The sequence below is a fragment of the Pleurodeles waltl genome, chromosome 1_2 (genome assembly GCF_031143425.1).
Source record: "Pleurodeles waltl isolate 20211129_DDA chromosome 1_2, aPleWal1.hap1.20221129, whole genome shotgun sequence".
NCBI lineage: Eukaryota > Metazoa > Chordata > Amphibia > Caudata > Salamandridae > Pleurodeles > Pleurodeles waltl.
Window position 1 is genome coordinate 83,330,806 of NC_090437.1, and position 144,179 is coordinate 83,474,984.

The following is a 144,179-nucleotide window of genomic DNA, read 5'->3' on the forward strand; positions in this document are numbered from 1 at the left end:
TAGTTTAGGTTTGATTTGTATAGAATGAATAAACAAAAGTTGGAATTCAATGTTTTTGTTTACGTTAATAAAAATGAATTTTAAACAGTACCATTTTGTGTCATCGAATGGAGTGCTGTTAAGTGGAGTGTCATGCAGTAGAGAGGAGGAAAGTGTCATAGAGTGTAGTGTTGTATAGTGGAGTAAAGTGGAGTGGTGTACAGTTTAATAGTGTACAGTGGACTGGTGAAGAGTGGAGTGGGGTGTGGTAAAGTGGAGGGGCATACAGTCAAATAGTGTACAGTCCAGTAGAGTAGAGCGGAGTATGGTATAGTGCAATGGCGTACAGTGGAATATTGTAGAGTGGAAGGGAATGCAATGGAGAAGTGTAGAGTGGAATTTTGTAGAGTGGAATGGCGTAGGGTGGAGCAGCATAGATTGTAGTAGTGTACAGTGGAGTAGCACAGACTGCAGTGGCATAGAGTGGAGTGGCATAGAGAGGAATTGCATAGAGTGTAATATTGTACAGTGCAGTGATGTACAGTGGAATGGTGTAGAGTGGAGTGCCATATAGTGTAGTGGTGTACAGTGCAATATGGTACAGTGGAGTGGTGTATAACAGAGTGGCTTGAAGTGGAAATGAATGGGTAGATGTGGTAGAGTGGAATGTGGTACAGTAGAGTTGCATACAGTGGAATAGTATATGTGGAGTGGGGTAGAGAGGAATGTCACACAGATTGATTGATAGAGTGTATTGGCATATAGTGGAATAGTGTAGAGTGGTGTGTTGTAGAATGGCATGGGATAACATGGAGTGGGTACAATGCAGTTGTATACAGCCTAATAATGTAGAGGGAGTGGCATAGAGAGGATTGGCACAGAGTGGAGTGGCGTAGAGTGGAAAAGTGTAGAGTTTAGTAGCATAGAGTGGAGTGCCATAGATTGGAGCAGCATACAGTGGAGTAGCATAGAGTTGAGCAGTGTAGAGTGGAATAGCATTCAGTGTAGTGGAATAAAGAGAAGTGGCATAGAATGGAGTGGCATGCAATGGAATAGTGTGGAGGGGAGTGGCATAGAGTAGAGTGGTGTACAGTGGAATAGCCTAGAGTGCAGTAGCATAGAGTGAAGTGCCACACAGTAGAGTGCTGTAGACCAGAGTGGTAAAGAGTGGAGTGGCGTATAGTGCAGTAGTGTAGAATGGAATAGCGTAGAGTGGAGTGATGTAGACTGCAGTGGGATAGATAGTAGTGGTGGACAGTGTAATAATGTTGCATGGAGTGTACAATGGAGTGTAATAGTGTGGATTAGTGTAGAGTTTAGTGGCACAGAGTGGAGTTTCATACAGTGGAGTAGAATAGAGTGGAGTGGTGTAGAGTATAGTAGTGTTGACTGGAGTGGAATATAGTGGAGTTAGATACAGGGAAATAAGGTAGAGTGGAGTTGCATACAGTGTAATAGTGTGTAGTTGAGTGGCATAGAGTTGAGTGCCGGATAATGTAACAGCATACACTGGAATAGCATATAGTGGAGTGGTATACTCTGAAGTGGTGTAAAGTAGAGCACATATATGGAATAACATAAAGTTCAGTGGCATAGAGTGGACTGGTGTACAATACAATAGTGTGGAGTGAAGTGGGGTGAAGTGGAGTGTTGAAGCCGGAGTAGCTTACAGTTTTGTATCATACAATTAAGTGCCATACAGTGAAATAGTGCACAGTAGTTTGGCATAGAGTAGAGTGGCATACAGTGGAAGAGTGTTGAGTGGAGTGGCATACAGTGTAGTGACATTCAGTGGAATAGTGTAGAGTAGAGTAGTGTAGGGTGGACTGTACTAGAGTAGAATAGAATGGAGTGGAGTAAACTAGAGTGGCATGGAGAGTACAGTGAAGTGCCATACTGTGAAATAACATAGAGTGGGTTGGCGTAGAGTGGAGTGGCATACAGAGGAGCAGTGTACAGTTGAGTAGCATTGATTGTAGTGGCTTACAGTAGAGTGGCATAGACTGGAGTGGAATATGGTGTAGTGGCATACAGTGAAATAAGGTCCAGTAGAGTGGTGTATAGTAAAGTGGTATAGATGGAGTGGCAAGAAGTTGTATAGTGTAGAGTAGAGTGGTGTACAGTAGAGTTGCATGTAGTGGAATAGCACACAGAGGAGTGAGGTAGAGAGGGGTGTTGCATAGTGGAGTGGCACAGACTGGAGTGGGCGAAGAATGGAGTGACAAAGAGCACATTGGTGTAGAGTGGAATAGCATAGATTGGTGTGTTGTAGAGTGGAGTTGAGTAGAATGGAGAGGCATGCAGTGTAGTTACATACAGTCTAAAAGTGTAGAGTGGAGTTGCATAGAGTGGATTGGTGTGGAGTGGAGTGGCATAGAGTGGAATAGCATAGACTGTTTTGTAGAGTGGAGTTGAGTACAGTGGAGTGGGGTGCAGTGTAGTTTTGTACAGTCTTATAGTGTAGAGTGGAGTGGCATAGAGTGAAGTCACACAGTAGAGTGGCGTTGAGTGGAATAGCATTGACTGTAAAGGCATACAGTGGAGTGGTGTACAGTAGAGTGACATACAGTGAAATAGCGCATAGTGGAGTGGTACAGAGTGGAGTGTTGGAGAGTGTAGTGGTGTACACTGTAACAGTGTACAGTGGAGTGGTCACACACTGGAGTAGTGTAAAGTGGAGTGCATGCAGTGGAATAGCGTAGAGTTTTATGACATAGAACGGATAAGCTTACAATACAGTAGCGCAGAGTGGAGTGGGGTGGGAGTAGCATACAGTGTAGTAGTAGCATACAGTATAGTGTACAGTGGATGGGCATAAAGTAGAGTGGCTTACAGTGGAGTAATGTACTGTGGAGTGGCATAGTGTGTAATGGTGTATAGTGAATTAGCATAAAGTGGAATAGCATAAAGTGAATTTATGTACAGTGTAGTAGAGTGGTGTAGCATAGAGTGGAGAAGTGTACAGTGTAGTTGTATACAGTGCAATTATAACATGGGAATATCATACAGTGGAGTGGCATAGACTGGAGTGGCATACAGTGAAATAGTGTAAAGTATAGTGGTGTAGAATGGAGTTGAGTACAGTGGAATAGCATAGAGTGGATTGGCATAGAGTGATGTGGGGTGCATTGGTGGGTGTAGACTGGAGTAGGGTACAGTGAAGTGGTGTAGAATAGAGTGGCATGTAGTGTACTTGCAATAGCGGACAGTACATTGTTGTGGAGTGGAGCGGTATGGACTGGAGTGGGGTGTAGTGGAGTGGTGTAGAGAGAAATAGCATGCTTTGGAGTGGGGTAGAGTGGAGTGGTGTAGAGTGGAGCTGTGTAGTGTGGAAGAGCATACAGTACAGTTGGGTAGAATTGAAAGGCTTACAGTGGAGTGGCACAGAGTGGAGTTAGGTACAGTGTAGTGGTGTAGAGTGGAATTGCAAACACTGGAATAGCGTACAGTGAAGTACCATACAGTGGAGGGTCATACAGTGAAGTGGTGTACAGTGGAGTGTTGTAGAATGGAATGGTGTACTTTGGAATGGTGTAAAGCGGAATAGCATAGACTCTAGTGGTGTAGAGTGATGTGCCATACAGTAGAGTATCATGCAACGAAGTGGTGTAGACCAGAGAAGTGGCTTACAGTGGAGTGACACAGAGTATAATGTCATATAATGGAATGGTGTAAAGAGGAGTGGCATAGAGTGGAGTGTTGTAAAGTGAATAGCATAGACTGCAGTAGTGTTCAGTGGTGTGGCATACATTGGAGTGGTGTACAGTGTCATACCGTACAGTGGAGTGTTGCAAAGTGGAGTGGCATACAGTGGAGTGGTGTACAGTGTAGTGTTGTACAGTGATATCGCATACAGTAGAGTAATATACACTGGATTGGCAAGGAATAGAGTGGCATAGAGTGGATTAGCCTAGAGTGTAGCCTCATAGGGTGGAGTTGCATAAAGTAGAACAGCATAGAGTAGAGTAGCATATATTGGAGGGGCATACAGTGTAGTGGCGTACACTGCAGTGGAGCAGTTTAGAATGTAGTGGCATAGACTGGTGTGTGGTAAAGTAGAGTGGCACACAGTGGATTAGCATAGAGTGGAGTGGCATATAGTGAATGACATAGAGTGGAGTGGCGTAGAGTGTAATAGCTTAGAGTGGAGTAGAGTGGAGTGGCATAGAGTGGAGTAGCATAGAGTGGAGTGTGGTACTTGAAACAGATGTAGTGTGAAAGTGGGTGAACAGATGTAGATGTAATATGCCAGGAATATAGATTATGCGGTGTAAATTCTAATTTTGGTAGTAGGTGTAAATAGTGTACCTAGTATTATAGTTATATGTGTTAAAATACTTAGAGTAATATATTGTGCCACATTATACCATAGTAACTTTGCAGTATACTGCGGTACAGACCGATAAAAAGTCAGGATCTGATTGGCTAATGGCTGTCTTTACAAAACATAAAAGGCAGCCATGTCATTTTTGGCACACTTTTAGCACATTTTTGCAGCACTTTGTGTTATATATTGGTAAGTATTAGCTTTTATTGTTGCTCCCTACCTAGTACCACTTTATAAAAGTGATAATAATTTGAAAATGTATTAATAGTTTTCTACATATTTTTCCAGCAATTTGGGAGAACTGCACTTTTTTTTAAAAATGTTTGCATAGCATTGTAGTTTCTAGCAATTACAGTGGTACTCTGTAGACATTTGTGTGAAGATTTAAAAGTGTTAAAAATTTAAAATACACAGTAGTACATTTATATTTGTAAAATTTAGTGCGGTACAGTCTTTTTTTCATTTTTTACACATCTATTTTCATTTTTTTTAAATGTATGGAAACTTTGACATATTTCTCCCCTAACTATTACCACTTTAAAAAAGTGATGATAGGTAGGGGAAACATATCAAACCTAATTCAAGGTTATATCTTAGGGTCTAGCACCGAACACATCCAAAGTGTACCTAAAACCAACATAGCTCCCTTTAACTTTTGTAAGGGCAGTCATTAGCCAATCACATGTTGCCTTCTCATCACTATGTACTGCTAAATACCACAAAGTTTCGTGAAAGTACTGCACCAACAGATATCGCTAAGTTAAAATTTCTTATAACTTAAAAAATACTTCCCTGTAGCACTCAAAAGGATGATCTACACACCATAATGAGTAATCCTGCCAAATTTCATGGAAATCCGACTGGGCATTTGGCCTCTAAATGTGAGTACAAAGTCTTTGTAAGATTGCATTGATGCCCAAACGTATTTTGGGACCCCTTTTTTAGGGTCGAGCGCAAGTGCTCTGGTTTGTTGTAACCTGTCAGTGGGCATTTAAACACTCCCACCACATGTCCATTACTGTTACTTGTTCACGGGCATGCTTTTCAAAAATCATTTGTTATCATTGGTAAATGCCTTATGTTTGTCCTTTCTTGGGGCAGTTTTGTTACCACCTTGGCCATTGATAATTGTACGTTTGCCGATACGCTTGACTATGAGCGAACTTATTTTTCCTTTTGTATCTCTCCTTCGTGCTCATGCTCATGGCGGCCGTGGTTCTTTGAATTGGTTCGCTTATGTCAACTGTTTTACTTTTCATTTTCAATTTATGTCGCAAGAAAAGTCCAGTTGTGAATTCACAACGCCAGTAGCTCTAACTCAAGTAAACATGAGACCCACTGCATTGCAAATGCTTGTTTTATTTGCTCCCCTTTACTATTTCGAATTCATTCTAAGCAAATGTGAAGAAAGTGTTGGTGTTAGATGTACTATTTGCACTCAACCGTAAGCAAAAGCAGAGCTATAACATTCCCATTCTTAATCCTTTAAAAAAATTAAATACCTAACTACATAAAAATGTAAAAACATTAAAATAATATATACATTATAAAGAAATAAAATTAGATGTAATAGGGAGAAATAAATTGTAGCGGCAACAAAATAAATTAACAAATACATTTAAAATAAATACACTTTCCTCCCTACTACATAAAAAACAACTAAAAATAAATAAAATAAAACATTTAACAACAGTAATTCAATTAAACAAATAAAATTAAAATAAATAATAAATATAAAATTCATTTTAAAACATGTTTTCTTCAATACATCCATCAATGAATTAACAATTCATTAAAATACAATAAATAATTGACATAAAGAGTCAATTAAGTAAAGTGCATAATTAATTATGAAGTCATTTTTAATTAAAAACTCATAAATAAAAAACAATAAATATTATTTTCAATAAGGTCCCATTCTAATCCCGTACAAGCTCAGTACCTTAGTACTACATTAGAAATTAGTAAGTAGACTTTAGAAAAATTAAAGCACACGTTAAAAAACACAAAATACACTTATAGGATCAAAATAAAAATTTACCAATTAAGTTATTTACATAGTTAATTACAATTAAATATGTAGTTAGCGTAAAGAAACTATTTAAAATAAAAAACAATAATTTCTAATTTAAATAACGTCCCTCCCTATTCACCTACAAACTCAACAACCGTGAGCTAAATCAGAAATGACTGCATAAACAGAAAATGTGAATCACAAGTTATACAAAATATGCTTAGTTAAAATAACAACAAAACACTTAAAAAATGTACGTGTTAACTACCAGTTAAATAGCTTGTTAATTGGAAAATTGATTTAAAATGAAACAATAATTTGCAATTTCCAATAACATAACACTATATTCTCCTACAAACCCAGCAAGCCACCCCTTAATTATATATTATTAATTAAATGTAAAACTTTTTTAACTTCATACTAAAACGATTTAATAAAACTCTATTAAAGTAAATAGTAATATATATAACAGTGTTTTAATATTTTAACCCATTCTGTGCCCAGGACGTAATGGTTACGTCCTGAGGCACAGTGCTGCTGTGCCCAGGACGTAACCATTATGTCCTGGGCACAGAGCCCAGAGGGAGCGCTAGCGCTCCCTCTGTGGGGTTCCCCCACACACCCCCAAGGCAGGGATGGAAGGGGAAGCCCTTCCCCTTCCACCCCCTGTGACATCAGCGGGCGAGCGCGCGCTGATTGTCACAAGACCTCCTCCCATTGCGCTGGAAGCTCAGCTTCCAGCGCGATCGGAAGAGAAATGCTTTGCATTTCTCTTCCGATCACGTGGGGGAGGCCGAGAGAGGCTTCAAAGGGAAGGAAAGTTATTTCCTTCCCTTTGAAGTCTCTCTCAGCGTTTTGGCAGCCGGATTGAAAGCAATCCGGCTGTCAAAACGCCCACTAGACACCAGGGATGTTTGTTTTTAAAATGAATTGTCATAAGGGAGCGACCCCTTGGGCAAGGGGCGCACGCGGGGGGGGCATTTTTTTAAAGGCCTTTTCTGCCTCTCCTGGGGGAAGATCGGCCTATAATTAGGCCGATCTGCCCCCAGGGGGGGCAGAAACCACTAGGCACCAGGGAGTATGTTTTTTTTGTTTTGTTTTATATTTTTGAGGTGGGGAGAGACCCCTTAGGCAAGGGTCGCTCTTTACCCCACTTTGGGGCAGATTGGCCTATTTTTATGAGGCCAATCTGTCACCAAGGGGTACAGAAACCACTAGACACCAGTGAGTTTTTTTTTTTTTTGCGAATTTCACGCAAGTGAGGCAAGGGTCGTTCCCCTGGGGGCAAATTTATTTTAGGCCATTTCTACCCCCCTGGGGGGCAGATCAGCCTATTTTAATTAGGCTGATCTGCCCCCAAGGGATTTTTGTTGTTGTTGTTGTCTTACAGATGGGGAGCGATCCCTTAGGCAAGGGTCGCTCCCCTGGAGGGGCAAATTTTATTTAGGCCATTTCTGCCCCCTTTGGGGGCAGATCACCGATTTTCTGTCAATCTGCCCCTAAGGGGGGCAGAAACAACTAGGCACCAAGGATTTTTTTTGGGCCCCAATATCACGCAATGGGTGCGACCCCGTAGGCAAGGGTCGCTCCCCAGGGGGGTGGGGGAAAAGTTATTTTAGGCCATTTCTGCCCCCCCTGGGGCCAGGTGATCTAGAGGCCAAAATCCACAGGTAGGCACTTTGCAAAAAACACCTCTGTTTTCTGTGAAAAAATGTGATGTGTCCACGTTTCCTTTCGTGGGCGCTAGGCCTACCCACACAAGTGAGGTACCATTTTTATCTGGAGACTTGGGGGAATGCTGGGTGGAAGGAAATTTGTGGCTCCTCTCAGATTCCAGAACTTTCTGTCACCGAAATGAGAGGAAAAAGTGTTTTTTTGGTCAAAGTTTGAGGTTTGCAAAGGATTCTGGGTAACAGAACCTGGTCAGATCCCCACAGGTCACCCCATCTTGGATTCCCCTTGGTGTCTAGTTTTCACAAATGCGCTGGTTTGCTAGGTTTCCCTAGGTGCCGGCTGAGCTAGAGGCCAAAATCCACAGGTAGGCACTTTGTAAAAAACACTTCTGTTTTCTGTGAAAAAATGTGATGTGTCCACGTTGTGTTTTGGGCCATTTCCTTTCGTGGGTGCTAGGCCTACCCACACAAGTGAGGTACCATTTTCATCGGGAGACTTAGGGGAAAGCTGAGTGGAAGGAAATTTGTGGCTCCTCTCAGATTCCAGAACTTTCTGTCACCAAAATGAGAGGAAAAAGTGTGTTTTGGGTCAAATGTTGAGGTTTGCAAAGGATTCTGGGTAACAGAACCTGGTCAGATCCCCACAAGTCACCCCATCTTGGATTCCCCTAGGTGTCTAGTTTTCAAAAATGCGCTGGTTGGCTAGGTTTCCCCAGGTGCCGACGGAGCTGGAGGCCAATATCCACAGGTAGGCACTTTACAAAAAACACCTCTGTTTTCTGTGAAAAAATGTGATGTGTCCACGTTGTGTTTTGGGCCATTTCCTTTCGTGGGCGCTAGGCCTACCCACACAAGTGAGGTACCATTTTTATCGGGAGACTTGGGAGAACACAGAATAGCAAAACAAGTGTTATTGCCCCTTGTCTTTCTCCACATTTGTTCCTTCCAAATGTAAGGCAGTGTGTAAAAAAGATGTCTATTTGAGAAATGCCCTGTAATTCACATGCTAGTATGGGCACCCCGGAGTTCAGAGATGTGCAAATAACCACTGCTTCTCAACACCTTATCTAGTGGCCATTTTGGAAATACAAAGGTTTTCTTGATTCCTATTTTTCACTTTTTATATTTCTGCAAATGAATTGCTGTATACCCGGTATAGAATAAAAACCCATTGCAAGGTGCAGATCATTTATTGGCTCTGGGTACCTAGAGTTCTTGATGAACCTACAAGCCCTATATATCCCCGCAACCAGAAGTGTCCAGCTGACTTAACAGTTTATTGTTTTAAAAAATCTGACATCGCAGGAAAAAGTTACAGAGTAAAACGTGTAGAAAAATGGCTGTTTTTTTCACCTCAATTTCAATATTTTTTTATTTCAGCTGTTATTTTCTGTAGGAAACTCTTGTAGGATCTACACAAATTACCCCTTGCTGAATTCAGAATTTTGTCTACTTTTCAGAAATGTTTAGCCGTCTGGGATCCAGCATTGGTTTCTCACCCATTTTGGTCACTAACTGAAAGGAGGCTGAAAGCACATAAAATAGTAAAAATGGGGCATGTCACAGTAAAATGTCAAAATTTTATTGAAAAATTGGGTTTTCCAATTCAAGTCTGCCTGTTCCTGAAATCTGGGAAGATGGTGATCTTGCCACCGCAAACCCTTTGTTGGTGCCATTTTCAGGGAAAAAAACACGAACTGCCTTCTGCAGCCCTTTTTTCCCATTTTCTTGAAAAAAACAAAACTGTCATTGTATTTTGGCTAATTTCTTGGTCTCCTTCAGGGGAACCCACAAAGTCCGGGTACCTCTAGAGTCCCTAGGATGTTGAAAAAAAGTATGCAAATTTGGCGTGGGTAGCTTATGTGAACAAAAACACACACAGGAGGGGGAAAAGGCCTGGCAGCGAAGGGGTTAATCCAATACCATATAACTGAAGACTTTCTCCATTTGCTGTCTATATATCCTCTTTAACCTGATCTTTCTTTTCTCCTCTCTTTTCCGTCCTCTTGAATTCCATGGTTTCTCCCTTTCATTTCTCCTTGTCCTTGTGTGGCACTTCATTTTTATCCCAACTTTTCACATAACTCTTGGGCCCATATTTATACTTTTTTAGCACTGCATTTGCGCCACTTTTTGACAAAAAAACAGCACAAACTTACTAAATACAATTGTATTTTGCAAGTTTGCGCCGCTTTTGCGTAAACAAATGACGCAAATGCGGCACTAAAAAAGTATACATATGGGCCTTAGATTCTTACCTGTCGTCTTTCCACCTGAAGTTTCCCCCCATTCAGATTTTTCTAAACGTTTTCCTTTATGGTTCACCTTTATGACTAACCTATATATTCTGCTACTAATTTCTACCCTCTCACTCCTGTGTGACATGTTTGATTCATTGTTCTCTTTGATCTGTGCACCACACTGAGACTGGTATGGACCGTTTTCATTATCTTTTTGTTGTTATGCCTCTCTTGGTTCCAGCCCTGCCTGCTGTATCTGCTCACAAACAGTTACTTGGTTTATTTGTGCTTCATAAAAACGAGGAAGCAATAAATATGTGTATTACACAAGTAGAATAAAGTCCTCCTAAACAAAGGCAGAATCAGGCCACAACACAAAATCGAGCCAAGTGATGGATCGCTTTAATTGCTGAGATGTTACTGAATCCTACGATTTAGATATGTTTAACTATTTAAAGGAAATCTATTTCCCCCTTTCGCCAGTGTCCATCTGTCAGAACAGTGGCTGGATCTCTGGAGGAGCAACGGAAGAAGCAAATGGGTGGTTTAAGTCATTTGTGGAAGAGAGATATGCCAGAGAGTGTACAAAGGAGGTGCCATCTAGCACTACAAGTGTGCTTTAAGGTACCTTATGGCTCTTGCCTTTCCCAATACATTTTAATGTTGATATCCAACCTCCTAACAAGCTACTGCCCATAGCCAACATCTCTTATCTTAATTATGCAGCCAAAACCATATCATAGTCCATGTCATCTGTGACCATGGCATTTGGTACATCAAGATTGAAAACATCCTTCATCAGATTCAGAAATAGATGCATGATGGCTAATTCTGCTTAAACAAAACTAAAACAAAGTATTGCTTTTTGGCACAGATGTTCTGAAAAAGGAACATGACACATAATCCAAGACCAATCGTAGAGTAAGGAAAAACGGTGTTAATAATCTGTGAGTCTGCTTTGATACAAGGTTAAGTATGGATGCCCAAATCACTCCAATAGTCCCTGCATCCAACTTTCATCACGATGCTGCTCTGAAAAGCGTATGCCTTCTTGCCTAAACACGATAACATGAAGATTGCAGGCTATTATGCAAGCAAAGTTTGACTATTGGGATTCTGTAGAACATTGCACGGGTTGGGCCTCCACGAAAAACCTAAACAAGATCCAGGTCTTAGAAAACCCCATCACCAGCATAGTGAAAAAGCTTCCAAAGTGCAGCCATATTACATCTGTGCTGCAAACATTGCACTGGCACCTGGTAAAATAATGTATTAAGTTGAAAACGTTAACACAGGTATATCAATTCTTGCTTGATCCCACCCCTTCATCTAAAGGATAAGCTAATGACCTAGAACCCCGGTTGGACCCTATGGTCAAACAATTAAACTGTCTTGGCACAAACGAAGCAGAACAGAATGTTGTGCTTCTCCTTTCTGGACTATGCTTTGTGAAACAAGCTATCTGACCATCTCAGAAGTTAGGAATAACTCATATATTCTTCTGAAACTGCCCAAGCACCAGAGAACCAATGAAGTACTAGCTGTTTACCAGAACATTCTAACCCCAGTAGATGTCAGAAGACACACTCTCCTGACCTTTCTTTGTGTTCTTTTTTACAAATTAAGCACGGGCTTAATACCTGAATTCCATCTGCTCAAGCTTCCCAACTACCACTGCCCTTTGTTCTCTGGTGCGCATGTGAAAACATTTTACGCATACTAATTATACTGGTACTTTTACTTTGCCTTTTCCAAAAGTACAGCAAGGCTTACAGACATTTCTCCAAATATTCGAGGATTGCAGTTAGAATAGCATCTCATTTCCCCATTACTTGGAGGTATTTTTTTGCTTCTCCTCTGTGTTTTAGGGGAAGTATAGAGATGCAGACACTTCAGGAGGCATAGGGGAACTTTGATTGTTCCAACACCTGTAGGTAGTGTAGGATAGCTTGCACCGCCAGGCAGTATCACACCAGAGGTGCTCAATCCCCAGACACAGCTCCTTCACATTTGCATGAGTCATTTCCTGACTCTCATTCTCGGTGTGGTAGGATCATATATAAAACCTTCAGCATTTCTGGCAAGTTCATTTATCATTCCGGACATAGCAGCCCTACCTCTTAAAAGAAGCATCAATAGCTCTAACACGGGTCCCTGCTTCAGTTTAGGCTGACAGTCCTAAATAGTTGTAGAGCTCAATCAATAGTATTTTACCACCCAAGACAGTGGAAAATGGAGCTCGCTTGTAGTTCTAAAAGGAATGAGCTGGTTTTGAATGGAAGTATAGCAGCACTTGTTGCCATCTGTAAAATAATCAGGAAAACACAGCTTAATGACAGTACATAAAGCAAAACAACTACGCAACAAAAATATAACAGGGCACAACAAAACAGTAAAAACAGAATGTACTACAACAGCCACAACACAACAGCAAAATGCAACAATGCAGCACAACAGGACAAAAAGAGCACAACACATCACTACCACAACAAAATGGAAGGTAACAAATATGCACATTGTGGTCACACATTATCATCTTTACAAATCTGCTTTGATAAAAGGGGTTTGCACAACTAATTGCATTACTTATCTCCTGCAATAAGTGAAAAGTATTTCTCGATTCAGACCAAACTCACATAGATAGTGTCCATTTTGAAAGGACCTGTCTCCTAAACAGTCTCCACCTTTAGGCACTCTCGGGCAAGTAAACACATGTCCAGAATCACCTGTCTTTCTCCATTAATGAGAGGGGTAGGCACAGCACAGCTGCATTGCACGGTGCAGCCTGCAGCGTTAGAATGGCAGACATAACTCCCAGGATGGCCCGAAGTAAGTCGTCATCTAGAGCGCAGACAGTGGCTTGAATGCATAACTTTTAATGAAATCATCCTCGGGACCTAAATCTCTCCCTTGAAGCGAAAGGTGCAGTCGACTGCAGCAAATCTTCCAGGAACATACTTCTGCCCCCTGGAGTCATACATATTGGCTTATTGCCTGAGCAGTGGAATTATGCAGTAATAAAGGACCTCGTTATAAGATAGGGTTTTACCATAAGAAAAAGCAAATCATGCAATATGTGTCATATTTTGTGACAATATTATTTTACTAGTTCATCACTTCAACACACATTAATACTGTCAGACTGACCTACTTAGTAACCAGCTAAACCCCGAATACAAATGTTTAGAAATCGAAAGTATTTTAGCTACCCTGCCTGCCAACCGCTCACAGAGCACCTTGAGGTGTTACCTGCTAAAAATAGGTCAAGATGGTATTTGGGGAATCTGTGGAACATTTTGGGCCAGATGTGCTTGTTTGGGACTGCAAAAAGATTTTTTTACAATGTACTAAAGCCATTTTAGGAGTTGGTAAACGTTTACTGTTTCCTAATAATGCCGTTGCGACTCACTTCACTGTTTGGAAGACACTTGTTGGGGGATTTCCTTTCAAATCGTTATTCAATATGAGAGGTATCAATGTTTTGTAGCTGAAATCCAGTCAAAAAACATTGAAAAATTACAGACTCACAGGTTTGGTATATTGCAAAGTGTAACCACCAACCAATGGTACATTGGTGCTTTAATCTTAAAGACAGGAAGCTCGCCTAGTAGTATGCTAGAAATAAATACTGGTGAACGATGGGCCAGGAAAAAAGCCAGATCTTTAAAAGTGTTCTGAATTTTTGAGTTGGGGTAGTAAGGCATTGGCAAAAGAGAAGGGTTCCCTTTGTGAATGTTGAAAAAAGTGTGCAGGGACCCTCTGCCTGCTCTCAATAAAACTTTTGAAAAAGTAAACTTTTTTAACACACAGAACCATTTCCTTCAGGAAAAACAGGCTACAGTTACAAAATGTTTACGGAGGCCTGGCCAAGATGGCGGACAAGTAGGAGCTGACCCGAGGAGCTCCTCTGCCCATCCACCGAAATCTCTGATTACTGGGCGACCCCTATGGGGTTGGGCCAAGCCTGGGTGGTGCACCAGAGGTGCCTGACGATGTGCCGAAGCAGAGGACGTGAATCGGCGGGCCCACGGAGGAACCCATGCCGAAGCATGCAGTAGAGGCTGTGCACTTGTGATGCTGGGCTCAACCAACAGCCTGGGAGCTCAGATGTCTCATCTCCTCAGCCAGAGACATCCCCTCGCCCTGTCAAGAAGTGCACGGCAGGAGCATTCCCAGAGGTCAACAAGCTAATGCAGAGGCGAGGCCTGGCAGTGCTCAAAGGGCCTTACCTTCAAAATAGCCACGCCCGACTCTTTTCTAGCTCTGGGAGCATGGAGAGGCCTGCTCCCAACCATATATTAAACTGTACTGGCTGCGACCTAGGGTCCTGAAGGCAGATGTAACCGAGGCAACCCACTGCACAAACACCAAAGAGGAGGGCTCTAGAGCTGGCCAGTGACACAAGTGAGCCTATATGAATAGAGTTGACAAGGGAATTCAAATTCAGAAGAGCTCTATAGTCAACTAGTGGAGCAGAGGTGAGACTGGGACAGTGATACAGTACCTACGGAGGTGCATCATAAAGGGTGGAGTTATGCTGACCTTCTAGAAATTATGCAAAGTGACTTGCAAAGGTGGAGGAGGATATGGTCTGTCTTTGTGAATAGGTTAGCAGCTATGAAAATGACTCTTCTCCCCAAAATCTTCTATGTGGTGCAAACCCTACCCCTTTAGTCCCCACACAGTCTACTCGACAACATTAAAAACATGTAGAACAATATACTTAGGGTGACAAGAAACCATTCACGGGTAGGAGACTGGTCTACCGTACTGTGGAAGAGGGAGGATTGGGCATCCCTCCACAAAGCTCACTACTACACAGCAGCCAAACTATGCTACATTGTGTTTTGTAGTAGGCCACAGTGCTTAATTTGTAAATTAAGAGGTGCCGGTGCTCAAAGCCCTTCTCTTAAACACGAGGCTGCTGTAATTAAATCTGCCAGCACTGAATACTGAGGCAGCGTAATTCTGAAGCCATCTCGGGCCTCTTCAATCCATTTACGGCCACCCCTGCCCCTTCAGCTCATCCTGCAACTTTCTACTTTCTCCCTTTATGACGCTTTTTGTTTTTCCCTTCCTCCCTCTTTCCCATATGTGTCTTTTGCTCGCAGCAAATGCTTGAGGCATAAGAATAAGCCCCGGCCCTCACAAATAAGTGCCGGAAACAACAAGCACAAATTAAGCACTGGTAGGTCACTCACTGACTGGCATTAGTGCATCATGGACCAAGCCATAACTGGCATCTACATTTGGAAGATCCCATGGCTCTTCAAATGATACCAACCTCCAGGAGTTAATATATCCCCGGTAGAGAGGTTCACCGCCACTGCCTGGGACAGGGTTAACATATCAAAAGGTCTCTCCACCCATGCTTCACCACTCACTCCCATTCTTGGCAACAAAGCAAATCCTCCCTCCCCCCTCCCACTATGAGTGGTACTGCCTCCCTTCCAAGCCTGGCAGAATGCCATTTGCAAAAGAGACAGTGACTTCTTTGATCACAAAGGCCTCCTGGGTTTCCCCCGACTGCCAACTTCTATGACCACCCGGAGGAGGAGCATTGGTGTTACAGTGCTATTTGCCTCTGGATCCCCCAACCTCAAATTCTCCCCTTGGCCAGTAGACCTATGACGAAGTTTGAGAAATGGCTAATTACCAAAACAGATAGTAAATGTCTCCTCTCCTAAACATACTCTTTTCTGAAACGACTAGATGGCACTCAAAAGTCCCAAGCCTAAAAGAGATGGGAAGTGGAATTGGGTATACTTTTACAACCAAAGAATGTGCAGACATCCTTCAGAGAACTACAATTCCTCTTCTACTGCAGCAGGCAAAGAGACACAGATAAAAATGACTTATTACTGGTAGCATACCTACGAGAGGCTTTGGAAATGGAAGAGGGGTAGCTCGGAGTTCTGCTGGAGGTACTGTGGGCAAGTGGGTACTCTTACCCACCTCCTGTGGTGACACCCCAAATTAAAGCAATACTTGGGGGCCATGGTCAAGGACGTTAATGAGATATTTTACAAAGGCATTCCACCTTTCTTGAGCTGTGTCCTTCCAGGCGTCCCTAACAAGATAAACTACCCACTCTGCTCCCCCAGAGGAAGAACCATTGCAATGGCATTGTACGCAGCTAAACAAGTGATCTCTGAAAAATGGGGCACAGACTCCACCCAAATCATTGAGACTGAGTCTACAGACTATGAGACATTGTGGTGATGGAGAAACTCACCACCTCCATAGTCGGCAAACTAGTCCAATTTGGTAACCTCACCTTTTCTCCTCTTTTGATCTACGGTTCTCATCCTCCTTTCCCCAGCGCAACCTTTCCTTCCATCCCCTATCCTTGTTTTACCTCACCAGCCGATGGCTGTAGGTGAGTGATTATGTTTGTGTAGTGTTTTTTTTTAAATGTACCAATAAAACAGATTTGAACCACTTTATTTGAAGGTGATCACATACATGGGAGTATGTTGCCCCACAGCAGGTCACAATCCCTGTGATGGCTAACAATTAAAGTGTCACAATTTGGAAGGGACCTTACTTATTGTGATGTGGTAGGTTAGCTTGAGATCAACTTTCAGTCAAAATATTATGAGCCGGCCTATTAGTACATAGATATGTTCACAAAGGTTTTACTGGCTGCAAAAATACTGGGTGCAAATTGCGGTGGAGTTGCACCCTGAACAGATTCTGCACAGTGTTAGAAACTGGTGGACTTCCTTGTACATACGAAGTAGCCTTTTTTGGCTAACGTGCTCACACCGCATGAATGAACATTGCCACCCTATGAAGTACAAAGGCACTCTTCTGGCAACCACTAAGGCCCCTTTCCCTACACACATTGTAAGACCATTCCGAGAGGATTCTTAACATCCTTGCGTTTTCTGGTGGTCAAACATGAAAACTTAAAAATATCTAACTTATCACAGTTTACCTATTATGCAATCCCATTAACTATGGGCTTATTAGCTCTCTCTTTGAGATTCAGAAACAAACCACAGTGCTGGAGTTTGTGAGAAATAAAAATATCAGAGAGATCAGAGAGTTTGGCCCTTTTGGTCAGGGTACATAATAGCTTTTCTAACATACGTCTGCTTTGCATTGCATGATGGTCATGCACAGAAAAAATATGCATCCGATGGAATACTCTACAGAGAGAAACAGAAGAGGCACTGTCAAGTGGTTAAACAAGCAGCACGTACCCACCTTGGCAAACTCTTCTGGTGCAATGGTCCGCTGTTCATGCTTGTGAAGGGTGATCAGGAGCCAGACCCCTTTCAATGTTGTGCAAGGCAATTACCCACTTTGTCCATGCCTTAAAATGGTTTTGAAATTGAGCAAAAGCCATACTAGTGATCTGGGTCATCCCTAAGTGTTAAGTACACATAGAATCTTCAAAATATTTGGGATGTAAATTGCACAAACAAAATGTAAACATTTAAAAAATGTAATTAGTGTTTCTTCAACATATGGCACTGTTTTCCCCTTCATATACAATTAGACCTTAGATTGAGCTGGGAACCAGTTACCTTTCGATACCTAGTGATTCATATCAACCATTCTTCCACTGATTTGCAGGACGGAAATCTTGGCAGAGCGTCACGGTCCCTCCTAACCCAGTTTGCTTTTTGATCTTCTCTTCTGCTTTCTGTAGTGGGCCATGTGGCACTAGTGAAGATGTTGTGCTACTCCAATGATAATATTATTTTGCAAACCTTCCCCGGCTTGTGCCTCATTCTATCTTCAGACATGCCGCACATCTGATTTGGTCACTGGGGCGCCATCGGGTAGCTCTTTCCACTCTAAAGCTACCCATGACTGCGGGTGAATTAGGCATTCTGGACTTAGAACGCTATTATTCAGCTGCACAGGTCGAATGGGTGGCTCGCTGGCTTTCTGCCCTTCCCCCTGCATGAGATAGGGTTTATCTGTAAAGACTTTTAAGGGGGATTTACTGCACTGCTCATTGTTTCCTACTGATCATTCTACGGCTCACCATCCGGGGTTATCATGCACAGCTTTTCTTTTGACTTGCTAGAACCTGTGAACTCACTGACATAAAGAAAGCCTGTGCTCCTGCACTACCTTTGCTAAGTCTTCCCACTCGCACAGGATGGCTGTGCTCAGAGCAACTTCATCAGTAGTATGCTGCAGGTGTCTTAAAATTGGAGAATTTGTTTCTGGACGGTGAGTTCCTAAATTTCCAAAACCTTGTGGCAGACTACCATCTTCACCCCAGTCAACTCCTCACTTACAACCACCTTAAAAAATCATTAAATGCCCTATTTCATGTCTGCCACCTAGCAATAACCCTACATGAGGTGTGCCAGAAGCTCTACACCATAGGGACTGGTGGCAAACTGATAGAATGGGTGTACAGACTTTTCCTGCAACATGGAGACCACTCCAGGTCTTCTCGTCATGCTACCTGGGTGACTGATGTGGCTAAACCTCTGCAAGATACGGACTGGACTAAAATACTGGACTTTTCCCACAAAGTATACTGGGGTTAAGAAAGAGTTTTTTCTATCACATGACAAGATTTAAATAAACTTCAGGATATACAAGATTCAGGAGTACAAATGAAGCACATTTGTGTTAATTATCAACTGTGCTAGAAACAAAAACCTTTATATGATTAAAACAAATAATTGCATTAGGTGATGCGATTTCCACACATCATCATCTGTGCAGTGTATAGTTTTATTTGAAAAACTGTTTGTCTGTGCAAATGTAATGGTCATTTCAATCAAAAATGTGTCTGTGATGGCAGTGTGTTACCACACCATGCATACTCCACTCTGGTCTGCACCACTCCACACCACTGCACCCTACTCTGCATCACTCCACTTTACACCACTCCATGCCAATGCACTGTGGGACAGTGTACTCTTCTCCACTCCACTCTATGTCAATGCACTCTACTCTACTTCACACTACACCTCTCTATTCTACTCTGTACCACCCTACCCTATGCCAATACACATTATGCCTCTCTACACCACTGCACTCTGCGCCTCAGCACGCTATACCATTCAAGTCTAGGCAACACCAATCTAGTCTGCACAACTCCACTCTACGCCACTCTGCAACACTGCACTGTACACCACTGCACTCTATGCTAATACACTCTATGCTAGTGCTCTTTACTCTGTAACACTCAACACTATGCCCCTGCACTCTACATCAATACACTGTAGGTCACTCTAATCTACTCTGCACCACTGCACTCCATGCCACGGCATTCTACACCACTTTACTCTATGCTATCACACTCTATGCCACTATATGCAACTCCACTCTAACCTGCAGTGCTCCACTCTATGCCACTTCAATCTACTGTGAAACAATCTAATTTACGCCACTGCACTCTGCTCAACTGCATTCTATGCCAGTGCACTCTACCCTGCTCCTCTCCACTGTATGCCAATGCACTCTACTCTGAAGAAAACTATTCTATGCCACTGCACTCTACACCACTCTGCCCCACTGCACCCTAAACCACAGCACTCTACTTCAGTGCACTTTACACCAATGCACTCTAAACAACTGCACTATACGCCACTGCAGTCTGACCCTCTACTCTGCAACACTGCACTGGCCGCCACAATACTCTACACCACTCTACTCTGTACTACTGCATTCTGCACCAATACACTCTATTCCACTGCACTCTATACCACTCTACTCTGCATATCTCCACTCTATGCCACTGCACTTTACAGGAATATACTTTGCTCTGGACCACTCTACATTACTCCACTCTGCACCACTCTATGCCACTCGAGCCTACTCTGCACTCTATGACACTGCCCCACTCTACACTACTGCACTTTCCGCCACTCTACTCCACTGTTGTCTATGCCACTTTACTCTGCCCCATGCCACTGCACTCTACACCAATGCTCTCTAAACAACTGCACTGTACCCCACTGCACTCTACTCTGCACCACTGTGCTCTACGCCGCTGCTCCTTTGCCACTGTACTGCACTCTACACCACTATGTCACTAACGTTTAGCCATGCTGAACAGCAGCCACTCTGGTGTATAACATGGCTATAACACATTGGCCGAACCAATGACTCTTGCATAGACGGGACCTATTGGCTTTGCCAATGTTTGTTAGTACTATGAGGTACCAAGGTCCCTGAAAGAACTGTGAATGTTTAAGTCCTTATTTTAAACATGCATTACACACATCGTAATATAGGCTGCTATAAAATGAGCAAATACATTTCGGTTAAATAAAAAAAAGTCCTTCTAAATTAAAGATTTGAATAATATACAGTTTATACCTAGAACTAACATTTTTTATAACAGTCCATTAAAACCACACACTCCACAGTTCACCTTGGAACACCATTACAGTACCTCTCTAAAAGAAAATATCTTTGTCATCAGAAAGCTTCCAGTGACTCCTTTGATTTAAATCAAGCAGATTTCCAAGCCCCTTTGGATTTTCAGATTTACCAGTTGTGCACATTTGCATTTCTTTAGGGAAGGAGACACCCTGGCAAGAAGGCCTGTTTCTTATCTGTCTGCCCCTCCCTCCCTCAGAGCACAGGAGACTCCCTCCCTTACACTCCAGCTGGGGAAACTGATCTGTCCTAATGACATTTTGTCCTTTAGGTGAAAGGCTAAAATTACGGACAAATGCTGTCCGTTAAGCCTTTCATCACAGACAACGGACAGCAGGGCGAAATTACGGGCAGTCCATGAAAACTACGGATGGGTGATCACCCTAAGGCCCAGCTCCCTAGACTCTTGAAAGCCAATAGCGATCACATGGAAGAATTATTATTGGAGGCCGAGGTCACAAAATCCATCTAGTGGCCCTGTTCAACTCTGTTTTATCCTCCCAGAAGGACTCTCCCTCGGAGGCTGCTGTCAATATTACTCTCATCCATAAACTAGGGAAGCCAGCAGAGGAATGTGGTGCCTAACAGCCTATCTCTTTGCTAATCTCAGACTTCAGAATATTTTCAAAAGTACTTGCAAATAGAATCCTGCTTCATTCACCGTAAATCATTGATCCCGATCAGTGTGGCCTGGTCCCACACAGACAGGTTGCCGATAACAGAAGGAGAGTCTTACATCTAATAGAAAAGGCTAACTCTTTGGGGGGTGCCAATGCTAGTCGTGCCTATTGGTGCTGAAAAGTGGTGTCCCAGGAGGTGGTTGTTACTGAGGCGGTGGAGAGATGTTTGTTCATCTTTTTTATGACATCATGGTTGGGTAGCAGGGAGATAAGTCAGTAGTTGTGATGATTGAGTCATTAAGAATTGGGGTGCGGGGTTAACTGATAGGGCTCAGTCCTTTGATGAAGACGTGGTGAGGGGTGGGGTCCAATCGTGCTCCGGAGTGTATGGCTGCATGGTTGTTGGGGTTTCTTGAGTGGTGATGGTGGGCCAGGCAGTCATGGTGGTCCTCTGTGTGCTGGTAGAAATGGGGGGGAGAGGCGGTATGGAGATTGCAAGAGTAGAAGGTTCTGGCTGGAGCCTAAAGTTTTTATAGATGCTGGTGACCATTGAGAACAAAGCTTTTAAGAACCAGGTGAAAGCAATGGATGAAACAGCAATGGTGTGGCAAGCGAGAGACATAGGCCCTCATTATGAGCATGGCGGTCCGTTCCGCACCGCCGGCGGTAGAAACCGCCAACAGAGGAGCAGCCCGGACCACCAAATAATGAACCAAACGAAACACACGCATCCCGCGCACCACCCACAGCCAGGAAAGGAGTCCCGCTGATGACGGCAGAGTCTGTCCACAGGCCATCAGAAAGGCCCAACCTGCCCATCAAATTATGAACCACCAATCCACCGCCAGTTCCGGGACGGGAACCACCGCCACACAAAGCCAGGCGGAAAAGAAACAAAACTCACCAGAGTTCCACAAAATGTGCAGCGGCAGTCATGGGCAGAGAGCAGCAGATTATGCCAGCCTTGCTCCTTGCCATATATCTACACAACCGAGACCGCCGCCGAAGACAACGACGGTAAGTACCGCAACCTACGACACAAGGGAGGAAAGGGCAAAGTTACATACCCACCCACTCCACCCACTCCGCAACGCCCCCCAACCCTTCCCAGCAGCACAAGTCAGACACCCCACACCAAAAGGCACGTACCCGACCGAAGGCCACTGCAACTTGGCCATAGTACATACAAAAGCCCCATACCCATAAATAATTTAAACAAACACCAGGGTGGAACTGCGTGCGGCCCAAACACAGGCCACACCGAAACTTTATAATGTAGCTCAGTGAGCTAAATGGTGCCCACAGGGCCAAGGGCCAGTCCATCAAAAGTCATTTGTCCTTGGCCACAATTGGCCACACCTGACTCCCACAAGTGCTGGGTACTCCACTGAATGGGGCACCATATGGGGATCCAGGCACCTCACGGAAGGTGGGCAGGGGGTTGGGGGTGGGTATTTACGACGGGGGTGGGACTTAGACTTGCGTGAGGAAGTTGGAGGGGGTGGGCCTCTCCTTTGAAGGGGGTGGGGGCTGTTTGGCTCGGGCGCAGAAGAATGCCTTAGGCTCTGAGCGGGCCTTCTTCTTCACCGGAGAAGGCGCACGAGAATGGGAAGGCTGGACTGGGGTGGGCTGCGATGTGGAAGGAGCAGAAAAGGCACGGAGGTGGGCACGTTTCGGGACAAGACGGGGTGGGCCAGTGGGTTCAAACAGGTCTGCACGGGAGAGGAAACGTTTTTTGGGAGCAATTGGGGTGGGCATGGATGAGGGCGTGGGAGTGGAGGCAGAGGGAGTTGATGTATGGGGTGTAGGTGTGCGTGTAGTGGGTGCAGGTGACTGCTCAGTATGCTGGGGTGTGGTGGATGTCTGATGGGTGGGTGTCTTGGTGCGTTTGAGTGTTTTGGGAGGTGGGGGGGTGGACACAGTGGGAGAAGACAGACAGCTAGTGTGGATGTATGTTGGGTGGGTGTCTGCAAGTCGGGTGAGTGTGCTGCATGTGTCAACTACAATGGAGGTGGTGAGTGCAGGTGTGGTGTATGGGGTGCATGTATGGCTGTCTGCTATTGTGGTGAGTGCAGGAAGAGGAGCAGTAACAGTGAGTGAAGGTGCAGTGCATGAGGGTGTGGATGTAGAGGGGACAGACAGAGAGGCGGAAGAGGCGGGCATACTGGGGGACGTGGACGTTGTTGTGTGTGCAGGTGTCTGTTTGCCGTGTGAATGCTTGTGGTGGGAGGTGTGGTGCTTGTGTTTGGAAGTGTGCTTCTTGTGTTTTGATGTGCCTGTAAGCGGGTCTGATTGTGTGCTTTGAACGGGTGAAGGGAGTGGGGTGCTGGAAGGAGTAGGGGAGGTTGGAGGGGGGACGGAATGGCTGTGGGAAACTGGTGCTGTCCAAGAGGAGGCCAGAGCCTGAAAAGATCTCTGTAGGGAAGACACGGCACCGTGAATGCCATCCAGATAGGCATTGGTCTGCGGCACCTCAGAAGCCAGACCCTGGATGGCATTGACAATGGTTGTCTGCCCTAAAGAGATGGTTCTCAGGAGGTCGATAGCCTCCTCTGTGAGGGCAGCAGGGCTGACTGGGGCAGGGGAGGAGGTGCCTGGGGCGAAGGAGACGCCCACCTTACTGGGTGGGCGGGCAGGGGCAACTCAGTGGGGAGCAGAAGGGAGGGTGCTGATGGTATGGGGGGTAGCGGAAGATCTCACGGTTGTGGTGTGTCCACAAGTGTCTGCCACGGCCAGAGAAGCCCCATCGGAGGAAGTCTCAGAGTCACTACCTCCTGTGGTAGTAGCCTCCCCCGTGGAAGTCCCCTCGCCCTCCCACCCACTGGTCCCCTCGGCGTCCGTTGTCTCTGCCTCGGAGGATCCGTGGGCCGCTGCCTCCCCACTTGCCGGTGCCTCAGCTCCCTCGCCTGATGTTGATGCTGTACCAGACAAACACAGGAGAACAGGGATGGGGAGACAAAACAGGAGAGACACTTGTAAGTAGCTGAATGCTGATACACAATGGCCAGACATACACCTACCCAGCAGACACACCCAACAGGCAGCACCGTGCACTAGGCCCATGGCCATGGCCCTGACTACTGAGCAGTATACTGACCTACACCCATATCCTGAAATTGTATTGGAGCTCAGGTAGGTGAAACCTGACAGGGACACCCCTACACCCTTTGGGGAGCAGACAGTAGCTGGACACCAGTCTAAATCCCTGCTCTAAGCACCATGAGCCCTATCGCACACACACTCATCCTTCCAGGCTGAAGTATGGGCTGTGAGTACTCACCCGCTTGTGACTGCTGTGCAGCCTTAAAGCGCCCATCCAGGTCTGGGTACGCCACCGCCAGGATCCTTCGCATGAGGGAGGTCAGTGCCCGACGGGCACCCCTTCTACATTGGGAGGACTTCCCCAGCTGGGCCTCGGTGATCTTCTGCGCCCAGCGCCGCAGGCCCTCCCACCTCTTTCGACAGTGGGTGCTCTGCCGGTTGTAGACCCCCAGGATCCGTACCTTCTTGGTGATGGCATGCCAATGTGCCCTATTCTGGTGGATGCTGACCTAGTAGGGTGACACGGAAATGGAATACAGAGGTCAGGCACCTGCACGATGGTAACAGCTGGCAGATTGTCAGACACAGGACAGACAGTACTCCCAGACATGCAGGACAGTGGCACGCAGCATTCCATGCAAGCCCCATCCTGGCTCACAGGAGCACACATCTGTGCAATCCACTCCATCCATCACTCACACAGTGCCCCCCCAAACCTAGACTCACCTGTACTTCTGGCCGTCCGTAAAGTCTGCCGTACAGGGGCAGGACCCCTTCCACCAGTTTCTCCAGTTCTTCCTGGGTGAAGGCCGTGGCCCTTTCCCCTGTACCAAGTGGAACATCCATAGCCAGAGGCAGGCCACAGCAGTACACAGAGTGGAGTACTTGTCCGCACTGGATCAGGGAGTCAAGTGATCAAACGATGACGAACGTGCATATGTTCCACGGCGGTATTCACCGTCACCTCCGGCGGCGATCATGATATGCCAGGATTCCCCATTGGCATACATGTTATCCAATGAGGGTGTGAACAGCGGTCAACACCGCCGTACGCTGTGACGTCAACCGCTAGCGGTATTAGGTCACTTCCACAACGAAGGGGCAGAACTACAGTGGGCAGACATTTTGTCATCACGTACGCACCTTGAAATTCATAATACTCACAATGCTGGGCCTACTAGCCATATGAAGCACTTAGGCCTCTATCCATTGAGGATATAATCACACATGATTTACTCCGTTCCTTCCTAGTGATGTACATGTACATCTGTGAGGTTGCAGTTATTGTACAGACACTACTATGAAGAATGCAGTGCATGTATATAGCAAATATGCAAGTGTATGTGTGCACATCACTCCTTTTTCTTACCCCTCATAGGTACCAACCCTTGTGGTGAGGAAGGGCACCATCAGTGTACAGACCACTTGTGGATATGGGACCATGGTGAAGCGTAAGATCATAATCACCTACAGACTCACACGTGCAACTATTCAGGACCTATGTGCTTTACTGGATACTGCACTGACTCCCGGAAATCGTAATCAGAATGCTATTCCAACTGAGGTGCAGGTGCTCTCCGCACTCCATTTCCTGGCCACAGGCTCTTTTCAAGTGACAGTGGGCATGGGTGCTGGTTTCTCACAGCCAATGTTCAGCCTGGTACTGGCAAGATTTCTGAATGCATTTGTACAACATCTGCAATCCTATGTGCGATTCCCCCAAAGTGCTGACCTCCCTGCCATCAAGTCTGACTTCTATGCCTTTGCAAACATTCCCATTGTCATAGGTGCCATCGATAGCACCCACATAGCTATCATCCCCCCAAGAGTCAGTGAACAGGTGCACAGAAACAGGAATAACTTTCACTCCATGAACATCCAATTGGTATGTACTGCAGACCAGTACATATCCCATGTGAATGCCATGTTTCCGGGTTCTGTCCATGATTCATTTGTTTTGAGGAACATTAGTGTGCCACAGAAGATGGAACAACTACAAGAGGACAGAGGGTGGATCATAGGTAAGTTTGCCTGTCACTAACTGACACATTGCTGAAAACCAGCCTGTCTGACTAAGGACATTCCAATGGCGACTCTGTATTGACCATTTCTCTAGGTAATTCTGGCTATCCAAACTTGCGTTGGCTCCTGACACCAGTGAGGAAATTCCAGGACAGATGCAGAGAGGAAATACAGTGAGGCCCATGGACGTACTAAGAGGGCGATAGAGCATACTATAGGTCCCCTGAAGGCTAGATTACGGTGCCTATATATCTCTGGGGGTTCCCTGGCCTATGTGCCTGAAAAGGTGTGTAGAATAGTGGTGGCCTGCTGCATGCTGCACAACGTGGCAGTGAGACATTCAATCCCCCTTTTGGAGGTGGAGGGTGCTATAGGTCCTGATCAGTTACCTCAGAGAGGTGAGGAGAGTGATGGTGAGGATGAGGAAGGGGAAGATGTCAATTCCAGGAACCAACTGATACAACTCTACTTCCAATAACTGTGTAGGACTTAAGCCTGTAAATGTGGTTAGTGATTGATACTGTAAGTGTGTCATGTCATCTAGGGGGAATTGGTCATGATAGGAGAGACATGGACTTCTTCAGCATGGTACTGACAGACAATATATGCATTCCCTCCTTGCCTAATTTGAAACACACATTACCACCACCATGCACAAACTGACAATAAAGTTGTTCCCTGCCAGTTGCGTCCATACTCCACTTTGTTCAACATTGAAGACAGGGGACAGTGTTACAGGTGAGATATGTTGTTTATTGTTGGAATAAAGTGAAATGTGCTATGTACAGAGATGGAAGTCATAATGGTTGGGTGTCCGCAAAACCGACTTGGTGGCAGGCCTGTTTGATGTCATAGGTGGGTTCTATTTGTAGTTTAGTACTTTATTTAGCCCTCAGCTAAGTGTAGTTGGTGAATGGGTGGGATAGTTGCTTGGCAGTAGTAGCAGTGCCAATTGTTGGAGTGGGGCTTGTTCTTAGCTGGGTTTCCAATGCCATATCTTGGCCTGAGACTATGTTTGGGCACCTGCTGTGGGGCTTCTTGTGGTGGCATAATTGGGCCTTGTGGTTCCTGGGAGCGTATTTCCTGAGCTGTTTCAGCTGCTTGGGTCATCTGTTGCTGGTTGTCCAGGGCTGTTGTGGGGGCCTCTTGTCCGGTGTGGGTGTCTGAGTGTTTGTTGACCAACTGCAGCAGTGCTCCAGCAATGGTGGCCATTGTGGCATTGTGTTCTTTCCACTGCTCCATGGCCTGTTGGCGTTGTTCCAGCTGCATCCTCTGACTTTGCTCCAAGGTGGATACAATCTGTGCCAACCTGTCTTGGGTGTGTTGGTAGGCCCCCAATACCTCTGCAATGACGTCCTGGGCTGCTGCATCTATCCGGTGCCCTACCCCCTGACCCACTGGGGCACTTGACCTTGCCCTGGCCCCCTGTGCCTGTGTCCCCTGTGCAGGTCTTGACGTGCCACTTGTACTGGGGCCCTCGTCTTCCTGCATGTTGGGGGTGGGAGACTGTGGCCTCTGTAGCTGTGTTCCACCTGTTTGTGCTCTGGGTCCACTGGTGTGGGTAAGCCTCCCCTGGCCTGCTAGTCTTGACTGGGTGTTAGGGGTGACAGTGTTTTCCTGGGTGGGGCTGCTGCATGGTGAGAATCCAAGGCTGTGTGAGGGGCCTGCCTGCTCATCAGTGTCCAGGGATCCTTCACCAGTGTCCTGAGAAGTGCCTCTGTCTCCCTGGAGTGCTGTGGCACTCCTTGTCCCCTCCATTAGGCTTGCACGGGTGGTGGTGCCTGTTGGTGGACATAGAAATGCATGTTACATATGCATGAGGGTTTGAGGTGTACTGAACTGTGCAATTTTGTGCTGGTGTGCCTTTCAGTGGCCTTCCAGGGTGCCTTTGTGAGGTGGGCATTGCAGTTAGTGGCAGTGGTGGGGTTACATTGTAGTGGGGGTTATTATTCCATTATGGGTACATGCAGGGGTGGATGGCTGTGCACAGCGGGAGTGATGTGGGCCTGGTATTGAGTTGTGAGTGATGCAGGGTGGTGGATGTGGTGGGAAATGGCTGGGTGGGGTGTGGGTCTAGGGGTGTGTGGGTGGGGTGGGGTGGGGCATGCATTACAGGTTTGGTGTATGTGGGGTAATTGTAGATGACTTACCCGAGTCCATTCCTCCAGTGAGTCCAGTGAGTACCTCTGGGTGCAGGATGGCGAGTACCTTCTCCTCCCAGTCTGTGTAGTCGATTGGTGTTGGTGGCGGTCCTCCCCCAGTCTTCTGCACTGTGACGTGGTGCCTGGATGCCATGGCCCGGACCTTCCCCCGCAGGTCGATCCATCTCTTGCAGATGTCGTCCCTGGTGCGTGGATGTGTCCCACTGCATTCACCCTGTTCACAATGGTCTGCCACAGCTCCATTTCTCCGGGCGATGGGTGTGTGCTGCACCTCGGACCCGAATATTTGTGGCTCCACTTTTAGGATCTCGTCCACCATGGTCCTTAGCTCCCTTTCTGTGAAGCGTGGATTTTTGGATGGGGGACGTGGTGAAGGTGGTGTATGGCGTCGGGACTGGGGACGGGGTTTGGGTGCTCCTGTGTGGGTCGATATGCGTGTCCTGTCTGCTGGCATTCTCTGTCTGGCTCTGGTGCTCTCCGTCTTCTGATTTCGTTGCAAGGGATTGTGGGGTGTGTCTGGGGGTGTTTTATGGTGTTCTGGATGTGTGTCAGGTGTGTGGGTGTTAAGCCTAGCCAATGTGTGCACTGGTTGCTGTTGGGCCCACTTGTCGCCTGTGGCGGTCGCAGCCGCCAATGGTCGTCCGGCCTCCACTGTCTGCCGAAGTGATTTGTGCATCATTATTTGAGGGCGGAATGTGGGTGTGCTTGGCGGTGGCGGGGTGGGGTGGGCCGGAATTCCCACCGACAGGGTTCTGGCGGGGAGTGGTGGTCTGGGAATTTTTGGCAGGGTTGGGTTTTTAGATCATTATGTGTCGGGTTTCCATTCGCTGCCGCCGGGATTCTGTTCACCGCCGCCACGGCGGTCGGCGGTCTTTCCCGCCATGTTCATAATGACCGCCATAGCATTATTGCTGAGCAAGAGGTAGACACAGCCTGTATTGTACGTTTTTTCAACCTTGCTCAACAACCTCTGGACAACACCTTTTATCCAGTAATTCTCTTGGCATGCATCATTTGAGCAAGCAAGATTTCCTAATTAATGTCATTAAACCAGCTGCGCCACACCAGGGTCGGCTGTGAATAAGGGTGCTACTCACTACTCTGTTTGTGCTGGTCATAAATGCCTTGCAGCCACGCCACCCAGGTCCCCCAAAATGTTACATATACATTTCAATGCAGTTTTCAAAGGAAATCTGTGGTTCTCCGTCGAGGACGTTTTGGGGAAAATAAAAGGCAACTGTACAAAAGACACACACTTGGGTACACTGGCTTGTGCCATTATAACACTCAGAGCCAGACAAGGCTACAGGGGTTCTACCTAGTTCCTGCCTAGGGGCCCCAGTGGAGGGAGTAGCGGAAGTATAGGTAGGCTGGGTGGGGAATGATCTTTCACGGAGCATGTTGGTGTGTGCCCAGTGGAGTGAAGTCATCTTACTCTTCGGGCCACAGAAAAAGACCTGGTCAGTCATAGTAACTAGCCAAGCAGGCCGCCCACCTTTCATGTGTCAGCTTAACGGGTATGATCCAGGCTTCTTCCCAGTTCTCTGTCTAAGCATTGCTTCAACTTTGGCTGTGCAGAAGTACTACCAAAGACCGAGGAAAAAACGTTCCAAAAATAACCTATCCCCTTTTGCATGCCAAAAGAGCAGTGCTGACTAAGGAGCTACCTAATCTCTCTTCGTCAAACACACTGGTTGGCTCTAAAGGAGTGCCCCTTTTCTACATTGTAACTGCATGCAGCTCAAAGCTTGTGCTAGCCCTGTAAATCGAAAACAAATAATCTAGTACCTCATAATTGCATAGGGTGTTGAATGGTTGGTTTACACTGGTCCCTCATTAGGTGTGGCTGTGTCCTACCCAGAGTATTGAATCTGAACCGGTAGTGGGGTACTGGGGTGAATCTGCACCCGGTGAAACCCCTGGAAGGACAGGCGCAGGTGCTGCAGACAGGAGCACAACGTGACCCCGTCTGACCCCTAGAAAAAGGCTACCCAATTCCAAAAACAGCGGAGCTCTCTGTCCGTCAAACCATTGTTCCACCCGCCTCACTTAGAGATGTGCAGACCTTAAATATTCTGTTGATGGAGCCCCTTTTGACTCAGTTAAGGGAATACTTCCTCCGTGGCTCAGTGAAACAGGGGCCGTTGGGAGAAAGACATTATCCAGCCCACCCTATTTAAGGTGGACCGTGTAATGTTTGTTTTCCCGTCTGTCACTGCCAGAAAAAAACTTAGCAGTGAGTGGCAGAAAAAAACCCATAATGACTTCCACACCCTGAAAGATAGATCCATGGGTTTAGGTGTCATTGATTTTTGTTTTTTCAGACACATACTCCTGCTTTGAGTTTGTCGACAATCATCAACCTATGTTCGCCTCCATCAAACGTTTTGCACACTAAAGGTCCCACAGTGATGATGGTTCCTTTCAGTGTACAGAGATGACCGCTGGGCTGGCAGACATCTCTAAATATATCGGATGTGAGTTCATCAGGGTGACAGAGATAATGTCCTTCGCCAAACTAATGAACTGAAGTCCATTCATCAATCCTTTAAATCATATCCTACATGTTTTTGGTAGTCTTTCATGTCAGCATAACACTACTTCCATCCTTACAGTGGAATCCATTTTTAGCAGGGCAGCCATATATTCATTAACTGTAGCAAGGATTCTCAATTGGGCTAGCATGCGTTTTTTGACTTTATATTTCCCATCAGGCAGCTATACTTTTCATGGGCTGTACCAACACTTCTCACCTGGACTACCACACTTGTAATAATCATTTTTGTAAAATGCATCACACTTCATGTAAGTAGTTTCTAGAAATAATAATAGTTTCTACTACCTCTTCCCTTTAATTCCAACCCTGAAGCCTTTATAAAACAGTTTATACCTGCGATGTACTACATTTAATCGAGGCCATTAACTTATTCGGCTAGAGCTCTGTTCTCTCAACCAGCTAGAGGCTGGAAATCTTTCAAAGCTGCAGCTCCATTCTACAAGAATCCTTTTCATTCATTTAGGAATTATGCCTATGCGAGGTAAAATTCTTGATTTGTTTGTCAGATTCATTAACGAATTTCACGTACGCATGGATATCTAACGCACATCATCGATAATAGGCACACAAGTGAAATTCTTAATTCAGCGAAATTCAGTAAAAAAAAAAGTTCTGCTTTTTTATTACACATTAATGTAATCTAGGCATTGCATAGAATATGCATGCATCAAATAAAAATAATGCAGATTTAAATTTGGAGTTAATTTTCTTTTTTCAGTTGTGTTAATTTCTTTCCGGCACAGCTCTGTGTCCCACAATTTCAGTGAAAATGTGGTAGAGTGAAATTATCTAACTTCGCATTGCAGTTTGGCAAATTTCACAATTTCTCTGTGGGAGAAGTTTGGAGGTCAAATTTTGCGAAATAATTTTCTCACAGATGTTTTTTAGTGAAGTGAAGGATCCCCCGTAAATGTGTGTTTTTTCACAGAGGTATATATAAGTAAAGCTATTCGAGTTAGTAAAGTTTGTGAAGATTGTGAAATTTTTACAAACATATGTACAAATGTGCCTCCACAACATTCCGCAATTCCGGTGAATCTTGAAACTCTCCTACACTTTCAGAAGCATTTATACCTGAGAATTTCAGATGCTGCACAGTGTGGTGAAGACCGTTACCAAGGATTCCGATTCCCCCCAAGTTTAAACAGAGAGGTCCTTAAGCACGTTTGGCAGGAACTACTTGACCATTAATCTGGCACACCAAATAATACAACTTTGCTGTTGACACCCAGCTGAGTGGAGATCAACTAGATGACATTTGCATCTTTATGTGCCCTTGTTCTTATTCTGTTGGCTTGCAGAGCTACATGGCTCCATCATCATAAGTAGAGGGATTGAAAAGCTTTGGTACTTAAAAAAGAGTACAGTTTTTGGACTTGACCCTTTCTACAGGGTCATCCACAAACATTTTGCCTTTGCCTTCCTCTTTATGCTGATTTCACTTTTGTTGGTCTATCTCTTCCATAGGATAACATTGGATTTGCCTTATTACAATTTCTAAGTGTAATTTTCTAATGGGGAGAGAAAACCAGTTCAGGTTTGGTGTCTCTGGAATCCTAATTTAACATCCTAACTTGTGGTGAAATTGGATTTTAAATTACAGTTCTAAAAATGCCAATTTAAAAAAGTGGGCATTTTCTTGCCTTAGCAATTTGGTCCCTGCCTCCTGGCTCTGAGTCACATGACAAGCTTTAGCTAACAGTTTGACTTTGCCTATTCCTCCCAGACGGACACACCCAACAGGAGCTTAGGTGTGACTAGATGGGCCATCACTGGCACAACGGGAGGGAGGAGCTGGGCACATCCCCACTTACACTTGAACAGGCTGTGTCCTGTCTCCACGCATAGGGCTGCATACCCCCTTTACTAAGTCTGAAGTCTGTGCAGGGAAGGCACTGCATCTGTGCACTTCAAAAGCATGCCTCCAGCTTTTCCCCACTTCAAAGGCATAACTGTGTATAAAAGAAGGACCTTAGACACCAGCTCTTCAGTACTCTTCTGGACCTGTGGATACTCTGCCAGGAAGAAGGACTGCCACTCTCCCAGACTGCTGCTCTAAATGAACTGCTGCCCTGCTGTGCTGACCTGCTGCCTGCTGCACTCTTCCTGGGAAAGAAGAACTGGACCGGTACCTTCATCCTGAACCCAGGACACAGAGTGACTCAAAGGGCTAGTCTGCTGGCCTCCTGATCTGAGCCTCAGGGACATAAAATGTTCCCCAACCAGTTCCACGACCTAGCTGCAGCATGTTCCTGACCTCCAAGTGGTGCCTCCTGGCCCCATAGGTTTGGCTCATGAGCTCTTGAAATCAAGCCTTTGGGCTCTTCACAACCGCAAATGGAACCACGTTACTCACATCAAAATCACACCGAAATCCAGTGCGAGACACTATCAGCCTGTCTCTTCACACAGTAGCATTGACAGCCTGTGGGGGACCACCAATGCGAAGCTCCAGCCCACTCATTTGCAACGCCCAGCCTGCTCTTTGCACCACGTGGACTACCTCCCTCAACACTCTCCTTGCTTCATGCAACCCTGTCCAATGCAAACAGGACTCTTGGCACAAAACTTGAGAAGGTAAACCTTCACCTGGACTAATCTGGGACTGTATCCTATCCACGCTCCATGTCAGTCAGCCTGAACTTTTGATTTTGACCCGGTCCAGCTCGACCAGACAGTTGCAGCTGGGACTTTCTGCTTTAAGGCACTATTTTGTGGATTATTCTTTGAAAATTTATAACTCCAGTTCTATTGATTGTATTTTTATCTTGTTTTTTTATTAGATTAAGCTCTGTTTTACTAAACTGGTGTAGGATACTTTTGCGTGGTGTCTTCACTGTTTTACTGTTTGAAGTGTTGCACTAGTAGTTTACACATTGCCTCTAAATTAAGCCTGATTGCTCTCTGGAAGCTGCCAGGGGGTGAGCACTGGTTAATTTGATGTTTCCTTGTGCATTACCCTGACTAGGATTGTGGTTGCTGCTTGACCAGGGTTCCCACATCAGTCAATCAGTAACCCAATTTCTAACAACAGTTATAAGAGGCACAGAACAAGACATGTTGCACAGGAACATGGTACAAATAGCCTGTGGGCATCTGTGCAATTTGGGAGGGTTAGTAATCTGTAGGTGGGGCTTCTTTCATTTTCTAAATCAGTGCCATTTTTGTTGGTAGGGAAGGTGCAATGCTGTAGTACGCTGTTGTCCAGTAGGAAGTATTTGAGGAGAAAGGTGCATACATCTTTGTGTTCACGAGGTGAACTGATCAGTGCTATAATTAAGGGAAAGTTCAATAAGACTCCTTTTGTTTCCATATGTGTTGGAACTGGCCCTTTTTGCAGGGTTAGCCCCAAACCTTTTGCCTTCTCCCTCCTATTTTTTCTGATTTGTTTTTGTTTGTTTAATGTCTCTGCACACATTACCTCTGTAGATCAGTGCTAAAGTGCAAGTCTTCCCTATGTAAATTGTATTGGTGATTGGTTTATCCATGATTGGCATATTTAATTTACTGGTAAGTCCCTAGTAAAGTGCACCAGGGGTGCCCAGGGCCTGTAAATCAAATGCTACTAGTGGGCCTGCAGCACTGATTGTGCCACCCACATGAGTAGCCCTGTGAACATGTCTCAGACCTGCCACTGCAGTGTCTGTGTGAGACGTTTTAAATGGCCAATTCGACCTGGAAAGTGTACCCACTTGCCAGGCCCAAGCCTATAAATGTAAGGCACCCATAAGGTAGGCCCTAGGTAGCCCCATGGGCACGGTGCAGTGCATTTAGAAGGTAGGACATGCACTGATGTGTTTTACATGTCCTAACAGTGAAAAACTGCCAAATTCGGTTTTTACTGTTGCAAGGCCTATCTCTCTCATAGGTTAACATGGGGGCTGCCTTTGAGTAACTTTTAAGTGCAGTTTCCCTTTGAGCGCAGATAGAAATATGGAGTTTGTGGTCTCTGAACTCACAATTTAAAAATACTTTTGGTAAAGTTGTTTTTTAAATTGTTTGTTTGAAAATGCCACTTCTAGAAAGTGGGCATTTTCTTCCTTAAACCATTATGTGCCTCTGGCTGCTTGTGTATTCCACGTCTGGGTAAGACTGACAGTTGGGCTGTTGTGAATTCCCTCAAGACAGTGACACAAAGGGAGCTGGGGTGTAGCCTTCATATCCTGATGAGCCATCTGGGCTAGAGTGGAGGGAGGAGTGGTCACTAACACCTGAAAGGGCTGTGCCTGCCCTCACACAATGCAGTCTCGGACCCCCTGGAGTGTGTCTGGGCCCGGCCTGGGCAAAGCAGGATCTTGTGAACAACAGAGATTTTCCTTTGAAGTATGCCTACTTCAAAGGCACAAAGGGGTATACGTTATTGACCCAAAACCCCAGACTATTAGAATCTTTCTGGAATTAAGAGGGACCTCTGCCAAGGAGAAGAGCTGACGAGCTGGAGGAGGAGTACTGCCCCTTTGCTGTGTTGCTTTGCTGGGTTTGCCTGCAGTTGCTGATGCTGCCTTTAAAGAGAGCAAAGGGTGAACTTTGCTGTGTAACCTGCTCGAGAAAGTTCTCCGAGGGCTTGGAGTAGAGCTTGCCTCCTTTTGGAAGTCTCAGGTGTATCAAAGACTTCAGTTTCATCTGTCTACAGTACTGGGAACTGTGTGTGTTGTGCTGTTCAAGAAGAAAAACTACTGCGACACTGGCAACGACCCCGCTGGCCTGCACTGTGACCTGCCAACGTCGCACGGAGTTGCACTGCCCTGCTTTGCACCGCAACCCTGGTCTTACTGATGCCGCCAACTGACGCTGCCACAGAGCCGCTGCTTGCATGGGACCTGTGGTCTCCGCACTCCTGCATCATGTTGCTCACATCACATCCTGGGCATCCCCGATGCCACCGCTCCTGCTGACGATGGCGCCGCTGCCTGCACCATGGCCTGTGGACACCGCTTGTGAGGAACACAAAGCACCGTCCCATTCCGCACCGCAGCCCTGGTCCACCAACGCCAGCGGCATGGACTCCAATGTGGTCAACAGATGTCCCTGTCTACACCACGACGCCGCACTCCAGATCTCATTGCAAGGATCACAACGCCCTTCTATTCCAAAGGTATTGTTTGCAGGCCTTCCTGACACCATAGCTGGCCCGCGACGCCTCGGCCGGCCTGAACTGTTGGTTTTGTTGATCACGATGCTGTGATAGCCCTAGGTGGAGCTAATGACTTCAAGGGAGTGTATTTTTGAGTAGTTCTTGCAGAATTCACCTTTTTATTACTGTATGTTGGATTTGTTTTTATCATATTTGGTCTTATATAGATATATATTGGCTATTTTTCTAAAACTGGTGTGGTGTCCTTTTGTAGTGTTTTCACTGTGTTACTGTGTGTTATGTGCAAATGCTTTACACAAATCTTCTGAGATAAGTCTGACTGCTAGTGCAAAAGCTACCAAGGGGGTGAGCAGGGGTTATCTGAGCTTGGTATTTCCCTTATCCTAACTAGAGTGAGGGTCCCTAATTGGACAGGGTGCAACCGACTGTCAAATACAGACCCCATTTCTAACAATACGGATACTATAAAATGGTCAGCCTCAGTAGTTTAGGGGTCATTTCTATAGTGAGTCATTGAAGAGGAGCTTGCTGAAATACCTGCTTACATTGTAGGTACTCCATACAGATAAAGGCAACACCCCAATAATTCTTTTTTCTGTTGAGGTGGAGGGTGTTGTGTCATAGTGGTATGGAGGGTGAGCAGAACCAGGCTTCCATGAGTAGAGTACCTTTGCATCACAGTCACACTTTTGGATGAGCTCAGATATGGACATTGTATTAGAGACTCAGGACCTACAGTTTAGGTGAACAGCTTTGATACGATATGTAGAGTATGGCTTGCTGTGTTGATGTGCATGGAAGAATGATCAGAGACTTTGGGAATGGTGACTGTGTTGGGTTATTCAAGGGTAGGTGTACCAAGTCAGATGTATAGGTTAGGAGAGTAGTCCCAATGAGGAAAGTGATTATAGCAGAGTGTGGTTTACAGAGACTTTGTCCCGTCTCATACAAATGATGCAGCTTCAGTTTGACATCAAGCAATTCATCTTATGAAGCAAGTAAGACATTTGTGCTCCGGTCAGTAGTAAGTGGTTTTAATGAAGCATAAGTTGAATAATCATGCTTCTCGTGCAAATAATACCTATAGGTGGTTGAACCTTACAGTGAAGAATCAGTCTGTGTGCTGTTGCCCAGGTCTGACTGGATTAGACAAGGTGGTTGGCTGAGTGTGGGTGCATTGAAGTGCATTGATAGCTATTGGGAGGTCTATGGGTTTGGTCCTTAACAGCTATATCGGTCTGTGTCAGTGAAGGTGTAGCTTTGTTTCAGGTTAGGGCCCAGACTACCTTGATTCTTGCAGGCATTAGCAATATGGTCTCATTCCCAAAGGGATTTGTATGGTTGGTGAATGAAAGATGGGATGAGTGGGGAAAGCTGAACTTGAGGTGTTTAGTCAGTGTTTAAAGTTGGCATGATATCAGTGTGAATGTTCATACCCAAGGTAGAAGCTTTACACATTTTAAAATATCAAATATAGAGGTGAAGATGTGGATGATAGCCAAAAACTAGAGCATTACCATCCCATTCTCATACAAGGTGGTGGGTTGCTCACATTTCTGGTTAACACACGCTGAGATAGAATGATTTTCCCCAAAGGGATTATTTCTTTTATTTGAGACTTTGGCACTGATCCAAGTTTTGGGGAGTTTTCAGATCCCCGATCAATTTCAAACATGCAAAAATTTAACAAAGGAAAAGTGTTTGGAGTTTAGTGTACCATGCAGATTCTGGTGTGTTAAGCAACAGCAGCATGACTGTGGTAAACATTTAGAAACACACATCATATTTAGATGCAAAAAATATTTTTAGATGCAAAGTAAACAGCATTATGACATGACATATGGGAGTAAAATCAAATGCTGATGCCAAGTGACATTCATGTACTATTTCACCTTTGCTTCATTGATTCAAATGGAATGTGGAAGTACTGGTATGTGTCCAAATCGCATTTAGATGTAAAATCCACTTTGGTTGCAAAATCATATCTAGGTGCAAATCCACCCTGGTGCAACATCAACAGTATAGTGGAATCCCATTTAGGGGCATATTTATTGAGGCTTTTGCCGCTGTTATTGATGGAATGGCGGTGCAGATCTTTCAACCACATCTATGAGGGCAGACAAAGCCACTTTATATGGCATTGTATGGTTTCATTGATATATGGTAAGGCAGCGCAAATCGCTGCGTTGCCTTACTCTGCATTAGGGGGGCGATCCATGGGCGTGGGGGGTGTGTTCCCATGCAACAGCCATGGATTTTGGTGCATCCCCAGATTTACAAGGCCATGTAAACCTGAGGATACGTCAAAACCATAAACCTCCCCAGGGGAGGGGCAACAAGGAAAAATATCTTTATTTCACCTCGTTTTTTCATAATGTGTGCTGCATTCTGGGTGGGTCTGTTTGGTGCAGTTTATCTGTTGCAATTGTTTAGCGATTGGTCAATTTGTTTCAATTGGGGATCTATTGTTTTCCTATAGTGTTTACACTGGCTCTTTACTGTGTGTTTTTGGTCTTAAAGTAAACTGTAGAACGTTGCTATTCCTTTCGTTCCATGGGGGTGAGTAGATTTGGTTAGCCAGAAAGGCTGACAGCCTCCAGATGCATCTGTATATTTAGTGAGAATGAATGTAACTTATGTGAGCAATTCCCAAAAAACAGACAGGGACAGGTAGATGGCAGTGAAACAACTTTTCTTGACAGAATAAATAGGCAGTATTTGCCTATATTTCTCCTGTCAAAGTGAACTGGCTTTTAATTGTTGCCATCTAAGGAAATGTTGTATGAGAGGGGCAGCACATAGCTTATAAAAACAAATATTCTTTTAAACTCCAGCAAACATTTTACAGATGCTTTGGGTACTGTTATGGTAGCAGGCAACTCCTACTAAATACAGAAAGCAAGTCTCGGTTGCCACGAGAGTAGACCCTTTGTGCCTTCGATTGAATTATCCAGCTTCTTGGCCAATTCCTCCTTTGTTAGACCTGACAGCCTTAGAGTGGTCATCCCCCAACTTTTTGCCTGCCTTCCTCTCTTTTTCTGACCCTGTTTTTGCAGGTCATAAGACTCAGCACACATTACCACTAGTAAAGTGAAATTTATGTGCCCAGGGCCTGTAAAGGAAATGCTACTAGTGAGTCTGCAGCACTGATAGTGCCACCCACAGACGTAGCCCCTTAAACATGTCTCAGGCCAGCCATTGCAAGGGCTGTGTGTGCAGTTTCACTGCCATTTCGACTTGGCACTTAAAACTACTTGGCAAGCCTTAAACTCCCCTTTTCCACATATAAGTCACCCCTAAGGTAGGGCCTAGGTAATCCATAAGGCAGGGTGTTATATAGGTAAAAGGCAGGATAAAGCTTGTCTCCAATCCACATCTGGTCTGTGCTGGTTGACAGCTCCCCTTGTGCATTCGTTGACAGCCATAAACACAGGGCACTAAGTCACATATGCATTATTCTGCATACTGAATGGGTCTCCCGTGGCAGGAAGGGTGGAGGGGCTCTCTCTTACACTTCAAAGGCCAGTGGCCTGCCCTCACACAAAGGACTGATAACCCCCCACAGGGATCCTGACAGACAGGACTGGGCTAAAAGGGCAACGTTGGCACTTCAAAACTATTCTTTGAAGTTTCCCCCACTTCAAAGGCATTTTTGGTATATAAACTGGGTCTCCGACCCCACCAAATCAGACAGTTCTGGGTCTACACCTGAACTCTGTTAGAGAAACTGCTTGGCTGCCCAAAGGACTCATCTGGACTGCTTTGCTGAGAAGGACTGCTGCCCTGCTTGTTACCCTGCTGCCTTAGGGCCTCTGACTTTGCTGGAGGGACTTTATCTTCCCCAGAAGTGCCACGCTCTGCTCCAGCTCCGTGGTCCTCACTGCACGCAACTGCCACGGCCTGCAATGCAAGTCTGACATCCCTGCGACACCATTGATATTCCACAGTGATATCTCCACACTGTGAAGTCAACACATCACATCTTCACCGACTGGATCCATCGACTCCGCCAGGTCACAAAGAACCAATGCTTTGCCACTGTTGTTGCACCTGCTCTCCCTGCAACTGGATGAACGCCTTGCCTCCCCTGCCTCGCAGTGTGGAACGGACACCTCACCTCCCCAGACGCCATAAGGGACTGACCCCACACCTGCTCCAGTAGTGCATCACCTCCACGACTCTGTGTGACGATTTTGTTTCTTCGTTTTCATAGGTACTGTGCCTGGGGGTCCGTGCGATTCCGTGATCAGCGCCTGTGGTGTCAGATTATTTGGAACAACTCCGTCAACAATGCTGTGATAGCCCCAGTTGGAGCTATTGTGTTTCTAAGTCCTCTAGTGGAATATAATCTTTAAAAAGTCATAACTTTGCTTGTGTACCTTGGAATTTCATTGTTTTGACCTTATTTTATTCAGATAAATATTATCTCTTCTGCTAAACCTGTGTTGTATATTTTTGTGGTGTTTTCACTGTGTTGCTGAATGAGTTATTGCCCAACTGCTTTATACGTTGCCTTCTAAATTAAGTCTGACTACTCTGTGGCAAGCTACCAGAGGGTGAGCACAGAATAATTTGGGTTGTGTTGTTACTTACTTACCCTGACTAGGATTGTGGCCCCTACTTAGACAAGAGTGAGTACCTCTGCCAACTAGAGACTGCAATTTCTGACATCTGGCTTCTTGACAAATTCGTCCTTGCTTTAATGCTTCCTGTGATGAAATTACCTGATTACCACTGATAAAACTCTAACTGCAACTCACAGATTCCCAAGTCCAGTTCACTGAGCAAATAATAATCTGCTCTGATGGGGTTCAGAATCATTTTAGTTGCATAAGTACATAGAGAACATATGTATACAAGTGTAAACAAATGTCTGGTTCCCTATTTGAGACATTGCGTTATTGTGTAGTTCCTACTTTGCCTAATTCATTCACAAATGCAGGGCAGAAATGAACTCAGAAACCTGAAACTTTGAGAGAATGTGCTTGTGTGCATTTGTTCAACGCTAGGACCGTGTTGTATTGCAGAACCACGTATGCCGGAACAAGGCCTTAACAAAGTGAATCATGAAAAACTTACCCTCCTTTATCAAAGATACCAAAGATATAATTACAGAATATTGATTGGCAATCTGACTACAGATTAGCAACCATAGATGTAGTCAGTCTATATACCTCAATCAAACACAAAGATGGCATTGAAGCAGTACACAAATGCTTATCAACACATTCAGTAAACTTACTAGACAGAAACAACATGTTCATTGAAATGCTCACCTTTTGCCTAAAAAACATTTTTTTCTTGTTCAAGGGTGAATATTACCTTCAGCAACAAGGAACTGCGATGAGAGCTTGCTTTGCTTCACCGTATGCCTGTATTCTGATGGGAGAAGTGGAAAGATATTGGCCGTGGAGGAAAATATGGATAAACTAACCAATCATATAATTTTCTGGGGCCGATATATAGATGACATTCTGCTTATCTGGCAAGGACAGGAGACCAATCTTCAACATTTTTTGAGCACATTATCACCAAACAGATGGGATATTGAAGTGACCTACCAAATCTCACACTTATCTCTTGAATTTTTAGACCTTATCCTGTATATTGAACAAAATAAACTGTACACTCGTCTCCATCAAAAAGAAACGGCTACAATTCTAATCTTCATGCATCTAGTTGCCACCCACACAACACAATAATCAATATACCTTCAGGGGAATATAGACGGGCCAGACAAAACTGCAGCACCAAGGAGGAACATGAACAACTGGCACTGGTGATCACACAACGACTATCTAAGAGAGGATGTCATAAATCAAGGTTAAACCAAACAAAGGATCGCTTTGCGAATACAGATCTGAACAACATTCTATATAACATCAAGATTCCTGAAGCCAAAACACCTATCCGCTTTATAACTAAATCCAGCAATGGTCACTAACATGCCTGCAAACTGTTACAAAAACATTGGCCCTTACTCACTGAGAACCCATCTATTTCACGAGACATCCCACCCTACCCTCAAATGTGTTTCAAAAGGGCACCCAAACTCAGGGATAAACTTTGCCCCTCATTTCTTCATGACAAAAAAATAATGCAACACTTTCATCAACTAGTTTCTGGATTCCATACTTGTGCTAACTGTTCAATCTAAACAAATAAATATTAATGGTCAAGAATTAGCAATACGTGATTTAATCAATTGTGAAAGCACTAATGTAGTATATCTTATCACCTGCCCATGTGACAAACATTATATTGGGAGTACGACCAGACCGCTAAACAAAGGATACAAGAACATTTCCGAAATATACAAAGAGATGATCTGCAACTCCCATTAGTTGACCATTTCACATCATGTCATCCACACTCTAGGACCTTTTTCGTCTGTGGTCTTTTGAAAATAAGATATCATCCTCGAGGAGGGGACCTGGAACTAAAATTATGACATGGTGAAAGTTCCCACATTATTCTCTTTGAAACAGTTCGACATGGTTTAAACAAAGATGCAGAATGGCATTACTGGTTACTGTAACCGTCAACTGATATATACAATTTTCCATGCTCTTGCTAGCTCCATGTAACACCATGGACAAAGTATTCTCATGATATGAGGTTGTTCAAATATATAACTTAACATCACAATAAACTTTAGATTGTATTGATTATATACATACAACAATTAACTAATCTAAGATAAGGGTATCATCTGCTTGTTGCATCACTGGGGTGGCCTTAAGGGCTATCATATTTTTTCCGAACAAACATATGTAGAATTAAATAATATTTTTAAAAAAATGGCCCCCTCCTGTGCAGAATAATGGATTAAGTATTCATAATAATAAGATTTGCCTAAAATTATGTACACTTAAAATGGCACAATGTGTGGCATAAGCCTTTTGAGATATATGTACATCTAGACCCAATAATACAACATAACAGTTCCTAGTTTCCCTGAAAGATTGTTCAACCAAGTACTATTTGACCTATTTACATAATATACACCATAATAATACTTAAATAAATACAAGTATACAGATTTCATGTTCTTTATTAATATGCACTGTTAGAAATGGGTTTTTTGGTTGGCAGTCAGGTTGCCCTCTGTCCAAGCAAGAACCCTCACTCTAGTCAGGGTAAGTCACACACAATCCAAAATCAGCCTGTGCTCACCCTCCGGTAGCTTGGCACGAGCAGTCAGGCTTAACTTAGAAGGCAATGTGTAAAGCATTTGTGCAATAAATCATACAACACCATAGTATAACACCACAAAAATACACCACAAAGTGTTTAGAAAAATATAGAATATTTATCTGGGTAATTGTAGGTCAAAACGATCAAAGTTGCAATACGAATTTGTAAAGATATCACTGAAAAGTGATATTAAGTGTCTTTAAGTCTTTAAAAAGCAATAAAGTGTCTTTCAAGCACAGAGTACCTGGTTTCTGGTGGGAAATCTCCTCAGAGGGCCACAGGAGAAGAGATGCGTGGAAAAAGGGGTGTGTGCGTCGATTTCCTCTCAGCACACACAGACTTGCGTCGTTCTTTTCCACGCGGGGAAGTCAGGCGTCGTTTTCCGGCGCGCAGACAGTCTCTTTTTGTGGATCGCGGGGATTACCAGATGTCCCGGGTCTGTGCGTGGATTCTCCTGCTTATTTTCCGGCTGCGCGTCGTTCTGCGGGGCTGCGCGTCGAAGTTTCGATCTCACGGTAGGCGTCGCGTCGATTTCTCCTTGGAAGTCGGGCGGCGGTGTCCTTGCGAGGCTGTGCGTCGAAATTTTGGTCTCACGGCAGGCGTCGCGTCGATTTCTCCTTGGAAGTCGGGCGGCGTTGTCCTTGCGAGGCCGTGCGTCAAAGTTTCGCACTCACGGTAGGCGTCGCGTCGATTTCTCCTGGAAAGTCGGGCGGCTTTGTCCTTGCGAGGTTGTGCGTCGAAGTCTCGATCGTCCCGAGGGCGTCGCGTCGATCAGCGTCGGTGTGCGGCGTTTTTCTCGCCGCGAAACAAGCTGTGCGTCCAAATTTTCGGCGCACGGAGCGTCCAAGTGAAAGGAAGAAGTCTTTTTGGTCCTGAGACTTCAAGGAACAGGAGGCAAGCTCTATCCAAGCCCTTGGAGAGCACTTTCACAGCCAGACAAGAGTTCAGCAAGGCAGCAGGGCAACAGCAAGACAGCAGTCCTTTGTAGAAAGCAGACAGGTGAGTCCTTTGAGCAGCCAGGGAGTTCTTCTTGGCAGGATGTAGTTTCTGGTTCAGGTTTCTTCTCCAGCAAGTGTCTGATGAGGTAGGGCAGAGGCCCTGTTTTATACTAAGTTGTGCCTTTGAAGTGGGGGTGACTTCAAAGAGTCTCTAAGAAATGCACCAAGTTCCCTTTCAGCTCAATCCTGTCTGCCAGAGTCCCAGTAGGGGGTGTGGCAGTCCTTTGTGTGAGGGCAGGCCCTCCACCCTCCCAGCCCAGGAAGACCCATTCAAAATGCAGATGTATGCAAGTGAGGCTGAGTACCCTGTGTTTGGGGTGTGTCTGAGTGAATGCACAAGGAGCTGTCAACTAAACCTAGCCAGACGTGGATTGAAGGGCACAACAAGATTTTAGTACAAAGAAATGCTCACTTTCTAAAAGTGGCATTTCTAGAATAGTAATATTAAATCCGACTTCACCAGTCAGCAGGATTTTGTATTACCATTCTGGCCATACTAAATATGACCTTCCTGCTCCTTTCAGATCAGCAGCTGCCACTTCAACAGTGTATGAGGGCAGCCCCAATGTTAGCCTATGAAAGGAGCAGGCCTCACAGTAGTGTAAAAACGAATTTAGGAGTTTCACACTACCAGGACATATAACTACACAGGTACATGTCCTGCCTTTTACCTACACCGCACCCTGCTCTAGGGGTTACCTAGGGCACACATTAGGGATGACTTATATGTAGTAAAAGGGGAGTTCTAGGCTTGGCAAGTACTTTTAAATGCCAAGTCGAAGTGGCAGTGAAACTGCACACACAGGCCTTGCAATGGCAGGCCTTAGACAGGGTTAAGGGGCTACTGAGGTGGGTGGCACAACCAGTGCTGCAGGCCCACTAGTAGCATTTAATCTACCTGCCCTAGGCACATGTAGTGCACTCTACCAGGGACTTACAAGTAAATTAAATAGTCAATCATGGATAAACCAATCAGTAGTACAATTTACCCAGAGAGCATATGCACTTTAGCACTGGTTAGCAGTGGTAAAGTGCCCAGAGGTCAAAAGCCAACAACAACAGGTCAGAAAAAATAGGAGGAAGGAGGCAAAAAGTTTGGGGATGTCCCTGTCAAAAAGCCAGGTCCAACATGACCCCCTACCAGCCTAAAGCCAGGGGAGAACAATCACTATCCTGATGTACTTCCCTGTTTGAGGCGACAGAACAAGGACCCAGGCCCACAACAGCAGGGGCATGCTCCAGTTCTTCGCCTTCCTGACTCCAATTGGATCACTCTGCCCATACTCTCAGGGCCCACTAAGCCAACCCATGGGGAACCTTTCTCCTTACCTGCGGATCCCATCTGTGCAGCACCTAATCTTACTTTGCTCACAGATGTATCCCAGGAGCAGGATAGTACCACCATGACCAACACAGTGGTGTTGCCCACTCTACCCCTGGGGTGTGACACTTGTCCCCTCCCCAGGGATAACTCTGTCCACCCGGACAGCAAGCCACAGTGATTACTGACAGCTGCCAGGGATGAGAGCCAGGCCCCAGGCCTCTCAAAGCTCTCCAACCACTGTGGCTGTGGAGAGTGGGGGGCGGTAGCCCCAGGTGCTGGGCACCCTTTAACCACTCTCCCTTCCACCAGGTCAGGGATGACAGCCTGAACCTGGTTCTCCCCTCTGGGGCTTTGTACCCTCCCTCCTGGAGCGGTACCCCCAGAGTCCAACATGGTCAGGGTGCTTACAGAAGTCACCCTGTACCATTCCTCCACCAGTGCAGGGCTGTTAACCTGCAACTGGCCCTCCAACCTGGGGCCTGTACCTTCAGGTTGGACTAGGGCCCGGGGTGAGGCTTCCCTCCCCCTGCCCTCCCTTCTGGGGTCCAGCACCCTCCAACTAGGAGTGGCCTCCTCAGAAGACAACATGGTAGGGGCACTGTTATCAGTAGCCCCTCCCTCCAGGTCCGGGGGGACACCCTGAACCTGGTCTTCCAGCCCAGGGTCTGTACCCTCAGACTGGATCACTGCCTGGCAAACCAGGACTTCCTGGGAGGCACACCTACCCCCCACCAGGTCAGAGTTTAACCTCTGCACCTGCCCATTCAACTCAGAGTCACCACCCTGAAGTTGAACAATTGCCTGGCACGCCAGGACTTCCTGGAGGGCACACTGACCCTCCACCAGGTCAGAGTTTAACCTCTGCACCTGACCATTCAACTCAGAGTCACCACCCTGAAGTTGAACAATTGCCTGGCACACCAGGACTTCCTGGAGGGCACCCTGACCCTCCACCAGGTCAGAGTTTAACCTCTGAACTGGGCCATTCAACTCAGAGTCACCACCCTGAAGTTGAACAATTGCCTTGCGCACCAGGACTTTCTGGGAGGCACACCTACCTCCCACCAGGTCAGAGTTTAACCTCTGAGCCTGGTTCCCCAACCCAGGGTCACCACCCTGAGGTTGGGCAATTGCCTGGCACGCTAGGACTTTCTGGGGGCCACACCTACCCCCCACCAGGTCAGAGTTTAACCTCTGAACCTGGTCATCCAACCCAGAGTCAACACCCTGAGGTTGGACAATTGCCTGGCACAGCAGGGCTTCTTGGGAGGCACACCTACCTCCCACCAGGTCAGAGTTTAACCTCTGAACCTGGGTATCCAACCCAGAGTCACCACCCTGAGGTTGAACAATTGCCTGGCACGCCAGGACTTTCTGGGGGGCACACCTACCCCCCACCAGGTCAGAGTTTAACCTCTGAACCCGGTTATCCAACCCAGAGTCAGCACTCTGAGGTTGAACAATTGCCTGGCACGCCAGGACTTTCTGGGGGGCACACCTACCCCCCACCAGGTCAGAGTTTAACCTCTGAACCCGGTTATCCAACCCAGAGTCAGCACTCTGAGGTTGGACCACTGCCTGGTACACCAGGACTTTCTGGGGGGCACGCCTACCCCCCAACAGGTCAGAGCTTATCCCCTGAACCTGGTTAGCCAACCCAGAGTCACCACCCTGAGGTTGGGCAATTGTCTGGCACGCCAGGACTTTCTGGGGGGCACACCTACCCCCCAACAGGTCAGAGTTTAACCTCTGAACCTGGTCATCCAATCCAGAGTCAACACCCTGAGGTTGGACAATTGCCTGGCACAGCAGGACTTCTTGGGAGGCACATCTACCTCCCACCAGGTCAGAGTTTAACCTCTGAACCTGGGTATCCAACCCAGAGTCACCACCCTGAGGTTGAATCTTTGCCTGGCATGCCAGGACTTCCTGGGGGGCACTCTCACCCCCCACAAGGGACACACCGTTCCCAAGGGCCACACAAGAGTCTGGTTGGCGCAGGTCTCCCGACCTCTGCCCATCCGGCAGAGTCTGGGTTTCCCCCAAACCAGAAACGGTTTCACCTGGGTCATTCCTGGGGGGCTCTGCTCTCAGAGCTGTCCCCTGACTCTCAAGGTCCTCCACTGGGGTCTGCAACCCCCTCTCAACCCTATGTCTGGACTTCTGCACCCCCTCACTAGGAGGGGTACTGCCAGACACCAGAACTGTTGGGATGCTGGCTACAGTCACCCCCCCAAGTTCTTCTGACACTGCGGGGCTTCCCTCAAAAGGTGGCCCTACGGTACAGGCTAGGCTTCCCTCCTGGTGTTCCCTCATGGAACCCTCTAGGACCTGGGACCTACCTGGGACACTACAATCCTCTCCCACCACACTCGGTTGGGAACCACCTAGACCACTCCCTTCAGGAGCACCCCCAAATGCCTCTTCAGACTCTCTGGTACTCACCCAGAAGTCTGCCTCCATTGTAAGTTCCCTGGGGTCAGAGAACTCACACTCCACCTGGTGTTGGCGTAGCTCTGGAAAATAAGGACCAGACATATGCTCTCCAGCAATTACATCACTCTGCCCTTCACATGTATTAACCACAGTACCCTTCACCCAACCACCCAGTAACTCAACCTTGGAAAAGCACTCTACTTCAGCCTCCTGAGACTGGTGAGACAGTATCTGTCTGTCCCTGACACTCAACCCAAACTCTTCTGGGATGTCTCTACACTCTATATCCAGGACGTCCACCAGGGGGGAACCCTTTTCTCTGTCACTCTCTGCTAGAGTCAGTAAAGTGTCCCTCCCCCCAGTAGGAATATGACTCCCTGTGCCAGTTCCCCAATCCTTCTCAGGGACCCTGTGCATAACGGGAACTACCTCATACCCTTGAACTGCCTGGGGTGTGTCAACTCCCTTCTTCAAGTTGGGCACCACATCTCTGGGCTTGTGCCCTTCTTCAGCAGTACTAGATGCAAGATTTTTGCTGCCACCATCTGAACTGGACTCAGCCCTTCCGGCCTCCAGCTTCAGCTCTTTACAGCTCAGCTCTTGAGCTGCAATCTTTTCTTCTTCCAGGGCTAAGAGTCTTTTTGCCTCAACCTCTGCAAGATATTCCTCTAATTGTTGCTCCTGTCGCCTTTGACTTCGGAGCCATTCATCTATTTCTGGGTCACTGTCCAACTCTGAGTAGTCTTCCTCCTCATCTGAGTAGTCTTCCTCCTCATCTGAGGGGTACTTAGTCATTTGGTGTCTTGCTGCCTCTCTCTCTGCCCATCTTTCCTCCCCCCAGACTATGTAGTGATGGAGCATCTCCGCTTTAGTAGATCTCCTTGCTACAGGAAGGCCCCATTGTCTGCAAAGCTTCCTTAGGTCAGCCTTAGTGAGGTGGTCAGTACGAACAAAGAATGAGTAGGTAAGCAATCCCATTCTGATAAGATCTTACTAGCAAAAACCAAAATCCAAAGTCCAAAATATCAATAGTATATCCAGGAGGACATCAGAGAACCAAAAGCCAAAAAAGATGAAAAATCAAGTTGACCTTCAACTGTGGGTAGGTAGTGAAATACTTAGCTACTGTATGTCACTGCACAAACACAAGTCCTATCCTCACCGCTGATCACCAATGTTAGAAATGGGGTTTTTGGTTGGCAGTCAGGTTGCCCTCTGTCCAAGCAAGAACCCTCACTCTAGTCAGGGTAAGTCACACACAATCCAAAATCAGCCTGTGCTCACCCTCCGGTAGCTTGGCACGAGCAGTCAGGCTTAACTTAGAAGGCAATGTGTAAAGCATTTGTGCAATAAATCATACAACACCATAGTATAACACCACAAAAATACACCACAAAGTGTTTAGAAAAATATAGAATATTTATCTGGGTAATTGTAGGTCAAAACGATCAAAGTTGCAATACGAATTTGTAAAGATATCACTGAAAAGTGATATTAAGTGTCTTTAAGTCTTTAAAAAGCAATAAAGTGTCTTTCAAGCACAGAGTACCTGGTTTCTGGTGGGAAATCTCCTCAGAGGGCCACAGGAGAAGAGATGCGTGGAAAAAGGGGTGTGTGCGTCGATTTCCTCTCAGCACACACAGACTTGCGTCGTTCTTTTCCACGCGGGGAAGTCGGGCGTCGTTTTCCGGCGCGCAGACAGTCTCTTTTTGTGGATCGCGGGGATTACCAGATGTCCCGGGTCTGTGCGTGGATTCTCCTGCTTATTTTCCGGCTGCGCGTCGTTCTGCGGGGCTGCGCGTCGAAGTTTCGATCTCACGGTAGGCGTCGCGTCGATTTCTCCTTGGAAGTCGGGCGGCGGTGTCCTTGCGAGGCCGTGCGTCGAAATTTTGGTCTCACGGCAGGCGTCGCGTCGATTTCTCCTTGGAAGTCGGGCGGCGTTGTCCTTGCGAGGCCGTGCGTCAAAGTTTCGCACTCACGGTAGGCGTCGCGTCGATTTCTCCTGGAAAGTCGGGCGGCTTTGTCCTTGCGAGGTTGTGCGTCGAAGTCTCGATCGTCCCGAGGGCGTCGCGTCGATCAGCGTCGGTGTGTGGCGTTTTTCTCGCCGCGAAACAAGCTGTGCGTCGAAATTTTCGGCGCACGGAGCGTCCAAGTGAAAGGAAGAAGTCTTTTTGGTCCTGAGACTTCAAGGAACAGGAGGCAAGCTCTATCCAAGCCCTTGGAGAGCACTTTCACAGCCAGACAAGAGTTCAGCAAGGCAGCAGGGCAACAGCAAGACAGCAGTCCTTTGTAGAAAGCAGACAGGTGAGTCCTTTGAGCAGCCAGGGAGTTCTTCTTGGCAGGATGTAGTTTCTGGTTCAGGTTTCTTCTCCAGCAAGTGTCTGATGAGGTAGGGCAGAGGCCCTGTTTTATACTAAGTTGTGCCTTTGAAGTGGGGGTGACTTCAAAGAGTCTCTAAGAAATGCACCAAGTTCCCTTTCAGCTCAATCCTGTCTGCCAGAGTCCCAGTAGGGGGTGTGGCAGTCCTTTGTGTGAGGGCAGGCCCTCCACCCTCCCAGCCCAGGAAGACCCATTCAAAATGCAGATGTATGCAAGTGAGGCTGAGTACCCTGTGTTTGGGGTGTGTCTGAGTGAATGCACAAGGAGCTGTCAACTAAACCTAGCCAGACGTGGATTGAAGGGCACAACAAGATTTTAGTGCAAAGAAATGCTCACTTTCTAAAAGTGGCATTTCTAGAATAGTAATATTAAATCCGACTTCACCAGTCAGCAGGATTTTGTATTACCATTCTGGCCATACTAAATATGACCTTCCTGCTCCTTTCAGATCAGCAGCTGCCACTTCAACAGTGTATGAGGGCAGCCCCAATGTTAGCCTATGAAAGGAGCAGGCCTCACAGTAGTGTAAAAACGAATTTAGGAGTTTCACACTACCAGGACATATAACTACACAGGTACATGTCCTGCCTTTTACCTACACCGCACCCTGCTCTAGGGGTTACCTAGGGCACACATTAGGGATGACTTATATGTAGTAAAAGGGGAGTTCTAGGCTTGGCAAGTACTTTTAAATGCCAAGTCGAAGTGGCAGTGAAACTGCACACACAGGCCTTGCAATGGCAGGCCTGAGACAGGGTTAAGGGGCTACTGAGGTGGGTGGCACAACCAGTGCTGCAGGCCCACTAGCAGCATTTAATCTACCTGCCCTAGGCACATGTAGTGCACTCTACCAGGGACTTACAAGTAAATTAAATAGTCAATCATGGATAAACCAATAAGTAGTACAATTTACCCAGAGAGCATATGCCCTTTAGCACTGGTTAGCAGTGGTAAAGTGCCCAGAGGTCAAAAGCCAACAACAACAGGTCAGAAAAAATAGGAGGAAGGAGGCAAAAAGTTTGGGGATGTCCCTGTCAAAAAGCCAGGTCCAACATGCACCATAATTGTATTTAAATAAATACAAAGTATACAAAGTTCATGTTCTGTATTAATATGATGCCTTTTTAATACTCTTTAATAAGCTATGACCCACGATAAAAGCCTTTTACCTGCACATAAGATCCCTCATTAGAATATGTCCTGTGACTGACACAGAAGCAGGACAAAGTTCTCTACCTCTAGTATCCTTTGACACGCTAGTGCAGGTTTTCCGATCCCCATAACATTCTCTCAAAATGGTCACTGCTGTGCCTTTTAAGCAAATAGCATTAAGAATAAAAATATAACACATGCGATCTCTGTACATTTTGATGTCAGCAAAGATACGTTTTTTGACCAACGCAATATGACAATGAACTTCTGAAATGGATTTACCCATAAGAATTATTGAATAGGTATCATACAATTCTGCCGAAATCTGCATGGGTGGAAGCCTCACCAAAGGACACTTCTTGGATTAATGATCGATCACTTTTAACTTTTATTGTTACTTTGGTCACTCCTTTTTTAATATCATCTTAGTCACTTATCTTCAATCTTCTTCTTGAAAAATTGTAAAAATAATACTAACATGGGACACTCTTCACCTGTTTTTATCATCTGGACTTTAGTCTAACACCTATGGTTGATTCTAGTTGCATTTATCCCCTTTCTCCTTTCCTTGGAACTAATGCATATCCTTGCTTTAGTCACTTGCTAGCACTCACCTACAAATCAAGTTTGTTACACTCTTGCAATGAGTCTCCTCTGAGAGACAAATTTATATATATATTTCTTGGAGAAGACTCCTTCTTTGAAAAATTCGACCTCTTTTTGCACTCCGGGTGATATTCCTTAGTTTTCCTTCTTGTCTTCGATTAAGAAGAGTACCTTTCTCTAATTTCCTTTTGTACTTTTACAGCCTTGAGAAAGCCCCAGGTTTACATACCACCAGGGGGTGAAACACGTGTCGGCTGTTGTTCTCCTCTATGTACCTCATAATAAATATCCAATAGATTCACTGACTTAGCTGCATGTGCTTCTTAAAATCTGACTATGATGTGAAGACTTGAACTATTAACTTGAAAAATGGGCTCACCAATACCTTGTTGCAGATATATATACTTATACTGAGGAAAAAAAGGGGTCCACATCCTTGATAGCCCATACCCCTTAAAAATAGGGCATTAATAAGAAGATAATGTTGGACCTTTTGGAGTGCATTTAACACATAGTTATGGACGTTTCCCCTAGGGCCCTCAATATAGGTGTCCCAGTAGTTCAGATGAGGCTTGGAACAGGAGTTACTAGCCCTTTCCAAATTTTAAGGTTTGTGGGAACACCAGCGGTTTGCACTGTTTCATAAAGTATGTCTGCAGATGACAGTTCCTTGTTAGTGACCTTACCTCTATCAGGCATTCGAAAAATGTCAAGGACTGCACTACAACACTAGGCTAAAATATTCATTTTGACAGCTATGGAAATAAATCATACCAACTAAGATGCTGATTAGGCTAGCAATCATTGTTCATTAATGGACAAATCTATTCCATGACATAGTAGTGATTAGTTAAAAAACCTCCAACAAATATGGTCATCAGAATTATTTTTAAGATGCATTTATCCCTGTGAGAAACTGAAAATTCAAGATCTATACAGTAAATGCCAGAGGTGTAATAGCAACAGGGATGCCCTTCTGTATTTATTTTACGAATGTTCTGGTGTCAAGACTCTGTTGGAAGAATGGTTCAAGGAATGAAGCAGATCAACTACGTTTTATTGAATGTGATTCCCACAGTCTTCTTAATACGATCTGGGCGAGAGCTCCCATAAGACCCAAGCAATGAGACCCAGAGAGATAATTTGGTTTCTGCGTTCAATCCCTGAGGTAATGTTGCTAGCTTGTCTGGAGGAGCAGAAAAATGCATGTGGGATGTGTGCGCAAGTACCTGTGTAAACAGCAATGAATTCAACAGACAAAACTGTTAAAAGTTCTAAACCAGATTACTTAAAAAGACAAAAATGCTACAGGAAAAACGTCTTAAAAAGTTAAGATAATCCGATGTACGGATCAAAATGTATAAGAAAACAAGAACACTTCACCAGAAAGCGCTGGAAATTTTTTAAATAGTTCTCGTTGGGAACCACAGAAAATGTGCGGATTTGGAAATACTCACCTTCTGTGGATACCTGCACTGGAATGTGATTGGACACATGTTGACGGATGCCGCCTATATGCCTTTACATTTGGAGGATGAATATATTCAATGGTGCAAACTAGAAGGGTGTACGTCTTTTCCTGGGGAGTTGCCCGGGTATTAATGTGCACGTTTTTTTTTACCAACTCCCTAAAGTATTTCCACAACCTTTGTTTGCAGTATTACTTTGAAGAAAAGTCCTCAAGTCTACAGGAAGGGCTCCAAGGACACTAGACTCTTAGGCTGCCCACTATTCTACTTCCAGGTCTGCACAGAGTTGGATCAGCCCCTGGCCACCCACGCCAAGTAGCAGAGAATACCACGCTATAAGACACTATGAGGGGCAAAGGAAGCCCCTACTGTAGGAGTGATGCCCCTTAAATATCTTCTCCACTGTCGCGGCAGGACAAAAGGAAAGAAGACAGTCCCGCTGAAGGAGGGAAAATAAATGACACATGCACTCACAAATGCAGGACCCAGAGAAGCCTCGCTGAACACGACACTACTAGTGCTTTCAGCTGCCACAGCATACTCTTTATACTCCTCCCCATGGTAAGCATTATATGTGCTAAGGCAGCAGAGATTACTGGGAAACTAGTACATTAGACAATGGACCTGAGATCCCCTGAGACAGGTACTCAGGTGATCCACACTGATAGCCACTGACCCTCTTGCACAAGGCTCTTTTATAGTGCTCAAATTGCCATAACAGATAGTGCTGCGAACATTAGGCCCTTTAAATAAAATACTAGGAGGCACTAGGTTATCTATCATACTCTTAAGCTTCCAGAAGACAAACCTCGCATGAACATCAACTCTTGTGCACCAGCTGACCAATACATCTACCGGATGACTAACAATAGCAATGGCGAACATATTCTCAGCAGCCCCAACAGCGTAACAGACATGAAGTGCCAATACACAGACCTCAGAGACTGGAATGGAGGTACCAAGACTGCTGACCCTACTGTCAGTGGCAGCGGGCTGGACCCATTTGCTCCTGTGGGTCCCTACCCAGAGATGTAATTTGCATGCCCCACCAGACTCCTCTTCATGTTAGTGGAACCCACCAGAGGTGCTTGCTGCTCTCGCCCCTCCTATTCCTGCTAGCATTAGAGCAATTGTTGGCCACCATTGGATCTCTTAGAAGACATCAAGATAAGAAGATAGCAGCAGGATAACTAAAGGCATTTCAATATGCTGATGGTATTCTACTAACACTCACAGAGCCAGCAACCTCAATACTCACAGTCATGTCCCTCATACATTCATACTTGCAGGTTTCTGGTTAGAAAGTCAGTTGGGAAAACTGTGAAGCTCTCCCCATGATCGAATATATGATTAAGAAAGTTTGCACAGCCTTCAGGTGAAGTGGATCTCAAAAGGGTTACCACATCTCGATATTCACATTAATATAAAAACTAGAAAACATAGCCAGAGATGATCTGGCTCTCCTCCTAACAAGAAGCTATTTCTTATGCTCGAAACACCTCAAAGTATCAATGCGAGGGAGAGTTCAAATTGTTAAATGACAGTGGCACCCCGATATAATCATTCCGGGATTGCTTTTTGTAGCGAAATATTTCCCCATCCCTTTTCCTCACCGATCCCACAGTATGGATCATAACCTATTGGTTGCTACCTTTGCATTATGCATTATAAGGCTACAGTCAGGTCATTATTACAAGATGCCCAGGAAATGGGTCAGTATTTCTCTACCCCCGGGTTACTGATACTGATGATAACATTAGCTCTGGGGATAGGGAAAATCCAACCCACTACATGTCGGACCCAAAGGGTCTAATAACAAAAGAGAAATTACAGGGGAAATCGGTAGTTTCGGGTCAGATTCGCCCAGTAATTCATTATTTTGCTCCAGACATTCATCCACGTATTTTGGTTTCTCTCAGCAGCCAAATTCTCCATGTGAAAGTAAGTAGATTTGCAGTGTTCATGTTGAGTTTACATAGTCGATGGGGCTGGTAACTGGCAGTATCAGCCCCTACGGAATTAAGTAGGTGCTCGAAATGCGGCATTAAGGCATTATCGATGGCTATTTTAGTTGTAATCCACCATTTATGTGACAATCTCCTGTCCGCACTAATGAAAAGCAACTGACTGCCATGGTCGTCTCTGGCCATTTGCTTCAACAATTGCTCACTAAATACGGTTCAGGGATCTAAGGGAAGGCTCAGGTTTTCAAACACCATGTTGAATTGAATCAGACATCGCTGTTCTCAGGCAGAGGGCAATTTGACTAGATAGGCCAGTGGAAATCGAGCATAAATACCTCCAGGGCTGCTCAATGCTATTTAAAGCGTACATGCGCCCCTTGGGGAAAATCATGTATCAAAATCACAACCTTTTCAAATGGAGGAAGATGACAACATACCTTTCTCTTCTTGGGGGTGGGGGTGATCAGATTACCAGACATATCTTAAATTGCTCTATCTACTTTCGTTTCTGTATGAAGCAATGTTTCCTATTCCTTCACAGCTCTAAGACAGATGTCATATTACCTGGAGCACAACAATACCTGAAGACACTTCTAGGTGGGCCCTCAATGCCAACTCCAAGAGTGAATAACTTGGGAATCAATTTTTATGATGGCTCCTAGGTCTACCCCCAGGTCAGCTGGAAGGGGAAGGGGTGATCACCAACTAAACTACCTCACAAAGACCTTGTCACTTCTCTCTATTTGGGATATCAGGGAAAGCTCATAAGTGCCTGACTCCTCTACACTTAAATTACTGCAAAATGACTAAATAGAACTCCTCAAGAACTAGATCCAGAATCACCAAAACAATGCAGCCAACCTGTGATTTAATCACAAAAAGAACAAGGAGATATTTGTCTTTTATAAATAAGCCAACTGAATTCTGCACAGCATGAATCTTCTAAATTTCATACCTCTAACTCAACGTTTTATCCTACCGATAACAATAATAATAATAACAACAATAACATTATGGCACCACTTTAGGTGAAGGAGCATTAGTGGAAGGGAAAATGGTGAGTGGGGAGTAGGGATCAGTGAAAAACGGAGAAAGCAAGGGATATTAGGCCAGAGGGGGGACAGCTAGAGCTACACCATGGAAGAAAGACTAGTGGGAAGGCAAGTAGCATCATCTGGGTAAGGAATGACTGAGGTACAGGGAAAGATGAACAAGTGCTGCTCCTGTAAAAAGCAGAAAAAAATGTATGCAAAGCAGGAGGCAAGGGGTGAAAGCAGGGTGATCTACCCCTTGAAAAAACATGAATGCAGTGAGTAATGTAACAAAGGAGATGATAAGCAGTGCATGTCAGGTTATAGTTAGCTCAATAAACTATAACTGAATGTCAGTGTTTTTAGGGGTTTCAATCATTCGTTTTTCAACACCTAACCAGAATTTCATTTAACCTTTGTTTTTCTTAGTGATTTTTAAAGTATTTTAAGTATTTTAATGTAAGGTAAGATCTTATTACTGTACTTAACATGATGCCACTTTAACCTTTGAATTTTTACACTGAATTTATGTTTTTTATCATATTTAGCCAAATCCCCCGCTAAGCCCATGGACCCCATCCCACTTTTCAAAAATGTTTTTCCTGTATTGTGGGTGGACAACTGCGCCCTGCTGCACACTGCGTTTGGCCATGCATAGTGAGGGGGTGGCTGCAGGTCCTGGAAATGCAAATCCCCTCTGACCCCCCACCCCAAATTTTAATATCAATATTAATATTTGTTTTTACATTGTTTCGCAGTCAGCCAACCTCATGTGAAACCAAGTTGTACATGGTTTTTAGTACGGTGTGAACGTGGCTGCAGGGCATGGCCCCCGGACAGCCCTACTGTCTGCATATGGCCTTTGTGCACAGTAATGAGATGGCTAGCTGACTCCAGCCATGTCCTGCACCCAACAATCTGCACTTCATCCATTGATCGCCAAGCCCTATATGGATGCCAATCCCGCTGCGCACCCCCACAACACATTTTACATATTTATTTATTTTTTCTCAGTTTTTACAGTAAGATGGTCCTGCAGCAGAATTACTGCTCAAGCTTCACCGCCATGGACCAACAGAACATGCAGGTTTCACCCTATGAAGCTTGCACAGTCCCGCTGTAACATGGAGGTGAAGCTTGAGTGGTGATACCACGGTAGTACTGCTATACCTCATGGAAGGGCTGTGCTGGGTCATGCAGGAGTGCAAAGGAACCTGCAACACAATTATTTTATACATTTTTGTTCAATGTGGGGGGGGCATCTGAACCACAATCTGGAAGTGACAGGGAGGTCAGGGTAGCCCTGCCCTGCCTCCTAATACCATTTTTTCCCTCAGGACACAGGGACCAAGGCCCGAGTTCTGTAATGGCGATCACATTTCTTTCCAAGTGTCATCCAGCCGATCAGATCTCTCGTACTGGTACTGAAAAGGAGGATGGGAAAAAAAGTTGCCTCAACCATTCAGATGCCATTATACTTTCAATTTACAGTACCCTGAGACCTACCATCCAGATATACCTACATTTTTAACCCCTTAATGACCATCCTGATCACCACTTTCACCACAAATTTATTGAGAATGAGTCAACAGATTTACACCAAATTACATAAAGTATGCTTTCTGAGTAAAGTTCTTGCTTTTTGCCAAAATTGTTGTAATCCCATTGAGCTTTTTTCTGTAGTGTTTCTAAAAGTTTCCTAAGGGAATTAACATTGGAAATCAATTTTATGGGACCCCTTTTTTCTGTGTCCCAGCTTGACAGATCACCCTGAAACTTTTCATTAAGGAGGTGCGGTGGATGACATTTTTTTAGAGGGCTTTGTGAAGACTCATAAAACAGCACCAAAGTTATTTGCGAAAGAAAAACTCTCTTCTTATGGAAACTCTGAACTAACTATAACTACATAGTGACAGTCTACTTGTGGACCAAACACTGGCAGAAGAGAGGATAACTATTAATTTATCAATAATGAGGCAGTGGAGAGAGTGGTGAATCAATTGTCCACAAAGACTAATTGGGATTTTAGATTTCTTAAGATGCTGATATTTTGATGCCTGAAGTGGAACATAATATGTACAGCTTAAGCACTGCATGGGCATGGGAAATATGTGTGGCTGATACTGTCACTTTTTCACTGTGGTCGAGATTCCATGGATTGGCAGACAGGCAGAGGAGTTTTTGCCCTGGTGCATATAGGTTTCTCAACTATAAAAGAATGAAGGTGTTCCATTTTTATCGAAAGAACATTTGAGTGAGCCAACGGGGCTCTCTGAGAGAAGAATATCAGAGGGCTTGACTTACAAAAAAGGAGATACACTTTAGACATAATGACAGACAACCAAGACATGCTAGTCACAATGGGAGACATATTTGCTTGGGTCAGCATTTTGGGGATGGTTTTTGGGTTCTTCAGAACTTCAGAGGTAGTAAAGACAAGAGAGAATCCAGACAGATGTGAGAGAAGTGGTGGTGGGTTAAGAGGTTCTATGGATTATGATGAGAGAAAGCAAACTTGATAAACAGAGCAAGGAGTTGTCTCTGGACACTTAAATTGGATGAGGTGCAATGGCATGGGAAGCTTAGAAGTCTGAAGGTCGAAAGAGTTGTAAGAACCCATATACAGGAAACTAGGGCAGGCAAAATTGATGATGCCAGTATCTTGATTGCCCACACAAAATTAGAAAATTGGTTGTGTGGCCATTTAATGGAAAAAAATACTAGGTCCACACTAGAAACTGAGAGTATTGAAGGTGTGTGGAGTTTTGATTCGCGAGGAGTGAGTTGAACCCACTTATGAAGGGGAACCAAGAGAGGAGAAAAGACAGCCTCACTTTCTGCATGGGAATTTTGTGGGTTTAGTTTCATATGACAAGTCATCACTCATGCGCTGGAAGCTAGGCCAGATTATCACATTGAGGAGCCTTTTGCAGAATGCCCACTCTTCCTCTTTAGTCCAGGCATTCTTGAAATGAGGGAAGAACTGAAGTCTGAATTTTCAGTTGTGAATAAGCAGGCACTTAACCTTCCATGAAAAATATAAAAATATGTTTATTTTGTATCTTCAGCTTAAAGTTGAAAAGAAGGCTTAGAGTTAGAAAAAGTCTAAGTTCAAAGATACATCTCTGTCCAAAGCGCAAATACCTTGCCCCTCGATAGGGCAGTATGATATAACCATAATTGGGTTGAAGATGGCCCTTTTCACTCCTGGACTGTACCTGTTGAGTTAATAATTATAGGTATGCCTTTTGGACCAGCAGATCAAGAAACAGTGACAGTTCTGGTGGGCATGGCAAAAGACTACTGGGCACAGAAAGTCTGTAAAAGACATAGGACCCTGAGAAGGGGAAATGGGAGAAAGGCCAGTTAGAGATACGTGTGGGGTTGTGATTTGCTTGGGAAAGATCTAGATTGCAAAGCTATTAGTCTTCTATTTAGGATTATGTTTAAATGTGTCTAGCAAAAGGCCTTGGATGTGATTGTTGTAGCCTCACACTTTACAAGTGTCTTAATTTTAGTCTGTATTACACGAAAGGAGCACAGTGTATGATGGTGTCTTTGCTTGATGTGCAAGTTTGATTTCGAAACAGGGAAATAATCAATCAATTCCATTTTATTTAAAAACTTTTCAGTGATTAAAGGATATCTTTCCTTCAACTGGATTTGACACTGTTAGTGGAAGCAACAGATACCCAACAGATGGACATTTTAGGAAACAGTTACCAAACTTACACCTTCGTAAATCCCCCCACTCTCCTTCAAGTGCAAGGTATGTGATTAGACTAGCGTTCTTCAGTGGAAATGGAAATCTTTTTGCAGTTATGGAACACTTTGTTTAGGAATTTTAAAGTGCGCCATCTTTAATATTTCAATTACTTCAGAGGTTAGCACAGGATTGAATCACTAATGGCCTGACAAAAGAGTGGTGTACAGTGATGACACGTCCCATCAGTAGGGGAGTAGCTGCTTTTGCGGTCCAGAAATTTTGAATGATCCATTTAGAAAGTCAATCTGAATAAGTGTAAGTTTCCATATACTCAGACTACTCGCTGAATACCTCTATTATCCCTAAACACACCTATGGTGGCATGAGAAAGATGATACAGTTGTTGGAGGAACCAGGATGGAATGGAAAAAAGTGCAAGACATATCTAGGACTTTATTTACTCTGAAGGTGGACATGTTTCATTTAGTAGAGGCTTCTGAGAACTTCTACCAGCAAGCTTCAGGACTTCAAAGAATTACAGACTAGCTATGAGATAAGTAGAAAAACAACCATAAGGAAGATGGTACTACAGTTGGATAAAAGACAATGCAGACTGTTAGAACTAGTTTTACCCAGTGTAACTGCTGATGAAGCAGTTACGGGCTCCAGTCAGACCAGAAGACCAGGTGAGGACTCCAGGACTCCAGAAGACAGACAGGTCACAAGTTGATATAACAATTGATAAGCAAGCAACCACAACAAAATAAGTGAAAGGGTCAAAGTACAATGAGAGGAACCAAGGAGAAATCCTAACAACAATGAACCGGAAAGGGAGAAAGCAATAGGGGTGCAAGGACTGATGAAAGGGTGCAAACTAATGTGAAGTGGAGAACCACAGCAACTAAGCAACACAATGGCTGGTTTCTGGTCTGTCTTCATACTGACTGGCCAGCTAAAGCTGAGGAAGTCCTTGTGACAACCCAGAAATAAAGATGTTGAGTGAAACTGTGTTGTGTGGTGTAGTGTTTGCTTGAACCCAATCTCCACTGCCCTATCTTCCATACTTTCTAGGCCTTTCCAACCCTGTGGGTGATTCAGTTTCTGAACTGTATTACAATATTGACACTAATTCAGTTTCTGGAGGCTTCTGGAATTTTCTGAAGCAAATGTAATTAGGGTCTGATCTCACGGAGAGGCAATGGTGTAGATTTTCCATCTCTTAAGTTTTGCTTTTACCTGGTCTGAAGTACAGTAAACAACCTTTACATGTGCTATTCATTGAGTGGCCCTAGTAAAGATATAATGCAGCAGTGCGATTGATATAACACAATATCACAAAGATATGGAGTGTGGTGGAGGTATTTGATGGAGGGCGTTTTGAGCTCCCTAACATATCACCGCTAAGCCATATTTGACTTCTTAAGTGCCAGCACGTTGATGATGGCTCCTGCCAACCATATAAACAGATTTTCTCTAGAATGTCCTGTTTTCTTTTTGTGGCTTCAGGCTTCTTTATGGTGTGTTCATTGCTGTTAAGATTGAGTTTATCCACCTTAATGCTGGTTGTCATCTTCCTCTTTTTCCTTTGACTTACAAGCAAAAGAGTCTTTCCAAGGGATTTGGATCCCCGCAGAAGGCGTCAGACCTTCAATCTGGTCACGTGTGCTTTGAATTAAAGTTCTGGCTTGATTTGATCAAAGATACATCTGTTTGTTTGTGATATATGGCAACTTTACATTGCACTGCTGCTGTCTTAGGGCATGATTTATGAAAAGTTAGTGCCGCTTTTATGTCATTTTGTGACGCAAAAGTGGCGCAAACTTACAAAATGTAAGTTTGCACCACTTTTGCGTCAAAAAATGACATGAAGGAGGTGCTAACTTTTAATAAATGAGGCCCTTAGTTTTACTGACAGCAAGTACAGATAACCCAGACAGTTTGTTTACAAGATCTGACAAACCTGGTGTTAGCATTGAGCACCTGCAGCTCAACTAACTGCACAGTTTGTGTATGAGTTATACATCTGATTTTCTTTCCTCTCTGGGAGCATTAAGAGAGTCATCTACAGAGTAGCTCAACAAGTAAACTTTAAGTTTTATGAACCAGATGATATAGACAACTCTCAGTTATACCAAGGGAATGCAGTAAAGTCTTGATTATGAGTTTGATGGTTAAAACCACCAAACTCACATATTCGGTGAATACCTATTCCATGGAGTTCTATTAATAATGTGTGTTAAATAACACTGGTTATGAGTTTTTACTATGTACTGCGGAAATGGTATTTCCTGCATGTGTTAAATACCAAATGTGTGTGGGAATTACTCCACCAATGAGTAGCACATGCACAAACATCAGGAATTATCCATTTTCAAGCACTGGAAGTTTCTAGGGTGAGAAAAGTAATTCCTAGAGAGCAGAACCAGCCTAAACAACACACAGAAGAACCTTAGAACACCCCCAAAGAACACCAGCAACTGTGTCCTCTGTGGGAGTAGGCAGGCATTTATTTTGTGTGGACAGAGCACCTTAACCCAATACAAACAGGATCCTTTGTCAACCTCTGATACCACTAAGTCATCACAAGCAGAAATCTGCTAACTTTTCCATCCTGGACAGGGGTGTAACAAAGGCTCCTGCAGGGCAGGGGAGCCCCAACCCCTCAAGGTGTCCCTAAACCTTTAGAGGGTCCCCATTCAGCCCAAGGCCAATGAATATCTGTGCTATATGTGAGAATCGGGGATCCCTCATCACATTCTGCAGGGGAGGCATATTATTTTGCATTACACCACTGATCATAAACTCCAGCGGTCCTAGAAAGTACACATTTTGGGATCCTGAGCTGGAGAATCTGGACAAGAAGGTGGTAAGCCACCATGACTATTTAATGTGCCATTTCATGCTGAAGCCATCACTAAAAACAAACAAGAACATGCCTTTGGAAAGTTATAATAGACAAAAGCAATACCGAATCAAGATATCATTTAATGTTGAGAACATTAAAAACAGGTTCCAAACCTTGAAACACAAGGTACTTAAACAACTTGCCAAGCATAAAAACCTGACAACTATTGGTAGTCTCCGGGGTCAGCATTACTTCTAGTTGTGCAAAGAACAAATTATGACCATCCTCAACATGCCTCAAGTGGAAGAATGGAAAAAGGTCTCCAGATTGGCGGTATGGAAGGTAAGAGACATGACAGTTTTAATGGAAGCATATGTGGATGTTAAAAAGTTGACTTGGCTGAGGATCATCATCATTATGAAAAGTAACCAGTGTAATTTGTTATACATATTCACATTGATCCGTGTATATGCTGTCCAGTCAAGCTCTGCAAAGCATCCACTGAAAGGTGGCAGAGGAATGCCATGCACTGATCCTACTGTCCTTTGTGTGGTACCTGTTGCAAGGAACTCTTGAGCTGCTAACATTTTCAGGAAGGGGGATGGAGGATGGATCCTTATGTTGGGCTCCAGGGTATCCATAATGATGAAAACATGTTTTGTATGGTGCTATATTGAGCTTGTATATTCTCTGGATCTCAAGCTGACTCATGCTTACGGGTTCTAGCCTTACTTGTTAATCCTAGTTCGCATCCAGCATTGCAAAACCATTTGAGGTGATTGATTGATGGTCTAATTTCCATCCTCACTCTACATGTTTTTTGTTGCAGAACATGGAGCTTGCATATCATTATATAGTATCCTAGCAGAGCTGCATCCATGGTAGCTTACTGCAGAGTGGAAATGTGAGCTACTGCAATCAAGCAGTTTATGGAAGTCTGGCGGTTTGTACAGGTGTGCATGATTTTATTTTTTTCAGCTCAAGCAGTGTGTGACTGTATTTTTTCAATTGCTATTTTTTTACAGCTTTTATTTCATACTCTACACCTTTGGGATTTTTTTATTAAAACTTATGACTGGAGTTATTTTAAAATGGTATTTACCATTGCTATTAATTAGTTCTCCTCAGTTTTAACCTACAGGTCTGACTTCATCCTTGTAGTCAGCATCAGCACTTTCCAACTAAAAGATATCAGACAAAGAGCCCTTCCCCCCACCCACCTGCATGGCCTGTCGGGCACTGCAGCGTCGGCCAGAAGAGGAGCAGGCATGATGATGAAATATGCCACCTATTGGTGAGTGAGGACTCCTGCTTTTAACAAATGGGTGCTTAGATGACCTGGTCACTCTTCCCTAGTTGGGTTTGAGTAGGACTTTACTCCTAGGAACAGTGTACCTAACAGTATTGAAAACACATATACATTTGAAAAATTAATACATTTAAGTCTACTATATAGAGAATGTGAAAATGTGTCTCTCATTGCCAAGTGAGCTGTATCTGCATACAATCTGTTTGTGTTCAAGCAGAGTTGTCTTTTGTTTCTGGCGAAAGATTTGTACTGCTGACCAAGGCTTTAGCGGTCAATGAGTTGTATTTGTACGTAGAGTGGGCACTTTGGGCCAGATGTAGGTAGAAACCAATTTGCGAGTTGCAAATTGCAAGTCCTTCCGACTCGCAATTTGCAACTCGCAAATTGGTATGCAGAAAGGTGTCTCAGACACCTTCTGTGACTCGCTATGGGGTCACAAAGACCCACCTCATAAATATTTATGAGGTGGGTCGCAGTTTGCGACCCCATAATGAGTCTAGGCACTCACGAGGATGGTGGCCTGCTGGAGACAGCAGACCACCATGTCCGTGACTGCTTTTAAATAAAGCAGTTTTTTTTTTCTTTTTGCAGCCCGTTTTCCTTAAAGGAAAACGAGCTGCAAATAGAAAAAAATACCGAAACCTTTTTGTTTCGGGTTTTTTTCAGTGCCTACTCTGAAAAAATATTATTGGGAGCATTCACAAAGGGGAACCTTCCCGTTTGCGAATGAGTTACCATCCACTTCAAGTGGATGGTAACTGCGGGTTGATTTGCGACCGCTTTCGCGGTCACAAATCAACCCTACATCGCGGTGCGACTCGCAAACAGGCCCCTTCGTATTTGTGAGTCTGAAACACATTTTGCGAGTCAGTACCGACTCGCAATATGTGTTTCAGCATCGCGTGAAGGCATTAGCGCCTCGCAAACTGCGTTTTTCACTGTTTTTGCGAGGCGCTAATGCCTTCGTACATCTGGCCCTTTGTCTCTTATTTCTTCCAAACTGTCTTCCAAACCGTTATTCACTGGCACGTGTTACCTTTATCCCACATAACATTAATAACAGCTGCGTTAGTGGACATCGGCATGATGCTTAGTGAACAGTGTAAGCCCACACTGTTCCTCATCTGCCTCAAAGATCAGGAATGGAGATTGGTTCGACCACTGCAAATACAAAGGAAGGGATAATGAGAGCCACAGATCACAGAGAAGGATTTTCAAAGTGCAGCTCTACCAAGCAGCAGGCAGAAAACTACATCACCGCCATAGACTTGAGACAGAACATTGCAAGGCAAACAATAACATCAACACCATGGATATGAGACAGAGCTGTAAGGCAAACAACCACATCAACACCATAGATCGGAGAAAGAGTTGTAGGACAGACAATCACATCAAGACTGTGGATATGAGACAGATAGATGTGGAACTAATTTACCATGCTATTTCAGTCAGGGTCTGTTATTGATCTGATGGCAAAGCACAGTTCTGCCCAAGATTCCAAGGATTGGGATAACAGCATTGTATGCGCCAGCAGAGACCTTTAATTTTTGTATCTCAGGAAGCCGGATTCACAAAATGTTTCCACCTGAGAGCAAAACACACAATAGTAAGACGTTTAAACTCTGCATGAAAGTTCTGACAGCAATGCACAAAATCTGCATGTATTTATTTTTGCACATGGAGATGCGAGCTATACATTAGGGAAGTTCCAACAAGAATGCAGAGTTAATTGTAACTGTGAAACTGGGGGTTTCTAAGGAAGTTTAAATGGATGGTCATGGGATGATGTGAACAACCACAGAATTGAACATTTGTGGCAATTTGCATACATTTGCAATGTCTTCTACACTTTCCTTTGCACTTCTAAGCATCCACCTTGAAAAAGCAGCCGCTAAGTGATGTTTAAGGACAGGAAAAAAACAATTTCTTTAATGTGATGTAAGAAAGTTGTTTTCTAAGAGGAAAAAAAGAACAAATATAAAAGTGAAGTTTCTTATTCATGCCAACCGCAGACATACATATTTCTCATGAATTGAGCATTCTACAATCCTGATTAGAGAATACAGGTGTAGGTCAGATAAACTATTGTAGTCATAAATTTACCCTGGGCATTCCGACAACCCTCTACAATCATCATCAGAAGTCGGAAAGCTCTGTAAATTGTAGGGGCACACCGAAGCCTTTTTTTTCTTTTCTACTTCTTCGCAAATACTGATCATTGGACCTGGACCTGTGCTTCCATGTTGCATTTATCCTGTGATTTCGATTGTGCCAAGAACGTGGAGTGTCTTTGAGAAATGGCTCAATAAAGTAGTCAATTTATAAACAGGGACAACCTTTTTTCCGTTCGGCTTTTAGATGGATCATGCCAACAAATGTGCCCAGTGACACAGAACGTCGAATTATCCCAGCCACAACTGCAGTGAAATTTTCTGTAATAGTTTTTCTGGTTCCGGTTACTTACTCTGCGACAAGCATAAGACCAACTCTACCGCTACTTTTGGAAAACCCATCACTAGCCTGCAGCTCCTATGGTTATCTTTAAAGTGTTGGCTGTGTTCGCTTAATAATCAAATAAGCTGAAGTCCTGGAAATGTACCAGGTATATGAAAGTATGAAAACATTGGGTTGTAAAATGATTCATTGGCCCCAGTATATTCGGGTTGTGTCAATTTGGCGAAGTCACAACACTTTTACTCTACATGCAGCAGGGACACATCCTTGGCATCCCTTCACACTGTTAGAGAGCAAACATTATTTATAAAAATGAGTTACTAAAAGGCAATTATAAATGTAATGTGTAGTTAAAAACCTAACTGAAAAACGTGTGTTAGAAAAATAAACGTGCAGTTTTAAAGTGACTGACATGGTGGACACTAAAAACAACGTGCTCTATGTGAATTAACAAAGCCTAATACAGAAATATTTTGATCATTCATAACTATATGTAAAAAAGAAGATGACTTATTAATGAAGTTTAAAATGAACGGTTTGAAATTATTAATAAAATGTTTTATTTTCTTAATATGTTAGCATTAGTGTAAGGCCTATGTTTTAGCATTTTCTAGAAGCACATTCAATTGTTGCTGACTTTATTAAAATGTTTGCAAGCTTAGTTATTTAACATCCTGTGCAACTTGCAGACAGTGGAAACATTATGGCGGTCATTCCAACTTTGGCGGGCGGCAGTAGCTGCCCGCCAGGCGGGAACCGCCAATCGTCCGCCATGCGGCCAAAAGACCGCTTCTGGCATTCCAACATTCCGCTGGGCCGGCGGGAATGAGGCCGCAACACAGAAGCCGGCTCCGAATGGAGCCGGCGGTGTTGCGGCCGTGCGACGGGTGCAGTTGCACCCGTCGCGCTTTTCACTGTCTGCTAGGCAGACAGTGAAAAGCTGGCCGGGGCCCTGTTAGGGGACCCCTGCACTGCCAATGCCAGTTGCATGGGCAGTGCAGGGGCCCCCAGGGGCCCCAGGACACCCCTTACCGCCAGCCTCTTCCTGGCGGTGAAAATCGCCAGAAACAGGCTGGTGGTAAGGGGGTCAGAATCCCCTGGGCAGCGCTGCTTGCAGCGCTGCCCTGGCGGATTCGCCCAGCCGGGGCAAAAACGGCGGGAAACCGCCGGCCCCGGTTTTCCGACCGCGGCTTTACCGCCGCGGTCAGAATGGGCTCTGAAGCACCGCCAGCCTGTTGGCGGTGCTTCCGTCATTCTGCGCCCTGGCGGTCCAAGACCGCCAGGGTCAGAATGACCCCCTATGTTCTGTATTTACTTCACTTGTATTTCCTCAGATAATAATTGTACTTTTAACAACAGGCCTCAGTGCTCAATGTCATGTTTCATGTTGCTTTCTGAATATATTAAAACGTATTTAATTGTGGAAGCTGCTGTCAAGAAACGAGAGAAGAGTGACAGTGTTCTGCACGAAGAAAAGTTACATTAAGGACCTAAGTTCAACCTGACTGGATATTAACACTCTCAGGTTGTATGATGGAACCACTCATGCCGGAACAACACATGCCTTAACAACGCGGTCGGAACCACGACCACATTGTTTCCACGCATGTCTTTACCACGCATGCCTTTACAATGAATTTTATTGTAAAAGCATACCTAGGAAAGGCATGTGTGGAAACGGAATGCAAAAGGGCATGTGTGGTTCTTTCATACAACCCCCTCACCTGCCCTGAAGCCCAAAACTACCCCCATCCCTAATACCTAAACTACCCTGAGCCCCCCACCCAACCTGAGCCCTAAAAAAGACCTATCCCAACCCCCCACCGCTATCCCTAAAAACTAAAGTATCTGACCCCCCACTCTCCCAGAACCCTAAAAAGAAACTACCCTGACCCCCAACCTCTGGCCCATAAAACCAAAGTACCCTGACACCCCCACCCACCCTGATCCCTAAAACCTTCCCCAAATAAGTAAACTACTCCCACCAGACGTAAGCCCTAAAAACAAACTAACCCAACACCCCACCCCTGCCCCTAAAAACTAAACTACCACAACACCCCCAATCCACCCTGAGCCCTAAAACTTTCCCCATAAGAAGTAAACTACCACAAGCCCCCCACCCACCCTAAGCCCTAAAAAATAACTATTCCGACCCCCCTTCCCCTGCCCCTGAAAACAAAATTAGCCCAAATCCCCACCTGCCCAGAGCCCTAAAAAAATGACTGATTCCCCAACCCGCCAACCCCTGCCCCTAAAAACTAAAGTACCCTGACACCCCCACCCACCCTAAGCCCTAAATCTGCCCTAAAAACTACCCACCAACACTGCCCCAACCGCACTTACCTCAGACGTCCTATCCCGATCCTTCCTCTTCTTCTCTTCTCTCTCCTCCCGCCTTCCCTGAAACCTTCCCCTACCCCTTTAGAAATAAACTACCCTGCCCCCCACTGTAAGCCCTAAATAAACAAAATACCCAAACCACCCACCCCCGCTCCTAAAAAAAAAATAGCCTGACCCCCCTCCTAAGCCCTAAACAAATACCCAAACCCTCCACCCCTAAACAAAAATAGACCACCCGACCGCCCCACCAACCCTAGTCTCTTAATCCACTCCCACCCCTGCCCCATTTACCTCGCAGCATCCTCCAAGTCCTCTACCAAACAATCCATGGCTTTTTCTGTGCCTTAACCGTGCATATGCGTAATTTAGCACATGTGTGGTAAAGGCACAGATAAAGTCATGCGTTGTTCTGGCAAGATTGGTTACGCTTGCGTGGGAAACGTCCCCATCATAAAGGATGCGTGGTTAAGGATGTTTCCCACACTGTCATCCCATAGGTTTGCCCAACAGAGGCTTAGTTAGTAACTTGTAGGACTTTAATATAGCAGAGTATTAAGTGATGCAAGTTAGATCCTGTTTTTCAATTCTAGAGTCATGATGTGTTTCTGTTATTTCAGCTCTTTGCTAATGATTCTATCAGTTCAGATACATTAGGCCCAACGTTACTGAACTGTTGCCCCATTCATTTTTAATACCTGATGCAGCCTATAAATATCTAATGCTCTGCTGATGAAGACATCGCCGTCTGCTGATTCATTCAGGAAAGGTAGAACAAATGTGCATTTGTCTTTCTTACAGGTTTTACTGTTTTTCTCCTTTAGAAAATCCAACCGCTTATTTTGGTTAGCACCATAGTTAGATGTTTTCCAAATTAATTTTTGTCTTGTTTATCTTTCTGCATGAAGCCCAAATATGCTGATCGAATCAGAGTAATAGGTAGGTTTGTCTGATCCAAATACCATTTGACTAATTGATTGTGATTAATTAATCTGCAATAACTAAATTATACTGTTTCTGTTTTCCATTTATTATTGTTATTATTCTACATTGTTATTGCCAATGCTTGTTGAAAAATCTGATTTTTGGAAATTTGGTTTTGCCAATGCCTATTTAGATTAAATTTGGTATGTTCCCCCGAGTTCTGAATAAGGTTTGCTCTTGCAAGTGCTTTGGTAAATCGCAGGTGAATTGTGTTGTATGTGAGAATTAAGGGGTTTGCGTAGTTGTACTTCTAGAATGTATGTTAAAGGAGTGTTAGTTTGACAGATACTTGGTGATTCCTCAGTGCACAAGGGCACAAGGAGGATCTGGTATTAATTAAGGGTGAAATTTGCTGGTTGAATTTTACTTGCAATTGAGAGAAAGCTAAAATCGGATGAGTAGTTGTTAGAGCTAAAAGCTGCAATCAAAATATCTTCTGAAGTGATTGGGCCCCTACCTGTTGAAAGCAGACAAGTAAGTTTGTTGATTTTTCTTTGGTGCTCGCAATATTTTGCATTTAGTGTTGTGTGAATTGGGTTTGAAGGCTCGTCCGCGAGACTTTGTCAGCCGCTGTGAGTGTGACGTCGGTTGGTGAAAAGGAGCCACAATCGGATTGGTGGACAACCTTGGTTGAGAGAGACAAGCGAAAAGGATTTTGGGATTAAATTACTTCCTGTTTTGAATTTAAATTCAAAACATTGTAGTTTTAAGTCCAATTTGTATTTTTAAGTCAAATTAAAGTAAAAATAAAATTCTTCAAAGTATTAAAGAGTATGATAAAAGGAGATGCTTTCATCCCAGTCAGAATAGGAGAAATTGCCCTGCCAAAAGGTACACCTGCATACATCATAATGGAAGAGAAAGGTCCTTTAAAATGTATTTGGTTAAAACAGTGGTGCGAAATTACAGAGAAGGAAGGGAGCTTAACACTTGCTGTTCATGGAAGTTTTAATATGAGAATATTAGAAAATGTGAGAAGAGTACTTTATGAATTAAAACCCCCTCCAAGACAGTACAATTTGAAGATTTAGTTATTTGGGATTTAGTAGCCAGACAACAAGAGAAATTAAAATTTGAAATGCTAATGAGAAAAACTGATAAAAATGTGCTAGAAGCAAGGTGGGACAGTGAGCAAAGATTTTGGAGAACTGAAACTTTACAGGTTATTAACATGTTTTCTGCAATTACACAAGAGAAGGAAGTCAGACAAATGACAAAGAAAAAGAATAAGGATCCTGAAGAAAATAAGTTGAAATCAGATGAAGCTAAAAAATCACTGACTTGTGATAGTCACTTAGATGATGATGAATTTAAAAGACAACTGTTGAGAAATCGTCCTACTCCATATGCAGCACAAGAGACAAGTTCAGGTACTAGTACTAGCACAAGTGCACCATCTCCAGTAGTGGAAACACAAAGTCAAGCTAATGTTCCTGCTATTACAGTAACTCATACTCCTGTGATCCAGACTGTAGCTCAGCCTGTAGTTTACCCTACAGTTCCTGTTGTAAGTTCTGCACCGAGTATTACAGTACCAGTAGCACCACAGATACCACAGATTGTTCAAAATCCAGTGATAGCCCAGGTGAAATCTACACCTAATTCAATGACTCCAGTTCAAACTCAGACAATGCCAAGGTATACTCCTGTAACAGTAACGCAATTGAGTTCCTCAGCACTTTCAGGTCAGAGGTCTGGAGTAATTTACTCAAGAAATCAGAATGTTCCCTCAAGTCCAGAAGCATTAACAGTTCCTGTGACTATAGCCCCAGTTGTTCCACTGTATATCCAGGGAAATAATGAAAGTAATGAACAAAATCTTTTCAACACAAATGCAGAAATGGAGAAACTCAATGCAAATGCAGTAGTTACATCTCCAATAAATCAGGAAACTCTAGGTGAAGAGGGAAAAGGAAAGGGAAATCATGAATCTCCACAGAACACCCTCCTGGAAGGAGGTGGCTCGCAGGGGTCGCAGGCCAGCTCCCTGGAGGAACTACTGGAGCCTCTATCAAAGGAGGTCAGGAACGGCTTTGCCATGTCCCTTACAAACCAGAAAAAGATACAGGGAGTGTGTGGAGGCCGGCAAACAACAGTAAGCCCAGAAGGATCTTAGTGAACTTTCTCACATACTCTATCAAAGAGAAGATCCTAAACAAGATGCTAAAATCGGGAACATTGAGTGGGAAGTTCTGCTCCTTTGAAATCAGATTGGATATCTTCCACACCACCTCAAATAAACAGTGGGAATTAGGAAAGAGGCTGGATGAATTTAAGAAACTGGGTGGCTCAGTGCAGCTGAAATTCCCGACAACCTTAAAAGTTACGATGAACAACAAAATGTACAACTTGAAGGACTGGGAAGAGGCAGATAACCTACTTGGGACGTTTAGAACAAGTCATAAGCAACACTAAGGCCCATATTTATACTTTTTTAGTGCCGCATTTGTGTAATTTTGTGACGCTAAAGCAGCGCAAACTTACAAAATGCAATTATATTTTGTTAGTTTGTGTCGCTTCTGCATAAAAAAATGACACAAATGCGGCGCTAAAAAAGTATAAATATGGGCCTAAGTGTGGTTGTTTTTTCCTTCTATCTCTCGCCGACTTGTTGATAACAACTTGGGTCTTAGCATTTCCGTCTCTATCCCCACTAATGCAATTAGATAGCCCCGGTAGCGCCCAAATGGCTATTACAGCCATACAGGAGCAGTGAAGGGTTCTCCGGGGGGGAGGGGCAAGGAGCACACAGTGCACAGGGTGGGAGCATTAGGGGAAAAATTGAAAAAAAGGGTATGTCTTGTAACGTATTGGGACCTTCAGGAGGATGCAATGATCAAACTTAGACATAGTGTGAAAAACAATAATAAAAAAGGGGGAAACTAAAAAATTATGGACGATAGGAAAGAAGTCCAAATTCTATCTTGGAACATGAGTTGTCTTCGGCCATCAAGGTGCAGGCCTCTCATATCAAAAGGAACAAACATAATTGGTAGTTCTCTGCAAGGAAAAAGCCCCTATAGGAGCTGTTGGATCTGGATATCAAATGCTCATGGGTCCAAACCCCCAGAGTGCCTTTAGATACACAACAGAGGGCTGTATCTAGGGTGGAAAATAACAATGATTTTCTCCTTTTTTCTTTTAACCATTTGATCAGATTAGTATATTTGTTGAACAACCAGAGCCCGATGTTATCCCCAATGGGCCCATCCTTCTGACACGAGGAGGGTAAAATTCGTCCTCTTAGCCATAGGACACCTGTTTAGTGACACATGGTTGTTATCACCTTCCACTTTCCTTTGAGCACCTAGTTTGTTTATGGTGGTTCCACTGTGATGCTTGACACTAATTGACACCTGATGAGATGTACCACTTGTTGTCAATATGTTGTGTGAGTTACAAGTTATTTTTACTCTCTTTCCTGCTTAGATTACCATTTCAACAATTAAATTTATGGTATGTGTCTCCACGACAGTGAGGATTAGGGTGTTTTGATAGGTCCTGACAAATCGCTAATAGAACCTTAAGACTACCAGAGCGAGAAAAAATGTTGTCCAGGTTTTTTTGGTAGGCAATGTAGAAATTACCAACACTTGACCTCTTATGTTAGTCCCTAGAATAGGTGTACATGACACATAACTAGACCAATTTGGAGGGGAATTGGGTCATTGTACCTAGCTTCCCCCACCTTCTTTGTTTTTAACGTTGACAGGGCTTCCATCCTTACAATAAAGGTCGGTCCTTTGGATCCCCCCAGCTAATTTTAACAGCTCTTTTGTTACCAATCCCACACTCTTGACACATTACTGGCAATAATCTCGAAAGGATCTCCGGCGAAGAGCCTCCTTGAGGGGCCCATCAGGCATTGCAGTGCCGGCCTGGCGAGGAGTATAGCACGATAAAGAAGCATGTCACCGAATGATGAGTGAGGGCTCTTGTTCCGAGTATATAATGCTTGCAGGGACTGGCTGATTTCTCCCCTAATTGGCAGTGAGGGTCTGCATTTCCTTTGGAGATATATGTATGACCTATCTCATGAGTTAATCAGATCTACAGATCTGGCAGTAGGAAACAAAATCCCTTTTGCAGTAATCACTTTGGATGCCACCAAGGCCTTCGATAGGGTAAACTGGGTTTACTTGAATACCATTCTTGTACATTACAACTTAGGTGACAAATTTTGCAGGGTTCTTAAGGAGATCTACAAAATTCAGACAGTCATTATATAGCTAAATAGGAACTTAACTCCAGATTTTAAGATCACTAGGGGGACCAGACAGGGCTGCCCACTCTCCCCTCTATTGTTTAATTTATACATTGAGCTTCTGGCGGAAAAGATCAGGAAAACCAGGTGACTAAACCCTTTGTCCATATAGGTTGGGAAAAGAAAATATCATTATATGCGGACGACATCATGGTTTACACAAGCAATCTATGTTTCACCTTGGACGGCTTAGAGCCCATGACACCGGATTTCGGGTAGGTGTCGGGGGATGCAGTGAACATGTCTAAAAGGGAAATCATGGCTTGGAATTTAGAGGAAGAACATAGTTTGATAAAAAAAAAAGAATTACATTATTTGGTCATTAGGATCTGTAACACCCTGAAAGAAACCATGGCGGTAGATTTTAGGAACGCCATGAAAGAGGTCAACAGTCTGCTCCCTAAACTGGGCCCATCTTCCGCTATCTGTTTATGGAAGAGTCAATCTGTTAAAAATGGTCATTTTTTCAGAAATTTACCTTTTTATTTAACATGATCACTCTGCATTTCGAGAAGGCCTGGCTAAAAAAATGTCAAGGGAAAATAGACTCTTTAATTTGGACATCTAAAGGAGTTAGAATTGCAAGAAGGAAGCTGAGAAGGTAATATGATAAAGAGGGAATAACACTTTTGAACATCCAACTATATGCCTGGGCCTTTCATTTAAAAAATATGAGAGACCTATTATCCGATAGGAATGGATTGGGGAGAAATCAGTTAAGGAAAACTATACTGAAGGGGGCACAAGGGGGGGCGGGGTTGAAATTTATGTATAAAGTCGGTCATCCCAAGTTTTTCAAAAGGGTAAGACTAGAAGTCCTACAGGTAGCTGCTCAGCTATGGGCTCAGATAAGGAGAGAAACAAATCTTACATACTACAGCAACTATGCCCTGTGTGGTACTCTCCAGGCACACCGTAGTGCCTTAAAGACAGTTTATCGCTACCCCTGCGAGAAGCAGGCATTTTAGAGTGAAGCCAGATATTACAGAACAGGAAACTCAACTTGTTGGAGAAATTCTCAGTAAAGACACAGGGCAAACTATCAAAATTCAAATACTATCAACTGCAAAGCTGGGTCCGATCCCAGGCGAGATGAGTGTATGGACACAAACAGGTTTGAGGAGCTGCTGATTAAAGGTCCACCCCAAAAGAAAGAAGTGGCAGTCTGTTATAGTCTACTCTGAGATATTCTAGATCAAGGTCAGGAACTCCCAACTACTTTGTGGGGAGATCTCACCCCTAAGAAAGATATTACCCGTCTATGGCAGTAAAACCTGTGCACCTAAGAAGAAACCACCTCTTTGCCCTCCATAGGGTTTATTGGACCCCAAAGAAATTGGCAAAACTAAGAGCTGCAGGGAATACGTTTGCAGAAAATGCAGTTTAGTTAAGCCAAATGACCTCCACATGATTGTCTGTTGCTCCTATATTCAAGAATTCTGGGGAGAGGTTAGAAAAGTGTTAAATGCGGTATTTTGCTTGCAGATTGATGTAAGCCCAAATTGGTTTTCTTCGGGTGGTCACCTAATGTAGGCACCTCTTATGTACACAGTAGAAACTTGTTGTTCTACCTGACGCTACTGGGTAGAAGGGAGATCTACAAACAATGGACATCTTTGATTTGAAGGCCGCCTCAAATGGCTGAATGCAGTAATTCACTTTTGTAAGATGGACTCTAATCAAACCTATACAAAAAAGGCAAAAAAATTGGGGACCCTCTGAATAAGGTGGTTCAAAAGGGAAGGCAGGGTACAACATTAACTCTTGGGCAGCGAGGTGAAAGTCCTTTGATCATAGCCATATGGGATTAAGACGTGGTGATGGGTGGGATCACCCACAAGTCAGTCTTCCCCGGCTCTCATGCTGAGCATCTTTGATCTTCCTGGGGCCGTCCTATACCAGTAGAGAAAGATCTTGGAGATCAATATGAAAGTGTGTAAGGCAAATGAGGACACCAGAAAAAAACAAGAAAAAACAGGGAAACATGCAGGTGATTCAGAATCAGAGACAGGTGAGAGGCAGAGGACATGGTGGTAGTGGTGGAAATGGAAATCGCGACGATTTGAATAATAATGTTAATTCAGGTGATATGCAGACAATGGAAAAGATGTTACCTTGTCACGCTTGCGGGGGTCTCAGACATTGGAAACGGAACTATCCAATGATGGTACAGGAAGGTGTTGTGCAGATGAATGAAATCAATCCTTGTCCAAATTTGAGAGGACCAAGAATTCGGCCTCCTAGCTTAAATGTCCAGAACCTAAATAATCAAATGCAGATTCCACAGCAAATGCAGGTGCCACGTTTCAGATACCACAGCAACAGCAAATGCAGCAACAATTGCAAATAATGGCACAACAGCAAAAAATGCTACCTCAAGCTCCAATGGCACAGCAGCAGGTGATGGTTCCTCAACAGAACACAGGTCAAAGATTAAGTAAAAAATCAGATGATACAGTAGTTCCCACTATATAGTGAAGATGAATTGAGTGATGAATTGATGTGTGAGAATTCGGATAAAGAAGAATGTGTGTTAGCAGCTTCATTAAAGGTGGATCAAAGGGGTCCTTATTTAAATTGAACAGTAATGGGTCATCAAGTCTCATTTTAAGTTGATACAAGAGCTACACGCTCTACTGTCAGGACTGCAAAAGTTCCTAATGTGCCACGGTGCAGACTGTAGGTGTAGCAAATCAATTCCTGACAAACCCAATTACTAAATCGATTCCTGATAAAAATTGTACTTTTGAAGGCTTGCACAAATTTGTAGTCTGCTACTCAAGTCCAGTTTCCTTATTGAGAATAGACCTGTTGTGTAAAACAAGATGTTTGATTACCTGTACAAATGATGGAATTACCATTCAGACAAGTAGTGATGATGATGATGAATGATCCATACCAACTGATGATAATTTAATCACTGATTACTTTTTATCCTGCGTTTACAACAATACTTGCCAACTGATCTACAAGGAAGTTACTTTAAATGTTTGGGACCTTTCTGGGAAAGACATTGATCTAATCAAAGGAGTTGAACCAGTCAAAGTCACAGTTAAATCTAATGCAGTTTTCCCATAATCTCCACAGTATCATAAAGCACTAGATGTAATTGTAGGAGTTACTCCTGTAATTGCAGATTTTGTCAAGCAGGGAGTTTTAAAAGAAATGCTGAGCAGCCCATGCAATCCACCTCTTACGGGTTTGTGAAAACTAAGTGGGAAATTTTCCATTGTTCAGGATATGAGCACAATTAATGATAGTGTGGTCAAATGTTGTCCAGTGGAACCCAATCCAGCAGTGATTTTGTTCCAAACCCCATGTGATACAGAATGGTTCACAGTAGTGGGCATATCACAAGCATTTTTCTCAGTGGCTCTACATGAGGACAGCCAATTTCTTTTCTGTTTTAAATACTGTAATCATGTGTATTCCTGGTGTAGGATCCCACAAGGTTTTTCAGAATCTCCATCAATGTTCAATCAGGTGTTGAAAAAGAATCTGGAATCATTGGAAATGCCTTTCCAAAATCACCATTTGTTCAATACATTGATGATCTATTAGTTGCTTCAAAGCCACAGGAAGCATGCAGGCAAGATATTATTGCTTTATTGAATCATCCTGGTGAAAATGGACATAAAGTGCCCCCAGCGAAATTACAGTACTGTCAAAAGGAAGTGAAATACTTGGGGCATTAGATAGAGTAATGTGCAAGAAAGGTGTCTGTAGAAGGGGGTACAGCTGTTTTGCAAGTTAATCCTCATGTTACTCAAAGGATGTCAGAATGTTTCTGAGATGATGAGCTACTGTCGCCAATGGATTCCCAATTTCTCTATTATTTCAAAGCCACTGTACAAACTGACCCACAAAGACATTAGTAATCCTATTCCCTTTGATGAAGCCTGTATGAAAGCTTTTACTGAGCTGAGAGAGAGTCTCTGCAGAGCACCAGCTTTGGGAATGCCTGACTACACAAAGCCATTTTTATTGTTTTGCTATGAACGTGGTTGCTGAGCAGTTTCTGTCCTAGCACAGATACCTGGTGGCGTAAATTGTCCTGTAGCATATTTATCAGCTACATTGGACCCAGTAGCTGCCACTTTACCTGGCTGCCTTAAACAGATAGTGGTGCTTGGAACCAGTCTCACTCAGAGTGAAAGTATTGTGATGGGACATCCCTTAACTGTATTGGTTCCCCATTCAGTTGAGGTTTTGCAGTATTTGACAAATGCCAGGTTGACAAAATTTGAATTGTTGATTTTGGGTTACCCGAATGTTACTCTGAAGAGGTGCACTGTACTTAGTCCTGCAACTTTGCTCCCAGTAGACAATGTTGAAAAATAAAATAAAAAAAGAAGTTGAACACGACTGCCTGGAAGTTACTAAATTGTGCACCAAACCCAGAACTAATATTCAGGATACTCCGTTACAGAAAAATGATCAAATAATTTTTGTTCCTGGTTCCTGTTTGAGAGATAATTCAGGACTATTGATATCTGGATATGCTGTGTGACTATTTTTAGTGTACTTGAAGCTTCATGGCTTCAAGGAGTATTTTTTGCACAAGTAGCTGAACTGGTCACGATTTTAACAGACAGCCAATATGGATTTGGTGTTGTGCACGATTTTGGGCAGTTGTGGTCCCAGAGAGGTTTTATGCCCTCTTCTGGATCACCATTCAGAAATCGTGATAGAATTCATGATTTCTTACAAGCCCTAAACTTACTTGAAAAGATTGCTCTGGGTAAGTGCAGTGCTTGGCAGAAGTTAAATGATTTCATCTTCATGGGAAATGCTTACGCTGATCAGATAGCCAGGCTTTGTGCATTAAATTGTGCTACTTTTAATGAAGAATGGAAAAATGTTGGTGGAACAAAAACTGATGAGACAAGTCAAAGTTAAATGTTGACAGTGATTGACACTTGGAAGGAGATAAAAAGACTTCAATATGAAGTTCCAAAAGACAAAAAGAAAAGCTGGATAAAATTGGGTTGCACTCAAAGAGAAATTGATGAAATCCGGGTTTCAAATGAAGGGCATGTTGTTTTACCAAACCGTCTACTAATGCAAATGGCAAGATGCTATCATTGTCAAACACACATTGGCAAAGATGCAATGATGCAAACATTTAAGCAATTCTGGTTGACTCCAAAGTTTAGACAGGCTGCTGAAGCAATTTGTCACAGATGCATTACATGTCAGCAAATGAACTGAGAAAAAGAACAGTTGTCAATTTGGGACACATTGGAAGAGCAGGTGGTCCATTTAAAAGAATGCAGATGGATTTCCTTGACATGCCTGTGTGTGGTGGTTTGAAATATGTGTTGGTGATTATCTGTATTTTTAGTCAATGGATTGAAGCCTACCCTGCATGTAGAAATTATCGCATCATAGTAGCAAAGCTTTTACTTAGAGAATTGTTACTAAGGTACAGTTTCCCAGCCTCTTTAGAATCAGACAGAGGAAGTCATTTCAATAACGAGGTGATAAAATGACTATGTTCAGCATTAAAAATTAAACATTGAACAGAAGTTGCACTGTAGCTATCGGCCTGAAGCTTCTGGATTAGTAGAGCAAATAAATGGCATTGTGAAGGCTTGACTAGCAAAAATGTGTGCCTCTACTAATCTGAAATGGCCCGATGAATTTCCTTTGGTATTAATGAGCATGCGAAATACACGTGACAGAAAGACTGGACTCTCTCCCCATTAAATCCTAATCGGTAGAGCAATGATATTGCCAGCTGTTCCTGCAAATGCTTTTGTGACATTAACAGATGACTTGGTGCTGGACTACTACAAGGCTCTAGCTGAAGTGGTTTTCTCTTTTTTTCACCAGGTGGAAGCTACAGCCATGCCACCATCCCAAGCTCAGTGTCACAGTCTCAGAGCTGGTGATTGGGTGGTGATCAAGAAGCACATGCAGAAGACTTGCTTGGAACCCAGGTGGAAAGGTCTTTACCAGATTGCATTGGTGACATCGACTGCTGTTAAGTGTGCTGGAATCTCGAACTGGATCAACACTAGCCATACTCGTAAAGCGCCATATCCTTTGGATGATGAAGTAAATCCAGTGTTGTTAAGAGTACCAGCAGAAGTTGTACATTCTCAAGGAGCAGAAAGAGAGACTGCAGAAGCAGAGACAGTGAAAACTGGTGAAGATCCAGGTACTCCTCTGAGAGACGAAATAGAAGACAATCCTGATATCCCTCTATCAGCATCAGCAGAATCAGGAGTTGATGTAGCAGGAGAGTCAAATCTGAGCCAAAGGTCTCTCCCAGAAGCCGACGATTGTGGAAATCAGTTGAAACAAATAATGTTTCCTGAATGAGCCGAGAGTGGAGTTGAGTTAGATCAAAGTCATGCAGATTTGACTCCTCCTGAAGTGGTAGCACAGGTGAATCAAGTCAAACTGGTGTAGGTACATCAAGTCAAATCCCTCCTGAACCAAGAAGAATCATAAGTACACTTTTGCCAACACTGTCTAGAAAAGCGAAGAAATGTGACACATGTGGCCTACACTGCATGTAACAAATGAAAATGTTCCTTATGTGCTATAGAGTATAAATGAAGAGCCAGAAACAACAGCAGGAGCAGATTTGACTGATGGATAAATAAGTGCAAATTGGAGACAAAAAGAAAAAGAGTTGCTAGTCGAAGATACTCAAGTCTTGAATGGGCATACCTTTCAGCAGATGAGTGGCAACCTGAGTTTATATCGTTTTGTTTCACCATGAGAATCCAGTTCAACATTTTGGATTTTGAAATTGTATTTGAACTGAGTTTTGAAATTGCATTACCAATTGAACAAGAAAGACATTAACCTATAACTGAAATAAGATGCACTGTTCCATAAGAACGGATTGCATTACACCAATTAGGGGAGAGGGTCTTTTCAGTCACCATATGTGTTAGTCTTACAGGAACAGTAGCCCTCACTCACCACTGGGTGACACGCTTCATCATTGGGCCATGCTCCTCACCACTGCAATGCCTGACGGGCCCTACTAGAGGTCTCTTTGCCAGAGATCTTTTTAAGAAAGAATGCCGGTAGTGAGTGGATGTGAGAGGGGCTTCAAAAACTGCTAAAATTGGCTAACAGAGTCCTACATAACTATCTTTATTACAACCTGGCACCCCGCCAAGGTTAAAAACAAGTAAAGGGGGAAGCACTTTTTTTGTTCTTTTGAAACAGTGTGTCTCATTTCAGTTATAGGTTCATGTAGGAACATTGATGCACTGGACCACATAATTCTCCCTAGTTTTATATCCCTAAATTTGTTTTGGAATAGTTCAAGAAAGACATTATACACTAGAAGTGATAATTAGTGATCAGCAGACTCTGATCTACTAAGAGACTTTGAAAACCTGATTTTTTACAAAGCTGCTAAACCTGTTTTTGACAAGTTCTGGTGAAGCCTGAAGGCTGCTGTAAATATTTGCAAAGAAGACTTAAGATTATTTGTTATTTTTGTTTGGTTGCATAGTTAAATCTATTTTTCTTTTTCTTTCACTTTCTGATTCTTTACAGGTCATGAATACCAATCGCAATCTCAAATTAAATAATGAGTGATGTTAATGTGTGTGTGTTGGATTGGAAATTGTATGTGTGTTAGTAGGTTTGCTATTGATAGCAAGTATGAGTGTTTCGAAAAAGCTGAAACTAATTATGCACCTTCTCCAGAGACTACTAAACTTTCTAAATTAGAGAAGTTTAATAGGGATGAGAAATATTTACACTTAGACAGCTTACAAGGAGATCTTTCTTCCAATGGTTTCTATTGCTTGCTGTAAGAATACATTGAGACTATGGATGTAGGAGTGTTATGTTTGTATGCAAATTCCTTCATCAGCACAAGAAGGAATTATTTACCACAGCTTATCTCTAACATTTGGAATTAGTTGCAGTCTTCTATTAACAAGATTCTATAATCAAGAATACATACTATATTTCTTTTCTAACTATAACCTGGTCTTTTTATTCCAATTAACCAACACTGAGTAGTATTGCTAAAATTAAAAACGTTGAAATTGTAGGCGGTTTCTTTGAGTCTACACTAACATTTGAAACTGCCTATGAGCACTGTAATAACCTTACATGCACACTTTCACCAACAGAGAAAACTTTCCTGGTTCAAACTGGTGATGGAAGAAAAGCAATGAAGGAGAAAATAGAGAAAGGGTTAGTGCAAAGGACACATTTAAGAATGATCATGCTTATAGTGAAACTAACATACAAGGGAAGCTTGCTTTAGATTATCAACATGTAGGAAATCTTTGTATATGCATGCCACAATCCAGAACTGATAATACTTTTGTGGGAACGAGTGAATGCAGACATGTATTTCTTTTTAAGAATACATGGGACCAGATGCTCAATGAACAAGATCCTGCAATTTCTGGGGTTTATTACATCTGTGAAAAAAGTACTTATTATCGTCTCCCCAGTGGATGGCATGGGACTTGTTACCTGGGAATGGTCTTTTCAAAGATTTATCAAATGGACAACATAGATGACACACATGAACTACAAAGACCAAGATCAAAGAGGGCAAGTTATTCAGAAATAGTAGGGGATATATTAGGAGCAATCATTCCTTTTATAGGAATTGTTCTGAATGACATGAAAATTAAAAAGCCGTCTACCATAGTAGATAATATGTTAACAGATTTTTCAGGGCTCATTATAAATAATAGTATGCCTCTTTTAATGCCTGCTTTAAGCAGGCGTTAAAAGTGCCGAACAAAATGGTGCAAGGAAATATTTTAGATTTCCTTGCGCCATTTTTCCGGCCTCCCCTAATGAGGGAATGCCCCTCCCTTGTATACATTATGCCTGGTGCAGGCATAATGTTGTGCAATGAATGCATTGTGCTATTTCATAAATGTGGTGCGGGGGAAAGTCCACTTTAGCACTGCCTTAGCATCAAAAAAATGAAGGTAAGGTGGTGTTAAAGTGATGCTAGGCCCTCTTAAATCTGGGACTAAGAATTTTATTAAAAACCTAACAGATCTAAATTCTGACTTAAAAGATTTGAAAGAGTCAGGGTTGTAGGAAAATATAGGCAAAGGTTTCAAAAATTTGTTGGGAAATCTTGGTCAGGGTGCTGTGGAAATGATACTGAAACTATTATTAATATTGGTTGTGAGTGTTATTAGCATATTCAGACTTTACAAATTTTATAGATTCATACAAAGAAAAGGATGAAAAATGAACAGAGGAAGGAAGAAATAAAAATGGAAAAGAAGAGAAGCAAATACTTTTGTGATTTGAGATATTTTGAAGAATGGAGAAAACTAAGAAATAATAGACATTTTAAACTAAATTTTGAATGGTCTCAGTCTTAATATAAGTATTGATATATATTTATTTTGTGACTGCACATATAGCTGTCACAGGAGGGATTGTTAGAGAGCAAACATTATTAATCAAAATGAATGACTAAAATGCAATTATAAATGTAACGTATAGTTAAAGGCCTAACTGCAAAACGTGTGTTAGAAAAATAAATGTGCAGCTTTAAAGTGACTGACATGGTGGACACCATAAACAACATGCATTATATGAATTAACAATGTCTAATGCAGAACTATTATGATTATTCATAATTATATGTACTAAAGAAGATCAATTATTAATGCATATTAAAATTATGGTTTGAAATTATTAATACAATATTGTATTTTCTTCATATGTTAGCATTAGTGAAAGGCCTATGTTTTAGCATTTTCTAGAAGCACGATGTTCAATTTAACATCCTGTGTGGCTTGCACACAGTGTAAAAATTATGTTCTGTACTTGCTTCACTTGTGGTATTTCCTGAGATAATTGTAAGTTTTAAAAATAGGCCTCATTGCGCAATGTCATGTTTCATGTTGCTTTCTGAATGTATTAAAGAGTATTTAATCATGGAAGCTGCTGACCGGAGACGAGAGACGAGTGACAATGTAAACCAATCTGAAGTTTTCTGCACAAAGTAAAGTTACAGTAAAAAGGGGCAAGTTGAACCTGATTGGCTATTAACCCTCTCACCCAATAATCATGTCCAATAGAGGCTTAGTTAGTAACTTTTAGGACTTTAATATAGCAAAGTATTAGGTGATGCAAGTTAGATCCTGATTTTCAATTCTAGAGTTAAGATGTGTTTCTGTTATTTTAGCTCTTTGGTTATAATTCTATCAGTTCAGATACATTAGGCCCAACTTTACTGAACTGTTGCCCCATTCATGTTTTAATACCTGATGCTTCCTATGAAAATCTAACGCTCCGTTGATAAAGACATCACCGTCTGCTGATTCATTTAAGAAAGGTATAAGATATGTGCATTCGTCTGTCTTACAGGTTTTTTCTCCTTAGAAAATCCAATCGCTTTTTTTGGCTAGCGCCATAGTTAGATATTTTCCAAATTAATGTTTGTCTTGTTTTCCTTTTTGCATGAAGCCTAACATATTTATCAAATTAGAGTAATAGCTAATGTTGTATGATACAAATACTATTTGACTAATTGATTGTGATTAATTCATCTGCAAATAACTAAATGTATACTGTTTCTATTTTCCATGTATTATTGTTATTATTCTGCATTGTTATTCTGGAGTGTCTAATGATTAATGCTGTGAGAAAAGGCCTCTTTTTGACATGGTTACCCCCCACTTTTTGCCTCAAGTGTGATGTAGCCTAGAAATTGAAGTGCCAGGGCCCCTGCTAACCAGGTTCCCTGGGCCAGAGCTCTTTCCCTGCAACTGTTGTGATGCATTGGCACAATTTGATACACCTTTAGCTACCACTATAAGTCTCTAGTAAAAGGGTCCTTAGGTACCCAGGGCACAGGGTACTATGTGTAGGCCCCTAGAGCAGCAGCACTGATTGTGCCACCCTCTATGGCAGAAATCTTCAAACTTTTTGATGCCGGGACCCCCTCTCAAAATGTTTTAGGTGTAAGGACCCCCACTGCCAAAAATTTCTAGAACCTGATACTCCTTTTAATTGACAATCATAAACATCTTCAACTCCCACAGCAAATAATTTATACTGTGAGGAAATAATATTAAACAGGGTTTAGCAAACCAAAGGTCAGTAGTGTGGAGGCCTTGTCAAAGGTGTGGCTAAAATATAAAGTCCCCATATACGAGGACTTGGCATAGAGCAGTGGCGCAAGTCTTCTTGCTATACTGCCCTACGGCAATATGAAAGGACAGGAATGCACTGTATTTAGGAAATACAGTGCATTCCTGTCCTTTCCCCCTGTGCTGGTGCACAAATTGCTGCCTAGTGCCAACAAAGGAAGGATTGTTTTTGTGCAGGAAGGGGTACCTTCCTGCACAAAAACAATCCTGAGAGGCATTTTCCTCTTTCTATATGTGCAGCAGATAGCAACACACATGGAAAGAGGAAAAAACAAGGAGATATTAAAACATTTTTCGTCATTATGCCTGCTTTGGGGAGGCATACGGTTTTGGCACTCCTCCAGTTTACGTGATTTTATAAATCTAGGGCAGCGTCAAAATCCATGGGTGTTGCATGGAAAAACCCACCACAATGCCCATGGATTGCCTCCTTGACGCGAAGTAAGGCAACACAGTGGCTTGCAGTGCTTTGACTTACTCCATATCTATGAGGCCATGCAAAGCTTGCAGGGTGGCTTTGCGTTGCCTTATAGGTATGATTGAGAGGCTTGTGCCGCCGGAGCGTCAAATTAGTAATGCTTCGGTGGCGTAAGCCTCTCATAAATAAGCCATAAAATATTCTGTAAGTTTTTTTTTAAGTCTTTCACCATCAAGTAGCTACATATAAAATATCAGCTTAAATGGAAAAAAATAAAACAGAAAGATGTTGCTCATTGGGAGATGCATTGTAGTGCATTATGAAACCTCTATTAGTTAGTGCACTGCAGAAGTCTGTGTGTAAAGGAAAAGTAACAGAATTAAATCTTGGTTGGTGCAGTGCAGAATAATGACTTGTGTATTTTTAGTGCCACAAGATGACAGAAAGCACTGTGAAGATGTAAGGCATTATTTTATACTTGCATTGCACACAGTATAAGATAGGCCACTACAAAAAGGTTTAAGATAAAACGGTGCTTCTAAAATGTAGATTTAAATAATATCAGAGCATATGTAATGCCATATTTAATAGCTGTCCCTTCAACACCTCCAGGTGAAGTAAGCACTATGTAAATAAAATTACAATTAAAGTACAGTTGTTAACTCTGCACTACTGCTCATAAAGAATAAATGTTTGTCATAATAAAGCTTTGAGTGACTCGATCATTTAAAGCCAAGAACCGGCGCCCAAGCATCCGTTACAGTTGCAGATTACCCTCTACATTTGCAGCGTAACTCGTAGCACACATTTGCATTTCAGGAAGCAGGCACCCTGGCACGAAAGCGTTTTTAGCTTTCTCTGTGGCTTTATTTCACAGCACAGAAAACTCAGTAAATCAAAGTTCAGCTGAGGCATTATAATGATGGGAAAAGTGAGGCTGGGAGAATGCACGACCCGCTGCCCATGTCTCCACGGCCCCACTAGGGGTCACGACCCACAGATTGACGATCTCTGCTCTTGGGCCATGCGTCCAGATGCCCCCAGCACTGCCATTGCATGCTGGATGTACTGGTGCAAACCTAAAACTTAAACTCAACATGGCACACTGCCTGTGTGCCCTGTCCACCATGCACTGCATATACTATGGGTAAGACAGCCCTCTGGCAGTCTCACAGCCCTAAGGCAGGGTGCCCCATGTTATATGTGAGGGCATAGCTGCATGAGCAATATGCCCCCACTGTATCCTTGCCAAACCTGGGGCACAGTGAGTGAACAGAGCAGTCATTGTTATACATGTGCTGGACACTGGTCAACATGAATTTCCCAGCTACATGATAGCCACTCTGAACCCTGGTTTTTTTGGTATCAACTCATAATGATAAAGCCAAACTGGTACCAGTATTGGATGTATCCTCAAATGCACCCAGGGTTCGTGTTAGAGGTGCCCTTTGCAAAAGCTAACTCCCCTGGTATGGTTGCTGACTGGTTCTATCCAGCCTGCCACCTCCAGACACCCAATTTACAAAGCTTGGGGGAGAGCCATGTCTCTCTGGTTTGTAAAACAATGCCCTTCCTGGGTTGAGGTGCTAACACCCCCCCTCAGGAATGTGCACTGCCCTGGTGGCAAGCTTCAAAGGGCTTACTGCCTTTGAAACTCAACCCGAGACCTGCTGCTAGCAGCAGATGGTCAACCCCTTTGCAAACCCCCACTTTTGGAAGAAGCAAAGGCAGGAAACTACAGAAAGGGTAGGAGGACTGGTCCTACCTGGCATGCACCACCCCTGAGGTGTTCTCTGCGAGGTGGAAACTCCATTTCATTTTCCTCCATCTTAGATGTAAGTAAAATAGCCAATCAGGGATAGGGAAGTGACCCTTCCTACAGGAAGTGGTCACAATAGTAGGTGTAGCCACCCAAAGGTAAGTGTCCTATTGGACACTACCAGGTCCCCCATAACACGCCCACTAAATACAGTATTTAGTGGGAACCCCTAGACCAGATAATCAGATTTGAAGAACATAAAGAAGACCAGCACCAAGAAGATCCAAGGCACGAGAACTGTGGACCCGCTGCACAAAGAAAAGGTTCCACACCCTGCCTGCTGCACCCTGGAACCGACAATCGCCGCTGAGCAGAAGTTGGACAACTGGACTTACCTCAAGAACCCCAGAAGACCTCCAGGCTTCACCTATTGCCCATGACCTCCCTCCAGAGTGGATGTACCACTCTGCAACAAAGAAGAAACCAACAACCCAGTGAGAGTCACTTCACTGACTGGCTACTAACTCCCAAACCGGAAGTCAAAGCCAGACCTGACAATCATCAATGACCACCAAGACAAACCCTGAAAGGAGGCACTAGGTACAGGCACTCAAGTGGGGCAGCATTTTTAACAGGACAGGTGGGGAAACAGTGGGTGGTAGGAATTTTGTGGATCCCAGCATATTCCTGTAGTTTGTGTGACAGAAATTTAAAAATAAATTGAGTTTGTATTCAACATTTCACCTTTGCAGGGTATTCTGGGTAAGAAAACTTTGGGGAATCCACACAGTGGACTCCTGTGGGTGTCTAGTTTCAAGAAATGTCTGGGTTTGGTAGGTTTCCCTATATGACCGCAGAGCCCAGGACCAAAAATGCAGGTGCCTGCCTTAGAAAACCAGGTTGTTTTGTAATAGATAATTTTGATGGCTACACAATCCGATTCGGGCGGTGGACTTTTGGACTGAACTAAATTGGGAAGCTCCCAAGAGAGCACTCTCTGTGCTTGCCGCCACATGCACCTGCTCTCTGGGTTGGGCTAACCTGCTATTGTCCCACTGAACAGACTGTGCTTGCGAAGGGACAGCAGTACTGTCCTCCTCATCTCCCTCAGATTCACTGGAAGAGGAGTTGTCGGAAAAATCACTCCCAGAGTCTGCATCATTGTCCTATTCCACAGATGCTGTCTCAATATCTGCTGGCTCAGTTTCTAATCCTACATCAGAGCTGTCCTCTATAACCTGAGTTAGGGCTTGAGCAGCAGTCATCCAATGAGGCACCATCTCTGCTAATGGCTAAGCTGTCGCTCTAAAACACTAGCCTACATAGACAGTCACTAAATTGCTGGTGGATGTGTGTGAGATGCATGCAAAAGTAAAGGTCAGTTACCTTACCTTTGCGTCTTCCCTCAATCAGCACCTTCCCTCAAGACACACAAAAAAGCAAAAAAAAAAACACTATTACTTCACCTTGTCACATACCAATAGTCACAGTCTTGAGCGCCTATGGCGCCCAGTCCAACAATCATTATTGGTGCTCCCACTCCCATGATCTCCTCCTCGGAATCCCTCACTACCACCCAGCAAAAGTGCCCTTCATCTCTCCATAGCTCCCATTGCACATACATTTCATTTGTATTATAGTGCAGGTAATGGCTGTCCTTACTAATCCACTCAGCTATTTACATAAAATACAGATTTGATTGTTGCAGTAGGCATATAAACCTTCTGCACTACTTTATGGCATCAAAACTGCCACTGGACAAAAGTCTGATCCTTTTGTAGCAGAAACATAATCACAAGAGTTACTTGACTTTTTTATTGCTGCCTAAAAGCTATAGTTGAAACGCGTCAGTTGAAGTATGTGCATTGCTTTGAAGATGCAAGCTGCAACTGCAAGAGAACTGGTGGAGAATATATATATATATATATATCTATATATATATATATATATATAGCGAGAGAGAGAGAGAGAGAGATCACTTTTATATGTGGGTGTGGTTTTCCTAGGGGCCGATCGCAGACCCCAGGGAAACCACACATGCATTGACAAAAGTGATTGCTATATATATATATATATATATATAGATATAGACAAATCAATATATATATATATATATATATATATATATATATATATATATAGATATATCTATCTATATACATATATCTATATATAGATATGTCTTTCTATAGATCTATCTATAAATAGATAGATAGATCTATATTTTTGTAATAGCTGTATGGTTTCCCTGGGGGACCATAGAGGCCCCCAGGGGAAACCCTACAAATATTTTTTTTAAATTGCCCCCACAGGGGTTTGCCCTGCCCCCCGTGAATTTCATAAATTTTGTTTTTTGTTTTTTTAATGTTTTAACCCCGGGGGGGGGGGGTGGGGGGGTGATTGTGTTGGAGTGTAGTTTTTATAATCAAAATTAACATGAATAGTTTGCAATTTAATGTATAATCATATCGCATAGAAATTGTATTAATGTGCTTTTAACAGGCGCTTGAAATGTTCTCACGGGGAGTGGCCACTAATGTATACGATGATAAATTAAATTGACTAATAATGAATTATTGATGTACTAATGTGTGGTTTTGTATTGGTATTAAGCGTTATATGTTAAGATTTTGCTAAAATTAATTACTAGGCCTTAGTTAGCATGAGTCGGGGCCTAGCTGCCGGTCTCATACTAAATGTGTTTTTCTAACGTGCAACGTGCTGACTTGCTGAAGGACATGTAGCCGTACTTTTCCAGAAGCTAGAAGATGTGTGTAACCGTAGTAAATTCTTTCTCATGAGACTCGACTTGCTCAAGGACACATTCTTGCCAAGTGCAACAGTGTAAACTTGCAACAGGTACAAGGTTGCCTGAACTGGTAAAGACAATGGAACTACTGACTGGGACCGCGAGAATAAAAGTTTGTACCTGACATTCTACCCGTTGGAGACGTCAATTACAGGAGCCAATGAACTATGTGAGAACTGTTTTAAAGTGAAAACCCTAATGAGGTGACAGCCAAGTTATTGGTTGGAGATAATGATGCACCGAATTTTGCCCAATTGGAAATTAGGAGACTGTACAACAAGATTGATATAACCCTGTGTCACAAGGAGAAATCAGCTATTCTGAACCATTTTTTGCTATTGCCATTACGTGCCATTTTTGCTAGTACCTAGCCACTTTGTTACTCTGTCTTAAAGACTTTGCTGGGTTTGACTCTTCAAACCATCCTACTCTTGTCTTGCCCGTTTCATACTTTTCCTCCTTATGAGGGAAGTGTTCCTTATTGCCTGTCTTGCTGAACTTTGCTGAATTTCCTGGCTGATGGCGAATAAACTGATGTCCTGAGGATGATGACTGACTCTGTATGCTGACCCATAACGGAGTGTAACTATATGATAATGAAATTGTAATTGTCTGTTTGCCTTTTCTTTCTAGGTACCAACTGTTTCTTTGATAGAGACCATAGATAGATGTTTTCTAAATTTGTGTTGCCAAATTGTTTTGCATGAAGCCCAACATGCCAATGCTAATTCGAGCTAGTTAAGGGGTTCACTAAACTGACGCAAATAAGCCAAATGACTGATTTGGTGCTTTGTTGAATAAAACGCTAATGATACTCTGCTAAAGTTAATCCATGTTGACGTTGTGCTTTGTTCTAATGTTTATGATCTTTGCTGTGCTGAAATCTTATTCGAGTTGCCATATTGTGACAGTGCTAATGTGTTTTATGGTATTGAGATTAATAAACTTGCTAGTAGAGTGTAATCAATAGGGAATAAATATCATAAATCTTACAAAATGTTGTGTGGTTATTCATGACTGGAAGGTCATGGTGTGTTCTGATTCTTATTAATGTCATCAACTAACTTGATTGATTTGCCATTTGAATATTGATGAGGTTATTGATCTATAGATTGACATGTTGATTAGTTATCTTGTCTTAAGGTGTCTCCAATCAGGGTCAAAAGATTCATTGGCCTAAAACGAGTCCCAGATTAAGTAAATTTCCTAAACGGAAACTTACCAATTGTGCCCACCCACCCAGGGGTAAACGTTGCCTGAGGGGGTCGATCCCCCCAAGTGAATTCCCTGGAGTCTGGTAGGGTTTTCTGGGCTGCGATTGAGGGCCAGGAAACTGTTTCAGGAAGGCCTCAAGGCCTTCCTGAATGGTGGCAAGGCCCATTTGGGCCCGTTTTCCCCACCGGAGCAGGAAGCGGCCTTACCTCTGCTTTCTGCTCTGGTGGGGAAAACAGATTGTGACGTCAGCGTGCCTCACAGCATGCTGATGTCACAAAGGTGCAGGTGGGGGGATTGGGTGGGGCAGGGGGGAGATACGGAAGCTCTTCCGTGTCTCCCAGGTGGGGTGGTTTAAATAAAAGAATCCTCTGGTGCAATGCACCTGAGGATTTTTTTAACACTCTCCCTGGTTTCGGCCACCGGTCGTGACCCGCACCAGGGAGGTAGTGTGCGCCCCTAACAGGTTAAGTGATCTTAGCATTGGTGAAGTAAAGCTGCACTCAAGAGCAGGTAGGAACATATATGCTTTATTAAGTTAAGCCAAACAAGGAAACAGGTCCGTTGCAGGGAGAAGCTCAGGCTCAACTGACTCAAGGAGGCTATACGTACTAGAACGTGGAATCTCCTTAGGCCAGCCTCAAGAGCATTCTAATTAAGAATAAGAACACATTGCATAGACATAGAATAAGAACACACTACATATCCCCCCTCTTTACCCCTTAAACAATAATTAGCAAAACCACAAGAAAATAATTATGAACAAGGAACATGGAGTTCCCCATGTGAATTGGAAAAAATAGTAATATGTCCTAACACATAATCCTTTAACCAACCAGGAGGTATCACCTTCCTTTTTCCTTCCTGCACTTGAACAGATTCAAACGAGCCATCACTATCAGAGTCACTCTGCTGCACCCGATCTCCACACACCGCGTTCTCCTCCTCACTCAAAACATGGCCCTCCAGCATACGGGGCGACACATCCATACTAGACGCATTGTGAATCATAACTTCATCCTCTAACCATTCCGTCCTTCCCTCCTCATACCTCTTACCATTATTGAGGTCTTCACTACAATCAAGTTCTAGTCCATCCATAAGTAGCACTATGCGCTTAAGATTCCACACTCTCCCATCACTAAGTTTGACAGCATTATGTAAAACTTCCACAACTCGTTCAGGATTAAAATACTGGCTCTCACCTTTCCTTACCTTGTAAGTTTTTTTAACCCTAACCCAATCTCCTACGTTAACTACCACTGACTTGACATGGTGGAGCTTGTCATAATAAGATTTCGACTTCTCTAGAGACATATCCAAACAGTCCCTTACCTTCTCCATAGACCAGTGTTGGATACTAGACTTTACCAACCAAACTGGGTTATGTTTGCTTCTCGGATTCCTCCCCCTCATAATAACGAAAGGGCTAAGTCCTGTTGTCGCATTCTCAGTTATCCTATACGCCCACAATGCCTTAAAGATGGCAATGTGCCAATCCTCACCACCATTCATAGCACATTGAATGACACCCTTGATAACTCTTTTGAACCTTTCTACCGCACCATTGCCACTAGGATTATATAAAGAAGTGGTTTTGTGTTCCACTCCCGCTCTCCCAAAATACTTCTTAGCTGCATCCGACGTAAATTGTACACCATTATCACTCAGTAACTTAGAAGGAATCCCTTCAGAAAGAAAAACCTTATCTAAAAACTCCAATACGCTGATGGCCACTTAGAAAACAAATCAATAATAACAATTACGAATTCTTGAGAATTACCCACCGGCCCTAAGAGATCTACAGCGACATATTCCCATGGCTGCTTGGGTATGAATGTTTGTTGCATAGGTGGTGTTAGTGTACATAAACTTTTGTCAGCAGAAGCACACACATGACAAGTCCTGACAAATCTTTCCACTGATTTGTCCACTCCTGGCCACCAAAACAGCTCCTTCACAACCGATTTAGTTCTAACAATGCCAAAATGGCCTTCGTGACACAATTCTAAGATTGCTTCTCTTATCCCGGATGGGGGAATAATTCTATCACCACTCCAAACAACATTTCTCACAACAGAAAGTTTGTTCCTAACTTCCCAAAAGCTTTTGCATTATTCAGACAATTGATCCTTCTTAGGCCACCCTTCTAAAACATATTTTAAGATAGACTGTAAATTGGTGTCCTCCTCCATTTCTTTCCTCCAATGATCTTTACTAAGTGCAGGGCTACCAGCATCCTGTACTAGAGCAACACTCCACTCATACCACGGATCATCAACACACTCTTTAAGTAGATTAGGTAACCTGGATAGACAATCCGCCATTACATTGTTCTTACCAGGGACATACACAATATGATATGTGTAATCTTTTAAGCGCATGGATAGTCTTGAGATCCTCGCTGAAGCTTGTACACTACCTTCACATGTGAGTAATTTAATCAAAGGTTTGTGGTCGCACCGAATAGTGATGACCTTGCCCCACACAAGTGCCCGGAAGTGCTCCAGAGCCCAAGCACAAGCCAGAGCTTCTTTCTCAATAACTGAGTATTTCTCCTCAGATGGAGACAATGACCTGGAAGCGAAAAGTATAATCTTTTCTTTTCCATTCCTATCCTTTTGAGACAAAACAGCCATTAGGCCTTTGTTACTTGCATCCGTGGTAACAAAGGTATCTAACTTGGGATCAAAGCTTTCTAAGCATGCTACCTTGCACAAGTCTTTTTTTACGTTCTCAAATTCTTGATTACATGCTTCGCTCCACGAAAATGGAGAGTTTTTTTTCAATAGAGATCTTGAGTTGTACACCTTGCTGGCAAAGTTCGGAATAAATTTGGCACAAAACTCAGCCATGCCCAAAAATGACCTCACCTCTTCCTTAGTCATAGGAGGTGAAGCACCCACAATAGCATTCACCAAAGATGCCTTTGGTTTAACACCATCACCACTTATCTCATGTCCCAAATACTCCACACTTTTTTTTGCAAATTTACACTTATTTAGTTCCACCGTTAACCCCTTATCCCCCAACACCTCCAACACATGTTCCAACCACTCATCATGCACCCTCTTATCTTTTCCAAAAATCAGTATATCGTCCTGGAAGCACATAACCCACTTAGATTTCCCAAACAGTTTGTGCATCAGTCGTTGAAAAACTTTATTTTATTAAGTTAAGCCATACAAGGAAACAGGTCCGTTGTAGGGAGAAGCTCAGGCTCAACTGACTCAAGGAGGCTACAGTACTAGAACGTGGAATCTCCTTAGGTCAGCCTCAAGAGCATTCTAATTAAGAATAAGAACACATTGCATAGACATAGAAAAAGAACACACTACAATTGGTAATCTGAGGGCAATAAATGTATAAACTTTACTAAACTGGTGTGGTGATTCATGGCCACAAAGGTCATGGTGTGTATACATTACTGACTCCAAATTGAATATCTGAGTATTAGATTATATAGCTGAAGTTTACTGGCTTATATTGTCTGTTTGGATGTTCTCTTACTCCCCTCTGAGTCCAAAGATTCAAGTCGATCTCTAAGGGTAATAGATGTCTTTACCCTATTACTGATACCTTATCATAAATATATAAAATAAAATAAGGTCTCACGCTCACAACACTGATCGATTTAGAAGTGGGGTGGAATCATATCTCTGGTGCAGAGAGGAGTCAACCTGAGCCATCGAGGGCACCAGGCAGAGGGGAAGGCTTGCTGATGTCCAATTTCAAGGTCACAGGATGTGAATATAACAAATGCCCAATCAAGTGCCGACTTACACACAAAACCAGTCCTGATCTGGGAACCCACACCAGAGAAGGAGAAACGAGCAGAAAGCTCGCGCCCTTTCCGTGCTATGTTATGAAATGTTATTTTGGGTGTGCGTTTCATTTCCTATTCATCTGTCAAGGGTGCTTAGGCAAGAAACAATGAGTGGGCAGGTGGAGACTAAGTCAAGGAAAAATTGAATGTAGTCTCTTTGCAGACTGTGTTTACCTTCTATTCATGGCATTTCGGCCAGTGTTCAATTACACCAAATGCAACCGGTCTTTCATGCATCTATGGTACAGTGTAAATTTTAGTCGCATCCAGCAAACGCAATTAAATGATGCTGCGTTTTAATTATATGTATTTTGTGCTTGGCACGAGAGAGTGAGGGAATACATGGGCATTCAAAACAGAGTTTTGACAAAAAAAGCATTTTGTTACACGTTGGGAGTTGGAGGAATAGGTACACGGCTCAATAAACACAAATGGCAGTTGCAAAAACACCATGGTGTATATTTGTGTTTTTTAAGTGTGTCCCCGTGACTTATTTCCTGTATGTTAAAAGTAGAACAGAATGACCTAAGTACACCGCAAAGTGTGAAAGGAACGTCGACCGTTCTAATCGTTATGAAATACAGGAACATAGAAAGATTTCGCCAAGCCTCACAAACAAACAAACACTAGTACAACAAGGACATCAGCGATACAAGAAGAATTAAAACCCAGGCCGGTCCTATGATTTTTTGGACCGAGATTGAAACTGGAAAGTGCGAGGAAGCGATCATTTACATTTGACCTAAAATCAACAGAAGCAAAATTTCAATCGTTTTGGCTTGAAAGAAATGACTTTAGAAGAAAAAATATCCCTGTATTGACATCAGGAAAATAGATTAAAACATAAATACATTCATTGTACAGCTCTATCAAGTGATTGCACATTACATTAGTCTTATGGAGTCGAAAAGCCTTACGGCAAAGTCTCCCCAAAATTGATTCCTTTACTCCAGTATTCACTAAGGAGCCACTCCACAAAGGGATATTTCTGTGCAAAGACCTTCACACATGGAGATTTCTGCCTACACTTAGGTGAAGATCTCCACGCAAATGGTATTCACCTTTTCTGGGATGAAATTACCTTCTAATAGTAGTTGATTTACACGTCTTCATCCCTTACATGATGGGAGGAACCACTTACAACTGAAATTGCAATCGTAAAGTTGCTAACAGTAAATTTATAGGCAGATTTTTTTCTATATTCCTGTTTGTCGAGAGCTCTGCCACAGGGGTGGAGAAGTCTGGATGAAGGGAGCAGAGTAAAGCCACACACCTGATACAAACCGCAAACACCTGACACAATCACACTCCAAATACTTAATTACACCCCACATTCAACACTCTGCCCTCTTCCGCTGGGACTACATTACCCTGCAGACATCAGAACCACAATCAGCCTCCACAATGAAGACTGCAACACTCAAGAGGAACAGGAACTTCACTGAGGAAGAAACAGACCTTGTAGTTACCTTTGCTGTTGATCATTATAGAGCACTACATGGCATGCATCCATACACATGTTATGGAGCAAAGAAGAGAGCCATATAGTAGGAGTTGGCAGACTCTGTCAGTGCATTGGGGTGGAGAAATACAGTGTGCAGGACCCCAAGAAAAGGATGAGAGGAGGCAGATAAAGGAGAAGTTCTCCGGGATAGCAATGGCAGGGCTGTTTCTGAAAGGAGCTGGATGCTGTCTCCGTCATTGAGTGTACCCTCTCCACCATGCACTCTGTCCTGCTATGTGGCTTGCCTATTCCAGGAAATCCCAGTGTAAGTTCAGCTAAGAAAATATGCCACTCAATTTTAAAGTTATTACTCTAAACCATACTCATATTACTCTGTTTCCAACTGCCCCCACAGCCAGGTATACGTCTATCGATTGCCATTCACACAGAGATTCCTGGGGGGAACTTTTTTCTTTTTAATAGGGGGGGCTCCCCCCCACCCCCAGCCCCCCCAACAGCCCAGGGGATCACCACCTCCTTGGGGAGAGTTATAAAATATAAGCAGAGTGCAGCACGACCCCCCTCACATTGGGGACCACCACCCATTGGGGCAAACATGCTTTTAATAAGTGGGGGAGACTTGAAGGCATCTCCCACAGCCCTGGGGACACACCACCTTCCGGGGTCATACTGAAATATGAGCGGGGGCCATGCAGCCCCCCTATGCCCCGGGATCCACCCCCCTCCAGGGGGGCCCCCCACATCCCCAGAGATCACCACCCCCCCTCGGCTGTAGTAAAATTGATTAAGGGGATCTGTTTCAGATTCCCTTTAACCCCAGGGATCGCCACCTCCCCAGGGTTTCTAACACATTCGAGGGGGGGCGCGCAGCCCCACTTGTGGAGCCACTGATGGCCCTGGGGACCGTCACCCCCCCACCCCAGGGCTGGCTCCTGCTATGTCACTGGATGCCCACCCCGGGACATAGCTGTTTACTGTGGCTTGGCTTCAGCTTTGCTGCTGTAGCCAAGCCACTGCGAACATTTCTTCAAGCAGGTCCTTTGTCAAAAACTGAAGCTTTCTTCCCTGTCCCCTACACGCAGGAATGCATGGGGGGGACAGAGATGAAAGGCTTGCTTCAGCAACCATGAAATTGCTGTTAAAGGCAGCTCTCTGGTTGCTAAAGCAATGGGATTGTGGGGAAGGCCTTGAGGCTCCCCCACAGTTCCACATAGCCCATAAAGGATTTAAAAAAAATAAAATAAAGTGGGACTGTGGGGGAGGCCTTGTGGCTCCCCCACGGTCCTAGATAGCCCGAAAGGGCAGATAATAAAATTAAAATGTCCAGGGACCCACAGTGGACGCCTAGAGGCTCCCCAGCAGTCCCAGATGGCCTCTAAGGGCATGTTATTAAATAAATAGAGAGGACCATAGGGAAGGCCCTGAGGCTTCCCCAGTGGTCCTAGATACAACATAAGGGGCTAAAAAAACTAGCAAAATAAAGAGAAATGAATGTCTCAGTGAGAAGGCCACAGACCTTCACACTGTGTGCTCAGGGTTTCAGTCTAGCTGGACTCGTTTCCCTTTTTTTCTTACTACAAATCTTCAAGGCTCATACTGAAAGGTAAGCTTACTCGCATTTTTCTTTTTAATTTGTCCTGAAATATCTCTTTCTAAGTATGTCATATTTCAAAGCCTAAAAAACTCTCTACCTCCCTCCCTCTCACTGTCTTTCTCTCTCTCTCTCTCTCTGTATCTCCTTCAATCTTTCTCCCATTCACACCCACTCAGACACTTACGCATCAATACACAGACCTACTGACACCCTCTTGCACCGACTCACAGACCCGCGCACACAGTGATTGTAGGAAGGTAGCCTCTTTCTAGCCTTGTTACCCCCCTTTTAGCCTGTTTGTGAGTATATGTCAGGGTGTTTATACTGTTATGTTAAGTTATGTGTTATTGAGACTTATATAGCGCCTCGTAGCGCTGATCAGTTTGAAAAGTTTAGAGCATACTGGAGGAATCTCAAACTTCACTGGAGAGGGGGAAGTTAGAGGAATTTAGAATAGCCAGGTTTTAATGGCCTTTTTAAATTGAGTCTCCTGATTCATCATGCAAATATTTGTGGGTAAAGAGTTCAAAAGTCTGGCTCCCTGGTACTTCAGGGATCTTCCTCCCCATGATGTTCTCTTTACTTTGGATACCACAACAAGGGCTTTAGAGACCGATCTCAAAACTCTTGTGGGTGTGTATCGTGAAATTAATGATTTTAGATAATGATGATCATTTTTATATAGAGCTCTGTGGAAGACGCAAAGAGCCTTAAACTTCATCCTTTTTGCCACTGGAAGCCAGTGCAGTTCAATCAGAGCTTTTTTAGCTGAAGTGATCCTAGGCAGATTAAAGAGCAGACGTGCTGCGGCATTTTGTACCACCTGTAGTTTATTAACCACATAACCTGGAGATCCCAAAAAAAGGCTGTTTCCATAATCTAATCTGGATAAAATCAGGGCTTGTATGGCCAATCTTTTGCCCAATGGCAGAAGCAGACCAATAATCTTCCTTAGTAGCTTAAGAATCCCAAAACAGGTGGCGATGTTCTCTTGGCCTGATATTCCATGGTGAGTTTGGGATCCAGCCAAACTCCCAAGGCTTTAATCTGAGCTTTGGGGTGGGGGGTAAGTAATCTAAATGTATTACTGGTCCTATATATTTTGCAGGGTTGGCCAGTTTTCCTAAAAATATAATTTCTGTCTTTTCTTCATTGAGTTGCAGCCTGCTTTCTGTCATCCAGTAAGCAATCGCTTGGAGACAGGCAGGCAAGGCCAAATTGTCCACCTCCTTATTGGGGAAGAAGGAAACCATCAGCTGTGTGTCGTCCGCATATGACACCAGGGATACCCCAAAGGGTTCTATGACTTCTGCTAGGGGGGACATGTATATGTTGAACAAAGTGGGACTCAAAGATGAGCCCTGCGGAACTCCGCATAAAAGTTTCAACTGGGCTGAGAAAAAAGAACGATCCAGGACTTGAAAGGTTCTATTTTGTAAGAATGAGCTTAACCATTTAAGCACCCTTCCTTTGATCCCACTATTTCCCATTCTTTGAATGAGTAGATCATGATTGACCGTATCAAATGCCATGCTCAAATCTAGCATTATTATTATAGTTGCCTGACCTTGGTCCATTCGTTTTCTCGCTTCTTCCGTAACCGCAATCATGGCAGATTCAGTGTTGTAGCCCGGTCTAAAGCCCATTTGAATTATATGCAAAATCTTGTGTTCCTCCAAAAAGCCCGATAGTTGTATATTTACATGCTTATCAATAAGTTTTGCCATCATGGGAAGGAGCGAGATAGGCCTGTAGTTTTTAAACACCGCTCCATTTAGATTAGGCTTCTTTAGAAGGGGCTTGACCACTGCATGTTTCCAGGGGCCCGGCACCATCCCACTTTGTAGCGAGCTGTTCAACATCTCAGTTATTACCGGATTTAGCGCTACTCTTCCCTGCATAATAATATGGGGAGGTGCGGGATCAAGTAGAGAGCCTGATTTTAATTTACTGAGGAGCCCCAAAACTCCTTCCTCAGAGATAAGAAGAAAACTCTGTAAAACATTGTCACCTTCCTCCATCTCCATCGCATGCCCTGCGACTCCCCCTACTTCCCCTGAGAAGTTTTCATAGATGTCCTCAATTTTCTTTAGGAAGAAGGAGGCAAAATTGTTACTATGTTCTTCTGAAGCTTCCATTGCTTCCGGGCATGCAGGAATATACAGTAGCTCCTTAAGCACACCAAAAATTTATTTTGGAGATCCTGCTGCCTTTTCAATTTTATCTCCATAAAAGGTCGCTTGGGCTAATCTGATCTCCTTCTGGTACCACCTAATTGAACCTCTGTACTCTTCTCTATCCTCCTCCTTTAGTGATTTCCTCCATTTCCTTTCAATCCTCCTACAGTTCCTCTTTAATATCATTAAGTGGTTATTGAACCAGGGAGCCTTTCCTCCGTTCTTTTGCCCAGAGAGGGGTGTATAGGGCAGCACTTTGTCCAGACTATCAGAGATCCACTCATTAAAAGAGGTAGGGTCTATCTGCCGGTCCCTTATAAAATATTTTTTATTTCTATTCAGAGAATTGACCCATTCTGTTGTCTTTAATTTATTCCACTTCCTAATCTTACTGTTGGAGTGATGGTGGTATCCAGACCTATTAGTTATATTAGCCTTTAAGGTGATTAAAGAATGATCGGACCATGCTACAGGGGTAGGGGTTAGTGCGACCAACGATGAAAGATTACTAAACACCAGGTCTAAGGTATGCCCTTTCTCCTGTGTGGGGCCGCTGATCAATTGGTGTAGTCCCAGAGCTTCCAGATCATTCACTAACCGCTTAGTTGCCATCAGTACTAAATTATCAACTTGAATATTAAAATCTCCTAATAGAGTAAAATTCGGCCTATTGCAAATGATTCTTGCCATTCGCTCTGGTAATAGGTTCAGGAATTCATCATAAGTCCCAGGGGGGCGGTAAAGTAGTACTCCTGTAAATGTAAACGTAGGATTGAAGGTAATGGAAAAAGTCATTCCCTCACACCCTGCGAGGTCAAGGGGACTATAGTTGAAAAGAAAATCTTGTTTAAAAATAATTGCTATTCCCCCTCCTTTCCCTTTAGCTCTATTGGTTCTTGCTATCACATACTCTTTGGGTAATGCAAGAGCTAAATCTGGCCCTGAACCCTCATGGAGCCACGTTTCTGTCAAAAAGAGGGCATCTGGTGCCCCCTCGCTCAACAAGAGATTTATGTCTAGTTTGTGCGCTGGCAGAGAGCGGCAATTTATTAGCTGAATCCTCACATTGTATTTGGAGGGTTCTGCCTGATCAGAGTCGGGACCCATAGGCTTTTCCAGAGTCCAATCACATCTAGGGCAAGACCATGTCTCCCTCGCATCGCTGGGACAAGTGTAGCATCTCTCTCCTACTCTTTTCCTAAGGTCCTTTAGCTCACCTGACGAATAGGTAAAAATATCTGGACTTACCATACTTAATTGATGCAGGGGGGGTGGCCCCTAGCCCCTTCCTGGCACGGATGGGTGCAGACGGGCTTGCCTTAGGCACGCCTTCGGTGCGCAGATGGCGCGCCCGCTGCACGCGTCCACTGCACGGACGGCGGGACCGGTTTTATTAAAGCTGGGAAGCGGTTAACTAGACCGTCAACCCCCCAAGATGGCGGACCTCCGTGGGCCTCTATAATGTTGTAAAAATGGCTGCCCCTTAAAAAACCAAACTTCAGTACAGATTCAATACAATTTTAAAAATGTTTAAAAACTTGGCGATAAAATGTGCTAATCGGCTGACCTTAAAAACCTTAAAAACCAATGGTCAAGCCAGGAGAATGCAGTCTGACCAAAAGTGCAGTGCAGTGCTCCTTCTCCTATAAATCGTAATTTCCTCTTGTTCACATCAACTTTTCCACCTATTTCAATTTTGCCACACACCTTAGTTCCCTCTTCCTCCCACTCTCCACTACCAGTTTACATTAATTCAACCACTTTAAAAACCTTCAAAATCCGATCTCCAGCGCGGACGCCGGGACCAGTTTTATTAAAGCTGGGGAGCGGTCAACTAGACCGTCAACCCCCCAAGATGGCGGACCTCCGTGGGCCTCTACAATGTAGTAAAAATGGCTGCCCCTTAAAAAAACGAACTTCAGTACAGATTCAATACAATTTTAAAAATGTTTAAAAACTTGGCGATAAAATGAGCTAATCGGCTGACCTTAAAAACCTTAAAAACCAATGGTCAAGCCAGGAAAATGCAGCCAGGATCCCAGTGCTCATAGTAAAAACCCTATGTTGTCAGTGTGTTTGAAAGGTGTCACTGGAATCCTGCTAGTCAGGACCCCAGTGCTCATAAGTTTGTGGCCTATATGTGTTCCCTGTGTGGTGCCTAACTGTATCACTGAGGCTCTGCTAACCAGAACCTCAGTGTTTATGCTCTCTCTGCTTTCTAAAATTGTCACTGTAGGCTAGTGACTAATTTGACCAATTCTCATTGGCACACTGGAACACCCTTATAATTCCCTTGTATACGGTACTTAGGTACCCAGGGTATTGGGGTTCCAGGAGATCCCTGTGAGTTGCAGCATTTCCTTTGCCACCCATAGGGAGCTCAGACAATTCTTACACAGGACTGCCACTGCAGCCTGAGTGAAATAACGTCCACCTTATTTCACAGCCATTTTCACTGCACATAAGTAACTTATAAGTCACCTATATGTCTAACCCTCACTTGGTGAAGGTTAGGTGCCAAGTTACTTAGTGTGTGGGCACCCTGGCACTAGCCAAGGTGCCCCAGCATTGTTCATGGCAAATTCCCTAGAATTTGTGAGTGTGGGGACACCATTACACGCGTGCACTGCATATAGGTCACTACATATATGTGGCGTCACAATGGCAACTCCGAACATGGCCATGTAACATGTCTAGGATCATGGAATTGTCACCCCAATACCATTCTGGTATTGGGGGTACAATTCCATGCATCCCCGGGTCTCTAGCACAGAACCCGGGTACTGCCAAACTGCCTTTCCGGGGTTTCCACTGCAGCTGCTGCTGCTGCCAACCCCTCAGGCAGGTTTCTGCCCCCCTGAGGTCTGGACAGCCCAGTCCCAGGAAGGCAACAAGGAATTATGTTCTTTTTTCAGTGAATCTTTAATACTTGGTGCTTTTCTATATTAAAACAGAGGCTTGGGGCCGACTAAAGGTCCCAAATCCAAAGAAACGAGAGGAAATACTGTTTCACAAAAGGGAAGCAGATCCTAAGGAACCATTTAGAATGACGATAAAATATACCAAAGAAAGTGGTCTCCTAAAAAACAGTTTATGTAAACATTGGAAAATAATTTGTAAGGATTTGAATTTGGGACCTTTAGTCGGCCCCAAGTCTCTGTTTTCATATAGAAAAGCACCAAGTATTAAAGATATGGTGGTTAAAAGTCATTTTTCACTAGAAATAGAACGCAATTGGCTAGAGGTAGAGCAAAAAGGATTCTTTAGATGTAACAGCTGTAAAGCTTGTAAAATTGGTAAATGAATGAAAAATGTTAAAATTAAAAATGGTCACGAAATATTAATCAACCATAAAATTACATGTGGTACTAAATTTGTAATTTATATCATAGAATGTCACTGTGGTCTCAAATATATTGGTAGTACAATTTGTATGTTAAGGAAGAGAATACTGGAGCACATTAGAGTCATTACACACAAAGATAATACATATGCAACAGCCAAACACAGACACATACCACCAATGACTGGAAAACCTTAAGATACTATGGGGTAGACCATATTCCAGAACATGAAAGGGGAGGTGACAGAGTTAAAAAGTTAAGACCACTTGAATCCAGATATATTATTCAAATGAAAACCCAGGCCCCTTTAGGAATGAATAATGATGAGGAACGTTATGTACACTTGTAGCCATGGAATATAGAATGAAGGATTCTTGAATGACGCATACGTCGATTTGATCAAAACTTTCCCTGTGACCAGTCTATAGATTTCAATACATGCAAATGGCTAAGGGTGCTTTAATATAAGGGCATCTACATTTCTTATAAAGGTATAATGAGTTATGAGTTGATTAATTGAATCACAAATTAAAAGTGAATGAATTTTCTCAACTAATCTGTTTAAAAATGTAATTGTGGGGCTCTGAGATATACATATTCCAATTTTTTTGCGAGTGGAATGGAAGTTATTGACTGTAATTTTTTAATTTTATTTTATGAAGTCCCATTGTTTGTTTGAATTGTTATTTGGGACTACAGATCCCAGCATGCACCTTCGGTGTTATAGCATTCAATTACTATATAAGTGAAAACTGTAATAGGACTTCGCAACTTGAAAAAGACCGTTTGGTCGAAACGACTCGTTTGCAACTTTGAAATAAATACCAAATATTGGAATCTTGATCGAGTACATTGCCAAGTGTTGTTAAACAAAATATGTATATATATATATATATATATATATATATATATATATATATATGTATGATGACCTACTGGCAGTCGCCAGTAGGTAGTTATAGGTAGAGCTGAGTTTCCATAGAAGAAGCATTTTTTTGACTTGGCTCTTTCTTTAGCACCGTTTGATGAATCTTTATAAAATTTGCCAAATACAGTTTGCCCAAGGGTCTTTTTGTTCATGGAAAGTTTTGGGTGATCCGTCAAGCTAGGGCTGAGAAAAAAGGGGGGTCATTTTAATTCCTATAGGGAATTTGACACGACTACAGCCCGAACTGCTGGATGGAAGTACACCAGATTTGGCAGAAAGGTAGCTTCTGGTCCAGACATCACTCTATTTGTTATTTGGTGTAAATCCATTCAGTAGTTTTGGAGTTAATAAAGGACAAATACATTTGTACATCTAGAGGCGCAGATCTGCCTCGGATCCGGAGAAAAAGTAAGGCCCTAAATGGCTGGCTGCAACCTGACAGAAAAGCTGAGATTGCCATTTTGTTTCTTGCATTGGCTGGAGAGTGGGAAAAACAGAAAGAAAACATATAAGGGGTCAGGATACAGGTATCCTGACCCCAAAGGACACATCGAGTGGTCCTTTAGGGTCCTCTAATGGGCAAAGAATTGCCCATTTTTATTAGGCGATCCACAGATCCTTAAATCCTCCTTGAATCCAGGGGAAAAGCAAGGCCCTGACTGGCTGGCCGCAACCAGACTGAAATATTAATGTGCAAGTTACAAAAAAAGCATAGAAATTCACTGAAAAAAACAAAGGTTGCAGGGACATTATAGTTAGGGGGATATTTTACCCACACACAACCATAGAAATTCAGCAGTTATAGTTACACTTATAGCTATACTTATCTGAAGAAACTATAATTCTTCCTGGAAAGCAACTTTGGGCAACGAGTTGTGGAGCCTGATTTAGAAGTCAGCGGAGGGGAATACTTCACGCACGTTATGGATATCCCCTTCCCCATATTATGATCCCATTGTATCCTATGAGGATTCTAATATGGCGGAGGGGATATCTGTCACGTTTATGATGGAGTATTCCCTCCGCCGACTTCTTAATCATGCCCTGTGGTTCTTAATATAAGTATGACTTTAACTACTGAATTCCTATGGTTTTCAATGGATAAAACATCAGCCTAACAATACTGCTGCTGTAACATTTGTTTTTTTCATTTTTTCAGTGAATGTATATATATATATACATATATATATATATTTTTTGTACACAAAAGTTCTGGGGCCGAGGCAAAGATTGCCGCACCTCTTCCTACGGTTATATAAGTCAAGTATGTAGTCCAAAGTGCATGAGACCAGTGAAAAAAAACGTGTTTCGTCCCAAAAGGACTTCTTCAGGGCTAAAACATACAACTATAAATAATCAATAATTTAATATTAAAAAAAGAAAACAAAAATCTTAAAAGAAAACATTTTTTCAATTAGACCTTAAAAAACATTCAAAATTATACAGGTTTTTTTCACTGTATATGAAGTCACATAAGGATAATTACAAATTGAATCAATAAAACTCAATCATACTAAAGAAGGATGTGGTTGATGGAATAATGCTTTCACATGATGCAGCATAGGGACACAAAGACACTTAAGGAAATTCTCCCTCTTCTATAACTTGATATATGCATGCACACAACAGGGCTCAAAGCAAGAAGAAGGCAGTGAGGAGGAGGGAAGGGCAGGCAGCGAGCATGCACATAACAGGCCTGAGAGCAAGGAGAAAGCAGTGAGAAGGAGGGAAAGGCAAGCAGCAGGCATGCACACAATGGGGCTGAAAGTTAGGAGAAAGCAGTGGAGAGGTGGGGAAGGCAGAGTGCAGGCATGCTCACAATTGGAATGAGAGCCCAGAGAAAGCAGTGAGGAGGAGTGAAAGGCAGGCATGCACACAACGGGCTGAGAGTCCAGAGAAAGCAATGAGGAAGAGGGAAAGGCAAGCAGCAGGCACACACACAACAGGGCTGAGTGCCTGGAGAAAGCGGTGAAGAGGAGGTGAAGGCAGGCAACTGGCAGGCTGCCAACGGGGCTGGGAGCCTGGAGAAAGCAGTGAGAAGGAGATAAAGTCAATGAGCAGGCACCCACAGAAAAGGGCTGAGAGTGAGGAGAAAGAAGTGAGAAGGAGAGAAAGGCAAGCAGCAGGCATGCACAAAATGGGGCTGAGAGGAAGGAGAAAGTAGGGAGAAGGAGTGAAAGGCAGGCAGCAGGCACACACAAAATGGGGCTGAGAGCAAGGAGAAAGCAGTAAGAAGAAGAGAAAGACAAGCATCAGGCATGCACATAAAGAGGCAGAGAGCAAGGAGAAAAACAGCGAGAAGGAGGGAAAGGCAAGCAGTAGATACACACAAAATGGGTCTGAGGGCAAGGAGAAAGCAGTGAAAACACGCAAAAAACGGGGGGGAAGGGAGAAAGCAGTGAGAATGAGAGAAAGGCAAGCAGCAGGCAGCACAAAATGGGGCTCTGAGCAAGGAGAAAACAGTGAGAAGGAGGGAAAGTCAAGATGCAGGGATGCAAATAACCGGAGGGGAAGCAGGGAAAAAGCAGTGAGAACGAGAGAGAGGCAAGCAACAGGCAGCACAAAACAGGGCTGAGAGCAAGAAGAAAGCAGTGAGAAGGAGGGAAAGTCATGAAGCAGGCACAAATAAAATGGGTATGCGAGCCAGGAGAAAGCAGTGACAATGAAAGAAAGCCGAATAGCAGGCACACACAAAACAGGGCTGAGAGCAAGAAGAAAGCAGTGAAAAGGAGGAAAAGGCAAGCAGCAGGCAGCATAAAATGGGGCAGAGAGCAAGGACAAAGCAGTGAGAAGGAGGGAAAGGCAAGCAGCAGACAAGTACAACACCCCCATTTTTGTGTGCCTTCTCCTTGCTTTTCCTTTGAAGGCTGTGCGTGGTGTGTCATGGATGCATGCACAAAGGTCCGATGCACACAGGGGTTAGCCACAGGGTCTGGCCTATGACTATACCCTGCAATCAATACCCTCTGCACATTAAAAAAAACATAGAAATTCACTGAGAAACACAAAGGTTACAGGGACTTTATAGTTAGGCAATAGAAAAAAAACTTGGATGTTCGCTAAAAAACTAAAGGTTTCAGGGATGGTATAGTTAGGAAATAGAATTCAAAAAACCTTAGAAATTCAATGAAAAAAAACAAAGGTTACAGGTGTCACATTCCGCCCTTCTCTTACTGTCTTAGTCAGAGTATGACTTCAGATCTTGCACATTCTGGTCTGGCCAAGATAGGGGCAACCCTTTCTGGTAACCACGGTGCTGCTGACAAGGTGGGTGCCAAAACAGTCTGTGCCCTCCAGAAGGAGCCCCAGAGGAAAAACCACAAGGGGAAAAAAACCTCTAAGCAGGAACTCCAAGGAGAAGGAGAAAGAGCGTCAGGAAACCAGGACTCCAAGGAGTGGAACAACGGGAAAATGCAGGGAAAACAAGCAGGAGCAAATCCACAGGAGCAACAAGCAGGAGCCAGGACCACCACCAACAGGAAGTGTTGAAATGCAAAGAAGAGAAGAACCCAAGCTCCTTCTATACTGATGGAGAGGAAGTGGCAAACAGGAAAAAGGAAAAACCTCATATTGGATTGGGAACGTGCCATAAAGAAAACTAGACAGAGTGCCATCTTGAAAAGGGAAAAACAAAAAGGAAACAGTGCATGCTGGGAAAAGAATAGCATTCTGGGACAGATGATAAAATATGGCCCCAATGTCAAGAGGAAAGAACAGCCCAAGAACCCAAGAACAGGAAAGCAATTATGTGTGCATCGCGGGGAACACTCGCAATGCAAGAGCAATGCAAGAGCAAGGAGGGAAGTACCTGCGGCGAGATGCGCAGCCCGACTCTGGGCTGCCTGACCTCGCCACTGGAAAAAGGAGAGACGCTGCAGGCAGGCACGTGTTCTGTGGCAGACCGGAAGGGCTGAGAAAAGGACCGGTGGCCCCACCACTGGCCGACAATGTAACACTGCGGGTTGAAAACCTGCCTGTGCGGTATAACTGTAGGTCCCCCCACTAACGCTCCAGGCATGTCCGGAAAAAGCTGGAAAAATAGCAGACAAGAAGGGGAGCATGAACAGTAGAAGCATCTTGCCACGAATATTCACTAGGGGGATAGCCCTTCTAATTAATAAGAAATTGGAGGCAGTTCCGAAAGAACAGTGAATCACATTTTTCATGTACTCGTACTCAGGAACATTGTCCACTAGAAGAGGAGGAGGAGGACAAGCATAATGTCTTTGAAAAGGATCAGCAACATATGGTTTTAACTGTGATACATGAACTACTGGATGTATCTTCCATGTCCAAGGCAACTGTAGATTGAAGGATACTGGATTCACCCCTTGCGTGATCTTAAAAGGACCATAATATAGAAGCTTGAACTTGTTTGTGGACAAACGAAGGGGCAAAAACTTTGAAGATAGCCAGACCTTCTCTTGTACCTGATATAATGGAGAAGGACGTTGTCTTATGTCAGTGACTTTGTTCATGTGTTGTTTTGCAGACAGTAGATTATAATGTATAATCTTCATAATGCTACGAAGTCAACGAAACAAAAAGGTTACTGCTGAAATAGTGGATGACTCAGAAAACACTATAGGAAAGGCCTTAGGATGACAACCATCTATGCAGAAAAAAGGGGCTGCCTTCGATGCACTGTGTACAGTATTGTTGTATGAAAACTCTGCTGGTGGTAGATATTTGGACAAGCCACTTTGGGTTGCATTAAAATAGCAAAGGAGATATTGTTCTAGTTCCTGGTTTAGGCGTTCTGTTTGCCCATTCATTTGAGGATGAAAACCAGAGGACAAGGCTACTTCAATACGCAAAGATTTACAAAACTGTTTCCAAAAATGTGAAACATACTGGGGGTTTTGAACAGAAATGATGGCTTGAAGGCAAAAAGATGTAGCTCAACTCCTGAGCAGTGAATAGTTTCTTTAACTTAGTAAAATGAGCCATTTTAGAAAAAGAATCTACAGTCAGCATGATCACACTGTTCCCTGCAGAAGATGGTAATCAACATAAGAAATTGGTAGATACAGTATGCCATGGGGCTGATGGAACAGGTAAAGGTTGTAGTAGTCCACCTGGTTTGGTATGTGTACCCTGGCTTCTGCACACACAGAACAAGAAGAAACAGAGATCTTAGTGCCTTCTGTGACTGTAGGCCACCAAAAAGACCAAAGGGTTAATTCTTGAGTTGCCTTGATTCCACGATGACCAGCGATAGCTGAGTCGTGACACATCTGTAATGCTTCTATTTGCAATTTTTTAGAGGGATCGAATAACGCATTGCAATGATGATAATATCCCTTGGCCTTCCGTAGCTGGGGTTTTAATATATCCCATGCGTCTTTAGTAAGTGAAGCATATTTGGATAGCACTCTGTCAAGGAAGGATTGCACCATACCAACGATCTGATGGAGCTCTAGGATATGCTATGTAGGAATTGTCACACTTTCTGGAAACCGACAGGATAAGGCATCCGCAATAATATTCTGTGATCCAAGAATATAAGTAATAAAAAAGTCATATTAACTAAAGAAGAAAGCCCATTGTGCTCGTTGGCTGTTCTGTCACTGAAAGTTCAGGAGACATTGTAGATTCCCATGACCAGCCCTGACCTCAAAAGGTTCTTTGGTCCCCATTACCTCCATTCATTACAGGCTTCTTTTAAGGCAAGCAATTCTCGCTCCAATACTGAATAGTTGTGTTCGAAATCCATCAGAACATGTGATAAAGAAAAGACTGGGTGTTCTAATCCATCTTCGTCTTGTCTTTGTAGAAGTACAGCCCCTGTTGCTCTGTCGGACGCATCAGTTTCTACTACAAATCTTTTCATAGTATTGGGATGCTGTAAGATTGGAACCTGAGTAAAAACTTGTTTCAGGTCTTGGAAGGGTGTCTCAGCAGTTTCAGTCCAGCAGAATCCACTCAGAAGATTTTCTTTCTTTAAGGTCTGTGTAATGAAACTTGTTTGCTGAGCGAAATTTTCTATGAACTGCCGATAATAATTGGATAAACTTAGCAAATACTGCATCTCTTTTATAGTGGAAGGGGATTGCCAGTCCAGAATGGCTCAAACCTTTTCAGGATCCATAGCAATAACGGTCTTGCTAACACAGTAGCCAAGATAGTCCACTTTGGTTTTATCAAATTCGCATTTTTCTGGTTTACAAAACAATCAATGTTGCAGTAGCCTTTCCAGGACTCGAGTAACATGTGATGTATGTTGTTTCATACGGGTAGAACATACTAGGATGTCATCCAAATATATGATGACTAATTGATTAAAAGATCCTAAAATACATAGTCCAGTGTTGGTTAGGCCAAAGTGCATTACCTGGTTTTCAAAGTGACCTAGGGGAGTCCGAAAGGCGGTCTTCCACTCATCTCCCTTCTTGATTCGGAGGAGGTGATATGCTCCCCTCAAATCCAATGTAGAGAACATCTGGGCTCCTCTAACTGTTTCCATGATATCCTTTATAAGAGGTAAAGGATACCTGTCCTTTACAATAATCAGGTTCAGACCGCGAAAGTCTATGGAAGGACGCAAGTCCTTCATCTTCTTTCATATGAAGAAAAGAGGAGTTCCCACAGGTGAGGAAGAATATGTGATGAGGCCACTCCAAAGATTATCTTCCAGAAATTCTCTAAGTGTTTCTTTTTCGGCTTTGGAAAGGGAATACATTTTCCCAAAAGGAAACACCACTCCGGTTTCTGACAGAATGGCATAGTCGTATTCTCGGTGTGGTGGCAAGACAGGTTTTTCTGGCTTTTGGAAGATACTCAGCTATTCTGCATAGTGATTTGGTAGCCCTTGAATAGTATCAATGGAACAACCTACCTGTTTTTTCTCAAAGGCATACTTCTGGGTTACCAATACGTATCTTAAGAGTAACAGTTATGTTCACAAAACTGTGAAGATAAAGAAATGGTTCTGGTCTCCCAGTTAATGTAGGGATTATTTTGTGCCAGCCAGGGTATGCCTAGTAGAATCATATGGTTAGATAAAGCAATCAGATCAAAGGTAATATATTCCTGATGTTTCCCAAACTTCAGACACAAAGAAGGAGTTCTTTCCTTAACTGGCCCTGAGGAAAGAGGAGTACCATCTACTGTATGGGCTTGCTCACGTGTTTCCTTGAGTACACTAGGTAGTTTCCTTTCCTTTGCCCATTCATTATCAATATATATACCACTAGCACCACAATGTGATAAGGCAAGGAGTCCTTCTCTTCTGTCCGTTAATTGTAGCAACAGGACAGTAGGAAAAGAGATGACATATTCACTTTAGATGAACATAAAGAAGGAATTTCCAGTCATCCCGTCCCCTTCATCCCTATAGAGGACAGGAATTGGCATTTCCCATCGCTTTTGAGGGACGAGTAGTACAGGCACGAATCAAATGTCCTGAATTGCCCCAACAGTCTTTCGCCTATGTTCATGTTCAGTCCATGGGCCATTTCTATTTGCATAGGTTTGTCTCCAGAGGCAGTGGGTGTAGCAGCTCAGGTGTCCTCTTGACAGTGGGCCCCTGTATATGAGGTTCCCATGTGTGACTGAACACAACCTTTCTGTTTCTCCAAACAGTGCTCATGAATGCGGTATTCTATAGACAATGCCAAGTCCATAAGGTCTTTCATGTTGTTTGCTTTTATCAATTGTTTAATATTGCCTTTTATTTCTTCATCTAACCCTCTATGAAAAGGGGTGACAAGGGTGCGCTCCACCCAAGTGGTCTCTGCCACCAATTGTCGAAACTGTGTTATGTACTGTAAGACATCCTGATTACCCTGCTAGATGTCACACAAGGCTTCTTCTGCAGAAGACTCCAACCCAGGTCGCTCAAACATTTGTTTAAAGGCCTCAACAAAATCGGTATAATTAGATAACCTAGGATCATCTGTGGCCTCCAAAGGAGTCGCTCAAGTGAAAGCTGGACCAGACAAGGCAACTAATCAAGTAACCCACCTTGGTCTTCTCTTGAGTGATTTGAGATGGGTGAAATGCAAAACAGACTGTCAAGGAATCAAGGAATTATTTCAACTTAATGGGGTCCCCAGAAAAATGTAGTGTAGTAGCAGAGACTAATGAAACATCCATAGTTCTAGAAGCCAAGGCTTGTCATATTGCAGCATTTTTGGTACATAGTTGTTGCAGCTCTTGGGCCTGTTGTTGTACTATATGCAGTAATGACTGAGCTGTCTCCACCATCTCGCCTAATGGATCTTCCATTGTTTTTTGGCCAAAATTGAGTTTTGCGTGTTGCAATCTGTCACATTCCGCACCTCTCTTACCTTACCGTCTTTGCCAGATGAAAGCGGGGTACGACTTTGGATCTTGCACATTCTGGTCTGGCTAAGATAGGGGCAACCTCTTCCAGGAGCCACGGTACTGCTGACAAGGTGGCTGCCAACGCAGTCCGGGTCCTCCAGAAGGAGTCCCAGGGGAAAAACCACAAGGGGAAAAAACCTCTAGGCAGGAACTCCAAGGAACAAGAAAAAGAGCAGCAGGAATCCAGGACTCCAAGGAATGGAACAACAGGAAGCTGCAGGGAAAGCCAGCAGGAGCAAATCCACAAGACGAACAAGCAGGAGCGAGGACCACCACCAACAGGAAGTGTTGCAATGCAAAGAAGAGAAGAACCCAAGCTCCTTATATACCGATGGAAAGGAAGTGAGAAACAGGAAAAAGAAAAACCGCCACATTGGATTGGGAAAGTGCCATAGAGAAAACTAGACAAAATGCCATCTTTAAAAGGGAAAAAGAAAAAGGAAACAGTGCATGCTTGTAGGAGGCTGGCCTGGTTTGTAGGGGTATCTAAGGTACTTATACCTTATACCAGGTCCAGTTATCCCTTGTTAGTGAAATGTAGGCAGTGTTCTAGCAGCTTAGGCTGTCTAGGGGTAGCTGTAGCAAAGCAGCCAAGGCTGAACTAGGAGACATGCAAAGCTCTTACAATACCACTATAGTCACACAGTACTTATACACAATGAAAGACAATACTCAGTGTTACCAAAAATAAAGGTACTTTATTTTAGTGACACAAGGGCAAAAATATCTTAGAGGCAATACTCCTACTGGAGGTAAGTATTATACACAATATATACACTAGTAACCAAAATCAGGTAAGTAAACAGTCATAGAATAGTGCAACCAGTGGAAAACACAATAGATAGCAATAGGCCTAGGGGCAACACAAACCATATACTAAAATAGTGGAATGCGAAATTCGGATTCCCCCATAGGCAAGTGTAGTGTGTAGAGGGGTGCTGGGAGTGTAAGAAAACACCAAAGGTAAGTAAAGTCCCCCACTCCAGAGCCCAGGAAAACAGGAGTAAAGTACAGTAAGTTTCTTCAGAACACACTTTTTAAAAATATATATTTTTTATTGATTATTGCATATTACAAAACAATGAACAACAAGAATGGCCCACCAATTGTAAATACAGGTTGTGTCGGAGTGCAGCCCTCCCCTGGCACAAAGTACATTCTATTCAACGGGGCCCAAATTTCCCACCGCACAAAGCATCATGGTTATAGACTGTCAGCACCAGCAAAGTCCGCCAGCCTGCTCGATTAGTATGGTCCCCGCAAAAAGTCCAGGAAAGGGGCCTGAAGCAGAGACCGTGAAGCCAAGGCTAACAACAGAAAGAAAGCAACGAGAAGAGAGGAGGCAAAAGACAGGCAGAGTGTGCGCACAGAAGTGCCCGACCGCTAACATCTATACACAGAACACAGCGCGAGCGGAGGAGATGAGAGAAAGACACCCAGGATGCGAGCAAACATACATCACTCAACCTCCCCACTCAAGGTCGCCAAGTAAGCTTGCAAAGGAGCCCAGATATCCTTCGGTTGGGAGCCCTCAGGAGAAAGCTCCCAAAAAATCATCAGCTGATCCTGGCAAAAGGCAGTGTTTCGCGACCATTCAGACCCTTGAGGAGCTCGCCCCCTACCCCAGCACATAGCAACTCTGCACTTAGCCAGTAAAAGAAGCAGACCCACCAGCCTTCTGTGAGTCCGGCTGACCTCATTCACACACCCAAGCAGCGCGACTTTGGGGGAAATGGGTATCTCCGATCCAGTCACCTCAGTAATTATGTGCAGGACCTCTACCCCAAAAGCATGGACCTCAGCGCATTCCCACGCAAGATGCAAAACTCCAGCGTCCGGGGCACGCAGCGCGCATCCGCACGTAGACCCATGGAGCAGAGCCCATTAGGCGTGTAGCATAGGCAGTGTAAAAACTTGAAGTGCAGCAGCCGCAGCCTATAGTTCGGGGACAGCGCTCTCATATGCGCACAGCAACTCCGCCACGTCTCCTCCGTAATAGGCTCTCCCACATCCATCTCCCAACTAGCCCTGGAGGACTCTCCAAGTGCACCCCGCTGCTCCTGAATGCAATTGTATAATTTTGTAACTAGTTTGCGTGGCGACTGCGCACAACACAGCACCTCCAAAGCACGGCACTCCAGCTGAGCCTCCGGAAGACCAGGGAACCGAGCACGCAGCATAGCACAAACCCTCAACACATACATCCGCTGTAATGCAGTGGCGCGTTCATCTCCAAGCGCCTCACTGGGAGGAATCAAATGACCATCCGCAAACCAATCACCCAGCTCAGTAAAGCTGGCTTCCCGAAGGAAATCACGTATTCCCCCATCTCGGAACATCTGGGCATCAGCAACAGCCAAGACAGGCAATGAAGGAGCAAAAGGGGTGTCCGCTCTAGTACCCTGCATCAATGCCTTCCACACCCTGGCAGTACATGTCACGTGCCCCGCGAACAAGGCCGAGACGGGTGCCCAAGCACGCGTACCAAGCCGTCCTGCAAACTGCGTCACTTTCAGGCGCCAGATGTGGTAGATACCGAATCGGGCGCAACCAGTAATACGCAAAGTGCGCTTGCGCACAATTATAATAAAGATCCAAATCAGGGGCAGCAAGCCCACCCAGCTCAAAAGGCAGCGTCAGCTTCTCCCAGGAGATACGAGGTTGGCCGCCCGCCCAAACCAAGTGTATCAGAACAGAGCAGAGACGCCGCAAAAAACTCCTTGAGAGTGGGAGTGGAAGATTAACAAACAGGTACAAAAATTTGGGGAGCACCACCATCTTCACTATGGCAATAGGCCCAATCAGCGAAAGCGGTAAGGTGCGCCAAGCCTCAACCTTCTCCTCCAACCACGAAATTGCCGCACCATAATTGGCCAACCAAAGATTTTCGGTGTCGCAACTCAACTGGGTTCCCAGATAACGAACCGGGCCCTCCGCCCATGCTACAGGATACCAGGAGGAGAACATCGCCACACATGAAGCATGCGACAGAGGCAGCACCACTGACTTGGACCAATTAATCACGATACCAGAAAAAGTGCCAAAGTGCACGATCTCATCCAACAGAATATCTAAATTCCGGCTCGGGTCCCATACATACAGCTCAATGTCATCCGCATACATAGATATAAAAATGGTTCGTTGCTGGTACTGCAGACCCTTGTCCTTGTGCCTCTGCCGCAACCCCGCCTCAAGAGGCTCCATTGCTACCGTGAAAAGTAAGGGAGACAATGGGCATCCCTGACACGTCCCACGGGCGACCGGAAAGGAGGCCGACACACTCCCATTTAAACGTTGCCTAGCAGTGGGCTGAGTATACAGTGATCTTACCAGCTTCACAAATCGCGCGCTCAGGCCCACTCGGGCAAGGAGTGCAAACATATACTCCCATGCTAAGGAATTGAAAGCCGTGGTGGCATCTAGAAACACTGCTGCAGCATTGTCATCTGCCTCCATCGAACCAGCAACTGCAAAAAACGTGCGTAGGTTGTGACACGTGGATCTCCCAGGCACAAAACCTGACTGGTCTGGCAGCACCAACCGAGGGACCGGCGGCTGCAAACGTGCCGCAATCATTTTGGCCAGGATTTTATTGTCAATGTTAATCATAGAGAGTGGGCGGTACGAATCACAGCAAGCCGGATCCTTTCCGGGCTTAAGGATCGTGACTATCAAGACCTCCCGGAGCGAGGAAGGGAGAATCCCAGCCTCCAGAGATTCAGTGTATACCTCCAAGAGGTGAGGGGCAAGAATATCTGCATATTCCTTGTAAAACGCAGGGGTCAAACCATCTGTACCAGGAGACTTATCGCCAGGCAGGCCGCGAATCGCCGCAGTCACCTCCTCCAAAGAGAATGGAACAACCAAATACGAGCGGTGAGCATCGTCAAACCACACGAGTGCAATGTCAGAGAAATAAGCCTGTGCCGCTGCCACGTCCAATCTGCCCAGATTAGCATATAGCTGTGCAAAATTGTCACGTACTGCGCTGGACTTCTCACCTCTGGATTTCGGATTGGCGAATACACCAAATCTTCTACTGGTCCTGGATACTCCCAGATAAAGGCGACCCCTTCTAGTAGCCACAGTGCCGCTTGACAGGCTATGCCAAAGCAGACCGTACCCTCCAGAAGGAGTCCCAGAGGGAAAAAAAAACAACACTGGGGAAAAAACCTCTAACAGGGACTCCTGAAGGAAAACAAGAAAAAACAGGACTTGACAACAGGAAACAAAAATAGGCAATATCCAGTGTAAAAGGCAGGAAAAAAGGAACAGGCAAAAATATCCCAAGGCAAAAGCAGGAACAAAGAACAGGCAAAAATCTCCCAAGGCAAAAGCAGGAACAAAGAACAGGCAAAAATCTCCCAAGGCAAAAAAAGCAGGAACGAAGAACAGGAGCGAACAGCACACCAGAAGGAAGTGTTTGCAATGCAAGGAGGAACAAGACTGACTGACTTATATACTGAGAAAAGGGAAGTGACATCACAGGAAAAGGAAGTAACACCATCTTGGATTGGGAAAAGCCCATAGACCAGTATAGGAAAAAGAAAGTAGTATAAAAGAAAAACAGAGCATGCTGGGACAAAAACACGAAGAAGACAAGATGGACACAATATGGATAGAGACAGGCAAAAGGACCAACAAAAACCCACCACCAACAACAAAAGAAGAAAAAAGGACTACAAGTAAGTGTATCGCGACCGGGAGCGAAATATATGCTTCCCAGAAAGCATAGTCAAAAAACGCGGGGAACGGCGCTCTGAATATCGGTAGCGCGTTCCACCTGCGAGGACAGAAAGAGACGCCGCGTCAGAGCGCGGCGTTACAGTAGGTCCCCTCCCCGAGGCACCCGGTTTGTCAGGATGATTGTCAAAAAACAGGCGAACCAAACGGGGAGCATGGACGGAGGAAGCATCCTCCCAAGAACAGTCACTGATGGGGTATCCTTTCCAATGGACCAAAAACTGTAGTTTGCGTCGAAAAATTCTGGAATCACAGATCTCCTGGACTTCATACTCAGGCTGTCCGTTGATAGAAAGAGGAGGTGGACGTTGGAACTGGCGATGGTAAGGATCAGGAACAAAGGGTTTTAACTGGGACACATGGAAAACAGGATGAACCCTCCAGGTATGAGGTAAGCGGAGACGCACAACTACAGGATTCAGGATGTGTGAAATTCGAAAGGGTCCATAAAAATGTGGTTTGAACTTATTGGTGGAAAACCGGGATGGTAGAAATCTGGAAGAAAGCCATACCTTGTGGCCCGCTTGATACAAAGGTGCGGCTTGCCGATAACGATCCGCCTTTCGCTTCATAGCTTGTTTCGAAGCTAGGAGAGTTGTGTGAAGTAGGCCCTGGATTCGACTGATCTGTCGTGAAAAAGAAGTGACTGCAGGCACAGAAGAGGATGTTTGAGAAACAGTAGTGAAAGTCCTCGGATGAAATCCATAAGTACAATAAAAGGGTGTGGTCTTGGTCGCACTATGTATTGTGTTGTTATAGGAGAACTCGGCAAGAGCAAGATATTCCAACCAATTGCTTTGTGTGGCATTACAGTAACATCTCAGATACTGCTGAAGTTCTTGATTCACTCGTTCAGTTTGCCCATTCGTTTGTGGATGGAAACCCGAGGATAAAGAAATCTCAATGTTAAAGAAGGCACAAAAGGCTCTCCAGAAACGTGATACATATTGAGGCCCTCTGTCCGAAATGACCTCTTGAGGAAGACCATGGAGGCGAAAAATATCCAGTAGAAAAATGCAACTCATTTCTGGGGCCGTTGGTAGTTTCTTCAAAGCTGAAAAATGGGCCATCTTGGTGAATTAATCTACGGTCATCATGATTACTTGGTTACCAGAGGAGGTAGGTAGAGAGCATATGAAATCTGTGGATAGAGTACACCAAGGAGCGGAAGGAACCGGTAAAGGTCTTAATAATCCTGCCACCTTAGTTCGGGGTGTCTTAGTCTGGGCACAGACTGGGCATGCTGACACATAGGTTTCAGTGTCTGTCTTTAGCGAAGGCCACCAAAAAGATGGCTGAAGCAGCTCCTGGGTCTTCCTGATACCTCGATGACCGGCTATAGGAGAATCATGGCACATTTGCAGAGCTTCTGTCTGCACTTTCTTGGTAGGTAGGAAAAGAGCATGTTGATGATAGAAGTAGTTGTCCTTCTTCTGCAAAAAAGGAGTCACTCTATCCCATTCTGAAGCAGACAGAAACTGGTGCTCGGATTGAATGCGTTCTTGAAAAGATTGAGTAGCTCCGATGATTCTGCTAGACTGAATAAGATGTGGAGAGGAGTTCTGGGCTATGTTAGGATAAGGCATCTGCCACTAAATTCTGGGAACCAGTTATGTACGTGATCACGAAATCGTACTGGCTAAAGAAGAAAGCCCATCGAGCCTGACGACTGTTGCGACACTGAAAGCTCCGAAGACACTGGAGATTACGGTGATCAGTCCTAGCTTCAAAAGGCTCTCTGGAACCCATCAGGAAATGCCTCTATTCCTTACAAGCTACTTTGAGAGCGAGTTGTTCTCGTTCCAGTACAGAATAATTTCATTCAGCCTCTGATAGGATATGAGACAGATAAAAGATAGCATGTTCCGAACCATCATTGTCTTGATTATACAGCAGAACTGCTCCAATAGCTCTGTCTGAGGCATCAGTCACGACGATAAATTTCTTGGTATTGTCAGGATGACGCAACACGGGTGCTTGGGTAAAGGCTGTCTTTAATTCTTGAAATGCGCGTTCAGCCTCCTTGGTCCAAATGAAACCCTTCTTCAGGTTCTCTCTCTTAATTGTTTGTGTTATGAAACTTTGTAGGTGGGCAAAGTTCTGAATAAACTGACCATAAAAGTTTGATAAACCAAGAAAACATTGCGCTTCTTTAATGGACGTTAGAGAAGGCCAATCTAGTATGGCACTGACCTTGTCAGGATCCATGGATATTCTGTGTTGATTAATATAAAACCCGAGATACTTTACTTCAGATTTATGGAACTCACACTTCTCAGGTTTACAAAAAATTGTTTTTTCTTGAGTCTTTCCAGGACTTGCAGGACATGATCTACATGGTGCTTAGGATCACAGGAATATATCAAGATATCATCCAAATAAATGACTACATATTGATTGAGTACATCAGAGAACACTGAATCCATAAAGCGTTGAAAAACAGAAGGGGCGTTGGTCAGTCCAAAGGGCATAACACAGTACTCATAGTGCCCAAAAGGGGTACGGAAAGCTGTCTTACATTCATCTCCTTCCTTGATCCGAAGGAGATGATAGGCACCCCATAAGTCTAATTTGGTAAATATCTTGGCTCCTTGAATGGCATCCAATATATCTCTGATTAAAGGCAGTGGATATCGATCCTTAATCGTTATTCTGTTGAGTTCACGGAAGTCCACACAAGGACGCAGATCCTTAGTCTCCTTTGGGACGAAGAAGAGAGGAGCCCCGGCGGGGGACGTGGAAGGAGCAATCGAACCGTTGTGTAAGTTCTCCTCTAAATATTCCCTTAACACCTTCTTTTCTTGGTCTGTCAGAGAATACATTCGACCGAAGGGGACGACTTCATCAGGAATTAAAGGAATAGCACAGTCATAACTGCGATGAGGTGGCAAAATAGGATTACTAGGTTTCTGAAAAATCCTGATATATTCCTGATAACAATCTGGAACCCCCTGGATAATATTGATAGAGTTAGTGTTATCCTTAGTCGACTGACAGGACCTTTTTGGAGTCCAATAAGAAGTAGTGGAATAACAATTCTGTTGACAAAATGAAGACGTTAGGGATATAGTTCGTGTTTCCCAATTGATATAGGGGTTGTGTCGGGCTAACCAGGGAATTCCCAAAATCATGATGTGATTTGGTGAGGCTATGAGATCAAAGGCAACGTGTTCTTGATGCCACCCAAATGTCAAACAAAGAGTAGGAGTTGAGGCCACCACAGGTCCTGAGGTTAACAGAGAGCCATCCACCTTGTGAACCTGCTCAGGAGTTTCTTCAGGTATGCGGGGAATTCCTTTACTCGTAGCCCAGGTCTCATCCAGATAGAGCCCACGGGCTCCACAATCAAGGAGAGCCAGAAGATGTTCTTCTTGTACTTGTGAACTTTGTAACTTGACCGAGAGGATAAACAGGGTGGACATGCTTTCTTTGGAGGAACATATTGATGGTACTTCAGCTCCTCCCGTCTCCTTCCTCCTTACAGGGGACGGGAGCTGGCATTTCCCGCAGGCCTTGAGGGACGTACCGGACAACTACGGATCAGGTGGCCAGCCTTACCACAGTATAGGCAAAGTCCCCTTCGTCGTCGTTCCTCCCTTTCTGACTCCGTCAATGGCCCACAAACCAGATCTATCTGCATGGGTTCTTCATGGGGAGGTGGAGAGGCTTCAGATGGACTATCTTCCGTTCGCCGACTGCTAGCACGGAAGGTACCGGACTGGTATGGAGCTCTAGTTCTACGTCTTTCCATCTTACGCTCTCGAAGTCTATAAATTGATCCATTGATTCTTTCAAAGAACACGCTGGAGAAGAGTGTACAAGCTCATCTTTAATTTCTTCACGCAGGCCTCGGCAGAAAAGGGTTACGAAGGTGCGTTCTACCCAGGAGGTTTCAGCTGCCAGCTGTTTGAAGCGGGTTATATACTGCAGTACATCATGATTACCCTGCTGAATGTCACATAAGGCTTCTTCAGCTGCTGCTTCTACCCCAGGTCTCTCAAACATTTGTTTGAAAACAGTCAGGAAAGCGGAATAGTTAGCCAGGACTGGGTCATCTGCAGAAACCAGAGGAGTCGCCCAAGCAAGCGCTGGACCAGACAAGGCGCTGATCAGATAGCCCACCTTAGCCTTATCCGAAGAAAACTAGAGTGGACGAAAGGCAAAGAAAACCGTCAGGGCGTCCACAAATTCCTTAATCTTTAAAGGATCTCTGGAATATCGAGGAATAGTAGCAGATACAGGTGGTTTGGCCATTGATCGGGAAGACAAGACCTGTAGTAGCGCAGTGTTCTCTGCCCGTAACTGTTGTAACTCTTGGGCTTGTTGTTGGACAGTCTGTAACATGACTTGAGCATTTTCTGACGCCTCTCCCTGTGGATCTTCCATGGCGCTCTCGCAACGCAGAATCTTTTGGCGTTGCAATCTGTCACGTACCGCGCTGGACTTCTCACCTCTGGATTTCGGATTGGCGAATACACCAAATCTTCTACAGGTCCTGGATACTCCCAGATAAGGGCGACTCCTTCTAGTAGCCACAGTGCCACTTGACAGGCTACGCCAAAGCAGACCGTACCCTCCAGAAGGAGTCCCAGAGGGAAAAACCCCAACACTGGGAAAAAACCTCTAACAGGAACTCCTGAAGGAAAACAAGAAAAAACAGGACTTGACAACAGAAAACAAAAATAGGCAATATCCAGGGTAAAAGGCAGGAAAAAAGGAACAGGCAAAAATATCCCAAGGCAAAAGCAGGAACAAAGAACAGGCAAAAATCTCCCAAGGCAAAAAAGCAGGTACAAAGAACAGGAGCGAACAGCACAACCAGAAGGAAGTGTTTGCAACGCAAGGAGGAACAAGACTGACTGACTTATATACTGAGAAAAGGGAAGTGACATCACAGGAAAAGGAAGTAACACCATCTTGGATTGGGAAAAGCCCACAGAGCAGTATAGGAAAAAGAAAGTAGTATAAAAGAAAAACAGAGCATGCTGGGACAAAAACACGAAGAAGACAAGATGGACACAACATGGATAGAGACAGGCAAAAGGACCAACAAAAACGCACCACCAACAACAAAAGAAGAAAATAGGACTACAAGTAAGTGTAGCGCGACCGGGAGCGAAATATATGCTTCCCAGAAAGCATAGTCAAAAAACGCAGGGAACGGCGCTCCGAATATCGGTAGCGCGTTCCACCCACGAGGACAGAAAGAGACGCCGCGTCAGAGCGCGGCATTACAAAAATATTGAGTAAAAGCTTGCATGACGCCACACGTCCCAGCCACACGCTCATCCTCAGCACCCACAATCTCGGTGACGTAATTGCTAGCCCACGGCCTGTGCAACATATCCGCAAGCGTGCGCCCGGCCCTCTCCCCCTCACCATAGCGACGTGCCCGAGCGTTCCTCCCCAAAAAACAAACCTCTCTGAGGGAGGCCTCCTGATACAAATACACTGCTCTCCGCAGCTCCGCCAGCACCTCACCCGACCAGTTCTCCACTAAACGCCGCTCCAGCTCCGCAATCCTCCCCTCCAGATCTGCAGTTCCCGACGTAGGGACTTCAACATCCCATGCTATTTTGAGAGACATATCCCATGAATAACCACCTTGAATGCCTCCCACAAGGTGCTCGCCGCCCTCACAGAGTCACCGTTTTCGTGCACCTCCACACGAAATGCCATATACCGCAGTGCCCCGCAAGGTAGCCTCCACAGGAACGTGCGCCCCAGCTCACAGGACACCTCCAACACCTACCGAACCGGAGAGTGGTCAGACAGTGTGCGAGGCAGATGATCCACGGAGCTCATCCACATCTCTGGTGCCCAACCAACGATCGATATGGGACCAGCTGCCGTGGGTATAATTAACGCACGTGCCCTCTCTACCAGCACCATGCCTCTGCCTCCACAAATCCACCAAAGCGCCCCCCTGCATCACTGCCACCAATGCCTTCGCCGCTGCAACATGGGGCACCCTGGCCACACTCTCACAGTCCATCCTCGGATCCAGAACCACGTTAAAGTCACCACCCCAAATTACTGCGCCAGTTCCCAATGATTCCACCAGACGCCACAGCTCTCTGAAAAACTCTGGGTCATCCACAATTGGACCGTATACAGCAACCAACCGGCAAGCTCTGTCCAACAGTGTGCCACTCAACAGAACATACCTGCCGTTCGGGTCAACAATAACCCTCCGAGTACGCCACTTTATACCTTTGCGCAGCAGAATCGCCACTCCGCGAGCATAACTCGAATACATTAAGCAGTGATATTCGCCAACCCAGCCGGCCTTCAACCTGCCCAGCGTTGACGCAACCAGGTGGGTCTCTTGCAACATACAAAGATCTATTTTGTAACGTTTTATATACGCTGCCACAAGACGCGCCTTCCGCCTATCATTTAGCCCGCGCACATTCCAAGTCAAACAACGTACCGTTGTCACTCTATTCGGTCCCATCTCGCCCTCCTCATACATACTATGCGTCGCCATGTAGCACAACCCCACCTGCCAGAAACATGCAAGAAGACAGAAAGAATAGCGTAGAGAACAAATAATATACAATGTAGCCGAACCCACCCCAGCCCCTCCCACGCAGACCCCCCAATTGGGCCGTAGCAGAAACCCACCCTCCCAAGCCCCAAAACCACCCCATTAGGACATTAACACAATAATCAGGACTCATCCAAAGGACGATAACCGGCCTAACATCTCACCACCCAGTAAAAACTGGAGGAGAGGGGCACAAGGGCCAAACAGCAGATTAAACAACAGAGCGATCCTAGGTACAGAAGTGGACCACCATAGCCCAGCAGCTCCAGCAAGCCACGCCAGCTCCAGCAGCTTGCTGATTAGTCATTATCACTCAAGGTAGCCCTCTCAGATCCAGAGCCGTCCGGGCCTGCAACCACCAGCCGCTTAGGCAATCGTCTAGCAAACCTGGCGGCCTGTTTTGGGTTAGTAAAATACAGTACCTTTCCTTCATGCCACACCCTCAGCCTGGCAGGGTATAGCAGAGCAAATCTTGCGCCCGTCTGGTTCAACAAGCGCTTAGTCGGTAAAAAGGCGCGTCGTGCCGCCTGCACGCCTGGGGTGTAGTCAGGAAAAAAATTGAGTTCAGAGTTCTTATACATCACTGGCTTTCTCTCCCGTGCCAAGCGTAGAACAGTGTCTCTGACTCGATAGTTCAGCATGCGTGCAACGATGGGTCGCGGAGGAGTACCCGAGGGGGGCCAAGGTCCCAAGGATCTGTGGGCCCTTCGACCACCAGCAGACAGGAGAGCTCGCCCGCAAACAGGTCAGACAGCATGCTCTCCACAAAATCCTCCATGAGGCCCATGTCAGTGGCCTCCAGCAGTCCAATGATACAAATATTATTACGTCGCGCCCGCGCTTCTACATCCTAATTTTTATTCCGGATGACCTCGGCGGGCATCCTCCATCTCCGATGTCCACGTCTCCAGGACCTCAAATCTGGAATCATGATCATCCACCCGAGCTTTTATTCAGTCTAACTGCTCAGTCACATGATCCAGCTTCGTGCAAATACCAGCCAGGCTGCTCTTGAGCTCTAAGAACATGGACCACACTGATGCATCCGAGCTCCCTTCCTCAGCCCTGTCGCAACTGAATGCCAAGGAGGGAGCCCCACCTCTCTTTTTCCCTCAGTCAAAGGTAAGCTTAGCCTGACGTTGCTCTGCCTTACCCATTATCTCAACCCAGTCTTCAACCAACACCCGCACCAAAGAGGCGAAGTGTGATGTAGCCGGATCCAAAAGTCTCCCTCCAACAGGGGCCCCTCTTCAACCACTTGGGCCTCACCTCACCAGCCAGCCAAGCGAGGCGTGGGGCACCAATCGGGTAATTGGACACTCCGTAAGACAGTCCAAACAGCACCAGCCGCCACCAGCATCCACCACAGATGTCAGCTCCACAGTCCAAAGCAACAGCTCCATCAGGTGCAAGCCAAGACTGGGGCTCAGGACCCAGCACAGCAACGCTGAGCCTTCCCCTCCAAGCTCCCGGCTCTCACCAAGCCAATGCCAGGCCCGCCTCACCCTCTTCTGTGGCAGGCTACCTCCTCCTTCATCCCGGTCTCTCTCCTCTGCAGTCAGGTCCAGGTGCACTCAGTCAGGTCTGCCACGCAACGGCAGGTCACCCCGGCTCCCCAGGCAGACCTCCAGCACCTCGCTCCTCGAGGTGCAGTCCAGCACCGGTCCCCCGCACTCCCCCTTCCACCAGGGGAGCACAAACAGCGGCACCAGCGACCAGCCAAAAACGCCTGGCGCACCGGAGGGCAGGCCCGGCCCCTTCAAGGAGTCAGCTCACCACGGGTGCGCCGGCCCACCAGGCATGACGTCGCTCTCACCAGGGCCTAAGGGTGCCATACGGGCCGTGGTCCAACCCGACTGCGGATGGCCCCAGCCACTGGGGAGAGCGAAAGCCCCCGGCAATTCCACCCACCCCCGGCTCCAAAGGAGCAGCCGGGAGCACCACACAGCAGGGCGCACCCAGCGCCAAAGGCGCGGGCGCCTTCTCAGGCTGCACCGCGTGGCCGGGCCCTCTCCCCCGGTCGGGAAAACACCGCAGCCCGCCCCTAACAGAGGCCCACCGCAGGAGTCAACGCGGCGCCGGCGGTCTCAGGGGCCTGCACAACCGGCCTGCTTCTGAAAACGTCGCCCATCCGGAGAGATACACGATAAAACGACTCGAGGCCCGGCAGAGCCTCACTCAGTGACAGCCATCTTGCCCACCGGCCAGGCCACGCCCCCTCTTCCTCAGAACACACTTGAAGTCGTGGTGCAGGATTATGGAAGAACCAAGCAGGACTGCAAGAAACCAACAATGGATTCCTGGACCTGAAGACCTGTGGAGAGAGGAGACCAAGTCCAGAAGTCGATGAAGAGTCCGGAAGTACAGGAGCCCCTGTCCCACTGGAAGAAGGTGCAAAAGGGGATTCTCCGGTTGGAGGAAAAGTACAGAAATGCACCAAAGAAGATAGCTGCGGGTTCCTGCTTGGAGCAAGAGATGTCCCATGTTGAGTCGTTGGATGCAGGCTGTTTGCGTCACTGTATTCCACCAACAACCCTTGGTTCATGCAAGAAAGCATTTTGCGTCAAAGAGGACCTGCCCAGACCCAGGAGGATCTGGGGGTCTCAACTCAGACTGAGGAGACAGAGGGGGTTCTCAGCACTTCAGAGAGCCCTCAGAAGACCAGGCAGCACCCACGGGAGTCCCAGGACACAGGGACAATAGAGTTGCAAAGTACGGTCATTGCAGCACTACACAGAAGAATCCCACGCTGCCGGAGAAAAGCTCAGAGAGCTGTGCGTCGTAGGATAGAGTGCTGGGGACCTTGGCTATCCTGTGCACAAAGAACATTTAGGAGAGGTGCAGAGAAGCCCAAGGAGCTGCAGAAGATGCAATGCACAGAGGTACTGTCTGACACAGGGAGGCAAGCTCTTACCTCCACCAAATTTGGACAGCTGGACATTTGGATGGTCAGGGTCACTTTGGTCAACCACCTGTGTTCCAGGGATCACGCTCGTTGACAAGAGAAGAGTCTCAGAGTACTGGTCGTGGTCGCAGAGAGGTGCCTGCTGAAGCAGGGAAGTGACTCCATCGCTCCATGGAAGATTCCTTTGGTTTTTCTGGTGCAGGGTGAAGACAGGCAGTCCTCAGAGCGTGCACACCTTGGAAACTGTTGCAGTTTCTGTCTGGAGCTGAAGTTGCAGGTCACATTAGCCATCCTGAATACTTTGTTGCAGTTACAGCGGTTCCTGTGGCAGTCTGCGGTTGATCCTATGGTCAGAAGCTGAAGCAGAGGATGCAGAGGAGTCCTGGTGGAGTCTTGCAAACCGAATCTGAGGAAACACCCAGTTGAGAGACGCTAAATAGCCCTGAGAGGGGGATTGGCTACCTGATGCACCTATCAGGAGGGGTCTCTGACGTCACCTGCTGGCCACTCAGATGCTCCCAGATGGTCCCCACACCTTAGAATCCAAGATGGCTAACGCCAGAGACACTCTGGAGGAGCTCTGGGCACCACCCCTGGGGTGGTGAAGGATATGGGAGTGGTCATTCCCCTTTACTTTGTCCAGTTTCGTGCAAGAGCAGGGAATGGGGTCCCTGAACGGGTGTAGACAGGATTATGCAAGGAGGGCACTTTTTGTGCCCTTCAAAGCATTTCCAGAGGCTCTGGGAGGATACTCCTCCCATGCCTATATGTCATGACCACACAAACTTGCCAAGTCAAATCAAAGAAGTGCATGAGAAAAGCAAAGAGATATCCTCAGTGGAGACAGCAAAGCCCAAACTGGAAGAAGGTTTGCAGAGTAATCTTGCGCTTATTTCAAAGGAAGAATCAAGAAGAGAAGATCCAAGATGGCCGCTGTGAGTCCTGAAGGTTAGTTACAGTTCTAGTCTTGCAATCGGTTGGTTGCTAGGTTACGAGCTCTCCAGCTGGAAGCCTTACACTTCAACTGAGGTCTGACAGGAATCAGCTGTGTGAAGAGAGAGCGCGCTTCAGAACAGAAACTCCTGTGAGGTAAAATTACATTTGAAGATTATATTACAGAAAACGGATAAATATTGTCAAGGTTTATTAGAAGAGTTTGATAGTAGACCGTTCCCGTGGAAGTCGGCAAGGCTACAGAGTTAATGTATGAATTAACCTTATGTTTACAAGGTTCTTGTTTAAGATATTAAAGTCAAAGAAAAAACGAACTTTAAAAGAGCAAGTATCTACAAATGTCAAGGTTATAAACAAAGGCCAAGTTTAAAAGAGACACGAACTGTTAACAAATAAGCATTTACAAATTCAATGGTAATAAACCAAAATAGAGTTTAAAAGAGAAACAAACTTAAATAAACAAGCATTTACAACTACAAGTTATCGACAGATGTCGAAGTAAGGAAGGAGAATCTAACTGTAATAAACAAGCATTTACAAATACAAGTTATCAACAAATGTCGAAGTAAGAAAGGAGAAACAAACTTTAATAAACAAGCATTTACAAATACAAGTATTGACAGAAGTCACAATAAGACAGGAGAAATTAAATAACATCAGCTGATTTGAAGAACGCATTATCACCAACTATATATATATATATATATATATATATATATATAGCAACATAAAACCAATCTCTAACAAAGGTTGAGAAGTTCTTCCAGAATCAGTAATAAGCATTTTTTTAAGAAGAGCTATCATTTATAGAGAGAAGCAAGGCTACAGAGAACTCAGGGTGAGTGAAGAAATAATAGAATTAAAGAGAATTAAGTGTTGAGAGTAGAAGGTGAAAAACTGATGTTGTATGTCCCTAGTAATTGCGACTGTGACTCCTGCAGGTGCTGTATCCAATCTTAGATGTGAAGAGGCAGACTGAGTACTGGCGTTCATCATCTCTGTGGCAGTCTCTCTACCATCCCATTTCCCTTTCCCCCTCCGGGGTACTCAGCACGAAGGATTAATATTAGTTGTGAGTAGCTCGGGTCGGGACTGAGGAGTTATCTTCTGCTTCTGAGGAAATTGAATTGAAGTATCCTGACAGATTGAAGTGCCATCACCCTAATTTTAGGGAAAAAACAGATTTCCTCCTGGGCAGAATGGCAGAAGGAATTGATATAAAAGCATTAGCCACCGTTTTGGAAGGGTTACAGAAACAATTAAATAACACCATAGAAGAAACAGTCCAAATAAAACAGCGAATAAATGAGTTAGGGAACACCGCTAAATCAAATGAATCTGTGTTTTCACAAATCCCTAGCCCTTCACAGTCTGCAGGTATATCCACTCAAGTAATTCATGCGGTTTCCCCTATTATTCCTTTGGCTCAACCTGAGCGCTTCGGTGGGGATCCAAATAAGGCGCAGATTTTTCTGACCCAATGCTCATTGCATTTTTTATGTAGACCAGTCATTTTTTCCGAAGACCAGTGCAAAGTGGCATTTATATTGTCTTATCTGACAGGAGATGCGGCCGCATGGTCCATGCCAATAATTTCCAGAAATGATCCTGTTTTATATAATTTCCAAAATTTCAAGGAAGAGTTCTTAAGAATATTTGATCGGCGAACTGCAGCTCAAGCCACTGACAATGAACTACTGGAAATCAGGCAAGGTAATAAAGATCTAGTAGCCTATCTGGCTCATTTCAATAAACTCATTGTAGAGACTGCCTGGCCGGAGTCAAAAAGAGCCACCATATTTTATCGTGGACTGAGAGATGAATTGAAAGATGCCTTAGCACAAGTTCCAAATAGACCCACCGAAATTTCGGAGTTAATTGATCTTGTGTTACAGATTGACCACCGGTTAACTGAACGAAGAGCAGAAAAGAGAAGAGAGTATCGACCATTTCCCCTGAGAATTGATCGTGTAAGAAATGATCATACAAGAGCCGGAGAAGGGATAATGATAGAAGAACCAATGCAAATTGGTTCCATCCGAGGTCCTTTATCTAAGGAAGAAAAAGAGAAAAGAACAGTGAATCAACTATGTTTATATTGCGGTGCATCTGGGCATTTTGTTCAAAACTGTCCCAAGAATCCCAAAGCTCTTCAGTCGGGAAAAGGCCAGCTTCATCAGTAGAGGGAGTTGCCCTGATGAAAGCAGAACCCAAGACAACTCCTTTAGATCAACGAGTGGCGAATACCTTACAAACCGCAGCGCCACATTTGGTACAAACAGTATCAGTTAAGACCCTTGAGAAGAAAATTCAAGGGATCTCAGTTATGATAGACTCTGGAGCTACGGGCAACTTCTGTGATATCAAATACGCTCGTAAAATGGGTATTCAATTTATCAAGAAATCTACTTTGGAAGTAGTAAGAGCTGTGGATTGAACCAATCTTTCTTCAGGACCCATTTCCCATGAGACCGAACTAATTCAGATGCAAGGTTTTGGTGGACATCAGGAGCAGATAATCTTTAATTTGATAGATGCTCCACAATTTCAACTCATTTTGGGTCTGCCCTGGCTTACAGAACATAATCCACAAATTGATTGGAGCAAAAGAACGATCAAGATGAATTCCTCTTACTGCAAAGAGAATTGCTTTCATGATGGAGTGGAAGTGTCCACCAAGTCCCAAGCGGCCTGTTTATCATCACACTCTTCAATGATCTGTGCACTAAAGACAGCAGAAATCCCAAAAGAATATGAGGATTTAGTCGCCGTTTTTGATGAAAAGGAGGCTGAGAAATTGCCACCACATCGACCCTACGACTACAAAATTGAACTGGAGCCAGGTGCGATATTGCCATGTAGCAGAATATACGCATTGACCGAAGCAGAGAATCAACATTTAAAGGAGTATTTGGATCAATATCTTGCTAATGGTTTTATTCGTCCTTCTGAATCTCCAGTGTCATCCCCACTATTTTTCATATAAAAGAAGGATGGGAGTCTTCGAACTTGCATTGATTATCGAGCCCTCAATCAGGTTACCATCAAGAATCGATACCCACTGCCTTTAGTGTCAGTTTTATTAGATCAAGTAAAGAATGCTAGAATCTACACCAAATTGGACCTGCGAGGAGCATATCATTTGATTCGAGTGGCTTCAGGGGATGAATGGAAAACCGCTTTTCGGACTCGATACGGATTATTTGAATATCAAGTGATGCCTTATGGGTTATGCAATGCTCCCGCTGCCTTCCAGCATTTCGTTAATGATATATTATGAGAATTCCTCGACCGGATTGCCGTGGTTTATATAGATGACATTTTAATCTTTTCCGACAATCTACAGGAGCACATTTCCCATATTCGATCCATCCTCACAAGGTTGCAAGAAAACCATCTCTATGTAAAATTGGAGAAGTGTGCATTTCATGTGGAACGAGTTGAGTTCTTAGGATTCATTTTGTCACCAGAAGGAGTTAGTATGGATCCTGCCAAGATAAAGACAGTGCAACATTGGCCTTCTCCTTGCAATGTCAAAGAGATCCAGAGTTTCTTGGGGTTCGCTAATTTTTATCGAAGATTCATATCCAATTTTTCTCAAACAGTTACACCCATTACTCGATTGTTGAAGAAAGGAGTGAAGTTTGAGTGGACAAAAGAAGCTGAAAATGCTTTTAATTTTTTGAAGAATTCCTTCGTCTCAGCTCCAATCTTGCTCCACCCCAATCCAGATGAGCCATATTATGTGGAGGCAGATGCTTCAGATGTTGCCATAGGAGGTATCCTTTCCCAGCGTCATAAAGATACAGGTCAATTACATCCAGTGGCCTATTTCTCTCGAAAATTAACACCACCAGAGATAAATTATTCAACTGCGGATAAGGAGCTATTGGCAGTCAAAGAAACTTTTCGTGAGTGGAGGCATTACATTTTGGGAGCTAAGCATAAAGTGACCATTTACACGGACCACCGAAATTTACAGTTTTTAAAATCAGCTCGAACTCTAACAGCTAGACAACTGCGTTGGTCCCTATATTTTGCAGACTTTGATTTTGTTATCACTTTCAGACCAGGAAAATTACATGGGAAGGCAGATGCTCTATCTCAAATTGATACCGGTGCAGTTAAAGAGCCTCCAGAAAAAGAATTGATTATTCCACAAGAGAAGTTCATATCTGCCATATTGTATGAAAATTTAACCAAAGAAATTCAAGAAAACTTAACATTCGAAGGAATGCTGAAGTGGTCCAAAGAAGGCCAAGGAAGAGAAATCAAAAAAGGTTTGCCATACTTTAAAGGTGCACTGTATGTTCCGACTGTGGAGCTGCAAGAAAAAATTCTTCAGGCTTATCATGACGATCAATTGGCTGGACACAAAGGAATTCAAAAGACTCAAAATCTAATACAACGAGAATTTTGGTGGCCAAAAATGAAAACTCAGATAAGACAATATGTGTCAACTTGTGACAAATGTCAAAGAGGGAAATCAAATAGAACAGCTTCACAAGGTCTGTTAAGACCTTTGCCCACTGCACCCCATGCCTGGCATACTGTTACTATGGATCTTATAGTGGACCTCCCTAGTAGCCAAGGTTTTAACACTATCCTAGTTTTTGTAGACACTTTCACTAAAATGGCGCATTTCATTCCTTTGAAAGAAATCCCTCGAGCCCCACAGGTTGCACAGTTGTTTACACAACACATAGTACGCGCCCATGGTATCCCAAAAATTCTAGTTTCAGACAGGGGGTCCCAATTTGTTTCTTGCTTTTGGAAGGCCTTTAGTAAAATATTAGGAATTGATTCTCGTTACTCTACCAGTTACCATCCTGAAACTGATGGGCAAACAGAGAGAGTGAATCAAGAGTTAGAACAGTATTTAAGACTCAATTTATTCGATAAAGATAAGGAATGGCCCGAGTTGATGTGGGCAGCTGAATTTGCTTACAATAATGCTGTTCATTCCACCACTGGGTTCACCCCCTTTTATCTGAACCATGGTAGACATCCTATTGTAATGTTGGGTAAAGAAGATGATTCAGTGCCTGCAGTAGAAGAGATGGTGAGGGATTTGCAGACCACGTTAGTTAGGGCTAGAAAAAACATAATTCAAGCAAAAGACTCATATAAGGCTCAGGCTGATAGAAAAAGAAGAGAGAGCCCCATTTATTCGAAAGGAGACAAAGTTTGGTTATCCACTCGTCATTTACGTCTCAAAGGAAATCGCAAATTTCAGCCACGATTTATAGGCCCATTCAAAGTTGACAAGATGATCAATCCAGTGACAGTTAAATTGCAGTTGCCAGCTCATCTAAAGATACATCCTGTTTTCCATGTCTCCTTATTAAAGAACAGTCCTCCAAATTTACGTCAAAACTCCCCTCCAATTCCTATCCAGATTAGCTCTGCAGAAGAGTATGAGGTCAATCAAATCTTAGATTCCAAAATCCGTAATGGCCAGCTTTATTATCTAATTGATTGGAAAGGTTATGGTCCAGAGGAACGATCCTGGGAGCCGCACAAGTATGTACATGCTTCAAGATTAGTGAGAAACTTTCATAGAACCTACCCAAGCAAACCTAAATTGGAGAACTGTTCCTTGAGGGGGAGTACTGTCATGACCACACAAACTTGCCAAGTCAAATCAAAGAAGTGCATGAGAAAAGCAAAGAGATATCCTCAGTGGAGACAGCAAAGCCCAAACTGGAAGAAGGTTTGCAGAGTAATCTTGCGCTTATTTCAAAGGAAGAATCAAGAAGAGAAGATCCAAGATGGCCGCTGTGAGTCCTGAAGGTTAGTTACAGTTCTAGTCTTGCAATCGGTTGGTTGCTAGGTTACGAGCTCTCCAGCTGGAAGCCTTGCACTTCAGCTGAGGTCTGACAAGAATCAGCTGTGTGGAGAGAGAGCGCGCTTCAGAACAGAAACTCCTGTGAGGTAAAATTACATTTTAAGATTATATTACAGAAAACGGATAAATATTGTCAAGGTTTATTCGAAGAGGTTGATAGTAGACCGTTCCCGTGGAAGTCGGCAAGGCTACAGAGTTAATGTATGAATTAACCTTATGTTTACAGGGTTCTTGTTTAAGATATTAAAGTCAAAGAAAAAACGAACTTTAAAAGAGCAAGTGTCTACAAATGTCAAGGTTATAAACAAAGGCCAAGTTTAAAAGAGAAACGAACTGTTAACAAATAAGCATTTACAAATTCAATGGTAATAAACCAAAATAGAGTTTAAAAGAGAAACAAACTTAAATAAACAAGCATTTACAACTACAAGTTATCGACAGAGGTCGAAGTAAGGAAGGAGAATCTAACTGTAATAAACAAGCATTTACAAATACAAATTATCAACAAATGTTGAAGTAAGAAAGGAGAAACGAACTTTAATAAACAAGCATTTACAAAAACAAGTATTGACAGAAGTCACAATAAGACAGGAGAAATTAAATAACATCAGCTGATTTGAAGAACGCATTATCACCAACTATATATATATATATATATATATATATATATATATATATATAGCAACATAAAACCAATCTCTAACAAAGGTTGAGAAGTTCTTCCAGAATCAGTAATAAGCATTTTTTTAAGAAGAGCTATCATTTATAGAGAGAAGCAAGGCTACAGAGAACTCAGGGTGAGTGAAGAAATAATAGAATTAAAGAGAATTATGTGTTGAGAGTAGAAGGTGAAAAACTGATGTTGTATGTCCCTAGTAATGGCGACTGTGACTCTTGCAGGTGCTGTATCCAATCTTAGACGTGAAGAGGCAGACTGAGTACTGGCGTTCATCATCTCTGTGGCAGTCTCTCTACCATCCCATTCCCCTTTCCCCCTCCGGGGTACTCAGCACGAAGGATTAATATTCGTTGTGAGTAGCTCGGGTCGGGACTGAGGAGTTATCTTCTGCTTCTGAGGAAATCGAATTGAAGTATCCTGACACTGTAACACCTATTTCTACTGGGAGAGGGTGTAACACCCCTCTCCTAAAGGGAATGCATTGTTACGCCTTCCTGGGATTGAGCTGCTCAGTCTCCTGGAGGGCAGAAACCTGTCTGTGAGGTTGCAGCCTCTGGGGCTGCAGTGGAAACCTCAGAGAACAGGTTTGGCAGTACTAGAGGTCTATGGTGGAGCTCCCAGGTTGCATGGAATTGCTCCCCATACTAGATTTGGATTGGGGGTTCAATTTCACAGTCTTAGACACCTCATGTGGCGATATTCAGAGTTACCATTGTGAAGCTAGATATATATATTGACATATATGTAGTGCACGTTTATAATGGTGTCCCCGCACTCATGAAATCCGGGGAATTCGTTTTGGACAACGTGGGGGCACCTTTGCTCCTCACACACTGTAACTTTGAACCTGGCCTTCAGTAACTAAAGGTTAGACATTTAGGTGACTTATAGGTTACCTGGTGCAGTGAAAAACGGCTGTGAAATAGTGTGTGCACTATTTCACTCAGGCTGCAGGAGTGTTTGTATGAGCTCCTTATGGGTGGCAAAATAAATGCTTCAGACCATAAGGATCTCTTGGAACCCCAATGCCCTGGGTCCCTAGGTACCATATACTAGGGACTTATAAGGGGGACCAGTGTGCCAATTAGAACTGGTATTTGGAGTCACTAAACCATAGTGACACATTTTGTACACAGAGAGAGCATAAGCACTGGAGTTCTGGTTTGCAGAACTCCAGTGACACAGTCAAGCATACTGACAATACTTATAGGCCTCAAACTTTGAGCACTGGAGTCCTGACTAGCAGGTTCCCAGTGGGACAGTAAAAACACACTGACAAACATGCAGAAATTGGGGGTAACATGCCAAGAAAGATTGTACTTTCCTACAATGCTGGGAAAAGAATAGCATTATGGGAAAGAGAAAATATGGCCTCAATGTCTAGGGGAAAGAACAGCCCAAGAACCCAAGAACAGGTAAGCAATTATGTGTGCGTCACAGAGAACACCTGCGACACAAGAGCAGGGCATGAAGTACCTGCGGCGAGATCCGCAGCCCGACTCTGGGCCGTCCAACCTCGCCATTGGAAAAAGAAGAGACAGACACTGTAGGTAGGCCCCTGGAGGCCTGATGGGCCGAGAAACTGACCGCGGGCCCGCCGTGGGCCGAGAATGTAATGTTGCGGGTTGAAAACTCACCTGCGGTGTAACAACAGGGACATTATAGTTAGGAAATAGAATGGAAAAAGTCTCAGAAATTCACTAAAAAACAAACAAATGTTACAGGGACGTTATAGATGGAAATAAAAGAATAAATCACCGTAGAAATTCAATGAAAAATCAAAGATTACAGGGACAATATAGTTAGGAAATAGAATTTAAAAAGAACTAAGAAATTTACTAGAAACAAAGGTTACTGGGATGTTATAGTTAGCAAAGAGTGGGTTTTTGTGTAGCTGTATGGGTAAAGAGGTGGATGCGTGAGTAGTTCTATGTGTGAGTGAGTGGTTTTCTTGGTAGTTGTAGTGTTAGGTGAGTGACTGTTTAGATGCTTCCATGGCTGAGTGGGTGGCTATGTGAGTGGCTTTTTCAGTGAGTTAGAGGATATGTCAGTATCTGTATGGGAGAGTTAGTGGGTGTGTCAGTAAATGTATGGGTGCGTTAGTATCTATATGACTAAGGAGCTCATTGCGAGTTTGGTGATCAGACACACCAACTGCCAAATCGTGAAGAGGAGGCCGCTGCGGAGCTGGCGGGCTCCCCACCGAGCCCATTACAAGGTTTCCACTGGGCTGACCGGTATAACCCTCTGAAATCAGGGGTTTCTGTCAGTCAGCCCAGCTTAAACCGTGTCGCGGTATTGGCTTCTGCTCCACATGGAGCCGAGGCCAATGCCGTCGTACAGAAGGGGCCTCCAGCACCCCCGGAATGCGCACTGTATCCACAGAACTATATGTATCTATATATATATCCACAAATCTTTTTTCTTTAATAACTCCAAAACTACTAAACAGATTTACACAAAGTTACAAAATGCACCCTTTCTGGGCCAAGTTGTAGCTTCTTGCCAAATTTGGTGTATACCGTTCAGTGATTCGGACTGAAACTGTGTCTATATTTCCCATTGCATGGGGGAAATGCATTTTGAGATCCCCACCTTTTCTTGACTCCTGCTTGACAAATCACCTATAAGATTGACTGTCACACTAGTTTTGAAAAATTTGTGAAGATCCATCAAAAATGCCCCAAAGTTATTAGCAAAACAAAAAATGCTTTACCTATGGAGATATATTTACTCTCCAAGTGACCTTTTTTGTTAGTGAGAGCCATGGTCAGTTTAAATGGCAATTGTCCTTGATCCTTTGAACCTTAGGCTTCCCAAACGCTTGTGTTTTATTTTTAACAGATGGTGCACTGGCCCAGAAACACATCAATAGAAAGAAGGCAGGGGAGAGCTGGACAGAGCTCCACATAGTGGCCCCAGGCAACAGTGATAATGGAGACAATTCTCCAGGGAGGCTGTGAACTGGGTAATATCATGATCGTGAATCAAATCAAGACTTTAAGGCAAGTCAAACCGCACTTACCATTTGCTTGTTGCTTTCATGCATACTTTATACTGTTTTGCGGATAATATATTGCCAGAAAGAGTGTGCATAAATGTTGTCTGTGTAGGAGATGGTGGGGAATATAAAAGGAAAAATGATTGGGTAGGCAGGGCTTGGGGAGACTCCAGAGAACAGTAAAAGAGTACCAATGTGAACTCACGATATATAGAGCAAGCCAGCTCTAGAAGTAGTGCAGCAGCAAGGATGACAGGCTGGAGTGCCAGGACTCCAAGCTTAGACTACTGAATAATGAATGCGTGAGAAAAAGAGAACCTCTAATCTAGCTACCTAACACTTGCAAGATCCCCCCTACGGGTGTTGACAGGAGGCTTGTTGAACGCAAAGAGATATTTGGGTGTGAATGCAGGATACCTTCCTTATTTCTCACCATGAGGTCAGTTGGAAGAAATAAGAACTGAGGGGACCCCTTTCCGGTTTTCTGTTTCTTTCCCTACTTCCCTCCACAGGATAAGCTGCAAGTACAAGACCTGCAGACCCTTTCCCCTGGTACCTGGGTGTGAGTGATCCTCAAGGAATAGTAATGGGGGCCAAACAATCTAAACTTTGAAAGCCCCCACCGAAAGGGACTCCTACCCATACTATTTACCAACACTGTTGTAACCACACTTGCAAATATTTACAATAGTGGGAGGGACTCCCTAATGAGGATGGAAAGAAATCCATTCCAGAACATGATATCTTTGATGTAGAATATGGGCTAATTTTCACAAGAAAATGAAAAATCCAAAACATTGAGTAGATGTTGAGCAATGTTCACTCTTCAAACACTGGCATGAGGAGGCACATAAACACAAACATGAATCCCAAGTCCAGAGTATGAAGGGTACTCAGAAAAGGTTGACATACCAAATTAGCCTCCTTAGGGACAGAGTTAGGGCTTGGGCTTCAACTGCTCCACCTCCTACTGTTCCAACTGCTCCACCTCCTGCATATCTATTCCTTCAGCTCACTGAACCACAAGAGGAGAACAAGGACATAAGGGAGATGGATTTGCTTCCTTTTCTGGCCTGATAGGTCTGGGGAAGCTGGTGCTGCATTGGGAAATGGGGCAGCACCTATAGGATCACCAACGCTGTTGCAAAAGGACCTGGGCCCTCATTATGACATTTGCGGCAAATACCGAATACCACCGCTCTAACTGCCGCCAGCATACCGCTGTGGAGGCAGACATCTGTCTGCCAGATTATGACACATACATACAAAACCAACAGAAAACAGCCACAACCACAAATCTGCCAGACCCACCGAATGTGATAAACTCTCGATACTACCACCCATACCGTTACCTCACCAGTACAACGCCCTCCAAATAATGACCCACGAATCACCACAGCGGACATTCAATGGCAGTAAACCATTGGCGGTGCACAGCAAAACAAGACAACATTGGCCAGAACAAAAAGCCCACACCTGACACAAATACACACACCTCACACAACCACCAACAGCACTATAAAAGACATCCCTACCTCACCCACTATCCTTTGCAAACACAAGAAGACGGCTACACTTTGCTACGCCAATTATAAAGAGAATTGCACACACATATCACAATCACCTATTTATCCAACGTGCACCACACACCTCACGCCACACCACTTCACACATCACCCTATGCAGAACATACACACACCACACAACACCCATGTCCCCACAAAGGCACCCCCTGTTTCACCGATGAGTAGTTGCGGGTCATGGTTGAGGCAATAGTCAGGGTAGAGCCACAGCTGTTTGGAGCACAGGTCCAGCAGATTTCCATTGCCAGGAAGATGGAGCTATGGCGGAGGATCGTGGACAGGGTGAATGCCGTGGGACTACATCCACGTACAAGGAAGAGGTGGAATGACCTACGGTAGAAAGTGCGTTCCATTGCAGCAAGGCACCAGCTCGCCATCAGGAAGACTGGTGATGGACCCCCACTTCCTCCACCACAGCTGACAGCATGGAAGGAGCAAGTCTTGGCAATCCTGCATCCTGAGGGACTCACTGGAGTAGCCGGAGGACTGGACACTGGTGAGTCAACATATACTACCTCTCACCCCCCATACCTGCATGCCACCACGAACCCTCACCCTGACACCCTTCACCCCACTCCATCACACACAGGTCACTACCCCAATTACCAAAATGAAATGCCAAGCCCTGCATGCCATACCCACTGTATGCATATCCCTTCCAGCCCTGTATGTACACCCACCACCAATGCATGCACAGCATGGAGAACTAAAAATCAGACAATCCATCACCATACACAACCAACGGTGGCAGGGCAACAGCAATAACATTGGGGAAACTAGTGATGCAGAATATGTCACAGACAAGTAGCATAATACACCACTTACATCCCCACAGGCGCCCCAGCCAATGTCAGCGGTGTGGGGGTGCCACGGCTACCCAGTCCCCCACCAGAAGATGCCCCCGGTGATGACAGCAACTCAGGAGCTCTGGATCTGGATGAACTCCCTGGCCCATCAGGGACCACTGGTTAATCCGTTACCCCATCCCACACCCACAGCAGCCACCCAATGTTCCCAGACCTCTGTCCACAGGAAACGTCAATCAGTAGTGTGTCCATCTGTACAGGACCCCAGTCCACACCATACAGGCAAGACAATAAGGGTCCTGGGGTTAGTAGGAGGGGGCACACTGTTCAGGGGACACAGGTACAGAGGGCCAGGGACTGTAGGATGATAGCTGTGCGCCAGAGGGAGGACAGGCCCAGGGAACCGACTGCCCAGGAGGCACTCACTAATGCCCTGAGGGCATACCAACAATCCCAGGACAAGATGGGTCAGGTGTTAAATATCATGCTGGAGAACCAACGGCTGCAGGGAGAACACCACCAGGAGATAAAGCAAGAATTGCAGGCCTTGAATACCACCATGGTCTTCATTGCAGGGGTGCTGGGTGACATGGCCAACATCATGAGGGAGTACACAGCACACCAGCGGGCCCCTTCCACTAGCCAGATTACTGACTAGCCCTCCACATCTGCTGCAACTAGTGGACAGGAGGCCCTGCCACAGGACCCACAGGGCCCACAGGCCACCAGCACCCTTACCCCTGCAGAAGGTGAACCACTCCACAAACTTTCCCTGTGACCCAGACAGACACCAGAGACAGTTGCCAAGACCAAGACCACCGCCAGAAAATGACCCTCTCCTGAATGCCCCCCTTGTGTTCCACTGTTTCACCTTGTCCACTTTGAACTGCCATTGATCCCCTTCCTATGGCCCTTGGACATTGGACTTGTGCAACAAAGAGACTAGCCCACTGCAATGGACTATTCCCAACCATCACCCCACTCTATTGCACTTAGCATTGTATACCAGAATATTTAATAAACACCCTTGGACACAATTTGAGTAATAGTGCTTTATCTGAAGTAATTGTACAATGTGTTGAACTGTTTTGAACTGCATAGTCCAGTGCAAATGTCCAGTAATATGTTGACCATCCCTACATATGTGTCTCAATAGTCTGTACACATCACAGCATCACACTGTTGTAACCAACATCTGCAATATGGGAAGCCATGGGTGACAGTCAGTTGGGATGCAAAGGCAGTTACTGGCATAATGCTACAGCCACCCAGCACAACACTTAGATGGAGAAATGTCTAGTTCACCGGTTTTACCTAAGTGTCATTGAAAGTACTGCTGTATCATATGTGTCCTGTTTCCACATCCTCCTCCATTTCCTCATCCTCACTGTCCTCAGTGTCCACTGCTGCCACAGGTGTATTGTCACCCCCTCCTCCTGCAGAGAGGGCACATGGAGTCTGAGGGCCAAGTTATGCACCATGCAGCACACAACAACAATCCTGCAGACCTTTTCAGGGGAGTAGCAGAGGGATCCACCTGTCAGATGTCAGGTCCTTTCAACAATTCTCCTGGTACAGCCATGAGCATCATTGTACCTTTTCTCAGCCCCTGTTCTCAGATTCCTAACGTGGGTCAGGAGCCAGGGCAGATTAGGGTAGCCGGAATCACTACAAGAAGTGAGGTACACACATTAGACCTGCACAATGGCAGGGAGTATGACTCCTGAACGCATACACTGACATACATTGGGTGGGGACACAGGCTCACCTATAAGCCACACTCTGTGCCTCTGTAGTCGTGCCATCAGCTGTGGGTCACTGCTATTCCTCATGACAAAGGCATCATGCACCGACCCAGGATACTTGGCAGTGACGTGGGAGATGTACTGGTCAGCAAGGCACACCACCTGGACATTGAGTGAGTGGAAACTCTTCCTATTCCTGTACACTTGTTCATTGGCCTGGAGGGGAGGGGTCTAAGGCAATATGGGTCCCGTCAATGGCCCTTATAACATGTGGTATATGTCCCATTGCATAGAATCCAGCCTTCACAGTAGGCAATTCATCTACCTGGGGGAGTGCAATGTAGCTGCACATGTGTTTGATCAAGGCTATAAAAACCTGTGCAAGCACAGTAGAGAACATTGGCTGTGACATTCCTGCAGCCAAGCCCACTGTCACCTGGAAAGAGGCAGTTGCCAGGAAATGGAGCACTGATAGTAAGTACCTGCAGAATAGGGGGGATTACTGTGGTGCAACAGATAGGCTCCAATTGAGCACACAGCTCTATGATTGTGGCCCTGTCCAGACGATATGTGAGTATGATGTGCTGTCCTCCAGTGTAGCCAAGTCCACAAGGGGACTGTACACAGGTGATTGCCTCCTCCTCCTATTCCTTCACAGTGTTTGGTACCTAAGGTACCCAAAAGTAAGAAGGGAGTGACAACGGGAACTATGGACACACTACATCAATGTACAGAGAGCATGTTTGTATGTTGGACACTGGAATTGTCTAGGTGTGTACGTTTGACAACAATGACACACTATTAAATCAGTACATGTGTACTAGCAGTAGAAAATGGCAACTGCCTGTCTTGTATGCAGGGACAGGTGGAAGCGACCTCACTCCACCGGCATTAGGCGTCATGGCGGGAGGCGGTCTGCACTGCCGTGCAATTCCACTATGGCTAACATGGACCTCTATGGAGTATAGGAACCAATGATGATTAACACCGAAGGCGATGGTGTTCATCGCCGCGGCCGTGACTGCCATTTTCTTTTTATCACTTCACTTGATTCATGCCTTTCCACAGGACCACATCTCCACTGCGTGTGCTGCTGTGACCTGTGTCTGGAACCTGCCCTGGCCCGTGCAACAAGGGAAAGGGCCCCAACCTTTACATCAGAGGAGTTGGAGAGGCTCGTGGATGGGGTCCTACCCCTTGTATGGGCAGTTGTATGGGCCTCCAGACCAACAGATGAGTACACCACGGGTACGCTGCATGTGACTTGGCTGCTTGGAGATGTGTGTGTGCTGGCAGTGTGTCATTTGGGGAGGTATGGCTGGTGGCAGTGTCTGTGCAGTGGTATGGGTCATGTGTGTGCCTGATGAAAGGCAAATGCAGTATGTGAGCCATTTCTTTGACAGGCTGGATTGTATGGTTAATGGTGTCCTTCTGTTGTGTGTTTTCTCTGCAGGTCAGCGCTCATCAGAAGAAGGGTTTGTGGTGTACCTTCGTCAAGGACGTGCTGCCCCTGGCGGTCCATTGCCGGTAGAGCACCCACTGCAGGAAACGGTGGGAGGACTTGAGACGCTGGGCCAGGAAGACTGCGGAGGCCCAGCTAGGGATACTGCACATTCTTAATCCCTGTGTGATGGTTATGTGTATGCCATCTGTGCTGTTGTTGCTGTGATTGACCCTGTGCTCCCCCCTCTCCTTTTGTCGCCCTATCCATGTGTGCATTAGCATCATCTGGTGAAAGAGTAGGGGCACAGGTGAGTGAGGGAGCTGCAGCCCACAGGACGCAGGAGGCAGAGTCCACCGATACTGAGGGGACCAGTGGGACGGAGGTTGA